The 144,179-nt window shown below is 34.5% G+C and overlaps 4 protein-coding genes and 1 long non-coding RNA gene across 8 annotated transcripts; 1 reads left to right on the top strand and 4 right to left on the bottom strand.

Moving 5' to 3' along the window:
- Window positions 1-27,641: 27,641 nt before the first annotated feature.
- Window positions 27,642-33,055, top strand: LOC107872121. The gene is made up of 7 exons (XM_016718913.2): window positions 27,642-27,941; window positions 31,181-31,250; window positions 31,359-31,444; window positions 31,553-31,633; window positions 32,289-32,393; window positions 32,491-32,544; window positions 32,711-33,055. Exons 1-7 carry the CDS (start codon window positions 27,891-27,893, stop codon window positions 32,930-32,932), a joined length of 669 nt encoding a protein of 222 aa, XP_016574399.2. The 5' UTR covers window positions 27,642-27,890; the 3' UTR covers window positions 32,933-33,055.
- On the bottom strand, window positions 31,543-33,168 carry LOC124899385. Its single transcript, XR_007056838.1, has 2 exons — window positions 32,687-33,168; window positions 31,543-32,609 (listed from the first exon to the last, which is right to left on the bottom strand). It is a non-coding gene; the product is annotated as an uncharacterized LOC124899385 (long non-coding RNA).
- Window positions 33,169-34,554: 1,386 nt separating this feature from the next.
- LOC107872130 (zinc finger CCCH domain-containing protein 18) lies at window positions 34,555-50,586 on the bottom strand. Its single transcript, XM_016718920.2, has 4 exons — window positions 50,286-50,586; window positions 49,138-49,449; window positions 36,164-36,224; window positions 34,555-35,652 (listed from the first exon to the last, which is right to left on the bottom strand). Exons 1-4 carry the CDS (start codon window positions 50,409-50,411, stop codon window positions 34,664-34,666), a joined length of 1,488 nt encoding a protein of 495 aa, XP_016574406.1. The 5' UTR covers window positions 50,412-50,586; the 3' UTR covers window positions 34,555-34,663.
- A 22,163-nt stretch (window positions 50,587-72,749) lies between these two features.
- Window positions 72,750-81,346, bottom strand: LOC107872138. 4 transcript variants are annotated; one of them, XR_007056877.1, is made up of 3 exons: window positions 80,635-81,074; window positions 74,523-80,113; window positions 72,750-73,820 (listed from the first exon to the last, which is right to left on the bottom strand). XR_007056877.1 is itself a non-coding variant. In XM_047414272.1 (3 exons), the coding sequence occupies exon 3, from the start codon at window positions 78,529-78,531 to the stop codon at window positions 77,308-77,310; it is 1,224 nt and encodes a 407-aa protein (XP_047270228.1). In that variant the 5' UTR covers window positions 78,532-79,976; window positions 80,039-80,113; window positions 80,635-81,074; the 3' UTR covers window positions 75,797-77,307. The 4 variants fall into 4 exon arrangements, 3 of the variants coding, with proteins under 3 accessions (XP_047270163.1, XP_047270184.1, XP_047270228.1); XM_047414272.1 differs by lacking the exon at window positions 72,750-73,820 and having other exon boundaries at window positions 75,797-79,976; window positions 80,039-80,113; XM_047414207.1 differs by having other exon boundaries at window positions 72,750-79,976; window positions 80,635-81,346.
- Window positions 81,347-82,371: 1,025 nt separating this feature from the next.
- On the bottom strand, window positions 82,372-88,911 carry LOC107872143 (thiamine-repressible mitochondrial transport protein THI74). Its single transcript, XM_047410429.1, has 10 exons — window positions 88,839-88,911; window positions 88,648-88,719; window positions 87,999-88,153; window positions 87,448-87,840; window positions 86,478-86,692; window positions 85,515-85,585; window positions 85,306-85,404; window positions 84,343-84,460; window positions 83,000-83,135; window positions 82,372-82,648 (listed from the first exon to the last, which is right to left on the bottom strand). The coding sequence occupies exons 1-10, from the start codon at window positions 88,909-88,911 to the stop codon at window positions 82,598-82,600; spliced, it is 1,383 nt and encodes a 460-aa protein (XP_047266385.1). The 3' UTR covers window positions 82,372-82,597.
- Window positions 88,912-144,179: the final 55,268 nt, after the last annotated feature.

Here is a 144,179-nt window from a genome sequence, read left to right on the forward strand (position 1 = left end):
TGGGTAAAAAGGTTCCATGATGAACATCACGCATACCTTAACTATCGAATTTGTGATGATTCTGCGAATTAAAAACTTGAATTGCTAAATTGCTTGAGAATGGGTTAGGGTTTGTTCTTGAGAAAGGGGGAGGATTTCTTGAGAGGATTTATGATTAAAAGAGTAAATAATACTCTTTAAGGACCTAAATTTTGTGTTATGGACTGATTGGGTGACGGAAAAAGACCCAAATGCCCTTAAAATGCTAAAAAAATAAAATCTGGCAATAATGGAGGGAGCAGTGTGGGCTTCAAAGCACCAGAATGGAGGGCACAGTAAGGGCTCTGGCATGCGGGCTGGTGAAGTGCACTAGAGTGCGCGGCGCATGCTAATCCTGGGGTTACCACTGTTTTAGGCTTCCAAACATGCCCTTATGCTCGTCCAAAAATTTTGAAACTTACTCGAGATGTACTTTTAACATCCTCACTCATGAATCAACTCAAAAATCAAAATTCTGAGGTCGGGAAGACCAAAAATAAAATTCTCAAAGTTCAGGGGTTTTTGAAATGACATAGCCCATAACACTTAGCCAAATTTTCAAGTTTTGGGACCCCTAAATATGCAACTGAGAGCTAAAATAAGCTAAGACTTTTACGAGGTATTACAGTAACACTGGACCCATATAGCCCGTGGGTGGATTATGATGGTAAAGCTACACAACCCAAATTAAAGGCGTTACCGTTCCCCTTTCCTGGCATGGCATGGCATATATGTTTGTATGTGGTTACATATGTTTATTTAATTTGGTTTTAAATAATGGTATCATTTTATCCTTATTCCTTAGCACATGCTATCGTTCACTCACTAACCATCTTTGAATTGTATTTCCACGCAATGCAAGAACCGTCCATACTACTCCTGCTCATTGACTTGACTTGGAATGGGAATAGCATCAATGTCAGACTGAAGTGGTGAGCTTTCATATTTCGAAAGACTCCATTTCATGCTATGGACTTCTTTTTATACTTTTGTTATTTCTTGGACTTTAGTTTTGTCTATGGTCGGGGGAATGTCCCGACCAAATGTTCTTAGATTTCAGTTAGAGGCTTTGTGTGACTACTATAGGCATGGGTGGTGTTGGTATTGGTGTCATCCTTGGTATTGGTTTTGGCATTAGGACTGACATCTGTTGGGTATTTGATTAAACATTTGTTCCGCTATGGTTATGCACTTCTTTTAAATATTTTTCAATTAATCTTGTTTCATTTTGTTATAAGTTGGAAATTCATCTAACATAGGGTTCAGGTTGGTTATGGGTGGGTTTTGGGGGCGGTCTCTGGTCCTAGTTAAACTTGAGATGCCTGACATAACTAGGTCCTGGTTTGGGTTGTGTCAATATCAAATCCTTAAAATAATTATAACAAGGATAAACAAATAACAAAATATGATAATTAATCAAAACTAAATTAATTTGTAGCAATAGTAATCATTTTTTTTGCCTAACCTCGGAAAGGGGGCTTTTAGTCACTCATGGACATAATCATAATCACGATAGATGAATACATGATAAAATCTTTAAATAAAATAAATTAAAGAAAGAAAACCCCTATTTGAAGTGTTATCTAGGCTCCCTCAAAGTTTCAAGGTCGTCCAAGGTGTTTTGCATCATGTTCAAGTGTTCTATTTGTAGGAGGACAAAATGGCCGAAGTTACCATAGGTCCATGACGCGCCATCTATAGCAGAGCCTAGGGTATGTGTCACCCCAATATTGAAAGGACACGCTATTTTGTGGTCCATTAGGAAGCTCCCAAGTCTTTGGAGAAGCCCTTATAGAATTGTCTAAGGTCCGCGACACGCCATCACTGCAAAACATCCATTTTACGTCAAATCTTATCCCATACTCTTGTCCATCCATTCCATGACTTGTGATGTTGTTTACAATTGATTTCCAGCTTATGTATCCTCCATATATTATCAGCATAAAATCACCAAGAATTTTATATCATCAAACACCATGAATTATATCTCAAAACAACACGCAATCCTCAATGGTGAATTAGAAACTTAAGCTAAGAACTAGTTCCCTTTTGATCTTTAACTTAGTTTTGATACTTGGATTGATTCAATTGAGCCTTAAACACTATAAAAAAATTTTACACACAGAATTACAGAATAATACCATTAGGAACTCTATACACACACTAGAGTCCATCGAAATCAACTAGAACAACACATAGCTCAAGCTACTAACACTAGTTTTCTCATCTAAACTCTAAGTGACCAAATTAAGTAAAAACTTGCTTGAAAAACACCTTAAACATTGAAATCAAGTACTTTAAAACTCATATGATCAATTATATAATTATTAACATATTAACTACATAAGAAGTCCTTAAAACAAAGCTAAATAATCCCGAATAACAATACTGAGGTGCATAAATCCACCTTAGATCAGGTACCTACGCCCCTTAGGTGAGGGCTATAGGTAGTACACTAATATTTGTACTCTGAATCTTGTTTTTTTAACATCTACGGACCCAAGGTGGTACCTACGAGGCGTAGGTGCCAAAGTAAGTGGTTATTTTTTGGCTTTTTATTTTTTTTCTTCCGGTTAGCTTCCAACACCTAGTTTCCTGCAAAATTACTCCAAAACCCCATCATATCAAACAAAATAGCCTTAAGTACATGTATATTCTCCAAGTTTAAGCATTATAAGTTTCATGAAACCATGGACATCAAAGATCAAAGTAAAATTGTTTGAAGAATTTCCAAATATTAGACAAGTGATGTAAAGAGTCCAGGCAAAATACAAAAGATATCTTCATTTTTGAAGAAATCTTTTTACAGCCAAAAGCAAGCTATGATTGGTTTAAGAATAGAGATAGCAATACCAATTTTTTCCATAGTATAGTGAAAGGAAGGAGGAAGAGACTTTACTTGAACAAAATTCAGATTAATAAAGGTTTTTAGCTGGACAAAAAATTGAAATAGCTACTGAGTCAATCGGTGTCTTTTAGAATCAATTCAGGCAAAAAAGGGAAGTTAATGCTTTTTCATTATTGAAGAATATTGACAAGGGCATTTCTTATGAGGAGAATGTCATTCTTTGTAAGCAACCATACACTGAAAAAGTTAAAATGTTGTTTTTAACTTAAATGGGGATAGTACAATTAGACCTGATGGGCTAACTGGTAGGTTTTACAGACTAGTTGGGATGTTGTAGGAAATGTTGTGGTTAAACTGGTGAAACAATTTTTCAAAGGTAATTCCCTCTCCAAGTCTATTACTCATACCAATTTGGTCATAGTGCCTAAAAAGGAACATGTCTAGTTTTTTTCAGATGTGAGATTAATTAATCAGAGTAATTTCATCAATAAAATAATATCAAGGGTTATGCTTGAAAGAGTTGAAGATTTTTTGCCAAAATTAATTTCTTCTAATTAGTTAGAATTTGTAAAAGGAGAAGTATCATTGAAAATGTAATCTTGACACATGATATTGTTACTTATATTAGAAAAAGAGGCAAACTAGCTAATGTGGTCTCAAAGTTAGATATGACAAAGGCTTATGATAAGGTATCTTTATTTTTCTAATGAAAATGCCAAGGAGAATAGGACTTCTGAATTTTTTGTGAATCTAATTTGAAGATTATTGTTCAATAATTGATACTCTGTTGATTAATGGATAATCATATGATTTTTTCCAATCCACCAAGGGAGTGAAGCAGGGGGATCCTCTTACTCTAGCTCTGTTTATTCTTTTAGCAGAAGTTCTTTTTAGAGTTTTGAATTCCTTATTTGATGATGCTCAGTATGTGGGTTATGGTATGCCAATGTAAAGTGCCTATATAAATCATCTTGCTTATGCAGATGATACTATTATTTTTTCTCCAACTAATGTTTATTCTTTGGGCAAATTATTTTTTGTTTTGCACGGATATGAAACTCAATCAGAATAAAAAAAATAAGGAGAAGATTGTTTTCTTTATGCATGATAATGCAGTTGCAGTAGAGAAACAATTAGTGAAGGTTTGTACATGTATTTCGAGAGGACAGTTCCCTTTGAAATATCTTAAATATCCTATTACTCATGCTATAAATGAAAGATTCATTATGAATAATTAATTTAGTAAATTCAACTCAAAGCTACAGACTTGAAAAGGTAATATGCTATTGTCACGACCCGAGACTACCCTTAGTCGTGAGACGGTGCGTGGAACCACAAGTGATCCAAAGATAACCCATGAACTGACATACTGCTTAAGCAACTGATTTAAAATATAAAAAATAGCTAAGTTTGTTGTGTGGAAAGATAATCAGGGAATAATCTGGATAAATATAATACTGATAAAGTTCACAATTGATAAAACTAAAGAGAGAACTGGAATTTAAATTTCATGACTCTGATTGACTACCTATGAAGCCTCTACTATCTGACTATGGATAGTTGGGACATTTCTCCAACTACCACAAATCAATATATATGAATAAATACAATACATTACATTAACTACAACTGACTGGAGTCCCCAGAATAGGAGAACTTATCACCTGCTGGCTGGAAGCTGCAACTGTCTGATTATGATGTGTAGGTTACAACTGGTACCTATATTATAAGACAATATAGAACATAGACATATATGTGGATCAGTACTTTGAAATGTATTGAGTAAGCGGGGGTGAATGCAATAAGTAAAACTGAGTAGATACATAATCTTAAAACAAGTATGCTAAGTGCTAGTAGACTCGCCAAGAGACTGAAATCAATGAAAGTTAAAGTATCTTAAAACAAGAGTAACAAATATAATTTGATAATTTGGTGAATCACTACACTTAGTTTCTTAAATATTTACTTTTGTATAAACAAGAAGAACTAAAGTTGGGAAGCGGTAAAACATGATATTGTATGTAAATCTCATGTAAAGCAGAACATGTTGTAAAACTGAACTGAGGGTCATGTATGGATACTGAGCATAAAAATATGACATGTAACATCTGAGAATTCAAGACCAATCATAAACATGTTTTTGAGATAATCTGTAATCTGAATAATTGAAATCTATATAATTGAATAACTAAAAATATGGACACTTGGTCAAGCAAACCTGAACTGAGATATACTGAATACTGACTGAAACTATGAGAGGTATCATGTAACTGACATGTCCAATCTAAGATAATCAGGGTCCAACTTGTAACCCTAGTTGGAAGAGTATCTGTACCGTGCCACGGGTACTAACACATGGCTGACGATGTGGATCCACAAGGTTGATGTCCCGAAGGACTAGGTAGTTAGTCCTAAACTGGTGGGTGACTCCTAAAAGAGTGTCAATCCTAACCTGGAGGGTGACATTTCATAATTCTACACTGGCTACGTAGTTCTGGAACTTAGGGACTGCTACTAAGGACCTAGTCCTAGTTAGTGGGTGAGCCCCCATCCCTAGGTTTTCTCGGTGCTAAATCCTACTCCCAACTGAAAGACACTAAAATACTAACTGGTGCATGCACAGATAACTGATAACTAATAAGCTCAGGTTATGGTATTTTAAAAATAATAGCGCATACAAATTTTGAGGTAATTATAAATATGTAAACTGATAGTGCTCAACACGATCATGGTGTTCTGAATATGATATTAAAACCATGGTCTGACTGACTTATTACTTGAAAAAAAATGGAAATCATATAAAATACATAGGTATCGGGTATTCATAACCCACTAGCACTGAATGATTCTAAAAATACAATATCAAACTTGAAATACTTAGGTAATCATGGTTCAAAGACCCAAAACATAGACATTTTCTCAAACATGTGAGAATCATAAACTTAAATATGGAATGTCTTAAAGCATGAGGAAACAACATGACCGCATGGCCAAATGCATAGTTCGATATGATAACATGAAATTTACTTGAATATGACATGGGATATCAAAACTTGAGGCATAAGATAACCTAACTTTTCATGGAAACATACGTGGACATGAATTGAGTTCAAACTACTAAAGTGAACATGAATCAAACTCATCTTGAACATGTGAAATTCCATAATGAAGGAAAACTCATACTTTAATCAAAGTAATGAAAATCAAAACCAAACATATAACTTGTAGTTTAAATCATGAATAAGTACAACTCTTATGGTCTTTAGTCCCTTAAATCACATGATAATGCGATGCTTTCAACACATGAGGATTTGGGAATCAAGCCTAACTTAAAACATATAAATTTAACTTTAAATTCATACTTTTGGACACAAGGATGAAAGATAAACCTTGTTCAAAACACCACATACCTTAATTGATGAATTCTTGGAGAAATCTTAAAATTGAAGCTTGAATCCTTGTGTTCTTGAGAGAAAAAGCTTGAATTATTGTTCTTGAGAAATGGGAAAACTTTTTGAATTGTATACTGAGTGTTTAGGTTTAAGTGAGTGTAAAATATCATGATTAAGACCCCTTAAATCATTGAAGAATGATTAGAAACGAGTTAGGGGTGTTAAAAGACCTTAACGTCCTTCAACTAAGTCAAATTAGAGCAATTTTTGGCACTGTGCTATTGTTGTGCGGCGCATGCCAATCTCACACCTTAGTTTGTGTAGTGCATACCAATCACACACCTTATCCAGTGGCCATTTACAACTGTCATGTAACGCACGGCCTTTGGATGGTCATAATATTTGTCTCGGGTATTGGTATTGTTAGAAAGCTAATTCAATTATCTAAAATTTGGTGGATCTTGAGATGCAAAATTCCACATATATAAAAATTTATATACATTCAAAACTGACCCTTGTATAATCGAATACCAAGATTTGGCCGAATCAAAGGTTCTTAGCTCAACTTTGCTCTAAGAGATTCCTATGAATATTTTTCACCTCGATATCACTTTACACACTATGATAATAATCATTACACATGTATTAAAATATAAATCATGAGATTAGAGTTTACACACTTAGTAATGATGGTTTGATTTCTAGCTCAAAAATGTGGGGTGTTACAACTATCTTCCGACGGACAAGAGGTTATTATCTCTAGTGTTCTTTAAAGTGTTCCTATTTATGTCTCTTTGTTGTTATTCACCTATTTGTGTGATGAATGAAATCCATAGAATATTTGTAAAAAAATTTTGGAGTAATAAGGTGGATGGTAAGAGCAAACACTGGGTTGCTTAGGACAAAGTGTGTTTACCAAAATAAGAAGGGGGTCTGAGTTTTAGGCTTATGTTTAAAGTATCATAGGCTATACATGCTAAGTTTTGGTGGAGAATTAGGACATAAAATACTATTTGGGCTAACTTCATACTGAACAAATACTATAAGAAGCAAATTTCATCTCTGGTTCAACAGAAAAATGGATCTCAGCTATGGAAACATTGTTGCAGAATAGGGGTATAATTGAACAATTCTTGCGATAGAAACCTAAAGGAGGTACTTCTTCTATTTGGTATGATAATAAAACTCAAATTGGTACTTTATACAAACACCAAACAAAAATGCAGACCTTTTACCCCATGATAGATATTGAAAAGTTCATGTAGGAAACTACTTGGGATTATAAGAGTATGCAACATCATCTACTTATTCATATTTTTTATCATGTGAAGTTGTATTTGAATTTGTTGAGGCATACTGATGAGGGTAAGGGACCCTAGTGGCTTAGAACTAGCAATGGTCAATTTTTTGTTAAGGATGTATGGGAAGTTCTAAGAAGAATAAAAAAGGTTAATGATTCTTTCTAGAAGATTTAGGTTTATCGGGGCACTAGAAATCAAACAGTCCATGCAAAAATGGTAGTAGGCTAATGAGAATTCTAGATAAAAGTGTATCTTTCAAGCCATTCTTACTCTTATATTGTGGTTTTTAGAAAAGAGGAAGAGCTTAGTAGTACATGGTGGTTCTTATTCCACAACAAATATAATTTAGGATATCACTTACATGGTGCAATAGCTTATTGAAAGAAGTTGTGTATGAACAAGTTCCATCAACTTGGCCTCAAGTAGTTGCTATTCTTATTAATTTTAAACCAAAGTTCAAAGCTAAATGGATCAAATGGTATCCTCCACCAATTGGGTGGTACAAAATATAATAGTGATGTGGCATCTAGAGGAAATCTAGGTCCAAGTTATGCTGTTTTTTGTGTAAAGAATCATAAAGGTTAGTTGCTGGGGTTATTTCTATAAGACAAGGTTTATAATTTTGCTTAAAAAACATATTTCAAACATAATTATTGAGTTTAATTCTTTTGCAATTGTTCATATGATCAATGGAGTGAGGGAAATTCTCTGGAATATAACAATAGAGGTCAGCTCCTTAGGGAAATGATGGATACTTGTTCAATAAAGTACATATCACGACCCAAACTCGTCGTGAGTGGCACCACACTACTCACTCGGTGGGAGAACCATCTACCCTAAAATACCAACTCTAAATTAATACTTAAAAAAGATAATAGAACTATTCAATCAATAAAATATCAAGCCTAAATAAACAACATAAGTACAAGTTAAAGGCGGAACATTGTACTTAACTAAAACTACCCTTAGGAACCAAAAGTCATTCATACCAAAACTACTAAAGATTGTCAAGAAGGGGATGCAACCCTAAAAACTAAAATGAAAAACATAAGTCGAGAAATAAAGACTCTATCATCCAAGAAGGATTTATGGTAGCTTGAAATATGTTGCTCACCCTTGAATCTGGAGTCAACTACTAGAATCACAAGTGAGGTCTAGTGGGAGCCGATGGAATATATGATGCACTCACAAAGCTAAACACAAGTGTAGTATCAGCACACAAGAACAACAGTGTACTGGTAGGGTCATTTGGCCAACCTAAGATGAGAATATGAACATATAGCTAAGTTATATTACAACAAGTTATATGCTTAACAAGCATACATTTAGCATAACAAGTAATAATGAACAGTTAGGAATTATCTACCAAATCAACATATTAACACCAAGTCAATTTTAGTCTAGTCAAGCCAAGCCAAAAACAAGTCATGACAATTTATTAAGTATAAAAATATATTTCTTTGATTCACTCATAGAATCGTCAAACTCACTTGACCCTCGTACATACTCGCTAAGGGATATACAACCACCCTTTATGCATGACCTGCAGGACATAATTACCATCCATGTACTAAAATCCCAAACACAAGTGTATACCAACCTTGATCCACCCAAAAGCCTGTGAGAACATCCTAAAAAACAAATATTTCACATTTAATAAGTAAGGTAGGTCAAAATCATGTAACAACTACAAATCATTTACAAAGACCACACCAAACAACATGCACTAACAATTCATACTACAAAACAGTTAACATAAACATGTAGCACAAATTGGATTAAGCAACAATACAATCACCTACCTCGAACCAAGATTGCACAACTCCTCTATGTCAGAGCTTTGTCTTTTGTGTAATTTTTGCTTGCTCGTGGTCTAGAACATGCACATAAAGACATAATTAAAGAAATGACCAAACATGGAGGGATTTATAACTCACGCCCAACTCCTAATATCAAATTCATGATCATTCCCTTCCCATTGTAGGGCTTTTCCATTGTAATTCACCTAAAACTATCAATTTCATGGATAAATTAGTAAAATAATAAAATGCAAGGATAAATTAAATGTTAATAATCAAAACCCATTAACTTATTCCTTAATTTTACTCTTTGCACCAGCAATAAATCAAAATCTTTCCTAAAAACCTCTCTAAACTTTGTTAATTGATAATTTTAAGACTTAACAATTAAATACTAGTTAACGAGGATGAATTTCTTAACTTAATAAAGTCAAATGAACAAATTTGGATGTTTTTTTGCCTTTCTTTGGCCCAAAATGAGTTTTTAAAAAATAACTATTTTGAAAAAATATTATAATAAATATGTAGTTTTCACCACCATATCGGCACCTGACTGCTATAGTTGTGTCGTTATAGCGATACCAATCACTATAGCGGTCGCTGACCACCTTGACCACCAGCTATAGCAAAAAGTATCCCGCTATATCGCTCAATACTATAGAAGTGTGTCCACCACTATAGCGGCATCGATGGGACAGAATGTCCATCTTTGCCCAAGAATCCCACTTTACGCTAAGATCAATTCTGGACGTTCTACTTACCCAAATTTGATTATATAAATTTCTATAGATTTCTTTTCGTCTTAGCTTACCAGAAATCAAGACAAGTAACTGACTCATCCAAATTATTCCCACATTTCCCTAGGGCTAACCTTACTCCGAAATCGATTGATACTAGCCTAGCCTAAAATTTGTAACTTCTAAGCTAGGAAGAATTTGAACTTGAGATTTTAAATGTAGGACTTAAATGTAACGACGGAGAAGGTCATTACAAAGGATACTAATTTACACATCAATCATTTCGAACGATCCAATGAGAAATATAGGCTAAATAAGGAAGAAAAAGAGCACATCTATTCCCAAACAACTGAGGGTACTTATCTCGCATGTCCTTCTTGATCTCTCAAGTAGTTTCCTTAATCGAACGATGCTTCTATTGCACCTTTACCAAATTAATTTCATTCATCCTCAGTTACTAAATATCACAATAGAGAATGGCTATTGGTTCCTCCTTGTAAGCCAAATTCTTATCTAGAAGCACCAAATCCCACTTAATGATATAGTCTCCATCCCCATGGCACCTTTTCAGTATTAAGACATAAAAAATTAGATGGACTCTTGATAACCCTGGAGATAGAGCTAACTAATATAAAACTAGAGCCACTTCCTCAAGAACCTCGAAGGGACCTATACATGGAGGGTTGAGCTTACCTTTTTTACCGAACCTCATGACTCCCTTCAGGGGAGACACCTTGAGAAAAACTTGCTATCCAACTTTGAAGTACATATATCTCACCTTACAATTTGTATACTTCTTTTGCCTACTTTGATCAGTCAACAACATGGCTTAAATGAATCTTATCTGCTCGTGATCCTCCTCTAACAAGTTTGTGCCCAAAGTCTTAACATCTTTAGACTCAAATCACCTAATACATGACCTACACTTTCTTCCATAAAGTGCCTCGAATGGTTCTATATCAATATAGAGTGGTGATTGTTGTTGTATGAAAACATACACAACGAAATAAATTGATCCTAATAACCACCAAAATCAAATACACAGGCCCTTAATATGTCCTCTCACACTTGAACTACTCTCCGAGTGCCCATCAGTTTGAGGGTGAAAAGTTATGCTAAACATAAGCTTGATGCTCAAATCTTCATGCAATTATCCTAGAACTTGGAAGTGTACTTTGTATCTCTATTAGAAACAATAGTAAGTGGCACCCCATGAAGTCTCATAATCTCCTTAAAATAAATTTTAGCTAACTACTGAGGGTTGTAGTCTACCCTAACCGATAAAAAGTGAGTTGACTTTGTCAGCCGATCTACTATCACCGAAGTGGTGTCATACTCCCCAAAGAATTAGGGATACTAACCACAAAGTCCATATAAATATTCTCCCATTTCCACATGGGTAAAAGCATCCTATGAAGAAACCCTGCATGCCTTTGGTGCTCATACTTTACCTATTGACAATTTTGACACTTGAACACATAATCAACTATGTCCTTCTATTATCCTAAGCCACCAATAAAGCTGCCTCAAGTCACCATACATCTTGGTTGTACCTGGATAAATAAAATAATGTAAGCTATGAGCCTCTGAAAATACATTATGAAAAAAATCACCAACCCCATGAACACATAATCTTCTCTTAAACTACAACATCCTCCTACGTTAAGGTGGTCCGTCACCTCTCCGTGCACTACTTTATTTTGGAGTGCATTCAACTTCTTATCCTCGAATTTCTTAGCCTTAATCTTCTTCACGAATGTTGACTTTACCTCTACACTAGAAAACACACCACTCTTTTTTGAGACCCCAGACTACATGCTCAGAAATGTTAGAGTTTGAAACTCTCTAGCTAATGGACGCATGGATACCCTCAAAAATGATAAACTACCCATACTTACAGCTTTGTGGCTCAATATGTCTACTACCACATTGGATTTATCCGGATGACACTAATACACATAATATAATACTTCGATAATTCCATCCACCTCTGTTGCCTTGGGTTTAAATCCCTTTGAGTATATAGGTGCTACCAGCTATGATGATCTATGAAGACCTCACACTTGACACTATATAGATAGTGTTTATAAATCTGTAATACAAACATCACCACTGCCATCTCTAATTCATGGGTTGGGTAGTTCATTTCATGAGGCTTCAACTGCCTCAAAGCATAACCAATGACATTTCTATCCTGCATCAACAAAGCACCCAAACCCAAAAGTGACGCATCACATAACACTATAAACTCCATACCTTTAATGGGCAATAAGAGAATGGATGTTTTAGTTAAGAACATCTTTAGTTTATGAAAGCTCTCTTCCTGTTGGTCTGACCAAACAAATGACACTTCCTTTTGAGTCAATCTAGTTATGTCAATCTCAATGGATGCAAAGTTTTGATAAATTTATGGTAATAACTAGCACGACCCACAAAACTTCTTATTTTGGGGATCCACCATCACCCCTTTTTCCGAAACCACATGCCACAAGAAGGCAACTAATGACAACCAGAATTCACACTTTATTACTTGGTAAATTATAGCTTCTCCCTTAGAATCTCCAAAACTATGTGAAGATATTGCATGCTCTTCTTTACTCTTGGAGTACACAAGAATATCATCAATAAATAAAATGACAAAAGAATCCAAGAAAGACTTAAAAATCCCATTCACTAAACTCATAAAGGTTGCAGGTTCATTAGTCAACTCGAAAAACATCACCAAAAACTCATAATGGCCATACCAAGTCCTAAAAGTTGTCTTTGATATGTCCTCTAGTCTAATTTCAGCTAATGATAATTTCACCTTAAATCAATTTTTGAAAACATTGATGCACCCTATAACTGATCAAACAAGTCATCTATCCAAGGCAAGGGATATTAATTTATGATGGTAACCTTATTCAGCTGCTTGTAATCAATGCACATTCTCAAGCTACAATCCTTCTTCTTAATAAACAAAATTGGACCACTCCAAGGTGAACACTTGGACTAATAAAACCTTTTTTAAGTAGCTCCTACTATTGAGTTTTGAGCTCCCTCAACTTAACTGGAGCCATTCAATGAAGTGGAATAAAAATAGGCTGAATGTATGGCTCTAAGTCAATATAGAAATTGATATCCTTATATGGAGGCATACCTAATAGGCTTAAATAAAACACATCCTGAAATTTAGAGACTAATAAAAGTGGCCTTATAGAAGGGGACCCCGCGTCAATATCCCAAAAATGAGCTAAAAATATTAAACACCCCTTCCCCACTAGCCTATTAGCTCGGGTTTACAATATAATATTTACTGGTTTGGCCTTATACACTCTCTCCCACTCTAATTCCTTCATCCCAGGCATAGCTAGAGTCAATATTTTAGAAGTAAAATTTAAACAACATGATATGGAGATAACAAGGTCATACAAAAAATTAAAAGTCCAACATATCTAGAATAATAAAGTCTACCCAAGTCTGAAAACCCATAAATAATATAAGGCAAGAACGATAGACACGGGGTTACTATCACAGACTCAACCACTGGAGTTGTAATGACCCAAAATCGCCTCCCGGGGCCTCACATGGTGCCTAGGTCTATAAGTAGCCCCAAGCTAACCCATAGAGCCGGTTCCTACTGATAACCCTTAATTAAAGGAGGAAATTTTAATTCAAACACTAGCACATCCATGTTCATAGAAGGGAATAAAAAAAGAAGTGATAATCGGTCCAAAGGGTTATGATAAAGAAATCCCAACAAAACCACAATCTACCAAATAGTCTGACAAAGCCTCTACAAATCCATAATCTAGAGAGCCGATGGGACAGTCCCCCAACTGACTCAAGATGAACTACAGGTAACAACATAGTCTTTCAGTCCTTGGAATATCTAAAGATTGGTCATCGAACCAAGAGGACTCACCACTGTAAGAAAGGTACGCAAGGTACTTGGAGATCATGGATGAGGCTGGGACTGAGCACCTGAACCTTCATTATGAGACAATGTAGCACATAGACATCTACGTGGATTAGTACTTGGGAATGTACTGAGTATACGGGGGTGAATGCATGTACATAAAACAGTATTAATTTTCTTCATTCAAATCATGTATGCAATATGAGATGACTCACATGGCTTGAATCAGTATGAAATATAAAGTTCATAAACCATATAAGATGAGGCATATTACACGAATCTCGTGAGTCATCATTCTTCAACCTCAAAATCAAAAATCTTTTCTTATTCTCAATGCTCCAGGCAAAAAAGGCTTTAGACAGTACCATCAACTCATGCATATGGTATGGTGGGTAAAATAACTTTTAATATTCAAGATTTTATATCTCTTCAAACTCAAATGCTAGAAATATGACCTCATTACACTTTAGAACATACATAGAGACATTTCATGCAAGTTAGGAAAATATCTCATTTCAAGCTTTACGAGAAATCATCTATCTCAAGGAAAAATGCTCTAGTTTAGTGAAAATAATTCATAGGAGGGAGAAATACCTTAGTTTGCAAAGGAGTAGCTGATTTCAAGTTTAAAAGGGCAAGGGAGGTTCTCGTAACCGACATAAACCATGCGAGCTACATGGAGTCCAACATTTTTTCCTCCTAAGGAAGAGACCCCATGTTGGGGAGGAGCGTCATACTCTTTCCAGGGAGTATAACCTAGGTCTAGTGATCACTAAATGAAACACGGCCTCATGCCCAATCATAATCATCATAAACTCGGCCTCAGGCCCAACCTACGGTGGCACACAATTTTAGGATAAGAAATCATAGTAACTTACCTGCTCGGTGCTAAATACTACTCCCTTTAGATTATCTGCGCTCATCTCATAAAAATCCACTTTTAGAATAATCTCATGGTTCACCACGGACCCAATAATCAAATCGATAATCTCATATAGTGAAGTGGATTTCAAAGCTCATGGATCGTTAGGTCAATTCATTTCTCAATCATCTCGAAATACTCAAATCATGGGTGCTTATAGCACAAGAGTTCATAAATTCACAAGTTTCAAATAGGGCTTACTAACCCATAGTTCAATATCAAGTTAAAGCTCATCAAAAACATTATATATAGCATATAGATTCATAAATCATATGGAAATCTGGGAATTTCAGAAATTTATCTCAAAGTCTTAATTTAGTCATATGTTTCAATATTTCAAACATTGCAAATATTAACTTCTCATAGAGTAAAATCATGGGGTTTATAGCCAGTTGTAATTTCACAGGAAACATGCAAAAATCGTGCCATTTGACTCTTAATTCATGGGGAATATCAAGATAATGCATTCAATAATAATAGGTGAAAAACCCTAATTCAAATTCATGTATAACCTCATAGATTTCAGGAAAATCATAATGTAAATAAGCCTTTTGGGAACAAGGGTAAAGGGTTACCCTTGTTCAAAACCCCACATACCTTAGATTAGTAGATTGGATGAACAAGTTTCCTCTAACCTTCCTCTTCTTACTCTTGGGAGAGGGTTCTTGAAGTCTTTGAAATTGGGAGATTCAATTTTCAACTCACTAGCACAATCTTTGGTGAGTTCTTAGATTTCTTGGGGAAGAATTCTTGCTTTGATATGATTTGGATGAGAAAACCCTAGCCCTTAAGTGTTAGAGATGAGCAAATGAGGCCAGCTGGTTCATCTGGAATATATATAAGGGTTTAAAGGAGTAGAAAAGACCAAAATACCCTTTTAAAAATGAGTTAAAAATTGTTAATCGGGGTCTGCGATGGTCGAAATGATGGTCCATCAGAAGTTTGACGGTCCGCCAAATCATCCATTGCTCGACGGCCAAAAATGGAACACATTGCCTTGATGCGATGGTTGAAATGATGGTCCATCAAAAGTTTGACGGTCCACCAGATCATCCGTTGCACTAGGGCCAGGATGAGGCCATACTGCCTCCACTTGACGGTCACCACGATAGTCCGTTGAATTTTTGGCGGTTCACCATTTTGGCCATCGCACGATGGCTAGAAAAAGGATTCACTGCCTTGGTTTGACGGGACGATTGATGGTCCGTCGAAGACTTGACGTTCCGTCGGATTGATCGTCAAACCTGGACGATTCTGACAATGCTTAGGAAAATGGCCATAACTTCTCACCCCGATATTAGATTTTGACGAAATTGGTATCGTTGGAAAGCTAACTCAATTTCCCACACCATAGAAAGTCATTTTTATGAAAATTCCACAAGTTTAAAACACTAATAAATTAGGAAGTCCTTTCTTAATCTCTTAGGAATGGAATTACACTTCATTCAACAGGCATCCAAGGTTCAAACTACGAGGGAACTTTGCTGGGTCTTACAAGAGTAGACACATAAACAGGATAATTAAGTACATCATAAACTAGATTCTCATGCACAACAAACTGGACAGATATATGGAATAAGTAGACCCCAGATTAAATAAACAAAATCCATCTGATCACAGACAGAAATAGTACATATGATCACTATGTCAGAAGCCTCAGCATAAGTCTTTTCCTAAAATGCATAACACTAAGCCCGATCAATAATCTGAGATAATTATTTTCTCGACTTTGATCCTTTGAACACCTCGACCACTTGTCTAATTTCCCATCCTCCATGTGGACGACCCTTATCATTGTTTCCTCCTCATCTACCCACTGGGACTGTAGCTTGAGTCTATTACTGCATTTGGGCATTCACCTATCTCATATGACACTTTCAATTAAAGTGACCACCACCCATAATAGTAACATCCTCGATCGAGAGAAGGTTGACTAGTAAAAGAGTAAGAAGCCTCTTGCCCCTAACAACCTATGCTTGAGAAGAACCCTTAGCTGGAACCACAGCAGAAGCTGGCAAGGCCGACTGACTAGGATGGGCTGAGGAGACCTGTTGATCGTGGCCTTTAGAGTAAGACCACTAAAATTTCTAGCGTTTCAAGATTTCTTAGCTAACATCTTAGTCTGACCCACTTGGATTACCCCCTCTAACTACTTCATATAGTTAGAAACTGCATTAAACCCTTTTTTCTGTTGAAGTCAAACACACAGACAATACTTGAAGGTCATAATTCAAACCTTTAACTGTAATGCCCCGAAACTGGTACCCGAAATGCTACACAGTGCTCATGACCCCGAAGGACCACAAGCTAACCCATGACTGATATTTGTACCTGTGTACTGCATGATATACTATATAAATGCAGAAACATGAACTGAAAGGCCACAAGTTCAAATCTGTAACATAACTGATAAATCATAACATATGGATGGGGTATGAAATACCCAAAACACTGAAATAACTGTCTGAACACACTACTCTAAAAATCCTCTAACTGAATGAACTGTCTAAATAAGGAGTTGATGGGATAGGTCCCCAACTAACTCCAACTAATAAATTTATTAATGAGATAATAAAGAAATAATCATGTCCTCAAAGGATGAGGACTCACTGCTAACTGACTGCTGATATCTTGAATATAATGATGCTCTGGAGCTCGTGATTCGGAACCTATATATAAAATATCATAGCACAAATATGTCAGTACGTTGAATGTACTGGTATGCATGTGAGGTAGGCTAAATGCATGGGGTTCATATGCATGAACAATACTGGCTAACCGACTAATATGAACATGAGAATACATGCATGAACACATAGTAACTATATCTTAGATCATGATAACATGAGTTTATTGATAACTAACATGACTGATAACTGAGTTCTGATTACTAATATAACTGATAACATGAGTGACTGTATCTGACAGTCCTAAATCTGATGGAACTAGCTGAGTTTTGTACTGTTCTAAGTTGGTTGTAATGACAGTCCTGAATTCTGTAACTGAAACTGTGGGAAGTAGTTATCTAACCGACATGCCCCTAATACGCCATTATGGCTAAGTTGGGGTCCAATTTGTAACCCCAATTAGAAGGGTGTCAATACCGTGCCACTAGTAAGGACAATCTGCGAGTAACCCTTATATAACAGGTAACTCTAGTGAGAACGGTGGGAACCCTCATATAACAGGTTAAGCCACCTCATCTACCCTCATATAGCAGGCAATGATATCTCAACCTATACTGGCTACGTAGTTCTAGAATGCAAGGATTGCTTCTAAGAATCACACCATCATATAATAGGTGAATTCCCATCCTTGGGTTTACTTGGTGCTAACTCCTACTACCATCTGAATAGACACTGAACATGAATTACTAAACTAAACTGGACTGAATTAACTGGATTTTCGTTGACTGATGGAATAGTACTGAGATTACTAAATTACTGAGATTTCCTGAGTCACATGACTGATTGAGTTCTATAGATCATGGCTTGACTGAGGATATCATGAAAACATAACACTAAATCTAGGCACACAGCTATATTTTTTAGGTACAAGTACCCCCAGGACTCGATGGAAGGAAACTAACAAGGCATGATATTCTTGAATACATGACTAACATCAACAATCCATAATACAATAATTGAAGATATTTCATGGGCATTTGGTTATCATAGCTTGGTACGTGAATAAGATAGCATGTATACATAGTATAATTTCATAAGGCTAACTCATGAGCAATCTAACAAACAAATTTCAATACATAAGAATAACATGGAAGTCATTTTGGATCACAATTTATCTATACTGCATAATTTCTATCTTCCTAGGCATTTTATCAAACACCTTGTGTGCACCCATAGGGCATAGGCTTAATCATCAAATTGACACATTATAAATGACCTAATTTATGGATTTCACTCACTTGCTGATATAGTTTCATGAAAAACACATAAATATTCCAATTTGGGAATCATATAACAAGATAAACATGGTTACAATCAACCCACAACATAAATATCATGATTTGCAATTTGAAATAGGGTTCTTGAGCTTTATGGATGAAAGGAATCCATAAATCAACACAACACATACCTTAGTTATTGGTTTAGCGAAGAATGACGGAGAGACTTTCTTGAAATTGAATCCTCAATTGAAACCCTAGCTTGTTCTTGAGAGAAAATTGAGAGAAACTAGTTTATTTTGGGTGGAAAATGGCTAAATAATGTGTTAAAGGGCTTAAATAGGGGTGGCAAATTGAGCTTAAATAAGGGTGGAAAATTGACCCTTTTAATCCTAAACACGTCTTTTAAATTGGTGAAAATTTCTTGAACTGGACCCCTGGTGCGACGCAGCGCTATCGCGTCGTGTCACTAGAATTTGACAATTGGGAAATAGGGGAATGGCGTGACGCAGAGCCATCACGTTGCCACTTTGTTTGCAACCTGGAAGTTTGGCGCAACGCGCCACTATCGCGGACCCCTACTGGAATTTGACAAATGCCATTTTCTCTTATGGCGCGGCGCGCCACTGACTAATATGGCGTTGTTTTACGATGGCAACTTGAAATAGTCATAACTTCTTACCCGATATCGGATTTAGGAGAATCTTATATCGATGGAAAGATTATTGAATTTCCCACATGACAAAAAGTGAAAATCTTAAAAATTCCTCATGGAATAAACATCATTTAATCTAGAAGATAATACTAGACATTCTTTGGACGAAATTAGTTAGAAAACTTCGGGGTATTACATTAACGTAGAGGGGAATCATCTCCTCCTCAGAAGTCAATAATTGTGTAGATTAGTGAGACAAGGCATAGAACTTGGCCTCATTGTCCACAATCGATATGTCACCCTGCTCCAATGCCAAAAACTCATCCTTCATGCAGTCATGAAGGGTATGTTGCATATATTTCTCTAAGAACAAAGCAGCATGGAACTGCTCCTAAGTCAATGGAGGCAAAATAGTGACCAGCATTTAACATATGCTCTCTACCATTGCTTAGAATCCCTCTCCAGCAGAAAATTCACAAACTCAAATCTATGTTACTCCACAATCTCTATTTTATGTAACCTCTCAGAGCAATCAATAATAAACTCAAAGGTATTCTCAAACTCAGTACCCTAAAATATTAAAGGTTTCATCTTTAGAAATTCTGTCAACAGTCCATGTTCTGTACTAGTCATCACTGAAGCTAACACCATATAAGGAAAAGCATCGATCGCTAAAGCTTCATCCATTATAGGAGCCATAACGATAGTAAGATGAACAACCAGAGCCTAATAAGCCAGTATAATGGGTGTAGCTCCAGTCCCAGCCAACTAACTCAAAAAAGCTAACACTTGTTGAACAACCTTAGCATACATAGAGGGTAGTCCTGCAACCGCAGCTTGATCCGCTACCTTGGTCTCCATACCCTATTCCTGTACTGCTTTTGTCTCTTTCAAATGATCCTGGGGTGGGGTAACTGATGCTAAACTCTCAAGATTTCGGCCAGCCGTTACTTAAGCTCCACCCTTAGTAGATATGGCTCATCCACTCCTTCCCCTACCTCTTCCTCTCACTCAGCCTCTTTCTCTCTCGGTCGGCTCTGCAACTGGAGCAACCAATGCGAAAGCTTCTAGTCAGGTTCCATTGGACCTAGTGTTCACCTTCCGCGGACAAAAAAATAAAGAATATTAGATACCAATTTGGATTTCCAGATACAAATTAGAATAAAGTTATAGCACGAAAGAAATAAGAATGAAAAATTTTCTAAATTCCTATAACCTCCCAAAGAAAAGTACAAACGTCTCCATACCATTTTGTAAGACCATTTTGGTATGAAGAGATTGATGAACCTACACTCTGATACCAACTTTATAACGATCCAAACCCGTCATGAGTGGCACCCACACTACTCAACCAATGGGAGAACCATCAACCCCAAATACCAGCTCAAAATCAACACTTAAAAGAGGTAATAGAACAACTCCATCAATAAAACATCCATTCTAAAGAGACAACATAAGTACAACTTAAAGGAAAAACATTGTACTTTACCAAAACCATCCCTAGGAATCAAAAGTCGTTCATGCCAAAAGTACTAAAGATTGTCAAGAAGTAGATGCAACCCCAAAAACTTAAATAAAAAACATAAGTTCAAAAATAAAGACTTTGTCATCAAGAAGGATTCATGGAGGCCCAAAACATGTTGCTCACCCTTGAATCTAGAGTCAACTGTTGGATTCACAAGTGAGATCTCGTAGGAGCTGTTGGAATATGCGCTGAACTCACAAAGCTAAACACAAGTATAGTATCAGCACACAAGAATAATAGTGTACTGGTAGGGTAATTTGGCCAACCCAAGATAAGTATAGGAACATATAACTAAGCTATAGTACAAAAAGTTAATCTATGCTTAACAAACATACAGTTAGCATAATAAGCAACAATGAATAGTTAGGAATCAACCAGCAAGTCAACATATTATCACCAAGTCAAGATTAGTCAAGTCAAGTCGAAAATAAGTCAAGACAATTTATTAAGTAATACAATATATTTCTACAGTTAACTCATGGAACTATCAAACTCACCTGATACTTGTACATACACGCTAAGGGATATACAACCAATATCTAGCAATAACCTACAGGGGATAATTACCGCCCATGTACTAAAATCTTAGATACAAGTGTCTTTCAACCTTATTCACCCAAAAGTATGTGAGAACGTTCTAAATATCGAACATCCTATATTTAGCAAGTAAGGTAGGTCAAGATCATATAAAACCCGCAAATTATTTGTAAAAATAACACCAAACAACATGCACTAACAAGTCATACTACAAAATAGTTAACATGCACATATAGCACAAATAGGATTAAACTACAATACCATTACCTACCTCTAACCAAGCTTGCTCAACTCCTCTATATCAGATCTTTGCCCGCCCATGCAATTTTTACTTGCTCGTGGTCTAGATATACACATAAATACATAATTAAAGAAATGATCTAACATGTCAGGATTTATAACTACACCCAACTCCTATGGTTAAATGCATGATCATTCCATTATCATTTTAGAGCTTTTCCACCATAAATCACATAAACCTAACAATTTCATGGATAAATTAGTGAATTAACGAAACACAAAGGTAAATTAAATGTTAATAATCAAAACTCATTAACTTATTCCATAATTTTCTTCCTTTCACTAGCAATTAATCAAAATCTTCCCCGGACTCCATGAATTAATAATTTTAAGGCTTAATATTTAAATACGAAGTAACGGAGATGAATTCTTTACCTTAACGAAGTAAAAATGAAGAAATTCTAGCATGTTTTGCCCTAAATCACCCTTCTATTACTACAAAATGAGTTTTTGAAAAATAAACTATTTTAGAGAAATATTTTAATAAATCTACGATTTTCACTGCTATAGCGGTACCAACTACTACAGTGGTCGTTGACCATCGCTATAGCAGAAATTATTCCACTATAACGCTCATCGCTATAGTAGTATGTCGACTGCGATAGCGGTGTCGATAGGACAGAATGTCTGTCTTCTCCCAAAAATCTCAGTTTTGGCAACACACCTTATACTTGGGACATTTCAAATAGTTCTCTTTACGCGAAGATCAATTTCGAGAGTTTCACTTATCCAAATTCAATTTTGTAAATTCCTACGAGTTCTTTATCGTCTTAGCTAACTAGAAATAAAGACAAATACTACTATCCATCCGTCAAATAAATATCCTTATATCTTAAGTCTACAGCTCTGTAGCTTGTGTCGTCTACATAGGATAGAATTTAAACACACCCAAAATCTACAAGAATTATACAAACATCTATGGATCATATCAAGGTACCGATAATGTTCTCTCATTTTTCAAATAGTGAATCACTGAAGCCAAATCCATCTTGCATCCAATTCATTCTCAGATTTCCTTAGGCCTCACCTTGCTCCAAAATCGATCAAAACTAGCCTAGTCTGAGATTTGTAACTTTCAAATGGAGAAGAATTTAGATATGAGATTTTAAATATTAGAGTCATTCCTAACCATAAAGAGGATCGTTACAGTATAAAACTCCTTAAGGGAGAGATATACTTTTGCTAATTGTTTGGCTAACTTGGTTTTTCATTTTGCAGGTAATTTTGAACTCAAGAAATTTTTAGAAAATCTCGCGCACAGGCAGGAAAATTATCAATCTAGATAAATAAGGCATCCCATAGATAAGGATAAGACGTGTTCAACTTCTATTTAAGCATGAGATTGGATCATTATTTTAGATTTTTTATCTCTTGAATTGTATAAATTTTGTTAGGTAAGGCAAGTTACTGATGAAAATAATAAAGTCTGAATTAATTTCATTCGATTAAACATACCATGCACCTGTAAGAATTTTAGGAGTTACATATGATATAAAATCATGACTCATTTATACTAGTAGCTAAGCTTTACCTACAGATTTTCTAAAAGTTCAAGTACAAGATATCAGAGGTATTTTCGAGACTCAAATCTCTTAACCAATAGAGAGGAAAGTGAAGAAGGTACCTGGGTTTAACACAAAAGGCCTAGACTGTTGGCAAGGAAAACGGTGTTTGTACAATATAGTCACAACCTTAGATCCACCTCCTACGAAAAGAAGTTGAAAAATCTTTTAAGGATTTGAGTAAAGGTGGTGGTATTAATCCCAAGAGGGGTTTAGCCCACTAAAACTTATATTCAATAAAGAAGAGGGGACTTACATTGAAGGTAGGGCTGCTTATCGATCGAATTGGTTGGATAATTATACTTAATGATTCGGCTTATTGGCTATCGACTTTTAAATGTACTAATTCGCTAGACACCCAATAAGATAACGGTTGGTTCGGTGTTGGATTAGCAATTGAAGGATGGTTATTGGGTATTGTAATGGATAAATTTAAGAGGAAATAAAATATCGAGTAATTATTGGTAGTTCCTTCATTTCTACGCCGACTAAGTTGTTTGTATACTATAGCTAATCTATTTATCAATCTTTTAGGCTTCTTGAGTTTTGTTCGTATAGTTATTTAATATGTTAAAACATAGACTCAAATGAGATCTTTCTTCTAACCTAAAATATATGTAGAATTATTTTTAATTACTAGGTCAATAGAAAAATTGAAACTTTAATATTATTTAATTTTTTATGTTTTATATCAAACTTTGTGAAGGACATATTGTGGTTGCTTCATTTTTTATGCGGTCCTTCGTGTTGTCAAGAATAATTTATGTTTTGATTTAAAAATTAAGTTGAGGTTTTATTACGTTTTAGGGAGTCTAGCTACGCTTTATGATTAGATGTCACAAGAAGTGACTTGTTATTTTCTAAGCTAAGAAGTTAATAGAACAATAAATGGAGTTTTATATGTGGATTTACAAAAGATAATTGATATATCTAGGGGTAAAAATATAACTATAATAATTCTTAATGGGTTAATGGTTTACTCGATAAGAAAATTGAGTAATCCATCCCTGCACCAATAAGTCATTAATTATAAAATTTTGATCCGTTCTTCAACCGTCAGTCTGATAACCCATTATCAATAAGTCAATAAACTAATTTTGTGATTGAATTAACAATTATAGTTTGGTTCTGAATAACCATAATTGAAGGAGGCGAGGGGTGATGTACTGCTTAATCCGAGTAACCTGCAAATGAGGAAGAAGAGACAAATTTATGCAGATCTATGAGGATACATTAAGGAGGCAAATTCAGACATTTACATGGGATTTGATGATACACTTCATCGCATGTTGCCATATTTGATCCCGTAATGTAGTCATTGGCCAACTGTCAAGAAAGGTGAGATCACGTAGAGTTTTGATGATGAGGGGCAAGCTTGATTTCATCATGGACAGCTTCATCTCAAGCTCGACAATGGAAATGTTTCTAGAGTCTTTTCACTTTCTTTTTGATGTTTATAATTCTCCGATGTACATAGGTTTTTCCTTTATTTAATTCACTTTCCTTTCCTTTCGGGTTCGGATCGAGGCAAGTTGGCAATGTTTCTTGTCTATATAAACACAAGAAGTTTCCCTCTAATTCAAATGCAATGGTCATCACAGGAAGGCCCGCTGATACTGAAAATTCGACACAACAACCTATTCTGGTGTTTTCCACTGGTGGCATTAGATGTGGCACCCTGCTAACTCAAGCGACCTGCTAGAGCTGATAAAACATTAGATAAGCTCTACTGGCACGAATCCTTTCCCATCGGTGCAACTACTGGATACTCCCATACTTTATGGCCTGGCTTGCCATATCCAAAATATTCTTCACTACTAGCCTTACACTTACCTTGATGATTCCTACCATATTTCCTGTAGAGCGGACTAGTACGACCACTGTTCACACTACCATGTATCTCTTGTATCTCTTGCTTTTATTTTTAAAAGACACATATCTATATCACATATACATATTCAAAAAATATACAAATACATAGACATACAGATCTGTGTATGTATTTACAATACAAAACATACATATATATATCTGCATATGTATTTACAGAAATACATATCTGACTCATATGTATATATAAACATATAGGACACAAAATCTCTATGGCAAAAAGTGACATAATACATTTGCCTAATTGCGCTTGAAGTACACATTTCTTCTTCATAGCGTAGACATCAAAAATATTCTTATGACGAAAAAATATGCAGTATCCATAAATACATATGCATTAATCATTAATCATAAATACATATGCATTATTAATAAATAGATATGCATAACTGAAAAAATACATATGCATTAGTCATAAATACATATGCACACTGAAAAAGTACATATGAATTATTCATAAATACATATGCATCTATAAAACCTAAGCAGAACTAAAAATATATTTCCAAATCAATAAATATAGCATGCAGCCCCATAAAAACGTATGAATAACTAGAAAATACATATGTATTATTCAAAAATAAATATGCATATCTGGAAAAATACATATGCATTAATCATAAATACATATGCAATCTGGTAAAATATATATGTATTATTCATAAATATATATATGCATAACTGATAAAGTACAGATGCATTACTCATAAATACATATGCACAACTGAAAAAATACATATTCTTCCTTTTCGTTTGACTTCCTCTTTTTCATATATTTTTGCACTTTTTGGGGTTTTGGAGATGAAGGTTTTCTCAATATTTTTCATTTCATAATTTTTTCAATATTTTCTGGCTCGTCACAATATTTCTGGTTCATTGTAATTGATAACTGAAAAGGAAAAATAACGAATTGAATTATTTTACAAATAAGATAAAAAAAAAAAGTGAATATTAGAATTCAAAAATTGTATACAATCTCCCGATCAATTTACATCAGAAAATAGATGACCACATAATCATGGCTAGACAAGAATAATAAATTTCGATCGCCTACTCTTAGTAAAAAATAAATCAATAGGAAATAATAGTTTCAAAACAGTGAACACCGTCGAATTTCAGTGCAAATCTCTGCTTCGTGTGCTGTTGTTGTCGTGTAGATGACGGCAGCGATGCCTCTCCGACCTTCTTTATTAGATTACCTGATGAAGCACAAGTAGACGGCGGAAAATCGATAGCTTGGTGATTTGTTACAAGTGGCGCCACCACTTGTTGCTGTTTCGTTTCATGAGTACTGTTGTACGCTTTAAAAATATTCAATTTTTGCCCAAAAAGTTCAGCAGAGAGCGCATCAAAGGAACTGAGAATTGACATCACCATAGTTATGTTGTGAAGACAAATAAAAAGAAAAAAAAAATAGAAGATACGGTTAATTGAAGAGAAGTGAATATTGCGTGAAAAAGGAGAAAAGATAAAATGATGGGAGAAACACATGCGCCTCTCTAATTAGTGGGTAAAATATTGCTAATTTTGCTATAAGTTGTAATTTAAAAAAAATTGTTATTTATTGTAATTATAATCTTACGGATGCTAGTTTCTGTAATTTTTTCTTTATAAATTCAGCCCAATGAGCCTTTTTAATTATTTTCCCTTTAAAAATATAGATAGTCCATTCTTTCAATAATTTTCATTGATGTAACATTTTGGTATTGTTAGTGTAAATTATTTGAGCTCTTCAATAGTATCTCATAATAAAACTAAAAATTCTTTTCATGTAAAACTATGAGGATATATTTTTATATTTTTTAAATTGTATACTTCAGAAATCTAATAGGGTACTATAATCGTATGTCAATGTAATTACTACAATCGATATGACAATGTTATTAAAAAAATATATTGTAATAATTCTGGAAGTCTACAAATGAATTTATAAGTTAGAAATGATATAGTTGAATATTAACAAGCTTAAATTATTTTTCAGATAATTTCGTATAGTAGTATTTTTTAAAATTTATTATAGTGCTCAAATATTGAAATTATGCTTTTCGGGGCATATAACTGTTTTTATCCTTTTCTTTTAAGAAAAAGTTGATAGCTAAAATGAGACGGTAAAGTATATACATATGCAGTGAGTGATGTGATTCGTTGTCTATTTGTATTAACTTTTTTGTTTGGAAATATGTTATGCCTTTTCGTATAGGGTATAATTTGTGAATTTTATGATACTAACATATGAACTTACGCCCTTAAAAAAATTATTTATTATTTTGATATCGAAGACATAATTTATTATGTGATCTTATACTAGTTTTATATTATAAAAATATGTCCCACAAATAATTAAATCTGTTATTTCAATGTCAAATATTTTAGCCGCCGTATTTGTCACCCAAAATACTGAGGAGCAAAAACTAAACACCACCCTAGAAAATAGGGACATTTAAGCGAAAGAGTGAATGACCCTAGTTTGATTTGAACTCCGTTAACGGGCTGGTTCGGGTTCGGGTTCGGGTTCGGGTTCGGGTTCGGGTTCGGATCGAGGCAAGTCGGCAATGTTCCTTGTCTATATAAACACAAGAAGTTTCCCTCTCATTCAAACGCAATGGCCATCACAGGAAGGCCCGCTGATACTGGAAATTCGACACAACAAACGGTTCGTTTCATATATATATATATATATATATATATACACCTTCTTGCATTACAATCTCTGTGATTAATGTTGTAGCTTTCTTTTGTTTATATTTATTTTTGTAATAATAATACCTATATTGTTGAAATCAAGGTTATGGTTAAGGGTTTTTCTGTTACAGTAACATTTGCCCCGGTGAAGCATTTGGTGTGGAATGGTTAACTGGTGGTGGAGGTCAAGAGATCTCAGGTTTAATACAAAGATATTGTGTTTCCTCCTTAGCCCTTGGTTACCTGAATATGAATAATCTAACCACTTTACACAAAAGGGGGAAAAGGGTTAAAGATGGACTAGACTAGCGATTCGAATACACTCCGTTCTAGAGTCGATGGTGCACTCACAAAGTCATTTCCTTTGTTTAAGACAATTGAAATCAAGAAGAAGTGACTTGATAATAGCTATCAGTTGAGTGGCCATTGAGAAATCAACTCCTCAATCCTCTGTGTAGTAATTTAGTTTTACAATTTTCAGTGACATCATTGAAAGTGTTAAAAAATTAGTCATGGATGATAGAGAAAAAGCAATCGGTTTGTACGCCAATCCAAGGTAGTTACTCTAGATATAAAATATGGGAATTGATAGATAAAATTGTGTATATGAGAAGATGAAAAAGACCATTATAAGACCTCAGTCAAGAATGCACAATGTAGCACACCCGGAAAACACCATGTCAGTTCCACCAAAGGGCTAGATTCCAAGTTCTAGAGAAACTAGAAATATGCTAAGATGTACAACAACAACAAGAGTCAGGAATCTGTCGAGGATGAGCTAAGGAATTTTATGGTAATATGCTATTGATTAATGCATATGCTGTTGTTTGATTGTGTTCAAGCTTTGTTGTTTTGGGATTAGTAGTGGATACTTCTTGGAGGTAGTATGGAACCTATATTTGACTATTATCTTTCAATTAAATTAATTAATTGCTTAAATCCATGTCATCGACTCTTGCAATTTATGATTAATTAGCAAAGACAATAACTTAGCTATAACTTAGCACTCTCGTTTGTTGTTCCTGGACCACACATCTCTTCCTTCCCCTTCGCCCAGCTGGATGAGATCAGATTTCCAGAATGAATTATATTGATAGAAATAGAAAATTGGTGGCCGAAAATCCAGATTCATGAGAGCCCCTTGTATCCCATAATTGAAGTGAATGGCATAACAGATCCTCTTTTATGCCTTTTGCTCCATTTGCGAATTTGATTAAGGGACAATGACCTTTTTTTTTTCTTTAATGACCTTGCTGTCAAGGTGTGAAGCTGGCTGGGATACCACGATCATTGCAAAGAAAAAACCCTGGCGTAGTGATGCATCCCTTCCCCTAAATATTTGGTTGTAAGTATTGTTTATAGACTAGACAAGGTTAGACTTCCGGACATGTAGAAAGATGCTAACATTGTAATAAGTTGAACTAATTTCTCGATTATATAAACTGCTTGTTATTGCCAATATAATGAACATTAGGCCATTAGTATTATTCTTCCTCTGTCTCAATTTATATGATACATTGTCCTTTTCAATCAATTCTAAAAAGAACGACATATTTCTATATTTAGTAACAATTTAATTTTAAAATGCCAATTTCACCCTTAATGAGATGATGTATAGCCACGCAAACACCCATAACTTTATTTTAAACCACAAATTTTAGAAGCCTTCTTATATTTCTCAAACTCCATGTCCAGTCAGATTACATATAAACCGGGATGGACAGAGTATATCATTTTCATTAGGAATGTGGGGAGCAGAGGTTCATTGTCTTGTATTTCATCCACTTGAAACCAAACAATACATTACTCGATGCAGAGCTAATATTCCAACTCTTTCAAGTGTCAGGGAGCTTATCAACTAGTAATTCCTATATCCGTTAGGAGTATTTTCGGTGGTTTGTTTTCTCATTGAAAAGAGAGAGTACAATTTCATTTCTCAAGCTTTCCTGTAAATAGAGAATCCATTTGTTGAAATATAAGTTGAAATTCATGATGTTCGTGTGAAATCAATGCCACACGTCATATTATTCAACAGAAAATTTGTATTTTTTCAAGGGATATTTTGTTTTATATCCTAGAGAATCATTAATCTGATAAATGCAATTTATTTATGCAAATTTTGCTAGTATATGAGGGCCTTTTTACAAAGAATTATGTAATAGTCCAATTAAGTGTTACACACGACATGCTCAAGTGCGTCTCACTATAAGATTAGTGGCCTAAATTTTAATAAGAAGCCTTTAATATATACACATACACATAACAATAATAATAATTTAATGTTTTATTTTTTATTTTTACATACTACTCGTTTTTAGTATAGTATTTTTAAAAGATGTTCTTTAACCTTATATTGTAATATTGTTATTTGGAAAAGTAAGGCGTAATTCTGTAAAAAAGATATTAGATTGTCAATACATTACCTTGAATATTTTTATAAAAAATTTTATTATGAATATCAAGACTTGAGTTGTCTAATTTAAAGTTTTAAAATATTTCTGGTAAAAGGTAGATAGTTGGTTTTTCTTTTTTTAAACATTAATTTTGTACCTTTTTTTTAAACGTTCTTTAATATTGTTTTAAGTGAAATTAAAATCATAAAATTCACTATCAAAATCTTTTGGGCCTCAAAATTTTGGGGTCTAAAGCAAACACTTTACTAGACTCACCCTTAAGTCATTCCTACATATGCTTTATCAGTTTGAGTTTGGTTGGAATATGCCTCTTGGTTTGTACTAGCATCCAAAGTCTCTGCAACGTACTGTATCTGGTAGCTCATAGACAGAAACCAGGAAATAGGTTTGATACTTTGGGTTGGCAGTCAGTGGAGGAGCCACATAGATGGGGGTCAGTTGAACATCCTTTGTCGAAAAATTTTATTGCTTCTATGAAAAATTATGTGTATATAGGTAAAAAGAATAATTTTTTGTACATATTAAATCTTCAACACCCTTTGTGAAATTCCAAGCTTAGCCAGTATTGCTAGTTTGGGATCGAAGACTTGCATATCTGAATAGAATGGTGTTATAAGGTCCTAATAAAGCAAGAAAATGTATTGATTTTTTTCATGAATCTAACTTCTAAATTATTAGAGATGGGTCCTCTATTAGGACTCCTTTCTAATTTCTGATCTGTTATAGTGAAATGTAATTGAGTTACAATGTGTTCCTTTAACTCTTTTATTGGAAAAATCCCTTTTTCCCTCTTTAGGCTGTGGGAGTGCCCGAGGCGAAAAATAATTTGGTTGCAGCAGGAGTCCGGCTTGGAAAAAACTTAAATGGTAGTCTCATATCTTATCCTTGTTGATTTGTTTAATCTTTGACATCATTTACACGTTGATACATAAGAGTTAACTTCCATTTCCAACTATTTGTTTTTTGTGAGTCAGCTCGTAGGGCCAAATTTCAGGATATTGATCAGAGAGAGCATATAGCTGGTGATGATGCAGACGATCTGTCCATTGATGATTCCGAGGTATTTCCATTGTTGAATGTCCAATGGCAGTTAAACTCGATGTTTTTGTTAGTTTTTTAGTTTGTAAACATCCTGTAATCACAATTTTTTACTTTTGATGTGGCAAAGGTTGTTGGATATCTCAATAACACGAAGGAGATTAATTACAAGAAGATCATATGGGAAAAAATGAATAAAAACTTCGCAAAGGTATTGCCTTCTTCCATCTGCTCTTCTACATGATAGTTCCAACTCTAGAGAATTTTGGCTGAAATAATTGGCAGTTTTCTTAAAGAGCAAATGCCTTTCTGCTTGTTCAAGTCTGTTTTACAATATAGACGACAGAGTATCTTCCGTGTTTTTTGTGGTGTCATGACATATCAGTTCATCCATATGCATTACCCTCGTTATCTTGTTTCCTGCTGGTAGTCTTCCCACCTTAATAAATGTGCATTGCTGCTGACCGCTCTCTCCATCTCGCTCTCCGAGTCGGATGTGGCTGAAAGGTGCTTTAGTAGCCTAAACTTAGGTTGCTGACAGTTTATTCATATGCGGTGATGCACTCTCTCCTCACCATTTTTATTAGATAGACAGAAATCCATTAGATAGGAATCGGCATTTAATGAAATCAGTGGTTCCAGTGCAAATGAAAGAAAAGAAAATGGAATGGCGTTATAATCAGATCTTTCATATGCAGATATGCCATTTCCTGATCAGTGACTTCACTCTCTCCTCTCCATTTTTCATTTGATAACTAGTACTACATTAGTCTGTCTTCTTAAATGTACAACTCCTCTATTGATCTACTAATGACCCATCTATGTGAAGTTGTATCACAGATAGTTCAACTTGCTATTTTTCTCAGGGAGATTATAAATTACATGGGAAGAAACGAAAACGGGAAATTGGAGGTAAAAAAGATGTCCATGCTAATAAACCTGCTAAAACAACGGAAAAAGTAGAGAACAAGGTGCGCATATTCCAGCTATACATCCGTTTTGGTCATTCGATGTTGTTTTAGATGGTAGAATGTGCTAGTTATACTAATACAATTCAAATATTTGCAGAGAACAAGTGCGAAAATAAATTATAATGCTTTGCAGAAGCTGGTTGATGAATTGGTATACCTTTCTACTGCGCTCTCCTTGTGCTTTAGCTCACTTGTCCAGTATTGTGCTTAATCCACCTATTGTTTTGTCATAGGATCTGTAAAATGGATAAGCTAGTTTCATTTCAGCCATTTTGCAAGCAATTTGTACTTACTTGGTTCTTTGAATTGTGTTGCAGAAGCATGTTCCTGTAGAGGCAGAGGTAGGAGGACCGGAACCTAAGGCCTGCGCAACTGGTGATTCAGCTGAAAACCTGGAAAATGGATTCCACGAGCTTGAACAGGAGAATGAATATGTGGACGATGATTACTCGTATAGAGATAATGATGATGATTCATATTATGGATGTGATGGAACTGGATACTATAATAATAGTGAAGATTTTGACGCTGATTATTGAATTGTAAAATTTATAAAGAAAATCTAATTTTTCTGGATCTTTATGTTGTTTTTTGCTGAAAGCTGTAGGATGCAAAGAAACAATAGAGAAGAAAGGATAAACAATCGAATGAGCTTTTAGTTTCTTTGGGGTTAGAAATGCAACGATGACTTGCATTTTGCTCATATTCTTGATGTTAAGTTGCTCCTCTCCATTTTGAGCAAGTGCTTTATTATACTCTCGTGAAAGTGCGAAATAGCAGTGGAGGTGATAGTTTTCCCTCATAAAAACCAACCAATTCCAACGCGTAAAACCAATTCCAACGCGTATGAACGTCTTTATCATCCAAATGATTGTAGATTGTTGGTGAGCTTAAAGGAAAGAGAATTAAACCTGAATTCAGCTTACTTGAAAGGGAAAAGGATCAAAAATACCCCTTTACTCTCATAAATTAAGTTAAGTTTGCCTTTAGTCATACTTTGTGGTCAAATATGCCTGTGTTAACATAGTATGCAGAAATATCTTCTTTTTCAACAGTTTTCACTGATATTTGAGTGAGATGGACGTCATGTGCCATGCCACCTCAGATATTTATATTTTTTTTATTTTTATTTTTATTTTTCTAACTTCTCTTCTTTCACAACTTTTGGGTAAAAACTTACACGCACCCAGTGTATACACCAAATTAATGTTCTTTATCATGATTATGCGATTAAATTAAGTAAAATACATATTGAATCATCATGGTTAAGTAACATGAACTTTAAATTCAAACACATGACATGCATGTATTGACCTGGTGTATACACCAGGAACGTGTAAATTTTACCCTTTTTTTTTTGCCGCCTCTTTTTTCAATTGCATTCATTTGCTATACCTCAATGGAATAAGACTAATCTTTCAGCCCAAAACGTGAAATTTCTCCGCCCCCCCCCCCCCCCCCCCCCACCCCACCCACACACACCCTTTGCCTCCTCTTTTTTCAATTGCATTCATTTGCTATACCTCAATGGAATAAGTCTAATCTTTCAGCCCAAAACGTCAAATTTCCCCCACCCCCAATTTCTTCGTCAATTTTGGATCTGGAGTTCAGTTTTGAATTGCTTTGTTGATTTATTCTGTACTGATTTTGCTTATGGAATTCAATATGATGCAGTAACTCTCAATGTAAAATAACATTTTTATGTGTTAAATTTTCGTTTGTTGCAATTCTAGATCTGTTATTATTTTTATTTATTTATTGGATATAATTAATCAAATTTATTTATTTTAAATGAAGAAGATTTGAATGTCATTGAAAAAAGAGGGGGAAATTGTGAATTAAAAAAGTAAGAAAAATAAAAATAATATAAATATTTAGCGCTGCATTGGCATGCCACATGTCCACATCACCCAGATGTCAGCCCATGTCAAAAACCGTTAAAAAGAAAAATATTTTTGCATACTTTAGTAAGGATAGGGTCATATTTGGCCCTAAAGTATGAGTTGGGGCAAACTTGGCTCATTTATGGAAGTAGAGGGATATTTGTGACCCTTTTTCCCTACTTTTAAAGCTTAGCTTAAACCTGTCGCATCAAATTTGATGCAGTGGTTTTATGGTGACTTACGGTAGCAAAATAGACTCATGAATAGGGGCTTAAAAATAAAAAAAGAGAACTAACATTGAAGAATTGTGTGATTCACCAGAAGTATCACACTGAATTGAAAGACCTGTAAATCATTTAGGTTATACAAGATATGTTCTGAGCTACTCTAGAATTTCAGCCATCTCTTTTCCTTTTCCTTGCTATGAACTGCATTTGATGCAGATGCATGAGCAGCTTCAGCAGTGGCTATAGCTTTACGAGTTTCATTTAGCTTCCTCATAGCAGCTTCATACACCGGCTTCTCATTCCTGTTTCGCTGAGCCATTTCTTCCAATTTCTGAGCTTGTATCCTCAACTCTTTTATCTCATCATCATATGCAACCAGAGACCTCCTATCTTCTTTCTTCTCTTCCCTTTTTGTCTTACTTCGCTGCCTATTTCCAGCACTGTTGTTCATAGTCTCTTCATGCACCGCAAGCTGAGTATTGATGAGACTAAACACATCTGCTCTTGATTCCTCCTCTTCTTTTGCAGCCCGAGCTGCTGCTGCAAATTTCTTCTCACGTTTCCTCTTACCACCCCTACTTCTTTTCTTACGCTTATTGTCTTCATTCTCAGCCGTCTGGTTTTTAACAGCATAGTCAAGAGATTGTTTTGGTGGAAGAACTTTCACAGGAACAGGATTCACCATTCCCTGTCCAGATGCGCCTAACCCCATTCCTTCACGGTAACCCATGTTTGCCATCATCTTGGAAGCAATGCCACGTGTGTGATTCTCCCACTTAGCAAAAAGAGTTGTTTCTGTCTGAACGCCACACTGAAGGGCTGTGCTTTCCACAAATCCCAACCCTTCTGGACTATCATCTTCATAGGCACTGGAATCAAATTCTTCCGAACCTGAGTAACTCTCTTCTTCATCACTCGCCTCTGCATGTTCAGACAGTTCAATATTCTCAGCTCCAAGCATAGCAGAACTTCCATCATCACGGAAAACAACGCGGCCCATATTAAGCTTTTCGTCCCAAGACTCAAGTTCAGCTTTTTTCCAAAGTCCAGCTCTGCCATCTGAGCGAGCCCAGATGCTGGAACCAGCAAGTGACGAATCCCATTTCATAGGGATATACTTCTTTAACGAGGACACTGGAATGTCGATACCTGAAATAACAAAAAATTAGACATCAATTGAGTGTCAAGAGACTCAGCGAACTACAAAAACAGCACATATGATCACAGACTGATATATCCAGCAGTAAATCTGTAGTTCAATGTTTTTAATCAGCCACCAAAATAATAGAGCAAAGAAAAATTAGCAGACTGCAGTCAATAGTACTTAAAGAATGCAAACCGTTCAAGCCGTTGCATTACGATGCAGATCATTCGAGTGTAACAAGGTTACACTAGGCAATTTATCAGTCAAAACTTCTGCACCAACAAAGACAACTTGACCACTATTTCTCTTTTTCATAGGGTATAATCTTTATCTTACACAATTGGTTACTTATATTTCAAATGAAATAAATATACATTTTGATTTGACTACAGGATGAAAGGGAAGCAAAATTCTGATTTCTCTCATATTTTCTTCACCAGGGATAGACACAAAGAAAAATGTAAATGTCAAACCAATTCTAAGATCTCAGTGCAGATTCTGTTCATTCCAACATACCATGTGATAAGCGGCAACTACTACCAAATCGACATCGCTGCTGTAGAAAGAACTTGCACATCTGCACTAGCGTGGTCGATCATTAGCAAGTGATAAGACAGCACTCTGTGACTGGGAAAATCACAAGAAGATTCAAGAAGCAAGGACTGCATAATCTGAGAAAAGAGAGAGAAAACAATTTCACAGTTTCTCAAGCCGAGAGGCAGGTTATTGTAGCTAAGTTTTACCTTTGAGCACAAAACATACCAGTGATCAACATGAGACGAGAGCATCAAATTTGTAGAACGGACGTAAAAGCTGCTAGGACTAGCGCAGCAGTTGTTGCCCAAACTATATGGGTATATAAAAGACGAGATGAATTTTCTTAGTCAGACTGATCAACAAAAAGTAAACTAGCTTTAAGTTCCACAATTTCTGGTACTATGATAGATGGGAAATATGCTTACAAAAAGTGAAAAGCTAAATTAGTCTTTTGGTCTGATCAATGAACTACAATAAACTCTGTTCAAACAACCTAAGTTGCTCCGACTCTTCAAAAATGTCTTTGGGTGCATGCCGGATCCTCCAAAAACCATGTATTTTTGAAGGATCCGACATGGGTGCGGCAACATTTTTGGAGAGTCCAAGCAACTTAGCAAATAACTATATGTAGTCAGTTCATCAACCTATCCACGAGTATTTAGAACACAGTTTCAGTATCTATGAGTCTATCGCTGCTTTCTGTGCCACAGCTCTACTTGTATTGCCCACAAGACAAACAAAAGCTCTTATGAATGATGGTTCTTTCAACTTATGAAATTATCCAGAATTTTTTGTATCTATCCTTGAAAAAGGGCAATTTGGAAGAAAAAGATTATTTCAGTGACCTTTTTTTAATGGAAGAACGGCATAGTGGAAAGTGAAGTAGATGGTACTTTTGATATCTCCAAATAATAACTCCAGTGATCAGAAGTAGGGAGCATGATGCATCTCATCAAATCTGTAGATGTTCATCAAAGTTCCTTTGCTCTGTATTCTGAAATTTCAAAGTCCTAAATGTCATCTTCATCACTTAACTTTCATTTTTAGAAATTGCATTATTTTAAACTTTATAAAAAAAAATTCTACAACCGGTCAGATGATTTTGTGGCATCCAATCATCTTGCGCAAGGTTTGATACCCGCGCAGAATGTTACAAGCAAAAGCCAAAAAGAGAGAAGAAATCAACCTTGTCTACCCCAACTCACACCATATCGATACATTTACATTCTGAAGATAATGGGACCCTTATTAAGGTGTTGCCATAGGTTCAATGAGAAGAACCTGCGATGGAATATATCTATGAAGCTACTGATAAAACTAATTTGCCAATTGCACCAATCATTACATGCAGCTAGACATTATTTGAATCCTAAGTACTTCTACCAAAATCCGCCTCACAAGAAGTAATGGATGAGTTTGTATGGAAAACTGTTCCAAGCATTGTAGTAGTAAGACAAGATATTATCTGAGAGATACCACTGTGAACAAGAGCTGAACTACAATTTGGCCGAACTAGGGCGAAAAGTTGGTATTAGAAGAACTAAATATGGTTTGGTTGATACATAATACATGAGCTTGGTGGGTAAGTGAAACACCCTGCGTTTTTGGAACCTTGGAAAATTTCTTGGATTTCTGGTGGTTTCTGGACATCATACGACTTGGAGTACTAGTTGTATGATGGGGTACGGTTGGTATGCTCTTGGTCGTATGCTAACCAATGTTGGTTGATGGGTTGGATTGGGTTCTGGAATGGGTATGACTTTGTGGGTACGAGTTGTATGATTGGTGACGAGTCGTATGATTTGGGTTTTTCTTTCACTTAATCTGAGACTTAGTAACTTAACTTGGATCTGAGTACGAGTGGCTCACCATGAGCCTCAAGATAGGGTACGAGTTGTACCATTGACTCGTATGGTAGACAGTGTTCAAACTCCCTTTGATTCTATTGTGCCAACAATACGGTTTAAGGATACGAATCGTATGGTTTGGATGCGACTTGGTTTGGGTAAGTTGTATGGTGGACTGTGTTGGGTCCAAGGGAGAGGCTTAGGGTACGAGTGATGGGTACCACTCGTATTGAAGGGTACGATTGGTACGGTGGAGTCGTACCCTCCTACGGGAATTTTAAGCAGTTTAAGTTGCGGGTAATCTGGACATTTCCCCCCTTAACCTCTTAAGGCCCCACGACTTATAACTCCTTTGGGACATCGTTTACCTTATTATTCTAATCTTAAACACTTAGAAACACACTCTAATTATCTCTAATTATCTCCAAGGCTCTTGGATAAAGAAAGACTAGGGTTCCATCTAGAGGATCAACTTGGGGCTCGTACGGGTGATTTCTCTCCACCATCTTCGTAATCTAAGGCAAGATATTCCTCCCTCGTTGTTAGTTCCAACAAAAGGCATGTTTTATAAATTGTTTTCATGGCATATTCTGGTATGATTTTGGGTTTTCAAATATATGTTGGGGGTTTTGATTATAAATGCTTGGTTATGATTTTCCCATGTTTTAATTATGGATTTATATGTTTTAATGGTGGTTTGAACATTTGATTGCATGAGAATGGTTAATTGGTACTTGGTTTTGGCTTTGGGAATACTATACCCCCAATGTGTTTGATAAAATGTCTATAAGAATACTTTTACTATACTAATGAACTTTTAATGAAACTATTGCATGATATGGTTTGGTAATGGAATCCTAAAAGGTTTAAATGATTTAGAGTGGCTAATTGGTAAGGTCTTGGTGGTCATGGTTATGGTTAATTAAACTTCCTTGTGGGATACATAGGATTCCCCCAAGCAACTTAATAATGGAACATTTGTGGGGTACTTCACTTAATCTAAGACTTAGTAACTTAACTTGAATCTGAGTACGAGTGGCTCACCATGAGCCACAAAATACGGTACGAGTCGTACCATTGACTCGTATGGTACACAGTGTTCAAACTCCCTTTGATTCTATTTTGCCAGGGATACGATTTAGGGATACGGATCGTATGGTTTGGATACGACTTGATTTGGGTAAGTCATATGGTGGACAGTGTTGGGTCCAAGGAGGAGGCCTAGGGTACGAGTGATGGGTAAGGGTACGACTGGTACGGTGGAGTCGTACCCTCCTACAGGAATTTTAAGCAGTTTAAGGTGCGGGTAATCTGGACATTTCCCCCCTTAACCTCTTAAGGCCCCACGACTTATAACTCCTTTGGGACATCATTTACCTTATTATTCTAATCTTAAACACTTAGAAACACTCTCTAATTGTCTCTAAGGCTCTTGGATAAAGGAAGGCTAGGTTTCATCTAGAGGATCAATTTGGGGCTTGTACAGGTGATTTCTCTTCATCATCTTCGTAATCTAAGGCAAGATATTCCTCCCTCGTTGTTAGTTCCAACAAAAGGCATGTTTTATGAATTGTTTTCGTGGCATATTCTGGTATGGTTTTGGGTTTTCAAATATATGTTGGGGGTTTTGATTATAAATGCTTGGTTATGGTTTTCCCATGTTTTAATTATGAATTTATACGTTTTAATGGTGGTTTGAACATTTGATTGCATGGGAATGGTTAATTGGTACTTGATTTCGGCTTTGAAAATATTATACCCCCAATGTGTTTGATAAAATGCCTATGAGAATGCTTTTACTATACTATTGAACTTTTAATGGAACTATGGCATGATATGGTTTGGTAATGGACTCCTAAATGGTTTAAATGGTTCGGAATGGCTAATTGGTAAGATCTTGGTGGTCATAATTATGGTTAATTAAACTTCGTTGTGGGATACATGGGATTCCCCCAAGCAACTTAATAATGGAACACTTGTGGGGTACATGGGATTCGCCAAGTTAACTTGATAATGTAATATATGGGTAAAAGGGAATCCCTTTACATAAAAAAGGTTGGCTAAGGACATTGCTTGCAAGTTATAGTCAGTATAATGATACAACTACTCATATCCTTGGTTAATAATAATGGTATAATGGTTCAGTTGGATGGTAATGGTTTTAATTGGGCAATAATGGTGTGATAGCTAACCGTGAAAGTGCGAGTCCAATGGACGGACACGGGAAACTCATGTTTGCCAACATGAGGGGTGGTCATAGCCACCATATATGATACTATGAGGTACATGGAATCCACTAAGTACACTGTACATATGTATCATGGAGAGCGAAGGATACTCGGGAATCCCTTACTCATATAGTACCTCTGGTTCGTGCGGCTACACACATCGAGGCCCGTTCAAGGGATTGTCTGAACCCATGTAGCCCGTGGGTGATTTTAGGACGGTTAAGCTACACATACCTAGGTTAATGGTTTTAAATGCATGCTAAACCCAGTTTCTTTTCTCGACATGGTTTATATATGTATATATGTATGGATATGTGTGCATGGTTGATTTACTTGGTTTTAATGGTTGGCATTATTTTATCCTTCTTCTGAGTACTTGCTAGGTTTTACCCGTTAACCCGTCCTTGGACGGCTGTATCCCCACGTGATGCAGGAACCGGCCGTTCTACTCCTGCATAGTGATCAGATTCAGGATCGGCTATTGGATTGAAGTGGTGAGCTTCCATATTTCGGAAGGCTCCATTTCATATCATGGACATCTTTACATACTTAGGATATTTTATTGATATTGGTTTTGGCTATGGTTGGGGGCATGTCCCAACCAGATATTGTAATGCTGTCAGCCTTAGTATTGGCATTAGTATGGGGGCTGATACCGTTTGGTTAAATTTATAAGTGTTCCATCCTTTTTATTATGTTATGGACAGGAACTTGGTTATCGTTTGGTTTGGGTTTATGATTTTGTTTTGGTAATTGGATAATGGTTGGGTGGTAGACTGTTGGACTTGTTTGGGTCGGTCACGGTTATAGAACTATCCTAGAGTTTGGAAATTGTATAAACACGCTATCTTGTTATATGTTCGAAATTCATCCGACTCGGGATATATATTGGTTGGTTAGGTTGGGTATCGAGGGTGGTCTCCAGTCCTGGCTGAACTTGAGATGCCCATTAGGCCCTGGTTCGGGTCGTGTCAAGTTGGTATTAGAGCCTTAGGTTCATGGTCAATTGGGAGTCCACAAAGCCGTGTCGAGAAAAGTCTTTTTTAGGGGTGTGTAGCACGCCACTCATAAGGGAGAGGCTACAAGGCATTTAGAAATATTTCTATTTCTGGTGTTCTATTTCAAGCTGCAAGGGCTAAGGTCCTTTCTAATTCCTGTTTGTTTGCTTTTCAGATCATGCCTCGACGATCTGAGACGTAGGGTAACTCTTCTGTCCCAACTGGGGACAATGTTGAAAGGACACGTACTACTTAGCGGATCCATACTCGATCTAGCGGTCCAGTCCCTGATATTTCTAGAGTTCCACCGATTACTACTGCTATTAGTCCTCCTCAGGGTGAGGTGACTAATGCAGAATTTCATCAATCGATCCATGTTATTGCTCGGTTGCTGCTCAGGCTGAGCGAGGAGTTGGTTGCTGCTCAGGCTGAGCGGGGTGCATCTGGTGTTTCAACTGTTGAGGCCACAAGGGTTGACCAGTGTATGAAAATGACTCCTCCTACTTTTACTAGTGTGAAGGTGGAGGAGGATCCTCAGGGTTTCTTGGATGAAATAGAGAAAAATTTCAGGATAACGCAAGCCACAAATGTGGAAGGGGTGAATTTGGCGGCTTATCAGCTAAAAGATGTGGCGTATCAATGGTGCGAGGAATGGGATGAGGCAAGGGGTGATGTTGAGGAGTCATCCTTGTGCGAAACTTTCTCCAATGCATTTCTGGACCGCTTCTTTCCTCAGGAGCTGAGGGAAGTGAAAGCGGAGGAGTTTGTCAATATAAGGCAGGGGAAGATGTCGGTCAAGGAATATGCCTTGAAGTTTCATCAGTTTTCAAGGTATGCTCCAGATATGGTGTCTGATATGAAGGCGAGGATGAGGAAGTTTGCCTCAGGATTGTCTCGGGAGTTGATCCTTAAAAGCAAGCCTGCGTTGCTGATCAAGGACATGGATATATCTAGGTTGATTGTTCATATGCAACAGGTGGAGAAAGAAAAGAGAAAACAGGCTGAGTTTGGGGAACAGCAGGGTAAGAAGTTCAGGTCATCTGAACAAGGTGGTGCTCAACAGCAAGGTGGTCGGGATGGTGGTAATTGGCCAAAGAAGAAGTAGGGGAGTTCTGATTCCTTCTCTACGGCTACTGCTCCTTACACGAAACAGTCGAGTGATAGGCGTCAGCAGGGTGACGATAATTTTCGAGCACGGGGTGCGCAGTCTCAGGTAAGTAGGGCTCATTCGGCCTCATCATGCCCTGCTTGTCGGTTCTGTGGTAGGTTGCATAGGGCTTTCTGTGATGAAGAGAGGACAGATGTTTCAAATGTGATCAGCCAGGCCATATACTTAGAAACTATCAGGTTGGTAAGGATGCTCCGAGAGCGAGTAAGGCTCCGGTTGCTTCATCTTCTGCTCCTGCACCAAAAGGTGTTGCTTCTGCATCAGTTTCTGCTCCTGGTACTGACGCATGTCGGAATAGGTTATATGCTCTTGCTACTCGGCAGGAATCTGAGGCATCACCTGATGTCGTGACGGGTACATTACAGCTCTTTTCTCGTGACGTGTATTGCTTGCTTGATCTGAGATCTACTCTTTCTTATGTGACCCCATATATGGCTCTGTACTTTGGCTTTGATCCCGAGGTTATTTCGGATCCTTTTTCAGTTTCTACCCCGATAGATGACTGTGTGATTGCTAAAAAGGTCGATTGGGGGAGGGTATCTGGTGGTAGTAGGCAGACTTTGATGGATTTGTTTGAATAAGACGTGGATTTTGATGTTATTCTGGAGATGGATTGGTTACACTCTTGTTACGCGTCCTTAGATTGTCGGACCCGTCAGGCTGTCTTCAGGTTCCCTGGTGAACCTGTTATTGAGTGGGAGGGTAGTTCCCTAGCTCCTGGGGGGTTTATTTCATATCTTAGAGCTCAGAGGTTAATCTCTAAAGGGTGTCTCCATCATCTAGTCCGGACTAAAGATTCTAACCCGGAAGGTCCTTCTTTTCATTCAGTTACGATGGTGAATGAATTTCCTGAGGTCTTTCCGAATGATCTTCCTGGTGTTCCTCCGGATAAGGAGATTGAGTTTGGGATCGATTTGGTTCCGGACACTCATCCAATATCTATTCCTCCTTACAGAATGGTTCCGACTGAGTTGAGGGAACTCAAGGAGCAACTTAAGGATCTTTTGGATAAGGGTACCATCTGTCCTAGTGTATCCCCATGGGGTGCACCGGTGTTATTCGTGTGCAAGAAAGATGGTTCCCTTCGGATGTGCATTAACTATAGGCAGTTGAATAAGATGACGGTTAAGAACAAGTATTCTCTTCCAAAGATAGATGACTTGCTTGATCAGTTGCAAGGTGTCAAATTCTTTTCAAGATTGATCTTAGATCGAGGTATCATCAGCTTAAGATTAGGGAGATGGATATCCCGAAGACGGCTTTCAAACACGGTATAGGCACTTTGAGTTTTTGGTGATGGCATTCGGTTTAACTAATGCCCCGACGGCATTTATGGATCTAATGAACAGGGTTTTCAGGCTGTTTCTGGATCTTTTTGTCATTGTGTTCATAGATGACCTCCTGATGTATTCTAAAAGTGAGGTAGATCACGGCAATCACCTCCGTGTGGTGTACCTTGAAGAAACAGCGTTGTATGTCAAGTTCTCTAAGTGTGAGTTTTGGTTGAACAATGTAACTTTTCTTAGTCATATTATTTCTAGTGAGGGGATCATGGTGGATCCACAAAAGGTGGTTGTGGTTAAAAGGTGACCTAGACCCACCTCTCCAATCGACATTCGAAGCTTCTTGGGTTTGACTGGGTATTATAGGCAGTTCGTGGAAAGTTTCCCAGCTTCTTGGGTTTGACTGGGTATTATAGGCAGTTCATGGAAAGTTTCCCGATGATAGCTGCCTCATTGACTAAGTTGACTCAGAAAAAGGCAAAGTTTTCTTGGTGATGCTTGTGAAGGTAGTTTCGAGAAGCTTAAGGATAAGCTAACTTCGGCTCCGGTTTTGACATTGTCTAAAGGTAATGAGGGGTTTGTGGTATTGTGATGCATCACGGATGGGACTTGGTTGTGTTTTGATGCAGCATGGGAAGATGATAGCCTATGCTTCCAGGCAGTTGAAGGTACATAGAGGAATTATCCTACTCATGATTTGGAGCTTTTAGCGGTGGTTTTTGCTTTGAAAATCTGGCGGCATATTATTTATATGGAGTGCACGTGGACATCTTTTTTTATCATAAGAGTTTACAGTATGTGTTCACTCAGAAGGAGCTAATTCTCAGGCAGAGAAGATGGTAAGAGCTTCTCAAGGACTATGATATGAGTCTTCACTACCACCCAAGTAAAGCTAACGTGGTTGTTGATGCTCTTAGCAAGTTATCCATAGGGAGTTTGCCTCATGTGGAAAAGGAGAAACGAAAGTTGGTGAAGGATATTCACCGCTTAGCTAACCTTGGGGTCCATCTTCTAGGCTCTGAAGATAGCGGTGTTATGGTACAGGAAGTGGTGCAGAGATCAAGGAGAAGCAAATGCTAGATCCTATCTTGACAAAAATCAAGGATGATGTAGGCGGGCAAAAGGTGATGGTTTTGAGGTTAGTGGTGATGGTACTTTGCGGTACCAAGGGAGGTTATGTGTTCCTGACGTCAATGGGTTGTGTGAAAGGGTATTAGCTGAGGCAGATGAATCGTGCTATGTTGTTCATCCCAGTTTGACTAAAATATAGCATGACCTCAAGAAGATGTATTGGTGGAATGGTATGAAGAGGGATGTGACTAACTTTGTAGCCAAGTGTATGGTGTGCCAACAAGTAAAAGTTGAGCACATGAGGCTTGGTGGGTTGTATCAGGAAATGGAATTGCCGGAATGGAAATGGGAGGTAATTGAAATGGATTTCATTATCGATCTTCCTTGATCTCGAAATCAATTTGATTCGATTTAGGTCATCGTGGATAGGATGACAAAGTCGGCTCATTTCTTGCTAGTGAGGACAAACTTTTCCGCTGAGGATTATGCGAGGTTTGTATCTTCACGAGCTTGTGAAGCTACATGGAGAACATGTTTTGATTATCTCTGATCGTGGTACACAGTTTTCATCTCACTTTTGGCGGTCATTTCAGAAGAGGTTGGGGACTAAGGTTAGTCTGAGTACTGCTTTCCACCCGCAGACGGATGGATAAGCAAAAAGGACTATTCGAACATTGGAGGATATTCTTCGGACATATGTGATTGACTATGGTGGTAGCTGGGTTGAGCATCTACCTCTTGTAGTGTTTGCTTACAACAATAGTTATCATTCTAGTATTGGAATGGCCCCTTTTGAGGCATTCTATGTTAGGAGATATAGATCTCCCATTGGGTGTTTCAAGGTTGGTGAGGCGGATATGTTTGATCCGAATTTGGTTTATCAGGCTATGAAAAAGGTGAAGGTGATTCGGGATAGGCTTAAGGCTGCCCAAAGTCACCAAAAGTCCTATGTAAATGTAAGACGTAGAAACTTGGAGTTTGAGGTTGGGGATAGGGTGTTCCTAACGGTATCTCCCATGAAGGGAGTAATGCGGTTTGGGAAAAAGGGGAAGCTCAGTCCCCGATATATTGGTCCTTATATGGTTTTGCAGAGGATTGGTAATATAGCGTATGAATTGGAGCTGCCTTCTAGTTTGAGCTCCATTCATCTGGTATTTCATGTATCTATGTTGAAGAAGTGTCTTGGTGATCCTTCTTCTGTGGTTCCTTTGGAAGGATTGGGTATCTCGGATTCTCTGTCTTATGAAGAGGTCCCGGTTGAGATCTTAGATCGCCAGGTTCGTTTGTCACGGACCAAGGATGTGGCCACGGTTAAGGTTCTATGGTGGAACCATAAGGTGGAAAAGGCTACATGGGAAGCGAAAGCGGACATAAAGTCCAAATATCCACATTTGTTTTCGACTTCGGATATTCGTGAGGAAGGTATGTGTTCTTTATGACATTCTTGTTTTCTAGATTTGATTAAAAGAAAGGTTGATTTATTTGCATCTTTGCTAAAGGTAAGAGTAGAGGCATCTAAGGTGTGTAAATCATGTCTATACCACCTTGTCCGTCATTCGGGGACGAATGATCCTAGTGGGGGAGACTGAAACACCCTGGGTTTTTGGAACCTTAGAAAATTTCCTAGATTTCTGGTTTCTGGACATCACACAACTTAGGGTACTAGTCATATGATGGGGTACGATTGGTATGCTCTTGGTCGTATACTAGCGAGTGTTGGTTGATGGGTTGGATTGGATTCTGGAATGGGTATGACTTGGTGGGTACGAGTCGTATGGTTCGGATTTTTCCTTCACTTAATCTGAGACTTAGTAACTTAACTTAGATCTGAATACGAGTGGCTAAGCATAAACCGAAGATAAGGTACGAGTCGTACCATTGACACATATGGTAGACAGTGTTCAAACACCTTTTGATTCTATTCTGCCAGGGATACGATTTAGAGGTACGAATCGTATGGTTTGGATACAACTTGATTTGGGTAAGTCACATGATGGACAGTGTTGGGTCCAAAGGGGAGGCCTAGGGTACGAGTGGTGGGTACCACTCGTATTGAAGGGTACGACTGGTATGGTGGAGTCGTACCCTCTAGCGGGAATTTTAAGCAATTTAAGTTGGGGGTAATCTGGACATTTTTCCACATAAGCTCTTAAGGCCCCACGACTTATAACTCCTTTGGGACATCATTTACCCTATTATTCTAATCTTAAACACTTAGAAACACTCTCTAATTCTCTGTAAGGCTCTTGGGTAAAGGAAGGCTAGGGTTTCATCTAAAAGATCAATTTGGGGCATGTACGGGTGATTTCTTTCCATCATCTTCGTAATCTAAGGCAAGATACTTCTCCCTCATTGTTCGTTCCAAAAAAAGGCATGTTTTATGAATTGTTTTCATGGCATAATTGTGGTATGGTTTTGGGTTTTCAAATATATGTTGGGGGTTTTGATTATAAATGTTTGGTTATGGTTTTCCCATGTTTTACTTATGGTTTTATATGTTTTAATGGTGGTTTGAACATTTGGTTGCATGGGAATGGTTAATTGGTACTTGGTTTTGGCTTTGGAAATACTATACCCCCAATATGTTTGATAAAATGCCTATGAGAATGCTTTTACTATACTATTGAACTTTTAATGAAACTATTGCATGGTATGGTTTGGTATGGAACCCTAAACGGTATAATTGGTTTAAATGGTTTGAAATGGTTAATTGGTAAGGTCTTGGTGGTCATGGTTACGGTTAATTAAACTTCCTTATGGGGTACATGGGATTCCCCCAGGTTAACTTGATAATGTATAATCTATGGGTACATAGGAATTCCTTTACATAAAAAAGGTTGGTTAAGGACATTGCTCGTAAGTTATAGTCAGTATGACGATACCACTACTCATAGCCTTGGTTAATAATAATGGTATAATAGTTTGGTTGGATGGTAATGATTTTAATTGGGCAATAATGGCGGGGTGTGATAGCTAACCATGAAGGTGCGAGTCCAATGGACGGGCAAGGGAAACTCATGTCTGCCAACATGAGGGGTGGTCATAACGACCATATATGATACTATGAGGTACACGGGAATCCTCTAAGTTCACTGTACATATGTATCACGAAGAGCGAAGGGTACTCGAGAATCCCTTACTCTTATAGTATCTCTGGTTCGTGTGGTTGGGGCCTGTTCAAGGGGTTATACTGGACCCACATAGCCCGTGGATGGTTCTAGGACGGTTAAGCTACACATACCCGAGTTATTGGTTTTAAATGTATGCTAAACCCGGTCCCCTTTCCCGGCATGGTTAATATATGCATATATGTATGGATATGTGTGCATGGTTAGTTTACTTGGTTTTAATGGTTGGCATTATTTTATCCTTATCCTGAGTACTTGCTAGCGTTCACCCGCTAACCCGTCCTCGGGTGGCTGTATCCCCACGCGATGCAGGAACCGCCTGTTCTACTCCTCCTGCACAGTGATCGGATTCGGGATCGGCTATTGGATTGAAGTGGTAAGCTTCCATATTCCAGAAGGCTCCATTTCATATCATGGACATCTACTTTGGATATTTTATGGATATTGGTTTTGGCTATGGTTGGGGGCATGTCCCAACCGGATATTGTTTTTCTTTTGGTTAGAGGCTTTTGTGGAACTACTATGGGTTCGAATAGGTTGTGTCGGTAGTGGTGTCAGGCTGTCAGCCTTAGTATTGGTATTGGTATTGGTATTGGAGCTGATACCGTTTGGTTAAATTTACGAGTGTTCCATTCTATTATATTATGTTATGGACAAGAACTTGGTTATCGTTTGGTTTGGGTTTACGGTTTTGGTTTGGTAATTGGATAATGGTTGGATGTTGGACGGTTGGACTTGTTTGGGTCGGTCACGGTCATAGACCTATCCCAGAGTTTGGAAATTGTATAAACACGCTATTTTGTTATATGTTCGAAATTCTTCCGCCTCAGGGTATATATTGGTTTGTTGGGTTAGGTATCGAGGGTGGTCTCCGGTCTTGGCTGGACTTGAGATGCCCATTACGACAACGCCCTTGTTCGGGTCGTGTCAGTAAGCTCGGGCACAACTATGAATATTGCTAAAGACTGCAAACAGATTATAGAAGCATGATTAGGAAAAAGGTATACACCAAATGGTCTAGATATTGCACGATATATGGAATATAGAATCAAGCTTTTGAAGTCCCAGGAAGAAACCCAATCCTTTATCAAAGTGAAAGAAAATATAATTAAAATGATGCAACAAAAACACTAACAACAAAAAAAAAAAGCGATCAACTTACAAGCAATCTTACTGAGAATAAGAAAAGTCAGTTCAGAAAACACGTAAAAGAGAACAGAGGGTACCCACCAGCATGTTTTCAGATGTTGGAGCGCGGAAACAAATTTTTGCAAACTCAGAACCCTCCAACCCCACGATTAGACCATTATACCACCTTCCATCATTATTACGAAATCTACATTTTGATCCGACAGTATACTCTTCATCCACTAGTGATTCAGCTTCAATCTCTGTTAGATCAAGAGGCTCCACCTCAGCATCAGCAAGTTGCTCCTTGGAACCACGTAAAGAAGCATCAACCTCTAGCAACAACCTTGCACGTTTTAGGTGAAGGAGGCCTTCCTCAGCATCTTTTATAGACTGAACAAGCTCTTCATGAACCTGATTCAGAAAAGATACTAATTTTTCAATTATCTCATTAGACTTGAACACAATAAAGTACAAACCTTGTTATCCCAGAATTTGATTTCACAATTAGATAATCATTTTTTCTATTATATTGAATAATGATAGCCGACGTTCAACTTCTCATAACTTGCATACAGTGTTGTCAAAGTCTCTTTTAAAGCACCCTTAAGCTCTACTTTTCGACCCACTTAAGTTGTGCTTCAGTCTAAGCACCAAGGTGTGCACCTCATTGCCCATGAATTCTATCTTGAATGGAGCGGTATTAACAACAAATATAATTGGAAAAACAGTGTATTACGAAGAGTTGATTTCTATCACTCAACTAATAGTCTCATAAAGTCACTTTTTTCGTTCAAAAAATTGGAATCAAGACGAACCGTGCCTTTCTAAGGTAATAACTATTATTTGACTGACAATATGAGAAATCAACCCAATTGTTAAGGAAAACATTATGCATGGACTTGTACTTTACCAAGTAGAGGTAATCAACCAGCTGAAATGCTAAGATTCCTAAAAAGTGAGCATATTTTTAATCTCTATCGAATATTCAACACATTTTCTTTACCCTCCTATGTGACTCAAATCCTCAACCTAATGATTAGCGGTGGAGGTGCTCAACCTCACTTGTTGGGGCTCTTTTTGGTACGAGGGATAAGGGATTAATTTTAGGATGAGTTTATCCCATGATTGGTTGGAACAAAATGAATGGGATAACCTGAGATTGTTGTGTTATTTTTATGAATAACTAATTCTAGAATAGCTACTAATCCAAGATAATTAAAGAAGAAGCTAGGGTTGTGGGGACAAACCAAGAGGATTTCGGGATCGGAAGGATCAGTAGATAAGGCTTCATTGAGAGAATGAAGAGCATCTTTCTGCTCTTTCAATTGATTCTCCAGCTGCTCTTCCAATAGTCTCTCTTCGGAGTCCCCCATTCAATTTCCCACCGCCACGCCCTACTTTGATTATCAGTTATACAATTATCAACACACATGATTCACCTTTTCCAACCTTTTTTCTACAAGCAAAAATGTTCAAATATACCGCTCATTTATGTCATTCATTAAATGTTAATTCATTCATACTATTATGTTATAAAATTGGCTTATCATGTCATTACTTTTAACGGCCAATTTTTAAAAAACAGTTTTGGCACATGGCAGCATAGTAATCCACATCATTTTTTTGTTTTTAAAAAATTTTTTAATAATTAAAAAAAAATGATGCATTAAAAAAAATCTACCCAACTTTTGAATCCATTAAAAATTAATTTGATCTATAGTTTTAAAATTTGAGATTATTTATATATTGCCTCATATCAATAATTTTTTTCCTTTTCTGGCTTTCACGTATGACTCTATTCACAATACGGATCAATAATATGAGCATCTCCCTTTGGACTAAGTTATACTTGATTAATTACTGTTAATGAATTAATTTTGAAATTATTTGCGTATCGCCTCATATCATCTGAGTATTTATAGTTACCAAGCTCATCGACTTTTTTTTTGTTGTATGCGGCTTAAAATTGTGGTTAAATATAGTAAATTGATCCATAGACAAGCAAAGACAATAAGACAATACGTCTCATGTCGTCACTCTATCATCCTCATACTCATTCTGCAAAAATTTCAGTACAATGGCGTTGATATCAATTATTGTGCTAATTAATTACCATAAAATACTTTTAATATTGTATGATATCATTCGCTTTGAATCAAATTGACATTTTTTTTCAAGAGACCTTAAATATCTGACATTTTATAAATAATTTCATTTCTTTTTTATTTTTCACGTGGGACATTGCTCTCTCAAACACTCATTATAGTGCTCCCTTTCATCTTTTTTAATATGTCCTTTAATGTTTTGACACAATCATATATTAAGATAATTATTCGACAATCAACATTAATCATTAGAGGTAGAATATTTGTCTAAATTACAATTATATTTTTCTTAAATTATAATTTGATTTAATGATATAGTTACATAAAAATTGGTGAGACATCATAGTTTTATATCCTTATATAATTAATAATAAATGGTCCAATCCTAATTAGAAATTAAATAAAAACAATATATAAGTCATGCATGCAAGTTACAACTCACAAGTATTATGTATGTATAGTCTTTATCATTTCATTATATACTTAATTCAATGAATTGATTAATTCCAAAATTTTATTGTTCTTTTCTCTTTAAAGAAATAAAATATCTAAGAAGAAAGAATAAACTGAAGATGATATGGAATTTGTATAATATAGTCTAAGGCCAGTTGGCATATATAAAAACGAAAGTAAATCCAATATATTTTTGATAAGTTAGATAACATGGGAGTATATATTTGTGTGGGAGTATAAAATAAATTAATGTGTATATATATAAATATGTTCATTGATTTTTTCATATATATTTTTATGTTATTTTAAAATCTTTTAATGAAAATTTTGACTCTACTATTAACCTAATCGTCATAGATCAAACTAATTTTTAATAGATCAAAAAGTTTGATGGATTCTTTTTAATGGATAAAAAGAATAAAATGACGTGGACCTCTAATATGCTGCCACGTGATAAAGTTATTTTTTAAAAATCGGCTGTTAAAAGTAACGGCATGGATGGGCCAGTTTTATTACGGCGATGGCATGAATGAGCCCAACTTTTAACGAATGGCATAAATGAGTCATTTCTAATAATCCAGTGACATATTTGAGCTTTTTCCCTTTCCATAAACTACTGGCTTGTGCTGTGATAGCACGGTCTTATCCTTGAAAATTTTATAAATTTTATGTTATAATTCTATCCTTTAATTAAACTCTTCATTTGTTTGGTTGACAAATTCTAAGTTAGTTATAAATTATTATACTAGTTAGATATATGCATCTTGCGTGAATTCAAACATTACACTAAATAGGATATTTATTTAAATAATAAAGATGAATATAATAAATAAATTTAATATCGTTTGAGTATGTAAAGATAGAGAATTTATTTATCAAACCTAACATTTATTAAAAATATTTTTAAAAGTCGATCGACATTCATCTATCGTCTGTAAATTGTAATAAAACAATACAATGATTGAGACATGAAAATAATACAATTAAATTTGATCTCTACACATAAAAAATTTCTCAAAGTCGTCTGGCACTCATCTATCACCTGTAATAGAAATATCAAAATAATACACCTAAACCTAACCTTTACATAAAAAAATTCCTCAAAGTCGACCAACATTTATCTATCACTTGTAAACTGCAACAAATTAATACGCTGAAAGTGATATCAAAACAATACAATTAAACTTAAATTTTACACACAAAAACTTCTCAAAGTCGATCGAAATTCATCCAAGAACTGTAAACTACCACAAAATAACAACCTAATAGAGATATCATGATAATACAATTAAACCTAACCTTCACCTAAAAAAAATCAAAATCAACTCATATTCATCTAGCATGTGTAAATTGAAATAAAACAATAAGATAATAAAGATATCAAAACAATACAATTAAACCTAACTTTTACATAATAAATTCTTCAAAGTCAAACGACATTCATCTACGACTTGTAAATTATAAATATATATATATATATATATATATATATAATAGTGATCACAAAGCTTCGATTTTGATCCAACTAATTCTTATCTGAGCGAAAATTTTGACCCTAAAGAATGATTTTGAATGAAAACAAAGAAAATATACATATACATACATGTTGAATTCTATTATGCTGACAAAAGCAGTGAAGAAGTTGAGGGTTAGAAAATCAAACATCCACCAATCTAGATATACAATCGAATCAAGTTAGATGAGCATCAATCATATTCTCCAAATAGACAAACCGGTTTGTTCTTTAGTTTAACGTACCTCTCAATATTTATAGAAGTATTTTATTAATAAAGTCCTATTTTAGAAGTATTTTTCTAATTGAACAGTAGAAAGTAAAATATTAATTAATTCTCCTACCATATATTTCAGGAGTCCTATATATTTTAGGAAGTCTGGTAAAAAAAAATTATTACTTAATTTTCCTACCATATATTTTAGGAGTTTCATATATTTTAGGAAGTCTAGTTAATAAAATAATTAAATAATAAAATTTTAAAATAGTGAAAATACAGCTTTGTCTAAAGAAAGTCTTTTGATGAAGGGCAAAAAGTTCAAATCACTTTTCTAAGGGTCTTCACACTTTTAATATATTTTAGATTATAGACATAGATAGATTATAGATTTAGATTGATGAAATTTGTATAATAATATTTTAAGTTGTTCAATTTTTTGTGGCATTGATAGTCAATTATTATTTTTAAATAATTTAAGTTTTTAATTATTGTAATTTATAATAATTTTTCTTCTATTCTATTAATTGGAAGTGACATAGTAAAATTATTATAACAAAAACTTGTGAATTTTTTTTAAATGGTTCCATATAAAACGTCAAGTTAATTTAAAACATCAAAAAATAATTTATCATTTTATGCCTATTTTATCTTTTTAATTAAATATTGTTAATTTCTAATACTTAAATGACTTATAAAAACATCAAAAAATAATTTATTATTTTATATCTATTTTAGTTTTTATTAAATATTATAAAAAAATTAATATTTAAATGACTTATAATAATAAATTATGAGTGATACAATAAAATCATAGTTGAAGCAGCCGAAGCAGTCATGTCATAAATGTCTATTTTAAATTTTTTAGTCTTTTAATACATAAATGACTTATAATAATTAATTAGGGGTAATATAGTAAAATCACGGTTGAAACAGTTGAAGCGGACATGTTGACCATGAGCAGTCTGTTTCAACTGCTTATTATTTTTTATTAAATATGATTAATTTTTAATACTTAAATGACTTATAATAATTAATTATTAGTGATATAGTAAAATTACGATTGAAGCAATTGAAGCAGTCATGTCATAAATGTCTATTTTAAATTTTTTATTATTTTTTTCTAGTTTTTTAATACATAAATGACTTATAATAATTAATTAGGGTAATATAGTAAAATCACGGTTGAAGCAGCTGAAGCAGACATGTCGACCACGAGCAGCCTAAATTGCTATAAAAAATACTTGTGAAAAAATTTAAGTGGCCTCATATAAGGTGTAAAGTTAATTTAAAACATTAAAAGTTAATTTATCATTTTATATCTATTTTATTTTTTTAATTAATTATTATTATTTTTTATACTTAGATGACTTATAACAATTAATTAGGGGTGATCTAGTAAAATTTCGGTTGAAACAATTAAAGCAGACATGTCATAAATGTTTATTTTACTTTTTTATTAAATATTATTAATTTTTTAATAGGTAAATGACATAAATAATTAATTAAGGGTAATATAGTAAAATCACAGAGTAAGCAAGCACGTCGACAAAGAGGTGCCTGCTTCTTCATGCTTCTATATATGTATAATAACAAATGTTTATACTACATCACCCGTCTCAATTTATATGTCACATTTTGAATTATCATATTCAAACATGTCAATCTTTTATTGTAAATTTCTCATATATGTTTTAAATATTTTGAATTATCTATTATTTTAATTATATTATTATTTAAATAATTTTTGAATATATAATTAAAAAAAATGATTGAAAAGCTCATGCTCAAATTCGTAGTCAAACTTACATTGATTGAATCTCAAAAAGCAAAATATGTCATATAAATTAGGACACGGAAGTAACGTCTTTCACTTAACTTTGTTTTATTGCAAATAGGTATCACAAAATTTATTTTTTATAGATAGAAAATAAAACTTTTTACATTATTTAACAACTTTCTATATATTTATATAAAATAACTAATTTAGTAATTTTAACACAATTAAGTAAAATTTTACTGATCATTCATAAAATTAACTATCAAATTAAATATTTTATCTATGTGACATATTTTAGTGAATGCAAATAAGTTGTCGTGTATTGATTTTGTAATGTATTGTGTTGTATTATATCATAAGGTATTATTTTAATAAATATAATATTTAAATAGATTATAACATTTTTCGCATGAATATATCCTTCGTTGTACTTTATGTATAAATATACCCTTGTCGTTAATGAAAAGGTATATACATACCTCTGAACTCTGTCATACTTTTGGTACAAATATACCTTTTCAGTGAACAAAAAGGTGCATATATATCCTTCGTCATACTTTTGGTACAAATATACCTTTTCTGTGAACAAAAAGGTGCATATATATCCTTCGTCATACATTATGTACAAATATACCCTCGTCGTTAATAAAAAGATACATACATACCCCTAAACTTTGATAAATGATACAGATATACCTTCCATCATACTTTAGATATAAATATACTCTTACTGTTAATGAAAATGTACATATATACTTTCTCACTAACGGTAAGATATGTGTCACAATCTTGTTCATTTGACCTTTTTAATTTAATTTTTCTCAACTCCACTCTAAAATAATTCTAATTTAACTCATAATCCGATCCAAATAATAACTCAAACCCGATCCGATCTAGTAGAAAGAGAAAGAGGGAATGAATATGCGTGAATAAAGATGTGTCTTGAAAGTTTTATTAGATCGGAGGGGTGGGTGATTATTTGGATCGGTTTGTGGGTTAAACTAGAATTATTTTCGAGTAGTTGGGATAGATTAAATTTAAAAAAGGCAAATGAACAAGATTGTGACACGCGTCCTACCGTTAGTGAAAAGTGTATATATGTATCGTTTCATTAACGATAAGGGTATATGTATACCTAAAGTATAACGGAGGGTATATTTGTATCATTATCGAAGTTCAGAGGTATATATGTACTTTTTCATTAACGGCAAGGGTATATTTATGCCTAAAGTATAACGGAGGGTATATTTGTACCATTTATTAAAATTCAAGAATATATATATACCTTTTCATTAATGACAAGGGTATATTTATATCTAAAGTATGACGAAGGATATATCTATACCATTTATTAAAATTTAGGGATATATTCGTACCTTTTTCGATTTGATTATAAATGTACAAGAAAAGCATGATACTGATAGAATTAATATAAAAAAAGAAAAGTAAGGAATAACATGAAATTATGAAATAATTAGTAAAGACAAAATAAAAACAAAAAAATTCTAAGGTAATGATATGATCACACAAAATCGATCGTTACACAAACTAGGACTTTTCAGTGTTATCTAATGATTAGTTTAATAGTACGATACAATAAAATTTAAATAACAATAAAAAAAATACTATATACAAACTAATAGCACAATGCAATAAATAATGAGTGACATATGAAAAACACATCTAAACTGTTTTTTTTTTCGAGTTTCGTATGTAATCTACTGAAGGTGAGAGTATCATACCTAAACTACCACTCATTAGTTTGAGAAACACACCTCAATCAATATGACATGGTGTGTGTATCTCACTCTCTCAATTATTTTAAAAATCTTATTACGTGGCACTCCACATGGCCAAAATATTCCACTAGCAATTTAGAGGGTATTTTTCATAGGTAGCAAACTTAATTCATAATTAGGAGTTTCATAGCAACTGTTTCATAATTACCTAAAAGAACAACTTGTATTTTGTATTTTAGACACTTTTTGCTACTAAAATATATATACAACGAGATTTATTGCACTTCTTTTACTCAAATCAATTGAGTTAAATAAGAAATAATTAACTCATATATTTAATGCAGCGGATTCCTTTTTCATAAATTACTCTTATTTAAAACAGTAAATTACTTTTTCATAAATTACACTTATTTAAAGCAGTAGATTTTTTGTTTTCCAAAACAAAATCAAGTCAACTGAAGATTATTATCTTCATGATTTTCAAAATAAAACATCTTTTTTGTTACAGATATTGAATCATAAAATTAATTTTGTATATGAATTTCAACAAATTAAGTCAAATTAAGACGACTTAATCATGAAGATCATGTTGTTCGAAATCTCAAATCATTTTGTGTGAAATTATTTTTCATATTTGATTATTTTTCTGTAAATCATTTTTCTTCTCAGATTATATTTTGAATATTTGATCAAACAACATTATTTTATCAAACTCAATATTGATCGGACTGAGAGGGTTATTCTTTGATCAAATTCAATTTTAATATGTACTCAACGAATAGTATCAATTTCTTTTTTTCAGAATGTAATTATATAGGCGATGTGTATTTGTATATTATGAAGAGTGAAATTGCATTTTGTTCTTTTTTGTTTGTATATTTTGATTTGCGTTTGTATATTTTGATTGTATTTGTATATTTAGAGTTCTGTTTGTATATGTAAATTATAATTGTATGTTATTAGTTTAGTTATATGCTATAAGTGTATTTGTATATTTTATGTGTAATTATGGCATTGAGAGTGCAATTGTATATTTTGTCCGCATTTGTATAATTAAAGTTATTTGTATATTTTGACTGCACTTTTGTCATTATGATTTTATTTGTATGTTCTCAATATAGTTGTTATGATTTAACTAATTTAACATGCTATCTTTGTTAATTTGTATTTTTTGGATGCAACATGTAAACTGCTGCAACCATGTGCTTTCTTATGTGCTTTTGATTTATGAAGACACTACTTTTTGGTGGGATTATCTATGGTTTCAGATTTTGTATTTGTGCAGTTAGTGAAAGACAAGCTACAGAAACAAAGGTAATTAACTACAGAAAATGTATTTTTTGCAGAGAAAGAGTAATAAACAGTAGCTTTGAACTTGAAGCATGGTTACTTGCTTGAGACTTGAGTTGTTGTTTCACTGTTTTTGAACTTTGAAGTATGATTGCTTGAGTTAATCTGTTGTTGCTAGTTTCCACAACATCAAATTATATACTTTCAATGTTAACGGGTAACCTGATAATGACAAAAAATTGATAAATCAATAGTTGATTAACTGATATCTTGACGGTTCTTTAATGGTTTAGCATATATACAAATCGATAATGAATAAGTAAAAATGATAACTTTCATAACCTAATCGAACCGATTGATACGCAGCCCTAATACTAAATTATGAATCTATTGCCTGATACCATGAAAAAAACTTGGAGAAATTTTCTATATATTTCTTGCTGATCAATTCTGTGTATGCTAATTCTATTTATATGATTTTGCTGTCTTCTAATTCGGTATTACAATCCAAAAATTAAAACATAATGTGAAATAATATTTACACTTGATAAAAATTAATTGGTTCTTCTCCTAACACGCTTTAACAATATCACGTGACATCTATATGTCACGAGAGTGATATTTTGGAATGGACGCAATTGTTGCTTTATACGTGACGCTTCAAATTTAATCCATCAAGTAAATGATCTACTTTTGTGATGCTGCCACACGTATTGTTTTTTCCATTAAAATACCTAAAAAATCATTATGAAAACCGAAGTTCATTTAATTTTTTTCAAGCTTTCACTTCTCATTTTCTCTTCCAACACCTGCACAAGATCCATAACTTTAGCTATGGATTGTTTGATACTTATTCTCAATACATATCAAGTCTTTCTTTCTCACTTTCTGAAGGTCAACCAACAGAGAATTATAATTATTGCTCACCGAGTACTCAACATTGAGTTTCCTCCGTCCAATTATTGCCAATAGGAGTATGTGTCAAAATGTCTGTGAAAATTATTTGAAGTATGAGTTAAAAATGACTTCTATAAACAATAAAGGTCCATGGTCGTCTAATTCTTTAAATTAACTTTGTCTTCTTTTTGAACTAGCCAGAGCTCCTTTTTCCCCACATATGGAAGATGAAGGTAACACGGAAAAGAATGATCATATGCATGTATGAATACAATAGGAGATATATGGTTAAGAATGAAGTTATATGCGACAAGGTGGAGTGACCTACGACTCTGGAGTGGATAGGATGGGAAAGCAATTTGAGACGGTTCAAACATGTGAAGAAGAAGGACAAGGATGCGCCAGTGCAAAGGTATGAAAGGTTGAACGAAGAAGAACTGGGGAAATGATTAGACAGGAAATAACCTAGATAGGAAGATATGGAGGTCGAGCATTAGGATAGAAATATAGTAGGTAATCGAGTGTTACTTCTAACAGTATAATTTAGGTCTCATATAGTTTTTTTTTCTCCGATGTGTATTAGAATCTGTTGCTACACTTATTTTGTACATTGTTAAATTTTGTTGTCTCTTTTTCTTTCTTACTTCTCCACCTCAGTTCTATTTTTTCCTTTTGAGTTGAGGGTCTATTGAAACTAAACTCTCTACCCTACAAAAGTAAAGATACATCCTACCCCTTTTAGACTTCACTTCTAAAATTACACTTAATATATTATTGTTGGCAAGAGCCTTTTGGATATGAAAAAGGATTGACACACTTTAACGAGATATTTTCTCCTAAATTTTCTAACTCTTGAATGTCGATACTCAATAAAGTCTTCTTCTTATGCTAAATGTATTGTTATAATCCTATATTTGATAATTTTCTATATCTCATCAAAATAAATAAGATTATCTATAATATATATTTATAATCTATCTATATCTATAATCTATAATATATTAAAAGTGTAAATACCCTTAGAAAGATGATTTAAACTTTTTGTCCTTTATTAAAAGACTCTTCTTTAGACAAAATTGTCTTTTCGTTATTTTTTAAAATTTATTATTTAATTATTTTTTATTATATTAACTAGACTTCCTAAAATATATGAGACTCCTAAAATATATGGCAGGAGAATTAATTAATATTTTTCTTTCTACTATTAAATTAGAAAAATACTCCTAATATAGGACTCTATTAATTAATGAAATACTTCTATAAATATTGAGATATACGTTAAACTAGAGAACAAACCGGTTTGCCTATTGGGAGAATGTGATTGATGCTCATCTAACTTGATTCGATTGCATCTCTAGATTGGTGAATGCTTGATTTTCTAACCCACAACTTCTTCACTGTTTTTGTCAGCATAATAGAATTCAACATGTGTGTGTATATATATCTTCTTTGTTTTCATTCAAAATCATTCTTTAGGGTCAAAATTTTCACTCAGACAAGAATTAGTTGGATCAAAATCGAAGCTTTGTGATCACTATTATATTATTTTTTTATAGTTTACAGGTCGTAGATGAATGTCGGTTGCCTTGAATTATTTCTTGTGTAAAGGTTAGGTTTAATTGTATTGTTTTGATATCTTTATTATCTTATTATTTTATTTTAATTTACAGGTGCTATATGAATGTGGGTCGGCTTTGAAAAAAAAAATAGGTAAAGATTAGGTTTAATTATATTATCTTAATATGTCTATTAGTTTATTATTTTGTGATAGTTTACAGTTCGTAGATAAATTTTGATTGGCTTTTAAAAAATTTTGTGTGTAAAATTTAAGTTTAATTGTATTGTTTCGATATCACTTTTATCATATTATTTTGTTGCAGTTTACAGGTGATAGATAAATGTTGGTCAGCTTTGAAGAACTTTTTTATGTAAAGATTAAGTTTAGTTGTATTATTTTGATATATCTATTATCGTATTATTTTATTATTGTTTACAGGTGGCAGATGAGCGTCGGACGACTTTGAGAAATTTTTGTATATAAAGATTAGCTTTAATTGTATTATTTTGATGTCTCTATTATTGTATTGTTTTATTGCAATTTACAGATGGTAGATGAATGTCGATCGACTTTTAAAAATATTTTTGGTAAAGGTTAGGTTTAATAAAGAAATTCTCCATCTTTACATACTCAAAAGATATTAAATTTAATTATTATATTCATCTATATTATTTAAACAAATATTCTATTTAGTGTAATATTTGAACTCATTAAAGTGAGGTACACGCACAAGGCGCGTACATCTAAACTAGTATACATATATCTATAATCTACCTATATCTATAATCTATGATATATTAAAAGTGTGAAGGGCTTTAAAAATACTGTTTGAACTTTTTGGCCTTCATTAAAAGTCTTTGCTTCAGACAAAATCGTCTTTTCACTATTTTTTCCTAATATTTAAGAGTTGAAAATTATTTAACTATATTTATTATAAAATCATTAGTGACAACTAATACTTTTTTCGTTATTTTAAGAATTATAAATCAACTAAATTTAAATTTAAGAAGATTTAAAAAATCTAGAAATAAATATAAAAGCGTTAGAATAAGAAAAATTTAAGAGAATCGAATTTTTAATAGTTTTAACTACGTACTAAGAATGTAATCAATGATTTTATAATAATTTCACTTTAAAAACAAGGAAAGAATTTAAATATAGAAAAAGAAATAATCGTACAAAAAATATGGTTCAAATTGATGCGTCTGTCTTAGCCTATGACAGCAAGAAAAAGAAGTATTGCATGCCCAACACAAAAGTGATGATCCATCAACCACTTGGAACTTCTGATGGTAAAATATATATATGCTTACACCAAAATAAATGTTTACATTATTATATTAAAGCGCGAAGGATCATTGAAAAGTGATTTGAACTTTTTATATTTTATTAAAAATATTTATTATAAATAAAATTATTTAATTTTAAATAATCAAGCGTTTACACGAGAGAGACACGTGAAGTTAAACTAGTTATTTCAAAGTACTCTTATGATTAATGTGGGGGAAAAGATATTTTTGAGTATGTTTAGCTTGTCTTAGGTGGCAAAAGTCAAAGATCAACTTGCGAGTAAAAATTAATATGATTTTTGTTACTCTTTTATATATATATATATATCATTCATTAGGTAGTTAAGTTAACCGCATAAAACATTTCATCGTCTTTAATTATATGTATTTGCCTCAATAAGTCTTAAAATCTATAAAATTTCAATTTGAGGTTGATACTTATAATTAAGGAGACGAATAAATTTATATGATTAACTTAACTATCTAATAGACGAATGAAAATATGTGTAAACCAAAGTTTTTTAAAAATTCGAATCAAAAGTGTCAGATTGAAACACTTTATTAGAAGTTGAGGTTGAGCTATGGGTGTCGCCGGGCCAGGCTAACCCGAAACTGACCCTTCTATTTTAACCGAGTTGAGGGCCGGTTTTGGCGCTAGCCGGGCCGGGCCGGGTCGGGCCAAACAGTAAAAAAATTAAAACCCACCTTAATCCGGCCCACTTAACTCAACCCGATTAAAAAATTGATCAAACCTGGTCAAAAATATATAAAAAAAAAAATTCTTTCAATATACATTACATATACCAACCTATATACATTATAAATACGTTAAATAATATATATACACTATATATATAGTATATACTACATTAGAATTTAAAAAATATATACACATATACACAATATGTAAATTACTCATATATACGCACCATTCAATGTATATATACTACTACTTATAAAATATACTACAATATATATACATTACAATATATATATAGATATACTTATATACTAATTCATAAAACATATACATATGTATACGTTAAATATACAAGATATATACACGTGTATATGGACCATACAATGTATATATACTACTACTTATAAAATATACTACAATATATATACATTACAATATATATAGATATAGTTATATACTAATTTATAAAATATATACACATGTATACATTAAATATACACTTTTATAGAAGATATATACATGCGTATACGCACTATTCAATGTATATATACTACTACTTATAAAATATATATTACAATATATATAGATATACTTATATACTAATTTATAAAACATATACACATGTATATGTTAAATATACACTTCTATAGAAGATATATACACGTGTATACGCACCATTCAATGTATATATACTACTACTTATAAAATATACTACAATATATACACATTACAATATATATATATATATATAGATATACTTATATACTAATTTATAAAATATATACATATGTATACGTTAAATATATATTTCTATAGAAGATATCCAATCCATAAAACATATACACATGTATACGTTAAATATACACTTCTATAGAAGATATATACAAGTGTATACGCACCATTCAATGTATATATACTACTACTTATAAAATATACTACATTATATATACATTACAATACATATAGATATACTTATATACTATTTTATAAAACATATACACATGTATACGTTAAATAGACACTTCTATAGAAGATATATGCACAAATATACAAAACATATGCTACTTAATATAATAAATTAATAATATTTGGTAGTAAATTAATAATATATTAGAAGTAAGTTTTTAATTTAAAGTAAAAAACTAGAAATTCAATTTAAAATTTTAAATCGTTAAATGAAAAAAATATAAAAACCAAGGACTAAGGAGTGAATGAATTTGGAATATTTTATTGATTGCAAAATGATCCAAAATTTATAATTTACATGAATGAAAAATCTACATATTAAGCATCATTTTTTCCAACCCATTCATGTTAATATTAACGGGAACTTTCATAGGATAGTTGAAGTCAACGGGGGTAAAACCATGCATTGGACTTGATTCTGCTGAGTTCTCGCGTGAAGTCATAATTTTTCAAGTTTCAGCTCGTCGCTCGGCTCCGGTTCCATTCCTTGGTTTATTCTTTCCGCTATAATCCAATCTCTGCGGCAAACTAGAACATTCATTACCTTGCTTCCCAATGAGTGTCGGTTGTCTCCAAGTTGCTGTCGTCCCTGACTAAAGGCGCTCTCTGATGCGACGGTTGACATTGGAACATTCAAGATATCTCTAGCTAATCTTGAAAGCACAGGATATTATGTTTCATTACTCCTCCACCAATCCAACGTGTTGATCCGTTGTTTGTGATCCTCTGGTGCCGTCCGAAGATAATATTTCAGCTCTTCCCGATAAGTTGATGTGTAAGTTCTCTCATCAACACTGTTCCAACAATTTAAATCATAAAACAAATCAGAAAAACCACTATATGCCGGCCTTTTAGAAGATGATGACTCCTCGGGAGGATGAGGAGCGACAGTTGGAGTGATATTTGTAGGTACGGCTAAATCAAATAAATCAGCATAGTGATTATATAATTTTTCTATGTAATCCTTTGGATCAGCCGTAGCCGTCTACAAATCAGGTTGTACTTGTTCAGAATCATGATTAGTATTTATTTCTAAGTTAGTATAAATAAGAGTACTAAAGTGGCACATATTGTTATATTTCATGCACGGATTTAGCATAGCACCAACCAAGTAAATAGGGGGACTCGGGAAAAAATATTTTTTAAATTTCGTAAACATGGCGCCAACAGATTTTTTATAATTTTCTTTATTTTTATATTCTTTTCGACTATATATGCCAAAATATTACAAACAGTAGGATAATAAGCACTGAAAAATTCAACCGTAGCTACATAAATTTTTTCTAAAAACTTAACAAGATCATTAATTATAACTCAATCAGAATTATGTAGTATGCAATCAGCAGAATCAGCAAATGAACCGCAATGTTGGTTAAAAGCTAGTGTAATAGGAATTCTATATTTATAACAAGTTTTTAAAAATTCATACGTAGAATTCCATCTAATATCAATTTCCTCAGGCATCAAAATCCTTGTAAGTCCATTTTCTTGACATTTAACTTTAAATTCTCTAATTCTCGATCTACGATTATTTCCTTGAATAAAACCAACGGCAAGACGAATTTTTTCAATATAAAGCTAAAAAAAATTAAGACCATCTTTTACAATTAAATTATATATATGACATGCACACTTAATATGAAAATTTTCAGGCAAGGGCGGAGATAGCGTAGATTTTAATTTTTTTATAGCAATCTTATTGTTAGAAGCATTATCAAAAGCAATGAATAAAATTTTATTTTTGATACCATAATATCCGACAATTTTAACAATAGAATCAGCAATAAATTGTCCAGTATGTTTATGATCTTCATCATATAAAAAAAAAAGAATACGTTTTTGCATCACGAAATTACTATCCATCCAATGACAAATAACGGTTAAATAATCATTTTTATTTACAGCACGACCAAGATCAGATGTTAGAGACAATCTACATTGAATATTTTTTAACAATGTTGATAAATAAAAATAATATTGTGAATGAAGTCTAAAAATATCAGACCGACAAGTAGTTCTAGGAATACCGTTAAATATAGGATTATAAATTGCTTGAGGAAGGAAAACTAAAAGGCAAACAACCCACAGCTACCATTTTAGCTATTTCTTCCTGGTCTCTCAATTTATTATACTTCTTCGCTACGTGACCAGTTGTTGGGTCCATTCTAGTTTGCGTTGGCCCACCAACATCCCCACCACCTTGAGCAATATTTAACTCTCTTTTGTGATCTTCAGCTATATGCCTCATTAACGTACCTGTACCCCCTTGCTTCCTCCACTTCTATGCTTATATATTAGTTGACAAATATTGCATTGCACCTCAATTTCTGATATACGTTCAAAAAATTGTCATGCAATACTAGTTCTTTTACGAGGTCTTGGGGAACTGGGAGGATGGGGAGGGAGATTAACCAATTCAGATCTAACGTTAGCATCTCTTACTGCGGGTGTCTCAACAATATTTTCATTATCTTCGTCTAAATTAACCGTATTTACTTCATTTTCTCATTCTATACCATAATTTTTCTGAGCTTCTACATAATACATATCATGAGCACCTACACCTATTTCTTCCTCAAAAGGTGTACCAAGGGTACCGGAGGCGAAGACACACGGGTATATCTACTACTTGAACTACCTCTACCGCTAGTAATTTGCTTTTTACTATCACTATCGCTTCCGGGACAAAAATTTTTAACACCTTTAGTAGCGAGGTTTCTTAATTTTATTCATAATATAAATTAAATTAAACTAAAAATATTCAAAATACACAAATATAATAAAATTAAATATTAAACAATTAATACAATAAATAAAAATTAAACGTAAGAGATGGAACGACAATACCAAATTTTGGAAGTATCCAAAGGTTGTGACTTTCGAAACTTCTACTCGTACTTTGTAAACGAAAAATTAAAAAATTAAAGTGAACACTTTAAGAAATTAAATATATTGAATATTTGAGAATTCAGAATTGAGATTTGAGAGGGAATGAGATTTGACAGAGTGAAAAATTATGTGAAAAATGATTTGAAGTTGTAGGGTATTTATAGAATTTTTTTTGGGATTAAAAAATATTTTTTAAAGTTAATTTTTTTTTTTAATAAATGGGCCCAAACTAGACGTTTGGACCCAAAAATGGCTACATAGCCATTGGGCCAACGACTAGTTTGGTCCAAAATCTCAATTTTTTTTTAAAAGGTATCCGAGCCAGGCCGTGTTAGCCGGACCCATTTTAAAAAAATAACCAGCCTGGGACTCGGAACCCTAAAGCCCTAGGGCTTACCGGGCCGGGTCAAATCTGGCCGGATTAGTTACGATGGCCGGGTCGACCTGGCCCACTTGACATCCTTAGGTTGAGCTTATATTTTATGGTGTTAAACATGTTATGCAAAATTTGAAAAAAAGATATGCAAAAATAAAAAATAATCATTCTTTTAAAAAGAAAAATAATATACTTGAATTGGAATAAGCGGAATAATCTTAAATAGAAATTATATTTAATTTGAAATTCGTTTCATTTAAACATTTAAAATTTAATTTATATATTTAAACTAAAATATTTTTTTTTTCAAACTTAACCTAATTAAAATTTGACAGAGGAAGTATATTTGGATCCAATTTACATCACTGACAATGTAATCATTTAACATTTAAATTAACTAATTAAAGTTTTATTAATTGAGTAGATTGCTTGAGTTTCTCAAATTACCAACTAATTCATCATACTATTATACATTCTTTTGTCTCAAACGGGAAAGAGGACATAATTTCTTTTTATTATAAATTTTATTTATATACTATACCGACAAATTTGAGTTTTCATAAGCTTTATGTTCATAGTCAAACGTACTTTATACTTCAAATCTATTATACAAAGGTTTTTTGGTCCAATACTTCATATTTAAATTTTGAATTAAGAGAACTGTTTATTGGTGTCAGAAAAACTATCAAGTAAATAATTTGAATTAATAGCTGCTGCTGCTTACATGCATATTTAAGCTTATTTATGCATTCAGTAAACATCTAAGATACTTATCAACTACAAAATAAGTTGGTCACCCCTAACTTTTGGCTTTTCACTTATAATCACTCTTTGATTGACCAAGACTTTTACTATTTTATCCTTAATGTATCTTTTTCTAATTCTCGAATTCCAAAACAAAAACCCCAGCTTCATGTTCATTCTATATTTGTGGTTTTTCCCTTTCTTTACAAAGATACTTTCAATTTGCAATATTTTGTCCCTATAAAAAACTAACTGCAATATTTTGTACAAATTTAAGGGTATTTGAGTCATTTAATTAAAAAATAGTTCATCAACACCTTTTACCAAAACATCTACTGCTTATTATTAGTATCAACACTTTTATTCAAACACATGACTGCTAATTTTCTAACTTCAGTTTCAACACTTAAAGTACTTTTCAGCACTTAAAACTTATCAGTTAATTTACGATTAGCTTAAGCAAACGGGCTCGATGACATAAAGTGACCGATTATACCTTATAATCAATGAGATAACTTACATATTGGTATTTTAGAAAGCCCTAACATATATTTTCTGTGCTTTTTAAGTTAATTTCTAGGTTTGGCCAATCATTTTGTAGGATGATTCAAGATTATTCCCTTCTTTCCCCACTGGTGTTTTAAGAGTTAGCATTCTTATCTGCTGGAAGTCTAGAGCAGAAACTTGTCGGGACATATGTTTGCATATTAAGAGAAGCTTATTGGCATTGTCATATTAGTCATATAGAGGATGTGTGTTTCCACTTACGTCTATATCATGGTAATTATGTCATTTGATGTTGGATATAAAAATTACTATTAATGTGTGACATACTCGGTATAGTAGTCTATTATAATTAGCTTAAGCTGGTTAGTGTAATGACTGATAGGAACCGGATGACGCTTTAGGGAATGGAGGTTTAGGAAGACTTGCTTCTCGCTTTCTAAACTCAATGGCGACGTTAAACTACCCTGCATGGGGTTACGGATTTAGATACCGATATGGACTTTTCAAACAGCTAATTTCAAAAGATGGACAGGAGGAAGTTGCTAAAAATTGGCTTGAGGTATGAAATGTTGATCTTTCGTGCTTCTGAAAATTTCAAACACTTAGTAAGATTGTTCGGGGATCTTGATACTACTAACTATTAACAGATGATATATGCCACCTCAGTTTGTTATTAGCTTAAGATATTATAGCTATCAAGATATATTCAATTACGGTAGTTAGTTATGTATTATATATAAGAGTCTCATAGTTTCCTGTACTTTAGGTATTTCTACTTCTTTTGTACTTATCAGATAGTCCCGCTCTATAAAGAGCTATTGCACGTGAATAACATTCATCTTTCTCTTCTGCATCTCAAACCTTTATATAATATCAAGAGCTTTTTTTCTTCTCACGGAGTTCTAATTTTTTTTTTTAACCAACCATAAAAAATGGCTCTCTCTGTTACCAACTCCGATGCAACCAACTCCACCAATATTATCCAATTCAACCGGTTACCCAACTTCTGATTAAACTTGCTGGCAACCATAATCTTTCTCTCTGGAAGGCACAAGTATCCATGCTCATGAGAGGATACAATCTTTACGGACATCTAGATGGGACTATCCCCACTCCTGCCCTGACCACTACCACAAATAACCAGACAATTGACAACCCCGATTATGTTTAATTGGTTTTGTCAGGACCAATTGATCCAGAATTCAATTTTAGCATTCTTAGATACAACTCTTGCTTTCACTGTTGCCATTGCAACCACTGCCAAAGCATCTTGGGATTCCCTCCATACTGCCTTCTCATCCGTTGCTGACTGATGATTTCTGAGCAAAAGTATCAGATTTTGGGCTTGTGATACCTGATTCTAATGGAGGGAAGAACTCCATGGTCACCAAGCTAGTTAGAACTTTTATATATCTAGCACCAGAGTATGCCAATAAGCATTTCATTTTCCTGTCAATCTATGTGCAAACATTTGTGGTGATTTCAGTAGTATATTTAAGCTTTTGGTGTTCTAATACATCTTATAATGATTTATTTCAGTTTCTCATTCCACATAAACAATAAGGATGATTAAAAATTGCCAGGATCAAGATCCAGACAATTTAGTCATTGTCTAAATCTTATGTCACCTAATAAACTGTTGACAGATGAGATGATTTTGAGTATCAATTTTAATGACTAATCTTTTAGACAACTAGGATTTGCTTAATATTATATTCTGATGTGTTTTAGATGATTCTTCTTGCCCATCTGCTAAGCTAACTCATTTTTGCTGTTTTGATTCACAGTTACTGGTAAAATCACCACAAAAGCTGATGTCTTTAGTTTCGGTGTGGTCCTAATGGAGTTGTTAATTGGATGGATGGCACTTGATGAGGATAGACCAAATGAGAGCCAATACTTAGATGCATGGAACATCAAATCCTCTAAAGAGAAACTTATTGCAGCAATTGATCCAGTTTTGGATGTGAAACAGGAGAGTACATTAGATGGCATCTAAACTGTTGCGGAACTTGCTGGTCACTGCACAGCAAGAAAGCCTGGCCAACGGCCCGATATGTCCCATTTTGTGAACATGTTTGGCCCCTTGTTGAGAAATGAAAGCCTCTTGAGGAAGATTGGGACCACGAGTGTGGTATCGATTACAGTTTTCCACAACCAAATGGTCAAAGGCTAGCAAGAATCGGAAGGAAAAGACTTGAGTTGCGTCGACCTTGAAGAATCTAAAGGCAGTATCCATTCAAGGCCTACTAGATTTGCTGAGTCCTTCATATCAGTTGATTGCATATAAAACAAGATTCTGCATGTGTAGTTGATCTAATTATCCTATTCAATAAATGTGGATAGCATTTTTGTTTGTTTTGTGTGAAATTTTGTTTCTGTTTATCTATGTTTTCTTTCATTATTGTTTGTATAAATCTTGATTTCTCATGTTCTGTTCTTCCATTCCTACAGGACTACACAATTCAGGCGTAAGTTCAAACTTTGTTCTCGATTCAAGTTAACTTATTATCATTCAATTATATGCAATTTGAGTATTTTATTAACTTTGTCACACCCTTTTTTTTTCCGAAGGGATCGAGTCGAAGGAGTTTTCCAATTAAAGTGACGATTATTGAATGAGGATTATTTTATTTACAGAGTCGCCACTTGGAATTGAGTTATGGTGTTCCAAGTCACCTTATTGAATCTCTAATTAAAAGGAAATGACTCTTTGTTGATCTGCGAAAATAGAAGATCGGGTTAGGAATTTTGTTGACTGAGGGGAAGGTGTGAGGCACCCCTAGAGTCCCGTGGTTCTATCACGGTCGTTTTTATTAACTTATCTTGACTTAAACTATTTTGATAATTATGTTAGTAGGCCCTAAAATCGTTCATTTTATTATACTAAAACTCGTCTATTATTTCATATTAAATAAATCGGTGAAAGTTTAAAAATATTTGTCAAGTTAATTTTAGAAAAGTATTTGTCAAGGTGTATTTTTTTACATCCTTGAATTTTAAATGTCTCGGAAAGATGCATACACTGCATTCTTAATTGAGACGAAGATATTAAACATGCCTAAAGCTTATCTAGCGTTAAAAGGCATTTATTTCGTCTCTTGTAAACTCGAGACAATTTTATCTTACTCATTTTTATTCTTTTTGCTCTTTATTCTACAACAAGTTTTGGATTATTCCATAACTCGCCTCGCTCCCTTGCAGTTGTTTTTTCCTCTCTTTTCTTTTATCATGTAATGAGTCTTGAATAAATTTGTATCCTATCTCATCATTTCTCAAATTATTAATAAAAAGTTGATTAATTTAGCGATAAATACATTTAACAATACTTTAGCAATAATATATATCTACTTGCACTCCTAAAATATATTTTTTTAAAAAATCATATGCTCATTTACATTTCTCACAATTCAATACACTGTAGATATTTTTATTATACAAATTAAATCAACTAATCTAATCAAGAGCACGGAAATTTACAAGACAAGAAAAAAAATAATGAAATCAAAAATTACTTATTCCTATGAATTTAAATTCCAGATTAAATAGCCACCCACTTAATCTTCAAATTAAAATTAAAAACAGTTTCTTCATTTTAATGATAATTTCTCCTACCATGTTTTATTTCTTTTATCCTTCTCTCCGTCTGTGATTTCTTTAATGCAAACACTTTGTTTATATACTTTATAATATTGAATACAAATTACTAGGTAATATTTGTAGATACATACACTAAACTTCTCGACTAATGCAACAGAAAAGAAAAATATTATCTACATAGTTTTTCAAGACAAACAGAGACGCAAATAAAATCAACAACCTAATATTTAACTTATTTTCAAAACATGATAATCATACATATGAACATATCGGCTTTAAAATAAAATCCGTTAATAGAAGGTTTCTGTTCTTGATTTAAAGATACAACAGAAGAGATATTAAATATATTTCATGTTATAACGCCAACAAGTAATAATCGTTTAAGAACACGTGAAATCTGGGTAACGTAATTCATGACATTGAAATCAAGTTTCGCACATTTGCAATATTAAATTATACAATGAAATTGAGTGTTACCTTTGGGAGGTGAATTCAAGATAAATAAACGAGTATAATCTTTTGACTTTGAAAGTTAACAATATCTAAATTTCAGAAGCCACCAACTTGAAAACCGCAAACAAAGCCTTTAACTCTGACTCTTTCACTTTGATTTTTCTTCTCTCTGCTTTTGTTTTTTGTTTTTTCTGGTTTCTGACAGTATCTGGTGAATAGTACTGTAGGTAAAAAAATCCCTATTGTTTTTGGAGTGAAGAATCCTTTAAGTACAGGACTTTAGGGGGGGGGGGGATTGGGGGAGTAGTTATTTAGGGATTAGATAAGGAGCATTTTAAATTTTGAATGATTTTTTTTTTGGAAGATAATAATAATAATAAATAAAATAATAAATAAAATAATAATAATAATAATGATAAATATAATAATAACTAATTAAATTTTTATATTTAAGAAAACACAATAAAAATTTACAAACAGCCAAAATAAATATAATAAAATAGTACTAAAACTACTAATTTTGTATTATTTTTTAAAATTAGAACAAAAATAAAAATAAAATAAGAGTTAAAATAATACCTGAACAAATATAAATATTTAATACCAAAATATATATATATATTAAATTCAGGAAGGGTCAAAATCACGTGTCTATATTTTGCCCCTATTTGTTTGAAATCTCAAAGAATTTTCATATGAAGAAGTAGACAAAGAGATGATTTTTGACTCTCCGATTATTCTAAAAGTAATGATAAAATAAAATAAAATAAAAGATGTGACCGAATTCTGATTTTGGACCGCCTACATATCCCGAGTTTAGAGGGAATCGGGTCACATATAGTTCAAATGGGATAAAATGGTGTGACAATGAGTTAGAGATCGAGTTAAAAGCCAAGTGAGGTTCCGTCGAGTTTTCGATTCACGACTTTCTGCTTTTACATTGAAATGAATAACAAAAAATAAAGTGAAGATACAAGAGAAAGATCCTATCTATGCTGCTTTTCTGGAGTCTTGTCTTGAATCTTCATGACTTCTCAAATGGTGAGATAGTCGTTATTCTGAGTTGAACTTAAAACACGAAATGTTCCTGCTCGTTGGCTTTTGGCATTTGAGAGGACCTTAATAATTGATTTATTCTTCAAACTTTTCTCTGACTTGAACTGGACAATCTTCACCCTATTCTTCAGGAAGGTTCTTGACTTGTTATTCCTTCACCCTATTCTTTGAGCAGACTCTTGACTTGTTACTTCGTCTTCACCCAATTCTTCAGGCAGGCTCCTGGACTTTCTTTTTCTTTACCTTGTTCTTCAGGCGGGCTCCTGGACTTTCTTTTTCTTCACCCTGTTCTTCAGGCAGGCTCCTGGACTTTTTTTTTCTTCACCCTGTTTTTCAGGCGGGTTCCTGGACTTTCTCTTTTCTTCACCCTGTTCTTCAGGCGGGCTCCTGAACTTTCCTTCTTCACCCTGTTGTTCAGGTAGGATCCTGGACTTACAGTTTCTTCACCCTGTTCTTCAGGTGAGCTCCTGGACTTTCAATTTCTTCACCCTATTCTTCAGGCGGGCTCCTGGATTTTCTCTTTTTCTTCACCCTGTTCTTCAGGTGGGCTCCTGGACATAAACTAAATTCCCATTCTTGAGGAGGGTCCTGTCTCATTCTTCAGGAGGGTCCCGAGCATAAAACATAAATTTCCATTCTTCAGGAGGGTCCTGAGCAGAAAGTAAAATTCAATAAACACGAACAAAATTTTTGTCCCAGTTTGTACTAGAAATTTTGTGAGCATCATCAGATTATAATTTTTGAAAAGTACAGAAAGAGTGTGAATCAAAGCCTTGCTAAAGAAATGCATCTCGTCAAAGTAAAACTGATGACCAAAATTAGGAAGTGTGTCTCCTAAGAGTTAAATTGAAGGACTCGACTAGAAAGTGCGTCTTCTAGGAGTGAATGTTCAAGCTAGGAAGTGCTTCACCTAACAAATAAAAACTGACTTATTCAGACTAGGAAGTGCGTCTCCTAGGGGTTAAATGAAATGATTCGACTAGAAAGTGCATCTTCTAGGAGTGATGGTTCTAGTTAGGAAGTGCTTCACCTAACAAATAAAAACTGACTTATTCAGACTAGGAAGTGCGTCTCCCAGGGTTTAAATGAAATAACTCAACTAGAAAGTGCATCTTCTAGGAGTGATGGTTCAAGTTAGAAAGTTCATCACCTAACAAATGAAACTTGAATTATCTAGACTAGGAAATGCGTCTCCTAGGGGTTGAATGAAATGACTCAACTAGAAAGCGCGTCTTCTAGGAGTGATGGTTCAAGTTAGGAAGTGCATCACCTAACAAATAAAACTTGAATTATCCAGATTAGGAAGTGAGTCTCCTAGGGGTTAAATTTTTACCATAATTTGATTATCAAACCTGTGCAACAACATTGCTTCCTGTATCTGTGGAAATGAGGCATTGCAGCCCTTGATATTTATGCTCTAATGTCCTTAATTTGAAGGTAACATGTTTCCTGTTTCATCAAAGAAAACTTATGAGTTCAAAAACATGGTGGAGGTTTGTGGCTTTAGCTTCTGTGGCAATCACTCTTGCTCTCGTCACATTTAACCTTGCTTCCAACCATTAGCATCTGTCACCGACTTGCTGCATTGTTGACCCAAACTTAGATTATTAGAAGTGACTCTGAAATGAACACAGTATCTTTGCTTTGCCATGCTTCTCAAATAAACCCTTTAAACATTGGTATTTTCATGAGTTCCAAACTCGTCTGTTGGCAAAACTTTTCTGCATGCCTTATTTCGGCTCATAATCATGTCTCTTTCATGTGTTGGCTTTTTGTCTTGCTTTGTGTAATTGAAGAAGCTGGTAGCCAGTTTTAAAATCTTTTCTCACTTGTTATGACACGGGCTCGACTCAGAGACACAAGAAAAATGACAAAAAATTTTATTTGATGATAAAGATACCAAAAAATCAAAAATAGAAAAATAAAAAGAAAAGGAAAAAACAATAGGCATCTTTTGTTTTTAAAACGCTAGAAGAAAATTTATTTGAGTGTGGTAGCCGATTCTAGCAATTATGACATGCATTTTGAATTAAACAACCTGGTCTACCCACACTAATCATTACAACTCTTATTCACTTATTGAGTTTGAAATGGAATCAATCTTGAATATGCTCCCTCTAGATGACAATCCTCCTTCGACTAGCGACACCTCAATAGGTTTTTGTCAGCGCCTATCTCATTTTCATTTCTTTTTTAGCTCACTATCGTCTTATGGTGCCCAAAAGGGTTTTCACCAATAAGACTCTCTCATTTTTACTCATTTATTTTTTCATTCATTTTTTTTTTGAAAATAATGCCCAACATATAAAACATCATGCACCCATAACATATTTAGCCTTGACATTCTCAAAGATTGATCTGAAGGTCTTTCTTTGGTTGTAACTTGGCTTTTGGAAAAGGTTAGAAAGAAAAAGGAGGCACGTGGCTAAAAAATTTACATAATAATGGGTGAAACATACAACTTTTGGAATCAACTTTTTTTTTTTAAAGAAAATAAATTTTGCCCCAGTTTCATTTCATTCTGGGTAATTTGAATTTTCTTTTAGTTGGTCCGAACCCCAGAGTAGGGATGACTACGTATCTTGTCATAACAAGAATCAGGTCAAACGTAGTTCAGACATTTTAATCTTTTGCTTTTTGCTCTATTTTTTTAGAGAAATATTTTTCCTGACTCCATTTTTTCTTGACACTTTTCAGATTCTATTTTTTTTCTTGACACTTTTCTTTTTTTTTTAAATTTTTTTTCAAACTCTCTCTTGATTCAAAAAGATGGATATAAAAGAAATAAAACAAAAGATCAAAAGGGATAACAAAGTATGACACAACATTTGGATAGTAGAATGAAATGCCTTCGTCATATCAATCCTTAAAAATACAAGTACATAACATGTAATCTACGAATGGAACATGAAGATCATACGCATCTTTTCAATATTGATCGTGACTAAGCACATGCACGTGCGTCATTTCTTTTAAATTTGTAAACCATAAAGGTTTACTTGTATTGTACTTTCCTCACAACAGATGACTCCTTTTTTTTTAAGCTAACTTCCTGTTGCTTTTTCTGACAATAGAAACTATATATCCTCTGGTTGATTTTATTCAAAAATACTTGAGTTGAACCTTCTCATTGAAGATTAAGTCATTCTTTATTCGCAAAGTGATTGCCCCAAAACATTCAAGTGAGGATGTAACTAGGTCCCTAAAACATCTCAACACTTTACTTATTTTTCTTACATATTTTTTTTTCAACTCTAGGTTCTTGATTGAATATTTCAGCAATAGATTGGGTTTTAAGATCTGGCTTAAAATTCAACATGCTTATCATATTACCAGAATCACCATAGAAAGAGCTCTTTGAAGAAAAAAAAAGATGATATATATTGAGAAATAAAAAAAAAATTAAACGGACACGCATTTTATTGACAGAAAGATAGAAGAGTTTGAACAAAAATGATAAGAAAATCAGACAAGATAGGTCCTAAACTACAACCCTAAAATAATCGGGTAATAAAAAAGAAAAGAAAACAAACTACCAGACCTCTTCCTAGCAGGGAGAGGAGTGACTTTCCAATTGCTGAGCTTGACCTCTTAGCTGTCAATTTTCATATCAACATGACTAGAGCTTTCCTCATTGTCAATGTTCTGCATCATAATTGATCTATCTTGAATCATCTTTTCAATTTCTCTTTTTAAATCTCGATAATCTTTAATACTATGACCCTGAACATCAGAATGATACGCACATCGTGCATTAGGATCAAAATTTCTTGAACGGGGATAACAGTGTGCCCAAGGAGAGGAGTAATCATGCCCTCCTGTACCAATCTCTAAAATAAACTGGCATATGACTCTCCAATTGGTGTGAAACTATCTCTCGATTTCTGCCTCATTTTTATTTGGTTTGGATTGAAAATCGGGCCTAGAAGGGCTTTGGTATATTTGTGGAATTGGAGGATGACTCTGAGGAGTTGGTGTACGCCATTGTGGGTAAGATGGGGGTTGAACATGTGGTTGTGCATTATACATTGGATATGAAGGTGGGGGACTGAAGTATAATGGACTTTGGAAGTGATTATGTGGAGCTTGGGCTTGAGCTTGAGACCGATGATGACGTGGTCTTCTTGACCGCTCCCGCTATCCAACTACAATAGTAGATGCATCTTTCTTATTCTTCTTCCCTCCAACACTTCCTGAACCTTTTTGAATTGCTTGAGTAGTTGCTTTTAATGTTGCAAAACTCATAATGCGATCGAACTTAATTCTATCCTCTATCATCTCTCCCATTTTGAGGACCTCAATAAATGGCTTGCCTAATGCAGGTAACAAATATTGATAATATGTTTCATTTTGCGCTTGAATAAACACCTCCACTATCTTTCTTTCTTTCATTGGCGGTTTTACCCTAGCCGCTTGTTCACGCCATCTAATTGCATACTCCCTAAAATTTTCATTGTTCTTCTTCTTTATATTAGTCAGGGATTTCTCATCAGGAATCATCTCGACATTGTACTGAAATTTTTGTACGAATTTATTGGTCAAGTCATCCCAACTACTCCACTTGTCAATGTCTTGATCCACAAACCACTCTGAGGCTAAACTCGAAAGACTCTCACCGAAATAAGCTATGAGTAATTCTTTTTTACCTCTGACACCTCTTAATTGGTTACAATAACGCCTCAAGTGTGCCACTGGATCATCGTACCCTTCGTATTTGTCAAACTTGGGCATTTTGAATCCCATAGCCAAATGGAAATTCAAAAACATGCACAAATCTTTATATGAAACACTTTTTGGTCCTCCTAATCCTTGCATACTTCTCATACTCTGCTCCAAGCATCTTACTTTCCTATCCATCTCCTCTTGTTCCTCATTCTTAATAATTTTCTCAATCACGATAGGAGAATCGTGTTGATGAGCATGGTAATGTGGATTTTGAGGTTTGAAAGTCATTTCAGGAGGATACAACAGATCATGACTTGGTTTTCCCACATTCTTCTGTGCTGTCGATTGAAGACCCGCAGTAGCTGGTGCTACATAAGTGAAAAGTGGGTTATTTGAGACAGATGGATTTGGTTGGCGCATGGTAGAAGTACCATCAACACCAGTCACATTAGCATATGGGTCGAATCCAGGTGGGTATAATGGATCGCTAGTTTGAGCTTGAACAGGATTTGGATCATTCGTAGTCGAAAGTCTAGGGATTAAAGAAAGCGGGGCTTGTCCATTCAGCCAAGTTTGGTACATTTCCGCCATCTGTTGTTTCAATAACTTAATTTCTTTCATTGATGCTAATTCCTGTGAAATCAACTGATTTTGCTCTTCTTCACTATTAGACCCTACACCTTCTCTGCCGGTCATCTTTCTCTTTTCTTTGTATCTAGTGTTGTACGGATGTGATGCCAGTTTAAACCACAAACCAACCACCAACTACTTTATCTTTCTGAGACCAAGTAGCAAATGGGTGAGTGTTATATTTAAACACATTATAATGCCATGTTATATGTCATGCTTCTATATGCATTTTTCAACCTATCATGGAAGACTTTGTGATTCATCCCGACTTTTTTAGGTGTATTTTTCAAAAAATTATGATCGAACCCTTTGGAGGATTGCCTACGTATCATGCCAGGACATGAATCAGATTTTACGTAGTTCTGAAAGCTGGAAATATGAAGAAACACATTTTTCTTTTAATGAGAGAAATGAGAAATATTTTTATTTTTTGAAATCATTAATAATATAAAACACATTTTATTTTTGAAAATAAATTAATTTATTTTATATATAAATCAAAAACTCTCTTCTTTATTTGTTTAGAAGGAAACACAAATATATATTTTTTTATTAAAATCACCGAATCCATAAAGGACTGCCTACGTATCTCAATAAAATGAGAATTAGGTATGCGTAGTTCTTGAAAATTATATCGTACAAAACTCAACCTCAAAATCCCTAAAGATTCAGGGCTGTTAAAATTTATTTATATTTTTTATTTTATGAAAACTTAGTCTCATGATCCTTAAAGATTCAGGGCTGTTAAAATTTATATATATTTTTTATTTATTTTGTAAAACTTAACCTCATGATCCCTAAAGATTTAGGGCTATTTAAGATATATATAAAAATTGGACTTGAGAATTAGAAAAATAATTATGAAAGTAATCATATTTTCAAAATATTTCCCAATAAATCTACGAATAATTTTTTAAAAGACAGGGTCGTATCCCGAAAAGGACTACCTACGTATCTCACTAAGATGAGAATCAAACGCTCGTAGTTCATGAAGATCGTAAAACTATGTTACTAAAATTTTTCCTTTCTTTTAAAAATAATCTTTTTTTTTTAAATGATTCACTAAATGTGAGGATAATTTAATCTTTTGCATTTTAAAGTTACCTAAAGCCGGTCAACAAACAAACAGTCTTCCAAACAAATGTCAAAGAGCACGCAAGATGCGCATGTTGGTCTTTATAAAGTAGGTTAGCTGTCCTAGATAGACCCGGCCCCTGTGCCCAGTCCCGCTAAGTCAAATGCATATGATGCAAATAAAGCGGTACCTAACAGGGATAACCAGATTCTGAGTTTTCTATTCTTCTAAGTTTAAGCCTAATAGGGATAGGTGTCTAAACTAACTTACTCGAGAGGACTATCGAGCTGGGGAGGGACAACTTGGTCGGTAGCAGGGCAACACTGTCTCCAAATCTTTTAGCAAACACCACTGCTGCCAACTCTAAGGCATGTGTTGGGTAGCTCTGTGTGTGAGACTTCAACTACCTCGAAGCATAAGCAATGCATTTTTTATCCTGCATCAACACAACAATCAAACCTAAAAGTGAAGTATCACAAAAAATTATAAAGTCCTTACCTTCAACCAGTAACGAAAGAATAAACGTTGTAGTCAAGAGTGTCTTGAGCTTTTGAAAGCTCTCTTCACATTGACCTAACCAAATAAATAAAACTTCCTTCTAAGTCAACCTTGTTAAGTGCGTTGTAATGGATGCAAAGTTCTTTACAAACATGCGGTAATAATTAGCAAGATCCGTATAACTCCTTACCTCCGGTCCTCTACTTAGTGATCCTACTATTTACAGGTGACTTGTAGGTAAATTAGACTACCTCACTCACCAAGACAAATCTATCATTTGTCGTCCTTACTCTAAGTCCATATATGCAGCACCCTTGTTAGGGTCATCTGGATGTTGCTTTACGAGTTCTTAGATACATACGATTGGATCCAGGTCAAGGTTTGTTTTTTAATTTCACCTCCACTTTTCTTTTTGGCTTTTTGCGGTGTTGATTGGACATCTTTCCAGGATACACGAAGATCATTTAATTTAGTGTTTTTATCATCAGTTTAGGAGGCTCGCCCATCTCTTAGAAATCCAAGAAATAGACCTATATTTCTTTATCTTCTGTTGAATCGGAATATAGACCTATGCAAAAAGTTACAGCAGAGCTCACCTGTTAACTCGACTTCTTCAAGATCTATCTGTATCTCCATCATAGTCAGTGCCAGTCCATTCTGATAGTCAAGCCTCCATTCACATTGCTGGGAATACAGTGTGTCACAAATGAACCAAGCATGTGGAACTTGATTGTCATTTCATGAAGCAATAATTTCTTGCTGTATTGATCTCTCTCTCCTTTGTTCTCTCCTCTTCCTAGCTTGCCGAATTGCTCATGAAATCTTTTGGTGGTCCTTCCCATTTTACGATTTTATTCAAGTTGGGTGTCATTTCTCTCTCCTCCATCTTAAGGGGGGCTGTTCGGAACAAGAATCAAACAGTCCACGGCCAAAGCCACAGATCTTGTGCAGATGTTGGAAGAGAAAATGAGAAGTCAAAGCTTGAACAAGATGAAATGAACTTCGGTTTCCCACAATGATTTTTGAGACATTTTAATGGAAAATAAACAAGGCGCGTGACAGCATCATAAAAGTGGATCATTTACTTGATAGAATAAATCTAGAGCGTCCACGTGTAAATCAACAGTTGTGTCCATTCCAAAATATCATTTTCATGACATATGGATGGCACGTGATATTGTTAGAGTTTATCAGGAGAAGAACCAATTAATTTTTGCTAATTTCTTTATTTTTGGATTGCAATACGGAATTAGGAGATAGGCAAAATGTACAAATAGAATTAGCATGTACAGAATTGATCAGCAACAAATATACAGAAAATTTGTCCAGGTTTTCTTTCAATATGAAACTCCATCATGTTGCCAAGACATTCATTCTTAACAAGGAAAGAACAGATTACTTGCAAGGCTCAAGGAACGCTAGGAAGTGTAGTTATTTGATTCAGAAATTTTTGTAACGGGTTGTCCTTTATGCTTGAAGCTTCGGTGCCAACTAGTGGCGGAGCCAGAATATTCATGAAGAGGTTCATAAGTAAACATACGAACTAATCGAAGGGGATTCAACATTTAATATATATACATAAAAAATAATTTTAACCACATAATTTTTCGATCTGCTACGGTGCCAACACCCTTCCTGGAAGGTGCTCTTTAAGAGTAAGTATTTATGTTTGTCTATGTATTATTTCACAGTTTATTACCAAAAAATAAAACTATTTTATATACCTCAATTGTGAAACCAAATAATTCCATTGGGTCTTATGCTCATTAGAAATGACTCCAACAATAGCGAACCAAAATTGTCAAAAATTAGAGGGGAAAAGATCACCACAATATATTTTTACTCACAAAGCATAAATCCCAACTGTTTGAAGCTTGTTACAGAAAATTTCGCCATTTTGCATAATTACTGAAAATTTCAATTTTGGATCTGTCGAGATACGTAATTAGCTCCTAATACATCCAATGAGGATATTTTTTTCTTTGTAAGGATACATAATTAACTCTCAATATATTTTTTTGATTTTGGGTTTGATCGAGATACATGATTAGCTTCCGATACATCCAACGAAGATACATAATTAGTTGAAATTTTTGTAATTACTTTGTAAGGGTGGGAATTTGTGTAGATATGGTAAGTTAAGGTGTAATGTTTATGTTATTTTTCCTGTATTTTAGCAATCAAAGACCAGAAGGTCAATGATTTTATCTAAAGTAGTATCAAGGATGTGAATGATTCAATTATTTGAAGTTGGATGGATAAGAAGGAAGATATAGACAAGCTAACAAACATACAGATGGATGATGGGCTAAATAATACTCAATACTATCAGATGGCAAGAAATTCAAGAAATACTTTCATGGAGAAGGAATACCTTTGCAAAACATAACAAACTATATACAGTTTGAAAATTGAAATGACCTTATTACAATTTGACCATAGTATTAGAAATACATATCTTGTTCTTCAGGGGCAGAAAAAATAAATTTCTACCTTACATACTTGGGACTAAAAATGCTCTCCACATCGAATCTGAGTAGCCATGGGGGGTTATCTTCTTCAGCATGAAAACTTGTCAGATAGGTTAGCTATAACAAATCCAGCGAAGACCTTGAAAACAAAAAGCACCAGAAAGGCTTTAATGAACTTGAGTTTGTAACATGTAATTTTCTCAGTTTCAAAAACATATTCCAAGCATGTAGAAAGTAATGGCTTTACTGCATCCAATCCATTAGAAAATGGATAACACAGACCATCAGTACTTTCCATATTGAGTTTTAATGATTTTTTCCATTTCTCTTCTTTTCGTTTTAACATGCGATAGGAGTAAAGATGGTAAGCAACCTCTGTAAGTTGGAGAATGGAGACCAGTTCTTGTAGGATCCAACGGGAGTTTGTGACAAACAAAAACTACAGGAGTAAGTGATCTCTTGAAGCTATCTAGGGAATGAAGAGAAAAACCTGAATGCATCCAAGAATATACACTACTGAGTAACGACGGCCATGAACTAGCATGTCAGCGATCATAGCAAGGGGTATGGTCAACGACATGCCCAGTGTCGCAACTAATGGTGTTGTCCATACTACTGAAAGAGCCCTGTTTCATATTTAAAAAGCATTACCCGTGTTAATCTGAAAACATATATAGAGCAACGGTAGATAGCAATGTAGAGAAAAGAGACGGGGCAGATTCTGGAAGAGCCTGAGCAACACAAAATTAAGGCAGTGATCTTCATGGAGAGGAAAATATAATCCAATTTATCATTCAATATAGCAAAAGTAAAGATAATTAACACCGTCCCAGATAATTGGTTTGCTCTCATTGCAGCTTAATTTCATTTTGCCTCCACTATCATCTGATTAGCTGATGCGCTAAAGCTAAATGTGCATAAAGGCAGGCTTAACCCCAGGAAATGTTTCCCAGTGTTATTCAATATGTTTGAGTAATTGAGATGATAAAGATTATCATAACCTAATCAGCAAACGAAAAAGGTGGGATCTAACAAAAGATCCAAATGGTTTATTGGAAGTCAAGATTTAATGCAACTGTATGCACAATCTATATTCTTTCTATGGGTATTGAAACTAAAAGGCATCGTTTCTGACATAAGAAACTGCCTTTCATAAGGGAGAAGGTCAAGGTTTGTGCTAATAATTGACAATATGTTCACAGAAAGGAGCAACTGACAGATATCCTGATCAAGAGCCTTGAAAAGAATTGGCATGAATACCTTCCTGTGCAAGTTGAATGTGAAGCATGTCTTAGACACTCTAATTTGAGGGTTACTGAGACGTGTGGAAGAAAAGTGAGCGGAGTGAGGGTAAGCAATGTGACAATCCATAGCTGTGTTGTGATGTAAAAAACAGTTAATGAGCAAAGTTAAGCTAATTCGTCAGCTAGAAGCTGGTTTACTCGATTGGGTATTGAAGTTGCTAATTGCTATATACTAACCGTAACTAGAACTAGATCATGGAATGAACCATCTTTCAAATCTTTTTCCATTTATTTGCAACTACTCAAGTTTCTTTCCCCTACTTTACTCGTTACTAAGTTACACCAACTCCTGATATTCATTGATGGACCTTTCTCAACAAGATTAATAGTATAGAAAGTCTCCTAGTTCTGACATAATAAAAAGAATCTCCATTTTCAGGTAAATTCTCCTTATTTTATTATTTATCTCATTTCAAATAGTTAAATTTAACTTATTTCTGGCAGTAGAGTTCCTATATAAGGAGCCATCTTGTATATCAATTCAAGACAAGTTATCTGTTCTTATTTTTTACTGAGTGCTGGTACGTACCATAAGTAGTCACAGAGAACACTCCCAATAAATCCATTCAGAAGCAGTGTCTCGGCAATAGAAGCTGAGCTTGGGAGATCAAATTTAGGTTCCAACCCAACAGCATTTAATGGCCACACTGAGAAAAAGAATTGGGTGTGATAAAATCAGTAATACATAATCAATTCTTTAAGGAAGATAAGGATGTAATATGATATGACTGGTTGCATCACACTAGAATTCTTGAAGTTCTCTCCACTTTCTTACCGAACATTTGTATTCCAACCATTACCAAAAACAGTATCTTTCTTTTCCTTTTCAAGATGCACCAACAACATCAAACTTCTGTTCTTATAAAAGATCAAACTCTGTAAGAAGTAAACTCTAAATTTGGACCAGCTTCCTATATATTATAATTTTTACATTCGGCCTTCAACTCTCCACCTACTCTTAAATTCCATTCCAAGTCAAGAAAAAGACGATTAAACTAGAATGTTGCTAGTATATGGAACACTATATCATCATCAAGTACAATAAAAAGACAACAGAGGCCAACTTAGACCTAGAAGTCCCAAAATAACACATTTTCATCACAAAGACAATTATGAAGCACAAAGGAACCAGCTTCAAACCTAAAAGTCCAAAAAGAACTAAATGAAATCAGCTCCAAAATTTGAGGACTACCTAAAGATCATTGTCTTCCTTACAAGAGCAATTGTGTTACCTTTAATCTCTTCGCAAGGCTATCCTATATTTTCCCTCTTTCTTTCCCTTTAGTATTTCTTCATCCATCTCCCTTTCCAAACAAATTAAGAACAAGAACTGATCACCTCATTCAATTCTTGTCTTCTTGATTTATAGTGAGTCATAATAATGTTATTATTTCTTGATAGATCAAAAGGAGGGAATAGTAGGCAGCCTCTTTAATTATGAAAGAAAAACTATGAAATTCATGCTGTCAGTAATTTCCAAAATGTCAATTACCAAGCCACCAAAGGCCAAACAAAGTGAATATGCCGAGATAACCAAAGAACCTCTCCATATCTGCCTTTTCTCCTGATCCAGCAGATTTCTTGAGGAGTACTGAGTACATCAAGAAAACCGTACACGGATCAAAATAAGAACCATGAAACTAGAATTATCATTGTAAAATAGAAGTGACGATACCATCCCAAAACTGATAGATATCCTACCTGTGAATAGACCATAACACACTGCTGAAAGAAGACCAAAAACATCACCAATAATGGAATGCTTAGCAGTCCTGTCAGCACCGATGAATCCACAAAAAAGATGCACTAGATTTAGCCATAAAAAGTAGCAGATGCAAGTAAATTGAGGATTCCTAACGTTTGTAATCCATACAAAACTGAAAAGCCAATTATGTCAAGAACCATACAGGTTAGCCATGACCAGAAACAACGTAAATATGTTGTGGAGTTATTTGTCAGAGCAGCAGGTTATGGTCAGCTCAACGCTTAAACATATCTTTCTTAAATAGAGAAAGAAAAATTACTTTAAACACCCAAAAATGTTTCATAATGGCAGTATTAGTTGAATGTCAATGCCAAAAATTATTAGCAGACAATAAACTGAGTAAGATCGTAACGTTCTTTATGAGAAGAATTGAAAAAAATCTTTTATCCGGAGAAATTTATGAGATCTTTTGAATGGTTTTCCTCTACTACACGTTCTGTTAGGTGCCACTCTTAGAGGGACTTTGCAATTTTAAGTTTCCCATCAATTTCCTCCTTTCTTTTCCATTCATTCTGGAATTAACTGCCTAGTTTCAAATTTTTCCTACATCATCTACTCCGGCATACTTAACCCTGCTCTATGGAACAAAATGTTGCAGTACTGAAGAATTTAAGATGCTATATAAGCTAAACTTGGACAAAGCATCTTCTACCGCTGCAAATGTAGTTATTCCTGTACTTCAAATTTCATCTCAGTGTAATCCTTAGAATCCTCATTAAGAAACAATTATTCCTCAAAATAAAAAAAAAACTGACACTAGTATGGATAGCATTTTCCAGCATAAAATATCTTAAATGACTGTTGGACAGTTTGCATAACAAAAATGGTTGGTTTGGAAAATCCGAAGACATATTAACAAAACCTTAATAGAGATAAACAGATGCTTAGTTAAAACTTACACAGATACACTCAGCATTTCATCTGGAGCCCATGTTTTTCCAACTGTAGTCAGCGCTACACCACTCATACTAACTATAACAGCAATTGTCTTTGCAATATTTATTGAATCCTGGCCAAGAAGTGCTCCAAAAAGAAGCGTAAAAAGGCCTGATGTAGAGGTCAAAATAGTAGTACTAGCCACACTCGTATTCGCCAGTGCAGAGTTGGAAAAATACTGCAAACCATAAAGCAATTAAGTTGGGCATGCAAATACCAAGTACAAATTTGTCTAGCAAAGACAGAATAGGAAAACAACAACCAGTCCCCTAGACAAAGACAGAATATGGCAAGTAACAGCCAGTAATCTGGATACATTAAAAATTCCTCTAATGTAAGCATACTCATTTTGATCCATAGTCAGACCAATTCAAATGGTGACAACTCGACTGCAATGCACCAGTAATTGAATGAATTCTCTAACTCCCGATTCTCGTCCATCATTCATTTTAAAAAATAAGAAAGGACATATCGATTGTGAAATCCTAAATATGAACGAAACAAGTTCTCCATCTTCATGATCTTTCTGTTTTTTATTTACAATTAAAGAAAACTCTTTGTGATTTTTCTGTTGGGACTGTTTTTGAAAAATAATAATTTCATATTTTCTTGAGCTTCTGTAGGCATTTTGAGCAAGCAACAGGCATTTGTTTTCTAAAAACAAGACACCATGAAAATCTAGTACAATGTTAAATAAATGACCGTGAATCTTGAAGCAAAATTGATTAAGGATCAGGTAGTGAAGCATATCTCATCCAGCACACATTTACCAGATTTACCAGCTTTGATTTTTTCCCCTCTTGCTCGCTATTTTGTTTTGTTTTAGTTTTAGGGGAGAGGGTGGAGATATAACAGAAATGTTTGATGCAAGTACTGAAAGCAGTGTATTGCTCAACATAAATTTGTTAGATGATTATATGCAGAAACAATCACCTCTGTTGCAAACCATATGGGAGCAAGATACACGCTACATTTGACAAGGTCCCATGAGTTACATTCATAGCCCTCTTTAAGAAAGTGGAACTCATCTTTATGGTTGATATCAACCAATGGAAAGCCTTCTTCCGGGTCGCTGTAATCCATGTCTTCTACAAAATAATCCTCCAAATCACCTTCAGGATGATTGTGCATGTCATTGAGTTTAAGTGGCACATCTAGAACTGAGGAGTCGAGGAGAAGATTTTCAGTGTACAGTTTCTTCAAGGAACTCTTCTCCAATAAACTGTGTAACCGGTCTTTACAAACTGCTATAGGCAGGAAGATTGCCATAAGAGAGATCCCCAGATATGTAACAGCAAAAGGGTGTTTGTACTCTAGAAAGATTTTCTGCAGGACATAAATGGTCGTATCTTAGTACCTCATATCCAAAAACTTCTGCATCATAAGATTGCAAAGTTTTGAAGTCGAGAGAAATAAATGGCAACAGAAACAAGAGAACGGCAAAAGGAAAGTTGTTTAGATCCATATTAAAAAAAGATCAGCACCTTCAGCATAGGAACTGCAACACAATGAAACGACATTCTAAGTTTCCCTTTTGTAGCAGCTCTAAACACTTCTTTACCAATAATACCCAAGCAATTGTTGTTAAGATACCATAAGGGAAAATTTATAAGACTGACATGTAAGGGAGACATAATTCCTGTAGCAAAACGCAGGTTTCAGATTAACTTGCCTCAATGTACTCTCATATATCAGTCTGAACATCACTATAGTGCATGATACGTTTGTTGCTTCTCATTTATTTTCCAGCTATTGATTAGATAAAGATAATAATAAGATAATTATGCCAACTGAAACCGAAGTATGGTACATAAAGTCTGAAAGCTTATAACCAATCAAATGATGTTCTTTTAATGTACAAATGCAATGGATACTCTACAGACAGTATAATTTATAAATCCCTGTACGAGGATGACTGAAATTGGACATAATGCTACTACCTGAAATTGGACAGCTATGAGCTATTCACATGACTTTGCCTGACTATAACTAAGTGCAATCCGAAAATGTTGTTGACTATTTTTTGAAACTTATTTACCTTAATCATATTCCTAGTCAAAATACTATCCAGCCTCAAGAAAAAACACTAGGTGATTTCTTCTCATTTGTTCTCGCCTTGGTGAACACAGTTACCTGGTACCTTTGGTGCGAGGTGGCAGGTATCCCATGAAATCAGCCGAGGTGTGCAAGCTGCCCAGGACACCACTGTGGTAAAAAAAAAGAGATTAACTATCCGACCTCAACAAGCCATCAACCAACTTTTCCAACTTCATACTCTACCTCTATCGATCCAGTACTTTCGCTCATTCACTATAAATAATTACTCAAATCCCCTGTCAATAGTTTCTTCACTATAGAAACAAAGCTTTTCCAGTGCTTAGCTATGTATGGGGCCATATTTCACTGCAAATCCTAACCTTTCTTGATCGCATTTCTGCTGACTTAATGAACCAGACTAGATGTTTCTATAATGTTAGAACTAAATTAGGAAATTTAAGGTTATAATTTCAGCTTTATATTTCTCAATTCAGAAATTGATTGCACTTTTGAGCAATCAAGCCTTATGTATATGATCCCTCTAATTGTATCAATCTTTTCCCATGTCCAATTGACGCATAAGGAAAAAAAATACTGTCATTCCTCAAGGAAAAGAAACAAGCAAACCCCCTTATTTTCTTCATGCTTGTTAATCAATAGAGGTTTGTTAACTTTTATTTATAAAAGGCAGCTAGAAGCTCTGCCTAATGGTATAAATCCGAAAGAAGAAAAAACAAGCAGTCCACAAAATAAATTAATTATATACTGTTTGATAATCCAAGAAACACCAAAAGAAGATAATTACAATGAGAATGCAAAATCAAAAGTGTTACCTGAGTAAACTCAGCAGAAGCAACCCATATAAACACAAAAACTCCTATCAGCCCTAATCCAGCATTGTATTTCCAAACCATATCTTAGAACCACAATTAATTTTAAAAAAAAATCAGAATAAAAGTATCCAAAAAAACAGAAAAAAGTGTGCCCTGAATTAGACAAAGCCTGTAAAATTAAATTTGTTAAGGAACTACAAGTTGATGGTACTTTTCTTTGGTTCGAAAAAGTGAATAAGAGTTGGAGTATAAACGCATTAATATTGAAGTAGGCAAGCTGACTGGCATTTTCAAGAAAACCTTAAACGGCAATAGTGCCTTTCTGTTAGACATCCAATTCATATTTTTCAGTAACGTACGGGAGTCGCAACTAATACACGCTCTGCTACTTGGGTTGTTTGAATGGTTGTCACTTAAGGCTTGTTTGGTGTGAAGGAAAATGTTTGTTACTAATGTTTCCTAGAAAGTATTTTCTAAACAAAACTAAAGTGGCTTTTTTTTTTTTTTTTTTTTTGAGTGCGGAACCTAAATATGCCGACATATTTAAGAAGATATCAATTTATACCATTAATTTGAAAAGTGATAAAAATGGATTTTGTGCACAAAATAAGTGCATAATGTCCTTTTTTTTGTTTAGAGATCGTTAAAATAGGATAATGCACTAAATAAGTGCATTATTCATTTTTTTTATGGATAGTGCACTTTTTTTTTTTTTTAATAGATAGTGCATTAAATAAGTGCACTATCCTTTTTTTTTAATATATAGTGCACTAAATAAGTGCACTATTCATTTTTTTATGGATAGTGCACTATCAATTTTTTTTATATAAAACTGTACTTATTTTGTGCTTTTTCTGTATTGTATACAAATTTTATGGTGCAATAAATATTTCGAAATCAATGTATGTCCATATGCATGTGTAGCCATTTTATTTACTACTATATATAAGTGAAGGTTGGGATGACTAAAATTATCGAAATATCTTTGATAATAATAATAATAATAATAATAATAATAATAATAATAATAATAATAATAACAATATTTTAGATATAACTTCTTTTGGTTTGGTTATTTAATTTAATTAAGAATTCATAATATTTAACACTTCTAAATCACTTGGAATTTTACCTTATATATAAAAAAAGAAATCTACAATTCTATTTAATTAATATATTTTGTTTCAAATTTACAAGAAACATAACTGTACTTCTATTTTTTTTCTCCTTGTTTCTTTATTAATTCAAGTTGTCTTTTTCTTTTTCTTTTTTAGCTAAAATTTAGGAATTTTGAATCAATTAAAAATTGTATCTTAAATAAATCCTTAAAAAATTTAATTAATTGGTTGGTACTATTTTGGCTTTTGTTTTTCTTCACGTAAGAATCCTTTTGGCTAAATGTTTTGTTCTCAATTTATTTTAGTTATAACTTCTTTTGATTTGGTTATTTAATTTAAGTAAGAATTCGTAATATTTAACACTTCTAAATTACTTAGAATTTTACCTTAAATAAAAAAAATTACAATTCTATTTAAATAATATATTTTGGATCAAATTTACAAGAAACATAGCTCTACTTTTATTTTTTCTCCTTATTTAGTTATTAATTCAAGTTATCTTTTTCTTTTTATGTGTGTGTAGTCCTCATTAATTATCATTTTCTCCGTCTTTCTTTATTCTTTTTAGTTAATAACTTTAAAGATTATATTATATAAATTATGATTAAATCATCCACAACTGACAATAAAATTTTCTCTTTTGATAATTTCTCGTGTTTCTCTTTCAATAGAAAATTTTTAATCAAAAATTAAAAGAAATAAGCATGTCGCTACCGAGTAACGTGGTCAAAAATATCAAAGATTTATCTCTTTTCTTTTTTTCTTCCTTTATTTAATTGTGACCTTGTTTTGATTATATTATTTAACTATTTCGTTGGTATTATGCTTGAATTATTAATTAAACTTATTGGTTGAGTTCTAAATATAAGCTTATAATAAGTGTTGAATCTTGATATGCATAGCTTTTGTTTAAATGGTGAACATATAAATTTAGGAATATAGCCGACTCTTTCAATTTTGGGCTTACTAATTAAGTTTGAAAGTGGATCAAGTACATTATTCGTTGTAAATTGAGTTAATCTATCTACCTACTATAATAAAATCCTAAATATAAATGTTAGTTGAAATTTTTTTTTTTCGAAGAATCTTCCCAACGTATTGAATATCATACATCAATTGAGAAATTAATTGGGTTGAACAAATTAGTTGAAGAATCTCCTGAATAAGCTAACAAGCCTAAAGAATTCAAACAAAATAATAATTGTGTTGATATAAAATTAAAGAAGTTGAAAAGAGAGATTGAGAGGATTAAAGAAAGAGATAAGAGCTAAGGAGAATGACTCAAGGGAGGACTAAAGAGAATATACTCTTCTTTGTAAATTTTTTTGTGTTTAAATTAGGATACTTGCTTCTCGGTTGACTAATTTCTACTTTTTCATAGAATTGAATAATAGCTGAAAGTAGCCGTAATGTGAAGATGCTAACAAACAAAAAATGCAATACACATTTTAAAAATCATCATACTTTTTATATCTTGAATGATTTTATAAAATTAAATTCATTAAACTAAGGTACACGCGAGACGCGTACACCTAAACTAGTAATAATAATAGTAATAGTAATTTTTTTTTTGAATATATAAGTAAAGATTGGTAGTACTTCAATTACAAAGGTCTAAATAAAAATATAATAAAAGTAATACATGAGGGCAAAGCTAATAAATATAAGAAAAAAAATATGAATGTTTAACCATTTTATTGCACCATAAAAATAATGACAAAACTATTAATTTGTCTTTTGTGGTATTATCAATATTGCATTATAAAATTACTGAAATACCCTTAGGGTATAAAAAAACAGGTAATTTAATAAGGAACAAAAAGATATTCATAAAAAATTACTACCATGTATAATTCAATTACACGTCTAAATAAAAATATTATTAAAATAATACATGAGGATAAAACTAATAAATATAAGAAAAAACAATATGCATGTCTAACCATTTTATTGCACCGTAAAAATGAGGACAAAACTACAAATTTATCTTTTGTTTGGTACTACCAAACCTTTACTATATATTCAAAATTTTTTTTACTATTACTATTACTACTACTATTACTACCACCTTCACTTATATGTGGTAGTAAATAAAATGGCTATACATGCATATGGACATACATCGATTCTGAAATATTTATTACACCGTAAAATTTGTGCACAATACAGAAAAGACATAAAATAAGTGCATTTTTATATATAAAAAAAAATGGATAGTGCACTTATTTAGTGCATTATCCTATTTTAATGGTGTCTAAACGAAAAAAGGACACTGTACACTTATTTTGTGCATAAAATCTATTTTTGTTACTTTTCAAATCAATGACATAGATTGGTATCTTTTTAAATATATTGGCATAATTAAGTTTCACATTCCTTTTTTTGTTGCTTGTTTTGTGTTACTTGGTTAGTGAAGAAAGAAAATATTATTCTAACAATATTTAGGTATAATCTAGACAACTATGATATAGTATCTGAATTCTCACCTTCTAACAGATTCGCTGTAATAATTCTCACGATTATTTTTCTTATTTTCATACATTTACTAGGTATAGAGTTTTTTGTATAATTGCTCCAAGTTATTATATGACTTATTGAGATTGATAGTCCGATTTTCGAACGATTTGCTTGAGAATTTTTGTGATACCAAATATATCGTAAAATATTTAATCTAAATTATCATTTAATATAAATATAATTTGCTATCCTTCTAAAATATTTTAGATGTGCATAAAATTCTTTAATTATGATATGTCTATGTTACTTTATAAATAGGTTTATAGCTTATTAATATTTTAAGCGAGAATAGTAAATCTGAATATGTTAAAATATTATTATTATATAATAGAAATTTTATTAGAAATAATTTTCTATTAATTATGATATATTCAGAATATAATATTCATTTTATCACAACCTTATATTGTATAGCCGAGTATATACATAAAGAAAATAAATTTAATTGTTGCCATATACATGTTTATATATATACATGTTTATATATATATATGTGTGTGTGAGACATGTATGTCACTTAAATAAAAAGGGTGGCCAAGTGTCCATTTTATGTCCAAATGTCAAAATAATACGCCAAAGTTCATTAGTGATGATTAATCACAGGGTGAGATTACGTATTATTGGCCAAAACTATTTAATAGTTATCATATATATATATATATATATATATATATATTGATCTATTCTTGGCAGCAACCATAAACAAATAACAGATAATAGATAATAATAATAGAATAAAATTAATAATAAATAGAAACTAGTATTTATATAAATAAGCAATATAAATCTAAGTATATCTATATATATGTTAGTAAGCATATATAAGTCGTGAATATATGTATAAGTATATATATAATATATCGTAGATTATATAGTTAGTATAATGTTATAAACAGATAAATATAACAAGCAAATTAGTATAACAAGTTATTAAAGCAGGTAAGTAATTTTAAGTTATTAAAGCAGAATTATTGCGGTTGTGTTTTAATATGGTGTAAAGTCCTACTCAGTATTTCCTCGTTTATTGTCCTTAGTTCAGTGTAAGTGTCCAAGTCATAAAGATCCAAGTATATTTTCTCCCAATATATATTATTTTTGCATTTTTTGGTTTTTGATTTTTTTTTTTTAATTTTTATACCCTGTTGATCTCTTTCTCTTCAGTTTTAGGTATTTTAGGGATATCTTCTTTAATCACACCCCGGGAGAATAACAACGGTCCTTTTTTCATCTTTTTTGGACTTTTCAAGTCCCTAAGAATTTACAGATTAATTCATCATTATTGCTAAAACACTGAGAGAATAACCATATACTGAGGGTATTTTTATAAGTACTTTACAAATTTTATAAGATCAGAAAACTGGCGGTAAATCGCCGCGATCCGGATCTTAATATTAATAAAACACATGTAAAGGAAAATATAAACTTGATTACTTCAGACATAATTTACAAACTTGGGAGAAAAATACAAATACCTATGTAACTACTACTTACATGTCTTAAGGAAGAAGTGAGGTTTCCCTTTTGGGAGTCTCCGAAAACTTGACAGCTACCGAAAAATGAAGAACTAAGAAAACTTTTCACACTTTTTACACACTTTTTTTTTTTAAGTAACTTACAAACTTTAGAAACTAAGAAACTTAAAGAACTTAAGAAAATTAGAGAACTTTCTCACTATTGATTTTTTCTTACTTTTTTTCTCTTTTTGGTACATGTTTAAGTCTTCCATAAATGGGGTATTTATAGGCATCCTTGGACTCCAAATCCTTATACTTTGTGGATTTCAAATCCTTACATAATATGCTAGATAAGATTTTTGGCAAGTTGGGTGGGCCCGACGGCTAATGTCTTTCTTTAGTTCTCCTCCGTCCATTTATTTATCTGATATTGCATACGTCTGTTATTTTATCTGTTGTAGATATTGTCATTTCTTACGTATCCAAATTGTGTAAAGCTTCTGAGTCAAATTCCATTCTTGAATCATCGTTTGCATTTTTGGGGCTTGGGCAAATTGATCTATGGCTGAGTTGTATTCTTATTCATACTCGTCACTGTCTCCGTCTGATAATCCCAGTCTTGTTCCAGTTCTAAGGGAGCAAATACAGTGTGTGCCCATGATGAGGGCACTCTACATACCTTAGGCACCGCAATAGGGTCTGCGACACAGACCCTAGTTCAAATCGGCAGCATTGTCCTCCTATAAATGGGACCCTTAAACATTATGCTACACACCTTGGACGACCTATAAAATTTGAGTAAGGCTTGAAAACACTTTATTTAGGGTTTTTATTCCATTACTTTGGTGTGTTTATTAATTTTGATATGTATTCTAACATTGCGATTACAATTATGCCCATGAGCGGCTAAACACTCTTTTTCGGGGTTTAGGCCAAGACATGATTACTCTTATTATGAATTGACTTAGTTTTGATTATCTATCATATTTAATTTTTTATTTATCCTTTTTATCACTATTTTAAGGATTAGATACCTTTATAATACTTCCATAGTCATCTTGTGATCCCAAAAGGAGGAACAAGAGGATAGTACATGGGGATAAATAGAATAGGATTGTAATCTTCTATAGAATGAAGTTATAATTTGCATTTACGATAGGAATATACCTAAGTGACCTATTTGATTCACTTACGAGATGAAATATGAATGCATTTAACTTAGTTCTCATATCTCTACTCAATGATGGAGTTGTGGATCTAAGTTAGATAGGTGATTAGAGGTTCGGGAGACCATAGTCATAATATCAACCTCATAAATAAAAAACCAAGATAAATAACCTAACCAATGAATTTCAATAGCATAGTATGCTATATATAGTTTTGATGATGAGTAGATAACTATAACGGACCAGGTCCCTAGATGTTCATGGTACAGTACAGCTGGCATGCATGTCTGCACAGTTTTGTCCTCTTGTGTAGCAAACTGGCAGGTGCTTATCGTACTGATTAGGACACCTGGTCCAATAATATTTCAGACCTAATCATCACTCATCTATAAAAGGAAAAAGATTCTTCTTCATCAAATGATTTTTGCAAATCCATAGAGTAAAGAGAAGAAAAAGGCAAAAACTTTATATTTAACACTACTCAAGTGCTTAGCTGTATGTGTCTGTGATTATACAAAAATTATTCTTGAGTGAATCTTGATTTGTGAATGAATTGCTCATGTTATAAGAGCAATGAACTTTCTCTTTGTTTAGAGAAAGCTTAGGCAGAGTTACCTAAAGTGGATATTGGTTAGAGTTAATCAATATCAGGGTGTGTCCTTGGTAGAGTTGTCAAGATGAGCTTGTAGTAGATTTATTACAAGCAAAAGGAACTTAGAGTTAGGTTCATTGAAGGCTATAATCAATAGTTTGATTATAGTGGATTTTGGAGAGCTTGTGAGGAGAAGCCGTGTTTTTTCCTTTCTTGAGCAAGGGGGTTTCCACGTTAAAATATTGTGTTCTTACTCTTCCTACACTGCTTATTATTATTGGTTGCTTTACTGTATTGTTAATTGTGATTGACTTTGAGGGACCTAGTCCCTCACTGTGTGGTGCAACCCCCAGGGTTTCAATAATTGGTATTAGAGACCATTCGCTCTAAAAGGTTCACACCTAGAGTGTCTTGGTTAGCATGAATGCTCCACCTAATCTAGAAGAAGGACAAATCTACCACTAGACCACCAAGATTCAATGGTTAGCATTATGTGTGGTGGAAAATCAGGGTGTTTGACTTCATTATGGTTGAGAATAATGATCTTTATGGATATAATTCTTCATGGTTCTCATGTTCCAATTAAAGAAGTCAAAGAAGAAAAGATAACCAAAATGGTTATTAAAAGCAGGAGAGAGTATGATGATAAAGATAGAAAGAAAATTAAAAAGGATTAAAAAACCAAAAAATTGCTAGTTTGTGGTATAGGGCCCGATGAATATAACAGGATCACAACTTGTGAAAATGCTAAAGAGATCTAGGATTGCTTGAGGACTGCTCATGAAGGCACTACTGATGTGAAGGATTCTAAGGTAGGCATACTGAGTACTCAGTATGAAACCTTTAGCATGAAAGATGGAGAAAATATCCAAGAAAAGCATACAAGATTCACTTCTATCAGTATGAGCTTCATTTCCTAGGAGAAGTGATTCCATTGTGTAAGTAAGTGAGGAAAATTCTTGGTGTCCTTCCCAAGTTCTGGGAAAGAAAAGTGGATGCTATAACTGAGGCGAGAAACCTGAAAACCCTCATTATAGATGAACTGATTGAAAATCTAAAGACTCATGAGCTAAAGAAGAAATAAGGGCTGGAGAAGAATAAAGATAATAGAAAAAAATCCCTAGTAATGAGAGTTTCAAAACATGATTTAGTAGAAGAGGACATTGATGTTGCCTATTTGGCAAAAAAGATTATCAGTCATGAGGAAAAGTGGTCAGTTCCAAACAAAAGAAAGCAGAAGCAAAGGAGGAAACAATGTTGAAGTATGTCACAAGTGTAGAAGTCTTGAGCATTTCATTAAGGACTTTCCAATGAACAAATTGGATTATTAGGAGCATCTCAAGACTAGAAGTGACAAGGGAAATAATAGGGACCTGATCCCTGAAAAATCAAGAAGGAAAACTGCAACTGAGTATGCAGTAAAGCAAGCACTGGCAGCATGTGGAGACTCTTTTAGTGAATTTAATGAAGATGAGAAGTCTGGAGATGTTTCTATGCTGATAATAGAAGACAATCCAGTTATCTATGATTCCTTGGTTGCATTTATGGCCAACTCAGAAGATAAAGAAGAAAAAAAGACAACTTTTACTAATATTAAGAAAAATCTAGATAATTACACTTCTAGGAAGATAAAAACGCTTCCATGTGTGTTGATAGACTCTGTATATGAACTAACTGTTGAGAAGAATGTCTTAGAGGAAAAAGTAGAGAATCAAGAGCATGAGATAATTGCTTTAACTTTACAAATTTCTAAAATTGAAGAGTTGTTCACAAAAATAAAATATAAAAATCTGAGTTTAATGAGTAATCTAAAGAAGATAATAAGGTAGATGGAAAAGGGAATAAAAAAACTTTAAGGATTTATGTTGATCTTGTGAAAAGGTTGAGGGATTCTCAAAAACACCTTATGTCTGCACTTCACATGAATGAAGAGTTAGAGAGGGACTTGGTTCGCTTAAGAGAAGAGTTGAACAAGTCTCTTAAATGGACTGCTTCTTCACATATTCTTTCTAATCTGATTAGTCAGGGTGTTAATAATGGCAAAGGACTGGGCTATCAAGGAGAATTCCAACCTGCTGGGTGACAAGGAAAGACTACCATTGATGTTTCAAACAAGGATCCCAAACCTATGTGTACTCATTGTGGAAAAGATGGAAACACTAAGAAAAATTGTCAAAGCTGGATAAGATCTAGAATGAATAAATTTAGATATGTTCAGTAGGAAAATACACAGAAAAATGGGTTTAAGTATTTGAATAAGATGAAGAAGAATCTCTACCTAGATGGGCCAAGAAGGTTTTGATCACACCATTGTCTTCTTACTGGGAACTCAAACTCAAGCGGGTTCCCAAATCAAACAAGTGATCATGATTCTAGGTTAGAGAAAGGGGATTAGAGTCAGGAATAGTCATTAAAAGTGAGTGTTCAGTGCTTAATTTTAGAAGATCTAACTGTGTTCCCACTCTCTCAAGGCACTCCAAGGTGGAGGTATAATATTTTAAAACTGTTGATTTCAAGGGATTTGGTCCTTAGAAGACTTATCTTAGAAAGAGAAGTTTCAGCAAGGTAATTAAAGTCAAGTCGGGGACTTGGTCCTCAGATCAACCTTGAGGAAAATTATTGAGATAAAAATGGGTGTGCAGAGGCTAGAGCATGGACTGATCAAGCCAATTGACCTAATATGTGAATTAGTATTCCAAAATATAGCTATGTTGAGGAAATAGGTATCCATGATAAAGTAGGTATATGTTAATCTAAATCAGCTCCATACCTTTGCAGGTATACACCCATGGGAACAACTTAGGAGGAGAATAATTGAAGAAAACATAAGTAAATAATTCAGTCAAAAAGAGAGGGACCTGGTCCCATCTCTTAGGTTAGTACCTATACAAGATGCTTAAGTAATCATAACATGTTATTTGTAAACCCATGTATTTTCTCTTCTATAAGCCGTTAATTCTTTTGCAAAATGAAGAGTCGTATTTATTAGGTTCAGTCAAGTTAGTTCAAAAGGAACATCTTTTAATGACATTGGTCACCTCTTAAAATTGCTAAATCAAACCTTCTTTTCATTATTCTTCAACTAGTCCAAATCATCTTCCCAAATCCATAAGTCTCATTTAAGCCAAACTGGTCCCAACTCATCATTGTCTCTCAAAATTAAATATACGACATTACTACTTTCTCAAACCCATCAAAAGGCCACGAAGTAGATAAAACTCCAGAAAATCAAACTGGACATCCCCAAGTTGAACACCTTGATTCTTCAGGAATTGAAACCATGGAAAACATTACCTTTAGTCCTCAACAACAATTTGAGTCAATTATTCTAACTGAATCTTCCTTAGAATGTCTAGAACCCACAATAGAGTCAGTATCCATTGAACCCTCCTTAACCTCAGGAGATATCTCAACCAATAATGATAGAGAACCCAAAGCAAGGATTTGGGTCTCCAATAGATCAAGAAACTTATCAACCTGAAACTCCCTCTTCTCCAGAAATTCAAAACTGCCTGAAAATTTCTGAATCCCTGAGTCATTTGAAAAATTCAAAAAAGATAAACCCTCTAAAATACAACAATCACCTTACTCTCCTATACTCTCAAATTTAAACCCTATTTTTTGATTAGTTATTTGATGAAGAGATTCTGATGAAAAGGGTTGATCTTTCTTCCAATGATAACTGGGTAGCTGAAAACTAACTCCTACTTACATATGATACCAAATAAAGGTTAGTTGATGAATTGTAATAAGAAGTAGGTGATAATAATGAAGTAAATAGGGATAAATATATATTGTTACCTCCAAATGAGAAGAATGAAGAGGATAAGGATGAAGTGACTCTGAGATGGATTGTGAAGAAATTAAAAGAAAGTAGAGAAGAGGATAAAATAATGATCTCTAAGGTAAAAGTGACTAGAATTTACTCTACAAGAGGTTCTGAAAAGAAAATGATGAAAGATGCCATGTAGGTCAACAAAGTTTCAACTATGAAAAGAAGAAGGCTGAAAAAGTCTATTCAGTAGAGGAGAAAGAAAATGTAGAACTTATGAAGGTTGAAAAAGGGGAGGACATAGATTCAGGAGTTGCTACTGCTACTAAGGAAAGAAGAAAAGAAGTTGAGGTTGATGAGAGAACCAGGTCCTCTAAGTCAAAGACTGGTAGCTCTACTGGAATGAGATATAAATATATAGCTGTCAAGAAAAAAAAAGACTCTGATGGCCCTAGTCCCAAGAAGAGAAAAACTTATGAAAATAGAGAGCCAAGTAGTCAGCCCAAAAGAAAGAAAAAGAATGAGGAAAAGAAAGACATGTCCAGAGAAAGGAGAATTGAGAACCTGAGAACATAGAATATTCTGTCTGGGAGAGTGTTTGATCCAAAAAATTATGAAAAATCAGGAATGGTGAAACTGGTAGAGTATGTGAGGCATTAGGTTGGTTGCACCTGCTAGAAGAACCAACTCCCATTGTCTTTGAAGGTGAGGTGAGAGAATTCTACTACTCTAAGTAATTCTCAGATGAAGGTTTGAGTTTGACTGCATAAGTGCAGGGAAAAGTTCTTAAGATGGATGAAGAAACACTAGGAAGAATCCTGGATATACCTGTTATAGAGTTAAGAACTATAGTAAATCAACAACCTACTACTGAATTCATGATTGAGGCATCAAAGGTAAGAGGGACCTAAACAGCTTTTTAAAAAGTGAGTATTAGTTGTTATGATTTCATCAACAAAGTACTATTGCCAAGGTCTGAAAAAGGAATACTTGCTTTTAGTGTTTACTTATTTTTTATTGAATCCTTGAGAAAGCTTGCATTGATAAGTCTTCCTGCTCTAATGATAGAGTATATCCATAAAGTGCTTTATGAAAAGGAAGAAAAACATAGAATGCCATATGGATACTATTGAATAAAGTGTTTGAACATTATGGTGTGGATAGAACTAAGGGAACACGTGGAACAACCAAGCATATGATCAGCCTAATAATTCTTATGGAGAATGAATGCATAAAGGGCAAAGTTAGATCCGTGTCTCAAGTATCTGAACTACTAGCTATTCAAAAAAGGTTGGGCAAGGAAATAGAGGAGTTAAGGATCATGTTGTCTACCAAAGGTGCTGAGCTAGTACACTTGAAGTTACAGAATCAAAAGTTGTCTTCTGAGGGACCAGGTGCCACTAATGAACTTACAGCTGAAAATGCAAAACTCCAAGAAAAGTGGCAAAACTAACCGGTGAAGTTCAAGAACTGAATGTTGAAGTAAAGTTTCTCACCAATTAGTTGTTGGATGCTCACAATGCTAAAAATAAAAGAATAGAGATGCTTCTTAAGTCCCTTTCCCCCAAACCTTCCTCTACCTAAACCCTGTTATCCCTGTCTTTTAATCAATCCTGTGTCAGTTTTATATTTTGCTTCTTGTATTGGCTCTTGAAGACAGGTATTTTATGTATTATTTTGGTATGATTGTACTGGTATTGACCTCTGTTTTATGAAAGTATGAATTCTACTTGTGTACTTTATTTTTTTACTTTATTTTAAAGTTGTTCTTCATGTTACTGTTGTCCCAGTGGCCATGAGTTAATTAGCATGTACTTACCTTTACTCTTGGTTTACTATTATTTATTTTTAATAATACCAAAAAAGGGAATACTAACTTCATGTGTAAAGGACCAGGTATGTGTGCTCATGTGTGGCATGTTGACAAGGAAAAGTATGTAAATATACTAAATGAATAATTGTGTATGATGGTAGGGTGAAGCAAATGTGATCATGTACTAAGAGGTTTTGCTGCAAATGACAATAAGAGAATGGTTTCCTATGTTGCATAGTGGTGGAAGCATAATAATAGGGGGAACATTCATCTTCAGTAGTGGTAATCACACTGATTAAATATGATGAATGTGCATTGATGCTCAAAGCTTTGTGGTTGGTTTGTCATCATTAAAAATGAGGAAACTTGCTATATATAGTTTTGATGATAAGCAGATGACTACAAGGGATCAGGTCCCTGGATGTTCATGGTACAGTACAGTTGGCATGCGTGTCTACATAGTTTTGTCCTCTTGTGTAACAAACTGGAAGGTGCTTCTCGTACTAATTAGGACACCTGGTCCAATAACATTTCAACCCTAATAATTACTCATCTATAAAAGAAAAAAGATGATTCTTCATTAAATGGTTTTTGCAAATCCAGATAGTGAAGAGAACAAAAAGGCAAAAACACCATATTCAATACTACTCAAGTTCTTAGCTGTATGTGTATGTCCTTAAACAAAAATTATTCTTGAGCGAAGCTTGATTTGTAAACGAATTACTCATGTTATAAGAGTAATGAACTTTTTTCTTTGTTTAGAGAGAGCTTAGGTAGAGTTACCTAAGGTGGATATTGGTTAGAGTTAATCAATATCAGGGCGTGTCCTTGGCAGAGTTGTCAAGATGTGCTTATAGTAGAGCTATTACAAGAAAAAGGAACCGTTGTAATCAAAAGTTTGATTATAGAGGATTTTGGAGATCTTGCGAGGGAAAACCGTGGTTTTTACTTCCTTGATCAAGGAGGTTTCCACGCTAAAATCTTGTGTTCTTACTCTTTTCACACTTCTTATTATTCCTGGTTGCTTTACTATGTTGTTACCTGTGATTGACTTTGAGGGTCCTGGTCCCTCACTGTATGGTGCAACCCTTAGGGTTTCAACATGGTATGATTGTTTGTAGAGCCTTAACCCTAGGTTTCTCCCCATATTTTTCCCAAAACCTTTAATTTACTGCATTTTTTTAGTTTACAGTTACTTATAACTTTCAAACTCTTGTGTCTACATTTGCACTAAATTGATCCTAATAATGAACTAGAATTGGGTAGTTGTCAACACTTCTTTGTGGGATCGATACTTGGCTTATAAAATGCCACTATATTACTTGATGGGACCACGTACATTTGCGTGTGTGCTTGGGCACAATAAGTTTTTGGCGCCGTTGTCGGAGACTTGTAATTTGACAACTACTTTAGTTTTAGTTTTACTTTTTTGATTTCTTTGGTGCTCTTCACTTGGTATTGGTTTTGAATTTGCAGGCACAGATTAACAGAATAGTAAGCTGACAAGGGATAGGGAGTTGGTTGAACCCAACCCTGAGTTCAATCAACACTTATAGCAATAAAGGAGAGAAATAATCCTTCTCTACCACATCCCACAAATTAATGAAGACAAGATATTCCTGCTTCTATGGCTAAAGACCCACCATTCTGCTGGGCAGTTCGCGAAGTGGCAATACCACATATGACAAATTTGACCTCCCCTATTCAAAAAACGTCATCTGGAGAAAGATTCGAGCTGAAACAGAATATGATACGACTTTTAATTAGCAGTGGGTAGTTTACCAAGCTTTCACATGAAGATCATCAAGTTCATTTGTAGAACTTTTTGTAGATCAGTGACACATTAATCCTTACAGGTGTGTCAGCTGATTATATGAGTCTGACACTCTTTCCCTTTTCACTGCTTGGGGAGGCGAAGAAGTTGTTGAATGCTGAGTCGACAAGTTCAATCACAACTTGGGATGACTTACCCTAAAATTTCTTCATCCACTTCTTTCCATCTAGCAAGACTGCGAGACTTCGCAATGAGATTGTAAGCTTTAAATAGAGGCCAGATGAAAACCTGTATCACGCTTAGAAGAGTTTCAAAGCTTTTTTTTGGGACTTTCCATATAATCGTCAGTCTAATGAGGTACTAACTCACACTTTTGTTGAGGCCCTTGACCATAACACAAAATTTTACTAGATTAAACTACAGGTGGTCAAGCATTGGAAAAGACATATGATGAGTTATACACCTTGTTGAACCAAATTACCCAAGAAAATCTAGATTGGCATGGTGATGCCTCAAGATGATCAATGAAAAAGGTTGCAGGCAAGATTGAAGTTAATAGTATTACAACCTTAGCCTCCCAACTATCATCTATGCAGAACCAAATAATGAGACAATTCAGTAAGTTGGGTGTGTAGCAGTCTCAAGCTAGGCGAATGTAGTGCAACAAAATTCACACCATGGTGTGAGACATATGGTAATAGTGTCCACTCTGCAAATATGTGTGGTGCAAATAATGAATCATTTAATTTTGTGGGCAATACTTAAAGGCCAAATTATGGTAATACCTACAACAAAAAGTGGCAAACTTAGGCACCAAATTATTCATAGAATAATAAACAATATCACTAGCAGTAAAACACACAGGCTAGTAACGTAGAGGAAACGTTAAAGAAAGTCATGGCTACCCTAGAATCAATGATTGCTAAACTCAAAAATCAGCAAGTACTTTAGAAGTAGTTGGAGTATCACTTGAGAAAAATGCAACAGACACAAAATACCAGTCCTCAAGATGTTTTTCCAAGTGATAATGAACCTCTTAAACAAGTAATAGCAAGAATTTGAGGCAAGGTAAAGAGTTGATTTTATAGACCTCCAAAGACTAATAAGGAGATCAATACAGAATTGATTCCTCAAATAGTTGCAGACAAAGTTGTTGATTATTCGGGGAAGTTTGTGTACCCCAAAAAAAGTTTCTGAATAGGTTAAGGAGAGACCACCACCACCATGTCCATAGAGACTGAGAAAAGCAATGGAGGATGCATGCTGTAAGAAGTTCTTTGACACGTTCAAAAAGCTTCACATTAACCCTCCTCTTTTAGATGTTTTGCTGGGAATGCCCAAGTAAGTTAAGTACTTGAAGGATGTGGTAACTAATAAATTTAAGTTGTAGGATATTAAGTTAGTAGCACTCACTGAGGAGTGTAGCTCTGTGGTGATGCAGAAGATGCCCAAAAAGCTTAAGGACCCTGGGAGGTTTACTCTCCCCATTTAGATTGGTAACTCCACAGTGGTCCACACACTAAATGATTTGGGGAAAAGTATCAATTTTATGCCCCTATTAATATTCAACACCTTAGGTTTGGGAAAGCCGAGATAGTGCTATATGATACTCCAAATGGCAGACCAAACTTAATGCTTCTCATTAAGGTTGGTAAGTTTCTTATTCCTGCTAATTTTACTATTTTGGATTATAAACTAGATGATAGGGTGCCGATTATATTAGGACGTCCATTCTTAGTGACGAGAGGAGCATTGGTAGATGTGAGAGAAAACATGCTCACAATGAGGTTGGGTGATGAAGAGGTGGTCTTCAAGGTTTACAAACCACTAAACACACTACACCATTACAAAGATTTATGCATGATTACAATGTGAAAGTGGATAAGTATGGGGTGGTGGAGCCTAATCCACCAAAGTCCTCTTCAGACTTTCTGATTGAGGTGCCCAAGCCACCAATACCTAAGCCCAAAGGGATGATGATTGATGATCCCGAAAAGGCTATTTTTGAGAAATATGTTTACCTTGAGAGTTCACACTCAAGAGTTCAGAAATGAATAAGAAGATGGCCTCCAAGTAGGAGAAAGAGGATGAAAGAAAACGATTAAGTGTGCTATTGGGTTTGCCACGATACTAAATCAAGTGCTTCATGGGAGGCAACCCAAGTTAAGGTAGGTTTTATTTTCAACAATTTAGTTTTACTTCACATAGTGTTTTTTTGAGTTACAGGTTGATGGGAAGTCTGAGTACCCAAAACCTAAACTAAGAAGCATGCCAGAGACTAAGTGTGGGATCCCCGACCCTCTTGATATATGAAGATGCTACTAGCTAGGACTAGATGTCTTAGGGAGTATTTCTATCTCTATTTTAAATTTTACTTTGGGGACAAAGTATATTTTTAAGTGCAGGATGGGGAAATTCTCATTGTTTCGAGTGAAGTAGTGTTGTAGGGTCTTGAGTCTTAGTTGTTTTTATAGTTTTTATGTTAAATTTGAAAAAAATTTAAAATTAAAAAAAGATTTTCTCTTTTTAGTTTTTAGTTGTTTAAATTAGTTTAGAAGGTGCACACTAGGCCATCAGCTCAAGGATTATTAAGCTAGTAAGGTTGCTATAGGGGCGATTAAGATTCTGGTGGCTTCATCTTCTGCTTTTACACCCTGTAGTGTGGCATCTACTTTTGTTACTTTTCCTAGTTCTAGCATTGATTGGAATAGGTTTTTTGCTTTAGCATCCCAGCAAGAATCCAATGCATCACCTAATATTGTTACTGGTATGTATAGCTCTTTTCCCTTGACGTATATTGTTTGCTTGATTTAGGCTTCACTCTTTCTTACGTGACTCCTTATATAGTTGTGTCTTTTGATTTTGATCCAAAAATTATTTTGGATACTCTTTCTATTTCTACCCCAGTAAGAGACTCAGTTCATTATTGAACGGGTCTATAAGGGGTGTGTGGTATCTTTTGGTGACAGGAAGACCTTAGTAGATCTATTTGAGTTGGGAATGGTGGATTTTGATATAATTTTAGGTATGGATAGGTTGCATTCTTGTTATGCATTTTTAGATTGTCAGACTCATAAGGTTATCTTTAGGTTACCCGATGGACCAGAAATAGAATGAAAGAGTTGTTCTTTAGCTCCTAGGGGAAGATTTATTTCTTATCTTAGAGCTCGAAGGTTAATCTCTAAAGGGTGTCTTTATCACTTTGTTCGGGTTTAAGATTCCTACTCGAAAGATGCTTGTTTATAATCAATTCTGATAGTTAATGAGTTTCTAGAGGTCTTTCCTAATGATCTTCCTGGTGTTCCGTCGAATAGGGAAATAGAGTTTGGCATTGATTTGCTTATGGACACTCGTCTAATATCTATTCCTCTATATAAAAGGGCTTTAGCTGAGTTAAGAAAACTCAAGGAGTAAATTAAGGATCTTCTGGATAAGAGATTTATTCATCTTAGTGTTTCTCTGTAAGGTGCATCGATGTTGTTCGTATGCAAGAAGGATGGTTTTCTTCGGATGTGCATTGACTACAGGCAGTTGAATAAGGTAACGATCAAGAACAAGTATCCTCTCCCAAGAATAAATGATTTATTTGATCAATTGCAGGGTGTCAAGTTCTTTTCCAAGATAGATCTTCAGTCTGGGTACCATTAGCTTAAGATTAGGGGGATGGATAGCCCAAAGATAATTTTTGTACTCGATATGGGCATTTTAAGTTCTTGGTGATGTCATTTAGATTGACAAATGCTCCGACAATATTTATGGATTTGATGAACTGGGTGTTTAGGCAGTATTTGGATCTATTTGTCATTGTGTTTATTGATCACATTCTGGTGTATTCGAGGAGTGAGGTGGATCATAATAATAACCTTCATGTGGTATTGCAGACCTTAAAGGAACAACAATTTTTTTCCAAGTTCTCTAAGTGTGAGTTTTGGTTGAATGTTGTGACTTTCTTAGGTCACATTATTTCTAGTGAGAGGATAATGGTTGATCCTTAAAAAGTTGTTACGGTGAAGAGGTGGCCTAGGCCCATGACTCCATCTAATGTTTGGAGCTTCTTGGGTTTAGTCGGGTATTATAGGTAGTTTGTGGAAAGTTTCTCATCGATAGCTGCTCTTTTGACTAACTTAATTCAAAAAAAGGTTAAGTTTTCTTGGTCAGATGCTTGTAAGGGTAGTTTTGAGAAATTAAAGAATAGGTTAACGACGGCTCTAATTTTGACTTTTTTGAAAGGCAGTGATGGGTTTATGGTTTATTGTAATGTATCTTGGGTAGGGCTTGGTTGTGTTTTGATGCAGCATGGGAAGGTGATTGCCTATGCTTCCAGGTAGTTAAAGATACATGAGAGGAATTATCCTACTCATGATTTGGAGTTGTTGGCAGTTGTGTTTGCTTTGAAAATATGGCGGCAATATCTGTATGGTGTTCATGTGGATATTTTTCTGATCATAAGAGTTTTTAGTACGTGTTCACACAGAAGGAGCTTAATCTCAGGCAAAGAAGATAGCTTGAGCTTCTCAAAGATTATGATATGAGTCTTCACTATCGCCCTGGTAAGGCTAATGTGGTTATTGATACTCTTAGTAGGTTGTCTATGGGCAGTTTGGCTCATGTAGAGGAAGGAAAGCAGGAATTGATGAAGGATATTCACCGGTTGGCCAATCCTAGAGTTCGTCTCTTGGATTCCAAGGATAGTGGTATGATGGTGCAAGAAGTGGTCCGATCATCTCTTGGTGCAGAGATTAAGAAGAAGCAAGTGTTGGATTCGATCTTGATGAAAATTAAGAGTGATGTTTGTGGGCAAAAAGTGGCAGTGTTTGAGATTAGTGGTGATGGTACTTGCGGTACTAAGGGAGGTTGTGTGTTCTGAATGTCAAGGATTTTGATTGAGGTGCATGAGCCACACTATGTTGTCCATTCTAGTTCGACAAAGATGTACCATGATCTTAAGGAAATCTATTAGTAGAATGGTATGAAGAGGGATGTGTTAACTTTGTGGCCAAGTACATGGTCTGTCAATAGGTTAAGGTTAAGCACATGAGGCCTGGTGGGTTGCATCAAGAAATAGAGTTGGCTGAATGGAAATGGGAAATGATCAATATAGATTTTGTTATCGGTCTTCCTCGGTCCTAAAATTATTTTGATTTGATTTGGCTCATCGTGGATAGGATGACCAAGTCTTCTTACGTTTTGCCGGTAAGGACTACCTTTTCATCGGAGGATTATGCAAAGTTGTATCTTTAAGAGATTTTAAAGCTGCATGGAGTGCCTGTTTCAATTATTTTTTATTGTGGTATGCAGTTTACCTCTCATTCTGGCAATCTTTTCAGAAAGTATTGGGGACTAAGGTCAGTCTGAGTACTGATTTCTATTTACAGTCGAATGGGCAAGTGGAAAAAACTATTAAGACATTGGAGGACATGCTTCAGGCTTGCGTTATTGATTATGGTGGTAGTATGGTTGAGCATCTACTTTTAGCAGAGTTTGCTTACAACAATAGCTATTATTCTAGTATTGGTATGGCTCCTTTCGAGGTGTTGTATGGTAGGAGGTGTAGATCTCCTATTGGATGGTTTGAGCTTGGTGAGGCAGATATATTTGGTCCCGATTTGGTCTATCAAGCCATGGAGAAGGTGAAGGTAATTTCAGATAGGCTTAAAGCTACTCAGAGTTGCCAAAAGTCCTATACGGATGTTAGGCATAGAGACTTGGAATTTGAGGTTGGGGACAGGGTGACTTGGAATTTGAGGTTGGGGAGAGGGTGTTCCTAATTGTGTCTCCCATAAAATAAGTAGTGTGGTTTGGAAAAAGGGGGAAACTCAATCCTCAATTTATTGGTCCTTATGGGATTTTGAAGAGAGTGGGAAATATTGCTTATGAGTTATTGTTGCCTGCAAGTTTGGATTTAATTCATCCGGTCTTTCATGTTTCCATGTTGAGGAAGTGTATTGGTGATCCTTCTTTGGTTGTTAGTTTGGAAGGGTTGGATATCTCGGATTCTCTGTCTTATGAAGAGGTCCCAGTTGAGAAATTAGATAGGCAAGTTCATCGGTTGTGGACCAAGGATATGGCTTCGGTTAAGGTTCTGTGGCAGAACCATAAGGTAGAGAAGCTACGTTGGAAACGGAAAAGGACATGAAGTCCAAGTATCCACATTTGTTTCTGCTCCTGGTATTAGTGCAGAAGGCATGTGTTCTTGAACACATCTTTATTTTTTGAGTTTGTTAAAGGAAAGATTTATATCTTTGCCTCTTTGTTTTCAAACTTTGCTAAAGGGATGTTTGATAATGCAAATAACTCTGTGTGTGGTTACCCCTACCTTATACGTTATTCGGGGAGGAGTGTTCCTAGTTCGGGAGAATATTACATCCTGGGTTTTGTCCTTAGAAATTTTTTCTTGAAAACCGTTCTTCAGACCCAATACAACTCCAGGGCATGAACCGTATGCTGGGGTACAAGTGGTATGGTCCTGTTGTAAGCTGACCAGTGTTAGTAGGTGGGATGGTTTTGATCACTGAAATTAATATGATTTAAGGGTGTTAGTCGTAAGGCTTGGATACGAGTCATATTAGGGACTCGTATGGTGGGCAGTGATTGATCCTCTTGGTAATTCATTCCGCTAGGGATGCTGATCATGGGTACGGATCGTATTCTGAGGTTACGGATTGGTTGGATGATTCATATACTGAACTGTGTCTGATCCAAGGTTAAGGCCTGGGTATGACTGGTGGAAACCAATCGTAAAGAAGGGTACGACTCGTAAGAGAGTCAGTCGTATACCTGTGATGGGTTTTTAAAGGACTTAAGTAGGGGTATTTTGGACATCTCCCTACTTACCCTAGATATGACCCATTACTTCTAATACACTTAGGAGGTTATTAAACCTATTATTCCATTCATTAACACATAGAAAACTATTTCTAAACACTCAACATTTCTCTCAAGAGCTTTTGGGGCAAGAGAGCTAAGGTTTCAACTTGGGGATTGCTTGGGGCTTGCTTTGGTGATTTTCATCCATCATCTTTCTTGGTTTAAGGCATGTGTCTCTTCCCTACTTCTTATATCTAAAAAGGCATGGATTTTATGGTTGTTTTCATGGTTTCAATGTTGCGTGGTTTATGGTTTTCATTTATTAATTGGGGGTTTTGTTTATAATGGCTTGGTTATGGTTTCCTGTGGTTAATTATGCTTTTATATGCATCAATGATGGTTTTGGGCCATTGGATTGCATGGTAACGGTCTAATGGTCTTTGGAATTGGTTTTCGTTATATTATGCCCCCAAGGTGTTTGGTAAAATGCTTATAGAGATATGTTCATTGCATTGACTTCTTTAAATGGAACTCTTACTTATTTCAGCTTATGCATGAAACTATAAATTGTTTAAATGGTTTACAAGGATTTAAGGCTTATTGTTCTTGTGGAGTACATGGAAGTCTCCCAAGAGGTTAATATGGTAAATGGAAAGGGCGCTTAAGAGACCCTTTAACCTAAATGGTTTAGCTATGGATAAATATTGCAAGTAAGATTGGTATGACGATACCACTAATAAATGGTCTTGGTTAATAAATATTAATTGAATTTTTTTGGATATGGTTTAATTTGGCCATCAATGGAGGGATGTGTAACTATGTCATGGAAGGTGGAGGTTCCGGGGAACCGAAACTAGAAACTCATATTTGCCAATATGAGGGATCTTTGATTGCGACGTGCGAGTGTCACTTTTATATTAGAGGGATGTACTAGTCATCTTATGAGATATTTCCTGGTCGTGTGACTACACACACTGGGTTCCTTTCAGCAGGGTGAGCTAAACCCATACGGCCTATGGGTGTGGTTAAACTGCAAGGTTACACAACCCAATTAAAGGTTTTCAAATGCATGTTAAGCATGGATTCCCTTTCCCGACACTTATTTATATATATATATATATATGTATGGTTATATGCATAATATGGTTATATGCATAATGGATGGTTTTACTTGGTTGTTTAAATGGCGTTACTTTATCCTTATCCTGACATACATGCTAGGTGTCACTCGCTAACCCATCTACTGGCAGTTGTATACCTACGCTATGCAGGAACCAACCATTCTACTCTTCCTGCCTAGCATGTGGATTCGATATCAACATTTGGATTGAAGCAGTGAGATTCCATCTTTTTGGAAGGCTACATTTCATGATATTGATACTCTTACACATTTTTTTTTCGTTTTGTACATTGGTTTGGCCATGGTTGGGGGCATGTCCTAACCGGATATTTTTATTCTTTTGGATAGAGGCTTTGTGGTGCTTCTGTCGGTTAGTATGGGCAGGATCGGTAATGGTGTTGACCTTGACATTGAAATAAGTTGGGAGGCTGGCATCATCGGACATAATTTCTCACTATTCCGTCATATTATATTTTGGATTTGATTGTCATATTTTGTTTAAATATTATCTTTTGTTTGGTATCGTATGTATGGTTGGGTTTGGTATGGTTAGACTCAGTTAGGTCAATCATGATTGTGATCCTATCCCAGAGTCTTGATGTGAACAATAATGCTATCTTATTATATGTTCGAAATTCAGCTCATCTGAGGCTGTATAAGGTGGTTGGGTTGGGTTAAGGGGGAAGTCCCTTGAGATGCCCATTATGTCTAGGCCCTACTTTGGGTCATGACACATATATTCATTTGGGGGACTCGAACCTCTCGATCATATAAACACCCGCACCGGCTAGTGCAGTTTCCAGTGTTAGTCCTTCGGACTCTACTTTCCCGGCCCGGCTACACTTCCCACTTTAAAGGCCAATTTAAAACCATCATTTCACATTCACGACCATTAGACCAATTACTTACCAAAGGCACTTCGTTGGTATTGTCATACCAACACTACTTGCAAATATACCACATGTCATTACCATTATTAATTAATCATCCATTTGACTCTGGGACTCAAACTTATTGTCTAACAAAGACACGATTTTTATTCAGTGTTTAGGGACTCAAACCCATTTATCCAATTAAACCACCAAGGTTACCATTTAGGTCATTAAATGGCTAAAAAGGCCTTCAAAAAACTATTTACCAACCAATCATATTCATTAGGCCAATGCCCTAGTTAAAAATACCATTTTAACATATGACTAGTTTATTCTCTTAGACATTTTACATTTTTACAAATATGTTGTGGGCATACCATTATCAAGACCAAAACCAAGGTAAGAACCATCAAAGTTAGGGTTGCCCATTTGTTAAACCACAATTACCAAGCACCCTCATGTGTAAACATCCTCAAAAACATGTATGAACACAATCTAAACCAACAGGAAACAATACTCAACCATATGCAATAAAACCCTGAACATTGGTTTTCAAAACCACCATTAATAAATCATAAACAAACTTTAAAACAAATTATTTTCATGAAATAACAATGAGGGAAGAATCACATGCCTTATTCGTCTTCGCGGAGAGAATTTGGTCTTTAAGCCTCTAGATGAACACTTGAAGAAACCCTAGCCCAATCTTCTTAGTTTTGGAGAGTGTTTAGGATGTGTTTTGATCTTTCTAAGTAAACAATGAGGGACCAAATAATGTTATAAGATATAGGTCTTAACGGTTTTGGGGAGGGAAATGTCTAAAATGTCCTCAGCTTAAAATCTGAAAAAGATTCAAAGAGGGTACGATTTGCCCCTCACCCATACCCAATCATACAAGTAGTGCCCCTAACTCATACCTTAATCAAAATATTGGACATCACATTCTGTCCAACATACGACTCATTGGCCTCACTCGTACCTGACTATACGATTGGTATCCTAGAATCATACCCTAGGCATCCTACCATGGGCTTGTCACACTGAGAAACATACGAGTGGCTCCCCTATCTCGTACCATCAACATACAATCCTTATGATGTCCATTCGTACCTTGGACAGAAATTAACCAAGACTACACTAAGTAACGTATGACTAGGATCCCTAAACCATACCCACATCATACAATAAGTAAACATGAGTCGTATAATGATCAAAAAGCTCAACAAGGAAATTTTTGCAAGGACCAAAGTTCGAGGTGTTTCAATAAATAATCCATAACTGAACCAATCCCAAAAAATAATAGTAGTCATCTAGATGTGTACCAAGCTTGAACCGATACGAATGGGTAGTAACGAGAGGCCAGATGCTGGGCTTGAACCAAGAATGGTGGATAATAATAAAAGGTCATATGCCATATTCGAACCAGAAATAGTGAGTAATAACAAAAGTCCACATATATGATGTACAATAGAACACATAATCAGACGCCAGACTCAAACCGAAACTCAGAGGAACCACAATTCCCATAACAACAATAATCTATGCCAAAACTCCCACCTTATCATAACCATATGTCAGAGTAGAACCAAAATATATAGTAACCATACCCCTGTAAAATTAAAACCTAGACCATGCCTTAACCGAAGACATACTGGTGCCAAATTTTATAATAAATGACAGAAATAAAGTGTTTGTTGACCCTAAATAGTAGTTAAAATATATTTAAATAGCCATTCGTGTAACTTAGTTAAAAAGAGATGCTTACAAGGTTTCACAACTTAAATAGAACACCCTAAGATCATAAATACTATATCATACTAAAAGATAATAGAATAAAAATTTACTATAATAGGATCCTAACCGGATAAATAAGGCATGGTATCTATATCAAATTATATGCAAACTACAACTACCTATCCAAAACTAGCATAATAGCACACAATTACTATAAACAAGCTAAATCTAAAGATCAGGTAAGCCTAGCCTACCTGGACGCCAAAGCTAAAATTCTCTTTGAGAAGTCTCTAAATAGTGCTCCACTAGAATCCGAGCTTGAATAACACGATGTAGATAATTTATATTTCTATTTTTCCCTTGGTGACTAACTATAATGTCAAATGGATACCCTCACAACACCCTCTCTAACATAAACGTACAAATATGTATATAGTTATTGCCAAGAATAGATCAATGCATATATGATAACTATGAGACGGTTTTGGCCAATAATTAGGTTGATAAGATCATTAATTTTACTACATAATCTCACCATGTGATTAATCATCACTAGAAATAGACTTTGGCCTATTATTTTGACATTTGACCACTAAAATGGACACTTGGACACCCCTTTCATTTAAGTGACATACATGTCACATATATATATACAAATACATATATGCCAACTATTAAATTTAAATACATACTTGGGTATTGCATAGGTTCGTAAAAATATAAATACCATAGTTTGAATATACCATAATTAACAGAAAATTATTTCTAATAAAACATCTATTATTTAATAATAATAATAGTAATAATATTTGAACATATCTAGGTTTGCTATCTCGGCTTAAAATATTAATAAACTATAAACCTATTTATAAAGTAACACAGATATACCATAACTAAAGAATTTTATACATATCAAAAATATTTTAGAAGGGCAACACGTTTTATTTCTACCAAATACTAATTTAGATTAAATATTTCACAATATATTTGGTATCACAAAAATTCTCAAACGAACTACCCGAAAATTGCACTATCAGTCCCATCAAGTCATAAATAACTTGGGTTAGTTATAGAAAAGCTCTAGATCCCAAAAATGTATAAAAATGAGAAAAATGACTGTGAGGGTCATTACAATATCCACTACTAAAAGAACTTTCATACGCGAAAGTAAAGGATAAGGAAGTACCTGAAGGATCAAACAAGGATATTAGGCGCACATATCACGCTCGGTCTTCCAAGTATCCTCCTCAACTGGACGGTGACTCCACTGAACCTTAACTACTGGAATGTCCCTAGAACACAATCGCCTGACATCTCTGGCCAATATAACTCTTTTGTCTACTATGAGCATCTCGTAGCCTGTCCTGAATCACCCAAACTTGATCTAATGATTCACGAAGCAGATCTGTGTCTCGAGGCCTAGCCTCAGAAGTCTCAAACCAACCAACAGGAGATCGACATCACCTACCATACAATGCCTTAAATGGGGCCATCTAAATGATGGAATAAAAGTTATTATTATACGCGAACTCTGCCACAGCTAAGGTAGAAACTAGTCCCACTGACCCCCAAAATCCAACACACAAGTACGGACCATGTCCTCCTAAACTTGGATAGTCCACTCTGATCGCCTATCATTTTGGGGTGAAATATAGTTCTAAGGTCAACCTGGGTAACCAACTTCTCCTGAAATGTCCTCCTGAACCTAGAAGTGAACTGAGAGCCTCGATATGAAATAATAGACACAAATACCCTATGTAAGCAAACCATACTTGAATATAAACATGAGCTAACCTTTTAGAACTACAGAAAAATCGAACGGGCATAAAATATGCAAACGTGATCAATAAATCCATGATAACCCAAATGCATCAAAACAATGGGTAGTGTGAGGCAATCCACCTACAAAATACATAGAACTCATTCCCACTTCCACTCGAGAATGGGTTGTTGTTGAAGCAATCCACCAGGCCTCTAGTGCTCAACCTTTACCTACTGACAAAAAAGGCATCGAGCCACAAACCCCACAATATCTCTTTGCATACCACTCCGCAAGTAATGTTACCTCAAATCCTTATACATCTTTGTTGTTGTAGAGTGAATAAAGTATTTAAAGCTATGAGCCTTATGAAGAATCAACTGAATCAAATCTTTAACCCTTGGAACACAACTAAGACCATCAAACCTCAGGACACCCTCAGAATCTAAGATATCCCTTCTAGACTTACCTCTCAACACCTATCCTATAATGTTACAAAGCCTGCTATCCTCAAATTGACGACCCTGAATTTGCTCCAACAAGGTAGATCTATTCTCAACACTAGCAATGATCCTCCGATGGTAAAAAATATTCAGAAAAACCATTAAGTTGGCTAAGGACTGAATTTCCAAAGCCAACGGCTGCTGAGAAACTGAAATAAAAGCTAAGATACCCATACTCACTAACTTCCAACTCAAGGCCTCTACTACCACATTTGCCTTGCCCGAATGGTAGAGAAAAAAGATATCATAGTCCTTCAGTAACTCAATCCATCTACGCTACCTCAAATTAAGCTCCTTCTAGGTCATAATATACTAAAGACTATGATGGTCAGTAAAGATCTCACAATGAACCCTATATAAATAGTTCCATTAAATCCTAAGCGTAAATACTACCGCTGCCAACTCCAAGTCATAAGTGGGGTAGTAAGCTCATGCACCTTCAGCTGCCTTGATGCATATGCAGTAACACAACCTCGGTGCCTCAGACCACACCCCATCAAACACTAGATGCATCACAATAGACAGTAAAACCTTTGCCCCAACTAAAAGATCCAGAACATAAGTTGAAGTAATCAAGTCATTGAGCTTTAGAAAGCTCACGTCACAACTTGCAGACCACTAAAACAAAACCTCAATCCTAGTTAATTTAGTCATGGGGCTGCAATAGGAAAAACCCTCAACAAACCATTTATAGTAATTTGTCAATCCAACAAATTATGAACTTAGCAAGTGACGTAAGCGTAGCCCAAAAGAATAGCCTTAATCTTTGGTGGATCCACCATAATATCATCCTTGGACACTACGTGCCTCAAGAAGGCTACATACCCGAACCAAAATACACACTTTGAGAACTTGGCATAAAGCCAATGATCTCTCAAAGTATGGAGCATAATGCTCAAATACTGCTCATGATCCTTTCTACTCCTCGAATACATCAGAATGTCATCAATAATTCTATCATGAAGGAGTTCAAATATGGCCTAAACACATCATTCATCAAATCCATAAAAGTTGTTGGAGCATTGGTCAACCTAAAAGACATCACTAGGAACTCATAATAACTGTAATGAGTCTTGAAGGCCATCTTAGAGATGTCCACAACTCTAACTCTCAACTGATAGTAACCAGACCTTATATCTATCTTAGAAAACACTACTTCACCCTTAAGTTGGTCAAACAAATCATTAATACGAGGCATAGGATACTTATTCTTTACCATGACCTTATTCAACTGCCTGTAGTTGATACACATATGCATGGATCCATCTTTCTTCTTCATAAATAGAACTAGAGCACGCCAAGGTGATACACTTGATCTGATAAAACCCTTACCCAGAAGATCTTAAAGTTGACTATTTAGTTCCTTTAGCTCACCAGGAGCCATATGATATGGAGCCCTAAAAGTAGGTCGAGTGCCTAGTTCAAAGTCAATAATAAAATCTATATCACACTCAGGAGGAAGTCTAGTTAGGTCGGTCAAAAACACATAAGGAAATTTGCGAACAATAGGGGAGATGTCAAGCAATGGACTCTTAACACTAACACCCCAAACATATGCATGAAATGACTCACAACCTCTCGATTTCAATCTCCTAGCCCAAAGGTAAGAAATAGTCCCTTCAGTGCATGGCTAATAGAACCCTACCACACAATCTGAGGTACTCCAAGCAAGGTTAAGGTAACTGTCTTAGCAAAATAATCCAAGAACACATGGTAAGGAGATAACTAATCCATGCCTAGAATTATATCACTATTTATCATGTCTAAGAAAATGAGATCAATCTGAGTATCAAACTCTCAGAGCCACCAAACAAGATCTATATACCCAATCCACTATTAAAGAATCACCGACAGGGGCAGCTACACATAATGACATAGATAAGGAGTCCAAACATAAACCCAACCATGATGCAAAATAAGTAGAAACGTATGAAAATATAGAATTAGGATCAAATAAAGTAGAATCTTGCTGATGGAATATGAAAATCGTACCGGTGATCACGACATTCGAAGCCTCAGCTTTTGGTTTACCTAGTACGGCATACAAATGACCCTATCCATTACTGGACTAGGTTTTCTCTAACCACATATCCTATCTCCCTACTGACCACATCTAGAACCCTGGGTACCACCCCCAAGACCCTGTGCACTACCTCTGGCTAGCGGTGGCACTAACATGAGTGATTATGCAGTCTGAACTAAAGGTAAAATCATCCTACACTGGGGAAACTCATGATGAAGTGACCAACAACCCCATAGTCATAATATTCCCTAGGAACCCTACTTTGTCTATAAGGTTTGGCTGGTTAAGAATGACCACCCTAAATCGGCAATCCTGATTGAATGCCCCATTGTGGCTGACTACTGCTCTAACCACTGGAACCACTATAATTGGGTTGACCCCTGACTAATATCTAAAGATATGCTTGAACTAGTCGACTAGGCTAACCTTGATGCTACTATTGTGTGTACTAATCATGAAACCCTCAGCCTGTGAACTATGAATCATTATGGCTCCCACTGTAACTGCCCTAGTAATAAGATCACTTATCACCACCCCCTTGGGCCTCAAGATCCATCTTCTCTATATAAATAAACATGCTCATCAATCCCAGAAAAAGACTTTCTTGAAGTCACCAAACTATATGTAGCCCTAATAAGAAGCAATCTTAATCCCCTAATAAAATATTAAATTCACTCATACCCATAGGTAGAATCATAGTGGCGTACCTGTATAACTCATGTAAGCTCGCCTCATACTCAACCATAGGCATATAACTCTATCTCAAAGAAGAAAACTCATCTTGAAGACACTTGCGCATGTTGTGAGGCACATACTTCCCTAAGAAATCCTCAGATAACTGAGTCCATGTCCCCAATGGAGATCTAATTGGACGAGAATCAAGATAAACTCTCCACCATTTCCTCTCTACTATGTTTAGTTGATAAGCAAAAAAGTCCACTCCTCACAATTTTACCAACCCCAAATTCCATAACCTCTCCTCACAATTAGATAGAAACTTATAAGCATCCTCTTTTGGGGTCCTAGCAAACTTGGGTAGAGTCAAATCTCAAAAATAATCCCCACATCTTCTATTTTTTTGAATACATAACTAGTTGGGCTACTGTCAGCTGTGGGAATACTAGTACTGATGGAACCTCTACCCTAGGCGCCATTGTTTTAGGTCGTGCCCCTAAATTAACACCACCCTATGCATCTAGCTGAGCTTCCTCGGCCGTTGGACCACCAACTAACCCCAACAACTATGCCAATACATCCCGAAGAACTGAAGAAAATATAAAATCAAGTGGAGCCTGGGTTGTCCCCTGGCTCACCTGTTGCTATTATAGTGATATACCTGAAGCTTTCTCAGTCTCAGAAGCTATGATAGAATCAGGTGATAGATCCCTAGCCTGATCTCAAACTGGGGATACAGTACTACCTTTCCCTCGACCTTTGGGTCGACCTCAACCCCTAACCAAAACTCTAACAATGGGCTCAAAGTCCTGGTCCCCAACTCTCGTACCTCACATCCTAGCCATCTGGGTAAAGGGTGAACCAATAATGATTAAAAACCAACTTAGACCCAATACACGGATATGGATAAAGAAAATAAAATTTTTCCTTAGAAATGCTTTGTATCCTCCCAAAGATAGTATACAAACATATCCATACTGATCCGCGGGACTCTGCTAAACAACGGCTCCAGTACCAATAATACTAGTAAAACCTAGGCTCTGATACCAAGTTGTCACAACTTGATTTCTCAAGTTATGATAAAGCCTACCTTAGCCCACAACAGGCATTCTAAGTCATAGACTGGAATGATAGGTAACGGGCTAATGGGAAGAAACCAGAAAAACCCATATATAATAATGATAGTAGTACTAGTAAGCAAAAAAACAAAAAAGAAAAATATAAAATATATCAAAACGAGAGAAGGAAAAGGACCAAAATATACAAATAAATTCCTCCCAAGACTTGGTAAGGTCGGAACTAGAGCCTCTACTAAAATATACCCAGAGTACTACCTAGAAGTGTAGTTGTAAAGACCTAATTTTTTGGTAATTTTTGTGAAATATTCATTTTTGTGTGATTTGACTATTTTACCCCTTCCCGTGGTTACTTTATGGTATTTTTGAAGCATGAGATGATTGGAATTATTTTGATGCATTTTGGCATGATTTATGTAAAATTGTGATTTTTTATGGCTTTGAGAGCCTTATAGTTGACTTTGGTCGATATTTATTAATCTGTGTGTTGGATGGTAAAATAGACTGCGCCAGTAGATACAAAACATCTATTTTTGGTTGGTAACATAATTGGTGTGGTTTTATGACTTTTAAATATTATTTGATCCCTCGGTTTGAAAAGTTGTGAAATTTGGTTTCGAAGGTCAACTCTGTGAAAATGATATTTTTTTAAAAATATGATGACGTAATTGAGTCTGGAGAATCCGATCTTAACTTTTATTGAAGAAACTAAGGGATTTGTGGTTTATTGTAATGCATCCCGTGTGGGGATTGGTTGCGTTTAGATGCAGAATGGCAAGGTGATGGCTTATGACCCTAGACAGTTAAAGGTGCATGAGAAGGATTATCTGACTCTTTACTTGGAATTATTGGTTGTGGTATTCGCGTTGAAAATCTGTGTCACTATTTTTATGGAGTGCATATTGATATCTTTTCTGATCATAGGATCTTGCAATATGTGTTTACCCACAAAGAGCTTAACCTCAGGCAAAGGAGATAGCTTGAGCTGCTCAAAGATTATAACATGAGTCTTTACTACCATCTAGGTAAAGCTAACGTGGTTGCTGATGCTCTTAGAAGGTTATCCATCGGGAATATAACTCATGTGGATGAGGAAAAGCGAGATTTGGTGAAAGATGTTCACCATTTAGCTAATCTTGGAGTTTATCTCTTGTACTCTGAGGATGGTTTTGTATTTTTCAGGAGGTTGGGAAATCGTCTCTGGGTGCTGAGGTGAAAGAAAAGTAAGTGCTAGATCTTGTCTTGATGAGTATCAAGAGTGATATAGGTGGGCAGAAAGTTATAGCCTTTGAGATTAGTGGTGATGGTACCTTGTGGTACCAAGGGAGATTATGAGTTCCCGATGTAGATGGATTGTGAGAGAGGATTTTGGATGAGGTGCATGAGTCACGTTATGCTATTTATCTTGATTTGATAAAAATGTATCATGACCTGAAGGAGATGTATTGGTGGAATAATATGAAGTAGGATATGGCTACTTTTATGTCTAAGTCATGGTGTGCCAACAAGTGAAAGTTGAGCAATAAGGCCTGGAGGATTGTATCAAGAAATCAAGGTACCTATGTAGAAGTAGGAAATGATCAACATGGACTTCGTTACAGTCCTCCTCGATCTCGAAATCTATTTGATTCGATTTGGGTCATCGTGGATAGGATGGCAAAGTCTGCTCACTTCTTTCTTGTGAGGACTAATTTTTCAACCAAGGATTATGCAAGGTTGTACCTCCAAGAGATTGTGAAGTTGCATGGGGCGCCAATTTCTATTATCTCGGATCGTGGTATGCTGTTTTCTTTACACTTTTAGTGGTTAATAAAGAAAGGTTTGCGGACCAAGATAAGTCTTAGTATGGCCTTCCACCCGCAGTTGGATGGGCAAGTGGAAAGAACTATTTAGACAATAAAGGATATGCTTCAAGCTTGTGTGGTTGACTATTGGGTTGAGCATTTGCCTATTATAGAGTTTGCGTATAATAATAACTACCACTCTAGCATTAGGATGGTTCCATTTAAGACCTTGTATGGTAGGAGGTGTAGGTCTCATATTGGGTGGTTCAAGGTTGGGGAGATAGATATGTTTGGTCTAGATTTAGTTCACCAAGCCATAGAGAAGGTGAAGGTAATTCAAGACAAGCTTAAGGTTTCCCAAAGTCTCCAAGAGTCCTATGCGGATACAAGGCATAGGAATTTAGAGTTTGAGGTTGAGGATAGGGTATTATTAAAGGTGTCTTCTATGAAGGGAGTGATGTGGTTTGGGAAGAAGGGAAAACTTAGTCCCTGGTATATTGGGCCGTACTTTATTTTAAGAAGCGTTGGCGGTGTTGCGTATGAGTTCATGTTTCCTTCAAGTTTGAGCACCATTCATCTGGTGTTCCACATATTGATGTTGAAAAAGTATGGGGTAATCCATCGATGGTTGTTTCTTTGGAGGAGGTGGGTATCTCAGACTCCTTATCTTATGAGAAAGTCCCAATTGAAATCTTGGGTCGGCGGGTTCGCCAATTGTGGACCAAGTATGTAGCCTTGGTAAAGGTTCTATGGAGTAACCACAGGTGGAAGAGGCTACATGGGAAGCTAAAGAGGACATAAAGTCCAAGTATCCATTCCTATTCCCTATTCCAAAAAAATCATGCATAAGGTATGTGTTGTTCTTAACATCTTTGTTTTCTATCTTTGTTAAAGGTAGATTGTGAATTCCTTGGAAATCTATTTTGTCTTAAAGGTAAGAGTAAAGATGTTTGGGGGGTCTAATCGTGCTAGTCTTTGCCTTGTCCCATTATTCGAGGACGAATGATCCAAGTGGGGGGAATTAAAATGCCCTGGATTTTTGGCCCTTGGAAATTTTCTGAGCTTTGATCATACTGTCCTATTAACGACTCATCATATGAGTCATATAATATGGGTACGGGTTAGGTGACCCTAGTCGTTAGGTGTCCAGTGGATGGTGGTTGGGTTTTCGGTCTTGGTAATAACTTTGGTGGTGACAAGTCGTTAGGACGATCCTAAATCAAATCAGTAACTTAGTGACTTGACTTGGCTCTGAGTACGAGTGGCTCACTAATAGCTATGAGGATAGGTTATGAGTGGTAGGGTTGAGTCGTATGGTGTCTAGTGTTCAACCCTTGGATTCTATATTGGATATGACTAGACCATACAAGTCGTATAGTCTAGTCACGAGTGGGATCATTGAGCCGTATGGTGGAAAATGTATCGGTGTCAAACTCTCTGTCTTGGTGATAACTCAAGGGTAAAATTCGTATGTTGTGGTCATGGGTAAAGGGATCGACTCATAACCACATGTGGACTTCTTACATTTTTAAGTTGGGGGTATTCTGGACAATTCCCACTTTAAGTCCCTTTGATACCATGACTTAAATCATCCTTTAGGGCTTCATTAACGCATTATTCCCAATTAAACACTCTCAAATTCTCTCTCAAACTCTATGTTCAGGAAAAGCTATGGTTTCTTCAAGATAATCAATTAAGGCTTTCTAAGGTGGTTTATCTCCGTATTTCTTGGTGTATAAGGCATGTTACTTTTCCCTCATTGTTATTTTATAAGAAGCTCATGTTTTGATGTATGATTTTCATGGTATTGATATGGTTTTAAAATAAAGGTTGTGGGTTTTGGTTGTTTATGGATGAATATTGTTTCTCATGTTTTAATTATGGTTTTGAACATGTGGTTGCATGGATATGGTGGTATAACTTGATAATGGTAAATTTTTTTAAACTTGTGACACTTTAAGTGGTTATAACCCCAACCATGGTTTTGTAAAACTGGTTAGTAGTTATGAGAAAGGTGGGAATTTGAACTAGGGGTACAATGGAATCCCTAAAGTGTTTGGTTTGGCTATTACTTTGGATTAATTCATCACATAAATGGTAATGGAACATGAAATGGTTTGGTTTGATTTTAAATGACTTTGGAAAGGCCTTGGTGGCCATGGTTATGGTTTAATGGTTTATATGGCATATTTGGAATAGACTTGCAATTTCTAATTTTTGTGTGATGATATCAACGGTTAATGCCTAATTAAAAGACAGCTTGGTAAATGGTTGGGAATGTGTGAAGGATTTTAATATGGGCTTAAAGGGGGTTGTGATGGCAAAGCCATGGAAGGTGAAGGTCCCGGGAGCACCAATACTGGAAACTCATGTTTGTCGACATAAGGTTTGGTCTTGATGACCTATGTGCATGGTTCACACTATTGATATATTTGTATCTTGGTTTGACGTGGGGTCAGGGAATTTCCTGGTCTTCCTTGATACCTCCGATTGATGCGGCTAACACGCAACGGGGCCCTTTCAGCAGGGGAAGTTGAACCCATATATCCTGTAGGTGGATGTTTAGGATGACTAAGCTACACAACTTAGGTTAAGATTTTTAATGCATGCTAAACCTTGTTCCCTATCCTGGGACGATATATATCTATGTATATATGTGAATACGAAAGTAGAAAACACACGAAAACGAGGAAAAATTAATGAAAAATGAGATAAACACGTAAAAGATAAAAGGGATAGAGGGATAGATAGACACAAATGATAATAAAAAGGAAAACTAAAGGATGTATCAAATCCAATGACCTTCGTTAATATTACCACGAGCACCTAACTCCAACTTAGACCTCAAGGGAATTGGATTCCGAGCAACCCATGTTTCAAACAAAGTATCAAAACAAGTTAATCCAAGCTTACCTCACACTTTCAAAGGTGCGTTCAATCATCATTTATCAAAATCTCCCAAATTAAAAGTCCAAGGCATCTATTTATAGTATTTGCCTTTGCATAAATGGCCTATTACAAAAATAGCCCATAAGTGGCTATTTTGAAAATAACCCACAAGGGTTCTTTTTATACCTGACGCCATGGTTTCCCTCATCTCCAAGCTATCTTCCAAACATGACATTGTTTGATTAAGAGCTCAAAGAAGGGCCTCCAAGAACGTTCTTGGATCCTTGGGTCGATCATGGCTCGGACCTTTTTGTGTTGGCTTTGAATTATATAATCAAAAACTTTAAGGCCGGTCTAAATCGTATCATCCTTCCTTTCTTGAAAAGGATTCGACCTTGAATCTAAACCTTGCAAAATCATAGGAGAAATAAGCAAACACAATATCCTCATGGCATGAGGGTTAGAGTTAGTACAATCAATCATAGCATCATGCCAAGGTTGCACACACTTATGATATAACCAAGCATCAAAATGATCAATCAAGGGTGTGTAACCCCATCTGCTAGAATCTACTTGGCCATTCAAGAGATTTGGACAATGGAGAAGGCTAAAGTAACCATTGTAATCAATCAACCGCTCATGAAGGTTCACATAGGTTCCAACTCTTAATAATGACATAACCCTTTATAACACTCATCTTTATTGGAAATCCTCCCCTTACACAATTTGGTCCCTTAAGTATATTAGAAATCTTCAAGAAAGACTCTCGGTCATAGGGATGAATTCCAACAACCTCTACCACAGTTTTCTTATTATCTTGACCAAGAACCAAGTGGTGTGAAGAAGAACCACCACATTCCAAATAGTCATTGAGGTCAAATGGATAGAGTGGCCAAAGACATAAGGTTAGGAAACTTTTCTCTCCCCTAAGAGTACCACCAATATAAAGAGTTGTACCCTCTATACTAGAATAAGTATCATCAAAGGAAAATATAGGGTCACTCCTATTCGATCGACCGATATTTTCAATATCCTCACTCACTTGAGGTTCATTAACCAAAACACAAACATCCTCAAGTGGTGTACTAGGTTCACACACAAGTTGGTCCACATCATTTCCATAAGACAATGCACTATCACTCTTTACATTGGCTTCAACACTAGGTGGACACAAATCGATCTTACTAGAAGAGTCAATTTTGTCACCATTCGGATCAACTAGTGTATCCATGCTTTTAAGTTGTACATTGTCATCATAAAGTAAAGAGACATTAGGATTTCCTAAAAATAAGCTACCATTCATACTTAGTTGGATACTATCCTCATTTACTAAAGTGCAAGAGTTAGCTTGGTTACTTTGAAGTTCGTTTAGAGCATGCCCACTCAAGGAAGCTTGAAATTTTGGTGAATTGGATAGGATGGAGTTAGGGGAGCGTAGGCGATCTATTATGTTACCCATCCTTCTTGAGAGAGAACTTAGGCGATCTATTATGTTATCCATACTTCTTGAGAGAGAACTTTCCATGTTACCCATCCTACCATCAATATTAGTCAATCTCTCTTCAAGAGATCCTAATCGACTATCCATAGCATTAAGATTCTCCATGATGGATCTAACCCAACTAGGTATCTCACCTTTCTCGTCCATAGTACCTAACAAAAGAAATGTTAAAACAAAACAAAAACAACAAACAAGTTAAAGTTAAGAAATCAACCTCATAAGCTCTCAGGTTCACACCTTTGTTTGTCACTCAATTAGCGTCGCAAGTATTGATAGCTTGTTTGTACTCCAATGAGGTTTCTTGGTACCAATTATGGCTTGAGGTCAGAATATATTCTTGTTTGAAGGACTCAAATAAACAAAATTACGTACGGACTTAAACCAAGAACCAACAACAAAGTGAAAAGAGAAAATCTAGAAATAAATAGGACGATGAAAGAAAAAGAACACAAAAACTAATTCACAACTAAGTAGGTTGATTACTAGTCGTTAATTAGTGTTAGAATAAAAGAAAAGAAGTTAAAGAATCAAAGAAAAGAAACTAAGAATCTAAAATTGATCTTACAAAAATTTAGTCCAAGTTAATGACTTGGTTGGCGACTAGGAAGGTAGTCGTCACTTGCTTGATGAGTTATCAACCTTGTTGTCAACCTTAGGCAGAATAAGGAAATTGAGCTATCTTTAGGTGATGACTAGGTTGATGGGTTGTCACTTAGTTGATGATGAGGTTGAGGACTTATTGGTAGTCGTCACCCTTAACCAGTGTAGTTGATGACTTATGCTGGTAGCTTGTCACCTTGTTGACGACTTGCTTGACAACTAGTCAGTGAGTTGATGAATAGGCTGATGACTAGCACTAGTCGTCACCTCTAAGCAGTGGGCATTTCTTGCCCTTTAACATGTGAGGAAGAGTGTAGTGGGTTTTCAACAATTTTTCTCCTTCTTTGAATGATCTTGATAGCTTTTCTGGAGATTATTCAAGCCTTTGAGTTTGAATGATTCAACAATGGATCAAACGCTCTTAAAAATCTTGAATCTTTTGTGGTCCCCTCCTTTGTACTCACTTTTGTTCTCTTCCTTGGGAATATTCCTTCTTGATGCTATTTGATTCTTTTCTCTCTTTGGAAGAATGGAATATTATTTGGAATAAACAAGTATAACACCTCTCTCTCACTTCCCTTTTGGATTAAACACACACATTTGAATGTTCTTCTTCAACAATATTTTAAAAACATGAAGAACAACAAGAACATTCAAAATCGTCCCTTATGCAAATGACCTCGGAATTCGATGAAATTCAAAATCCAAGCTCACTTTAACCTCCCGAACACAACCCTCATGTTTTTAAGCTCAAATTATCAACTGCAATTTCCATATTTTTAATCCACTTCCTTTTTATTCAAATTCAAGCTCTCAACAATGGTAAAACCTTCAAATCAACTCTAATTAAGCTCAATTCAAATATTAGATTTCTATAGTGTTAAGAATACAAATATAACACTAGAAATACAAGAAAAGCACAAAATCAAAAACTTAAAATTTCAAAAATAACTAAAACATGAACATTATTTTTTTGTGATTTTTAAGATAACAAACCCAAGACTAGAATCGTGGGGAAAATCCTAAGCTAGGCTCTGATACCAAATAATATGAACAAAAATACGAAAGTAGAAAACACACGAAAATTAGGGAAAATTAATGGAAAATGAGATAAACACATAAAAGATAAAAAAGGATAGAGGAATAGATAGATAGACACAAATAATAAGAAAAAAGTCAATCGAAGGATGTATCAAATCCAACGACCTTCCTTAATATTACCACGAGCACCTAAATCCTACGTAGACTTCAAGGGAATTGGATTCTCGAGCAATCACGTTTCCAAACAAAGTATCAACACAAGCTAATCTAATCTTTTCTCACACTCTCAAAGGAGTATTCAATCATCATTCATCAAAATATCCCAGATGAAATGTGTAAGGAATCTATTTATAGATTTTTCCTTTGCATAAATAGCCTATCATAAAAATATCCCAAAAGTGGCTATTTTGGAAATAACCCACATGGTCTCTTTTTATTCCTTACGCCATGGATTTCCTCATCTCCAAGATATCTTCCAAATACCACATTATTTGATTAGGATCTCGAATAAGGGCCTCCAAGCACATTCGTAGATCCTTGGGTCGATCATGGCTCGTACCTCTTTGTGTTGGCCTCGAATAATGTGATCAAAAGCTTTAAGGCTGGTCAGAATCATATTAGACTGCATATGGTTATTTAAGTTGGTTTTGAATGATGGAGTTATTTTATATTTATTCCTGAGTTACATGCTAGCGTTCACTGTGCTAACTGTCTTCAAGTGATGTATCCCCATGCAATGCAGGAACCAGTCATACTGGCATTCCTCTTTCTCAATGACTAAGATTTGGGGACAAATTTTGAGTCAGATTGACGTGGTGATCCTCCATACTCCGAAAGATGTCATTTCATGCTATGGACTTCTTTTCGTTATTGTTATTTCTTTGATTTTGGTTTTGTCTATGGTCGAGGGCATGTCCTAACCGGATTTTCTTTGATTCTGGTTAGAGGCTTTGTCGGACTACTATGAGCATGAGCGGTGTTGGTATTAGTGTTATCATTGGTATTGGTATTAGTATCGGTTGTACATTTGGTTGTGATTGTTTGGTTATGGTTATAAAGTTGCTTTACTATCTTTAGATTATTATTACTTTATTTTGTATGTTTGGAATTTATTCGACATGGGGTGTAGGGAAGTTAATGGTTGAGTATTGGGGGTGGTCTCCGATCCAGTTGGACATGAGATACCCAACACGACTATACCCTGGTTCGGGTCGTGTCAGCTTAGCAGCTAAGCACTGCTAATGCAATAACTTCTTTACTGATCGAAGACCTCTTAAGCAGTCTCTTTAACAGCAAAGCTTCATTTATGTGGTGGCTATTTTAGCGGCCATTGCTGTATTTATATGCCTTTTTATGATTTTTCATTATTTTTGGACATTAAGTTTTGGGTCTGGGATATTTTTAGGGTTTTCATCACCGTTTGAGCTTAGGTAAGCTCCAAAATCTTATTTCTTTACTATACATTGATTATGTCATAAAAACACTCTTTAATCTTGATTTCAAAATGAAATTTTGAGGATTGTGCCAATAAAACTTTAAAATAAATTTTTTTATTTGGACCTTATTTTCGCTTGAGTTTTCAACTTTAGACTCTTATAACCTTGGGGAAGGTGTTCTAGAATAAATTTTTTCTTTTTACCCCTTTTGTTTTTGAACTCATGTTTTGAATCCATTTTGGACACAACTTAAAAATAGTCAATAAGGATATCATTAGCTTTCCTTTAGTGTGTAGATGTTATATTTGAATGTTTTAGTTGATTTTGAGACCGTTTGAAAGGGGTAAGCTCCGTATTGGAGGACCTTAGGCTTGACTTTCAATATTTCAAGGTAGGTTAGGACCTAACTTTTTTCAGTCAAGGCTAAGAAGTTAATGAGTAAGTAAAGCATACCAAGAGTTAGGAAAATAACTATGAAAAATGTATTTGGGCTATTATATATTGTGTTATACCCTAGTGGGAGCTTATATTCTGAAGTTATTGAGTTATGTTATTATATATTGTATTTTGTCTGTATAAGGGCAAGTGTAGGGGCTTGAATAGATAGTACAAGACTTATTGTGCATTTTTTACCTTGTCACGATAGAAATGTCTGGGTTTCGGGTTGAATATGATATTAATTATGTCTTATATGTATATAAATTCAGTGGTGCCAAACTAGAACTGATATTATGAAATGTACACACATTGAGTTGATTTTTAGGTTCTCTTATGAATGTATTGAATGAGCTTGTTATCTTCATACTTATTTGATTGTGAACATTATTTTCTTATTCATACATACACATTTATGGGATATTGGTACCATTGAGTAACACTAATTTTTTAAAAAATTAAGATACTTCTAAAAATGCCTAGACCGATGGATGTACTAGTTGGATGAATTGAGATATGAGTTTGACTTCGGTCGAGAATAGAGATATTATACGAGTTGATAACCTCCCAAGGATCCTATTTTGAAAGCATTGAGGCTCAATAGGCTCAAACCATTTATTTCATCATCCCTTGCATTGCGTTTGCATACATATTTCATGTGTTACTTGATGCGTAATCAATATATATATATATATATATAGTGGATACGGAGTGAGCTACCGTTTGAGAATTTTTCTGCTTTCTGATTGTGTGCGCATAGTATTTTCTTTATTTGTATTATATTCTACTTTTCTCAATCGGCCTATGGTGCCTATTGAGTAGAAGTGGATCGTACTCACTTATACTATTCCATTTTGATGTAGATCCTATTAAAAGTATGACATGCATTGCTGAACTTGTCTGGAGATTTTGAGGTACTAATACGCTCTAGGCTTTTAGAGTTAGTTCCAGGCCTCATCTTATCTACTTGATGTCTTTATTTCTTTCGAAAACAAACTTATGTATTATTTTAGATTCATATATGGTTCTGAAATGCTTTTGTACTTATGATAACATATTTGGGAATGGTTATGTATTTTTCTTAGACTTTTGAATTTGTCAATATTTATGACCTGACTTCATTCTAGAAGTCTCGTTTTGCTCTATTTTATTATTATTATTTTCGTATTCTTCTTAATTATTGAAAACTTGACTTACTGATCAAGGCTGGGCACAATTTTTGGATTGCAATATTTTATATTTTTAAAAGATAATTAATAAAATTAAATTGGTAATATAAGTCGAGGGTCTATCGGAAACTCTCTAATCTATGTGAGGCAATGTTATGGAATGTGTACATCTTACCCTCTCCAGATCTCACTGTGTGGGAATACACTGATATGTTGTTTTTATTGTTAATTTGACAATATAAATTCCTAATAATCTTTTTCTTCCTATCTTAACTAGGGAAGACTGTAATGCCCAGAGGCATCCCCAGGACGTCACACGGTACTCAAGACTATAAGTAGTCTCAACTAACCCATAATTCAAACTTAACTTGGAACTTGTATGAAAAGTGAACTACATATTAGTATCTGAAGGTAAATGAATTCATATCTTAACAAAAGTCTTTAACTTGGAAGTATTTAGACAACTCTTAAAACTGAAAACATTAATAGTCTGACAAGCCACTAATACTAACCAGAGAGCCACTGGACAGACCCCAGCTGACCCGAACATAATTAGAAATCAAATAATTAAAACACTTCATCAACAATAAGAGTATGATAAACTGGGTCATTGGATTATGAGGACTCACCAAAAGTCAGGATGTAGGTGGTGATGCCCATAGTCAATCATGCTTCTGGAAATGAGCACCAGAACCTACATTATAAGACAATGTAGCACATAGACATATATGTGGGTCAGTACCTCTGGAATGTACTAAGTATGTGGGGGTGAATGTATAAGTAAAAAAATAAATGAATATTCAAATAAACTTTCAATGATGCATATAAGTGCAAATGACTCACCTTGAATATGAATAAAACAAAAGATTGCAAGATCATAATCATAAATGAAGAAGCATAAGAGTAAACTTTGTGAACCATGACACTTATTTTCTAAAAGCTTTACTTATTTTTCTTTCTTAGGGAGGTTCTTCTAACAAACATAAATCATGTGAGATGCTATGGAGTCCAGTGTCTTACCCATATTGGAGAGAGCTGTTCTATCCTTGCCATCAGAATAGAACCTTAATCTTAGTGATCATTATACTTTACTTTATCCATATAGGGAAAAAGCTTAACCTACGTTGGCTCGTAGTTTTCGAGAATTTAGGTACACTCATCCTCATTCCCTTCTCAGTGCTAAATACTACTCTCAAATTTTATATATATGCTCATACTTAAGAAATACACCTTAAATTAGCATAAGGATTTGTATACTAGAAACCAATTATGTTTATCTTTACTTTAAATCATAATTAAGATGAACAAATGTGGATTCCAAATCTTGTCATTGAATCAAAACATCAAACTTTCTTGTAAACTTAGTGCTTAAACTTAAGCCTTAAATCTCATACTTTCTTTCATATAACTTGTAATACAATATCATGCTTAAAACTCAATTGAAAATATTTAATCAATGTTTCAAATCAAACTCATGATATTCAAATCATAATGGAGAATCTTCAAGTCGAAACATAAAAGGATGAGAATATGTATGCACTTAAATACTTCAATCATATGATAATTTCATAAACTCAAGACAAGATAATTTGTGTATGAACCCTAATTGCAAATCATATAACTTTAACTTTAAAACAAGTTTTGGGCACAAGGATGGAAGAATATACTTGTTCATAAACCTCACATACCTTGATTGGATAATCCTTGGAGAAAACCTGAATTTGGAACTTAACTTCTTGAGTTCTTGATGGAAGAAACTTGAATTTTGTTAAAGGAAAGAGGGAAAGGGTTTTTAGGCCGTGTACTGAATGCTTAGGGTTAAAAGAGTGGAATTAACGTGTTTTTAAAACCCCTTAATTTGTTAGACAATGATTAGGAACAGTTTAGGGGAGTGAAAAGACCTCAACGCCCTAAAATTAAGTCAAAACAGAGCAATTTTGGGCACTGTACTTTTGCTGTATGGCGTATTCCAAAAGCACACCTGAGGTTATGCGGCACACGCCAATAGCACACCTCATACAGTGGCTACGCGATTGCCATACGCACAACCTTAGCACAAGGTCTAACATGCAGCGCACACTTATTTTTAAGGCCTAAAAGCAACCCCAACTCAACCCCTAATATCTAATCATAGTCTACCATCGAAATAGGGGTCTTAACGGTTATTTTGAAAGCATTATTTGAGTTTTAGAACTATGGGATGTTACAAAGACAAATAAGAGAAAATTGAACAAAAGGAGTCTTTTAAGTCTCCTTTTGAGTAATGGAGACATTGACCAAAGGGAAGGGTCAAAATCCCTTTTAAAAAAAGTAATTAAGATAAATAGGACAAAATTAACATTTCCAAAACTTCTAATCTTTTCTAAAATAAAAATCAATCCACAATTCTAATAAATGTTTAATAAAAATAAAGATCAATCATTTACAGAAAAACCTTTCACTCTAAACATTTCCTCTTCCTTCTCTCTTCTCTTATCAACTCTCTTCTCTTTTCCAATAGATTGCCTCAAACCTTCACAACAAATCGAATTCGTTGTCATTTTCGACCACATCGATTGTTTAATAGAACCCATATTCGACTTTCTTCTTTCTTTTTTAAAAGAATACATAAAAATGATCCTAAACTTGACACAAAATTATAACTTTGACCTTAAACTTTGATAGTGCACAAATAGGACCTTTAACTATTCAAACCTGAGCAAATATGACCTCCAATTTTGCAACCCCATGCGCGAGTCTCACTCGCGCCTACGTGGAAAGGCAATCCAATCACACGGTGCCACGTCATTAAAAGGGCTGATTTGGAGAGAGATCATATTTGTGCAGTTTTGAATAGTTAAAGGTCATATTTATGCATTGTCAAAGTTTTGCTTTTTGTGTTAAAACGACGTCGTTTTTTTTATTATTATTATTATTGCTATTGTTATTGTTATTATTATTATTATAATAATAATAATTTTTTTATTTATTTCTATAGTAGCAGCACATAACTTTTTTTTAACTTTAAAAAATTATTATTATTACTATTATTATTTTATTTATTTCTATAGCAGCAACACCTAACTTTTTTTTAATTAAAAAAAATAGTTACTAGCAGTGATCGAACCCGCACAGTAGGCTGAAGGAAGCGCCCAAGAAGAGCAAATAACACCACTAGGCTATCTAAGTTCCTTGTTTCATGTGGTTCAACATTAATATACGTACATAAATATACATTTTCTATCTTATATATATACAATGTAATTTTTTTACCGAAGGGGTTCGGGTGAACCCCATGGCAACCACGTAGGTCCACCCTTTGTTAATTTAATAATGTTTTAATAATGTTAATTTAATAACATTTTAATTACGTTAATTTGATAACGTTAATTTAATATACTACTACTACTATCCTTAATAACATTAATTTAATAACGTTTTATTAAAACTATAATTTTATTATTAGTATAGTTTCATAATTAATTTAATATTTAAATAAATAATATTTAGATATATTATATAACTTAAATTCGTCCCCTGCTTTACAATATATATACATTCCCACTCGATTTTTTCATATAAGGCTGACCCGCCTAATTAATAAATCTTCAATATTGCTCTTTTTCGGCAATGACAAAAGAAATTAGATGCCATTTTCATCTTTGAGCCAAAAATAATGAAAAAATAAAAGTGAAGAGTCATTTAAAGGTCATATTTGTGCAGTTTTGAATAGTTAAAGGTCATATTTGTGCACTGTCAAAGTTTAAGGTCATATTTATGTATTATGCCCTTAGATTTTAAGATGGACGCGCCCAGTTTTGCGTGTTGAACACGCGTTTTGCCACGTAGGATTGGAGATCATATTTGTATAGTTTTGAATAGGTAAAAGTCATATTTGTGCACTGTCAAAGTTTAAGGTCAAAGTTATAATTTGGTGTCAAGTTTAGCGTTATTTTTATGTATTAACTCTTCTTTTTTTGCCGTAACTTTCTCTCTCGTTGTAGGTAAGACTCTATATTTGCTATTTTTAAAAAAATTAGGGATTTTTAGTTAGTGAAGAAATGAAACATCCTGAGTTTGACCCCTAGAAATTTCTGGGGTTTTGAGCTTTCTGTTCATAATATGACTCACTATACTAGTCGTATGGAGTGGGTATGGGTATGGTGACCCAGTCGTATGTTGTCCAGTATTTAGTGACTGAGTTTCTAGTGTGGTTACAACTTGGTGGGTATGGGTTATTAGGTTGGTCCTTCACTTAATCTGAAACTTAGTAACTTAACTTGACTTTGAGTATAAGTGGATCACTAAGAGTCGTAAAGATATGGTATGAGTCTCGATAAGGAGTAGTATGTTGTCCAGTATTGATTCTTTTGAATTCTATCTGAGGTATGGGTAAAACCATACGGGTCATATGATCAAGGTACGATTTGGGGAAATTAGTCGTATGATGGATAAAATGTGATGTCCAATATTCTGATCAGGGTATGAGTGGAGGGTACCACTCATATGATGTGGATATAATTGAAGGAGGCAAACTGTACCCATTTGCAGGAATTTTTGCAACTTAAGCTGGAGGCATTCTGGACATTTCTCCTGATAACTTCTTTTGACCCTATGGCTTAAAACACTATTGGGACTGTATTTACCCTATTGTTCTCGGTTAAAAACAAATTAAACACTCTCAAAGCTCTCTCAAGCTTTTGGTTCAAGAAAGAGGCTAGGGTTTTCTTCAAGCAATCAATTAAGGCTCTAAGGGGTGGTTTCTCTCCATCTTCTTCGTTATCTAAGGAATTTTTCTCCTCCCTCATTGTTGTTTCAAACTAAAATCATGTTTTCGTGGATGGTTTTCATGGTTTTATTATTTTATTGTTTTGGTTTTGAAATATGTGTTGCACTATCAGAAATTCGCTATTTTTTGTTTGAAAAAAAGTAGTCGCAAATTTTCGACTACTTCGATCGAACAATTTACTTTTTTATTTTTATTTTTTACAAAATACTTTTTCAATACTATTTGTGACTACAACAGTCAAAATATTTGAAGATAAATTTTGGGAAATATATATTCTGTCTGCTGTAGTTGGAAATAAAAATAATTAAATAAATATATTAGCAAATATGTAATCAAACCCTTATACGGAAATTAAATAATTATTTAAAGAAATTATTAAATATGTATTTCCGACCACTGTAGTCAAAAATATAAATAATTAAATAAATATATTACTAAATATATAATTAGACCCTTATACAAAAATTAAATAATTATTTAAATAAATTATTAAATATATATTTTCGATCACTGTAATAGAAAATTCTAAATAAATGTATGACTAAACATATAATCATACCCTTATACAAAAAATTAATAATTAATTAAATATATTATTAATTATATTACTACTAAATACATTAAATAAATATATTACTAAATACATTACAAAAGTATATTAAATGTATCCGACTACTGTAGTTGAAAATATTAAATAATTAAATATATTTAATTTTTACCCGACTGTAGTGGTCGGGACATTATATTTAATTATTAAATAAATAATTATATAAAATATAAGTTACACGGTAGTCTTTCACATTTTTTTAATTAATTTAAATATTTAATTAAGTTGTATGAACTAATTTAAATATGTAATTAAATTGTATCAAATATATAACTGACTGATGTAGTCGAAAATATTAAATAATTAAATATAATACTAATGTTTCGATTGATGTAGTCAGAAATCTTATAAATAATTAATTTAAATATATAATTTAATTGTATTAAATATATAACCGACTGAAGTAGTCAGAAAAATAAATAATTAAATATGTCAAATATATCACCGATTGGTGTAATCGAAAATATTAAAATAATTAGATATATTAAATTTCTATCCGATTGATGTAGTCGGAAATTTATATTTTAATTATTAAATAATTTATATAAAATATATACTAAACATATCACACACACCTTTCCCAATTTTCTCTCTCACACTTTTTCTCTCTCTAGCCTAGGGTACTTCTCTCTGCATTCTCTCTCTCGGCTGTCTTCTCTCTATGTTTTCTCAGAAAAAATTATCGGTGAAGGTTACGGTGGAGTGGTAACGGCGATGGTGGAGTGGTAACGGTGAAGGTTAATTGCACTGAATCCTGTGATTCGTGGTAAAAATTTGTTCCAGTATGGGTTTGATGAAATCCCCATTTAGTTTTTTCCAAATTATATGAAACTTTGGTTTTTGATTTTTGGTTTTCTAAATCTGAGTATCTGAGGTAGTGGTAAGGTCTTCGGACGTTGTGAGTTGAGTAAAGGCCCAAAATCATACATTATCTTTGCCTTAGACACAAAATAATACATATTCTTTCAACTAGAGCACTAATAGTCCTTTTTATTTAGTTAAGTGGTGCATTTTTAGTCATAACCCTAACACCGTTAATTTTTTAACTGCAGTCAAATCACCTTTCTATCACACTATTTTTTCCGTAAAAAAAAACCTCACTTGCAAAATGTTGCTGACAAACCTCACCGTTAATGTTTTAGGTGGTAACCTTTTACGATTATGTTTCTATCCCAAAATCTCTTCAAGTGGAACGTTTCACAAATATGACATTTAATTACCTCAAAAAAAGTTAACTCGGAAGGTTTTGTAGTCTAAGAGCCTGAGTTGCAGCGTATGAAGCTTCTCTTAGGCAAAATCTTCGATGCTAATGAAAATTTTAACCAACCTCTACTGAACATTCTGGAATCACCTAACGTAGAAGTTGTTGTCATCTTTGATCTTCATTAGTCTTATCAGACCATGAAATTAATAGATTGAAACAATTATTGATGTAGTGATACAGAGAAGTCTGAATTGTTGATGCAGCGTCGATGCCTCAAGGCTTATTTGATGTGTTTTTCAATTGATTTCCTTTGTTTAATGGTGCTCGTATTTACCTGATATGAAGATGAGAATCTTCTATTAAAAAAATTAACGGTATTAGGATTGTGTCTAAAAATGCACCACGTTTTAAACAAAAAGGACTATTAGTGCACCAGTTGAAAGAATATGTATTATTTTGTGTCTAAAGCAAAAGATAATGTATGATTTTGAGCCTTTACTCTTATGAGTTAGAACAGTTAAGATATGAATAGAAATAAATTGTTAACATAAGCACAGCTAAAGTGGACCTATTAATCAAATTTATGGTAGTGTGATGAACTAGTGACCTGAAATACCATGCCTACAAGTATGATTTGATAGGAAAGTATTGTCTGAATGGTCTCCGGTTATAAATTTTTACTGTCTATTATTTCCTTTTGCTTGGATTATCTTATTGTTCATTTATTATTCTTACTAGAGTTCACCTTGATTATCAGATTTCTAGTCTTCTTAAACTAACAGGAAACCTTCTTTTTACACCTTCTCGCTATCCGTCCATACTAGTATAGATCTCTTATTGTTTCTTGCCTTCTATTTCTGTTACTATCTGATGTTTTTGTAATTCGATTATCATATTATTTTGTTGTATTTGCTGTTCTGTTACTTCTTTACTGGACTACTTTGGACTGAGGGTCCTTTCAGATTTTGTGATAAGTTTATGATGTTTCATGTCCTGTCTAGTTACCAACCCCTTACACCTCCTCATTGAGGCACTATATGATAAAGTCAATTAGAGAAAGTTACTTGCACTAGTTGATTATTAGTCTGAAATACCAGCTATAAATGAGATGTACTTAGTAGCAGTTAGTCGGTTAGTAGCGTTTAGTCAGTTAAGTACTATTAGGTTTCTTGCACAGTAGTATAATGAATAAAGAGATATTTTGTTATATTGGCAGAATGATCAATTTCATCTTAGTTCAAATAAAAGTTTCCTGTTTTCCTTGTTCATTCTCTATCAAGCTAAGCTTTCACCCAGCTAGCAGATTTAACAAATGACTATTTCACTAATGGAAATTATTTGCAAATGTGACCATCTTTTCTTTTTCCTTTTCTGGAAAGAGTTTAAATTTATAGTATGCCACGTAAAAATATATAAAGAGTAAATTATAACTTACTAAGATCAGTGCCTTTATGTGATTTCCAATTAATTTCACCTCAGATTTTGTTGTCTGACTCTCCAAAACATCAAGCAACAAGTCCAAAAGGTCCTTTCCTGCAGCATCACCTTTTGATTCATCCAATTTCCTCTCATTTCTTAATCTTTTCCTTTCTATTATATACTTGTCAAGCAAAGCATCATATTCTTATGTGTATTCCTTGAGCTGAGGGTCTATTAGAAACAACCTCTTTACTTCAGAGGAAGGGGTAAGGTTTGCATACACTCTAACCTCCCCGTATCATATTTCACGGGACTACACTATCTATGTTGTTGTTGTTGTTATAGTCTATAGTTCTCAAGTATGACATACTGCTAACAAATGGAAGAACTTCTGAATTATATGCGAATGAGGCTAAAAAATCCAACTTGCGTTCATGATTCTCTCATCCTCAAAATTGAAACCCTTAATGGTGGACTTCCTAGGACTAACAAGATCATCATCACGATCCTTAGCTTTTGCCATCAGTGAGATCCATTTATCTTAGCCATGGCCTTTTCAACTTCTGTAATACCACGTCCATAAGCAGTACCAGCCACGGAGCACTTGATAAACTCTATTGAGTTACATAAGTCAGTGTGCCTATTTTAACAGATATTGTGTCAACCTGGCCGAGTTCCTCAATCAGATTTGAGGTGCGGGCATGTGCTGGTTTATTAGTTTCTTCATAGTACATATTTATATCCCTATTAATGAAGATACTCTGAAGAACTTTTACAATTTTGATTGACACATGTAAGAAGATAGGAATCAAGTAGCTATACAGCATCACAACAGTCTGAAAATGTAAAATGGCAGCAGCAGGAGCTTTTCTGGGATCAAAGAAAATGTCTGCATCGTCAGGTTGTAGATACCACCTGTTATGTCCGCGGTCTAGATCCTTTTTATTCACAATTCCACAGTAAACTGATCCAACAAAGGAAATTGTGAACAAAACTGCGAATAAGAAATAAATGATTCTACCCATCTTCCTCTCAATTTTCCTTCTTTTAGAAGGAGGATCAGTCCCATTTTGCATGACCTTTGTGTCGTGACCAGTAAAGATGACGACCCCATATACATATTCTGTGTTGTGCAATTTAGAGTCTTTGAGGAATAATTGCTGGGGAGAAAGAGGATACTGTTGTTCTTCGTATTCCATACTTCCAACAAAAGTATACATAGCCACTACATGAATAGTTCTCAATTGATTCCAAATTGATGCAATGTGGTGTACTTTTAATTCAGCCAGCGTTCTTTTATTCTGGCATAACTTCTGGTCAGTTGATTTCTATAAAGTAATATTTTGTATTTTGGATGTGTTGGAGAGTCTTATTACCTTGTATTTTCATGAGATTTTTTTCCCTAGACTTTGTTTCTCTTTGAGTTTTGAATGGGATTTGTGGTAAAAATTGTTCCAGATTCGACATTCGAGTTCACAAGGATCCAAGTAGTGGAAAGGTAAAACTTGCAACCATCGGTACAAATGCTGAGGTATAGAACTTAATCCTTCGCCTTTCCTGGTAGTTATATATGTGGATGCATAGTCGGATTTTATTATATTTCTTACCAACAGTTAGAGATGTTTTTGAGTGTTAATAAGCGAACAAGAATTTTGACCGTTTCTGAAGAAGAAATTTCATATGGGTTTTGCGACATTGCATCTTGCTACTAGATTTTATTTTTGCATATCCATTTATTCCTCGTGATTGGTATAACATTGAAAGATTTCTGGATCTAGGAAGAATCCTAGTTCGTCCTTTCTGGTTTTAGTTTTATTTTAAAAAAGATCAGTTTTTATTTGAAAAAAGACATATTCTAGAAGTAGATAAAAAAAGCCCTGAAATGTATGAAAACTGTTGTTGGCATTTTTTCCCTTGTTATTGTTTTGTTTCTCTTCTTTATTATTATTGTTGTCGTTCTTGTATATATGAAAAATGAAGATCGTACATGGATGTATACTAGACTTTATCCTAACTGTGTGGGGTTGAGGGAGGAATATAAAGATGGGGTAGCTGGATTTACTGCTAAAGCAATGACACTTAATGATTTTCTTACTAAAGGGACAATTAGGTGTCCTTGTTGGAATTGCAAGTTTTGCAAGTTATTGAGTCCAGATGTTGTTACATTACATCTTTATAGGAAGGGTTTTATATTAAATTATACTGTGTGGATAGCTCATGGAGAGAGTAGTGCTGCTAATAATTTTGCTTTTCAGAATTATGTTGAAAGTCCAATAAGAGAGAATAATGTTGAAAGTTCATGATATAGTGAGATGGTCAGGGATGCTTTTGGGACACACTTAGGGGCTCAAAATGATCCAAATGATGAGGCTAAGCACTTGTATGAACGGTTAAAGGAAGCTATTCATCCATTGTATGAAGGATCAGTGCATTCTAAGTTATCTGTTGCCGTTCAATTACTTAGTATTAAGTCAGATTATTCTATTTCTCAAGAGGACATGAATTCTATCATTTTACTTATGAATGAACTTAACCCAAATAATCTTGACTTACCCAAAGATTTATACACAATAAAGATGTTGGTTTCTAAGTTAGGACTTTCATCAGAGAGGATTTACTGTTACGAGAAAGGTTGCATGTTATTCTATAAGGAAGATGTAAATTTAGAACATTACAAATTTTGTAATCAGCCTCGTTATAAGGAAGTCACATATGCCAAAGGGAAGAAGGTTTCTGTGAAGTCGATGCATTACTTACCCCTTATACCACGGTTAAAGAGGTTGTATGCATCAATGACCTCTGCCCCTCTTATGATATGGCACTATGAAAATAAAAAACCACCTGGTGTTTTATGTCATTCGTCAGATGGAGGCATAGAAGCATTTTGATAGTGTGTATCCATATTTTGCTAGTGAACCAAGAAACATTAGGTTGGGATTATCTATTGATGGATTCACTCCATTTTCTGTCAAAATGGATGGATTCACTCTATTTTGATAGGTTAGGATTTTCTACTGATGAATTTTGCTAGTGAACCAAGAAAAATTAGGTTGGGATTATCTACTGGTGGATCCACCCAAATGAGAAATTCCTTTTATGTCACTGTGACATGTACCATTTCAATCTTTAACATTGAAGATTCTGATTGTGTGTCTTCTCTGTTTTAGCATTTGTTGGCAAAATTTGGTATTCATATCCCATAGTTTCAACCATTGGCATTTGCATTTTTGTTGCGGGTATACATATCTAGCTTTGTTCCATTTCTGTGTCTCTTTTACCTTCTCTAATTCCTCCTGTATCAGTTGTGAATTAAGAGGGTCTTATTGCAGTTGTTTCTAGCAGTCAATTAGATGTTTTTGTGCTTGATCAACCTTGCTCTCTAACACAAACTAAATCCATTTGGTGGTTTCTTTTTTTTTTCCAGGTGGTGAAAATCAATGGAATCAAAAGGTCATGGTAATGGACAGTGTAAGAAAGGTAAGAAAGGACCTGATAATTTTCTCGCAGGTTAATATACACCACCACCACCACCACCTGTTACCATAACTTTTCAACCATCTACTACAAATATTCTTCCTCCTCGAAGGGCAACTATTTCACTACCAAATGCATTTTTCATGCCCCCACCGCCCCACCAGTTCCATTCCTCTTCTCCCCATAATAGTCTCATAATAGTCTGCATAGTAGCTCTTCATCTGTACCTTCAACATCATCCACGCCTTACCTTTAGGGATTGAGAATTGGAGGTCCTAGTACATCAAAATCACCATCTATTGATAGTGCTACAACGTCTAATGCGACAACAGCTACTTCCCAGATTCTGAAATTTAAAAAAGTTGTAGAATATGACGGCAATGGGAGGTTAATTATAGCCCCTGATGGTAATGGGTAAGTAAACCTTATGTTTTTCCATAATTTTTTAAAATTTTAAAAGCTAAGATAATTTAATATAATTTTATTGCAGGTTCATTCCCACATATAGTGACGGACATATGGTTATAGAATTAATTGAACCATTTTACATGGAGCCATGGGGTAGTTGGAACGAGATTCGATTCGACGTCAAATTCTTATGTGGAACCAGTTTATGGTATAATCAAAATCAAAGAATTTACCATTTCAATATGCTATCAATGATGAATTTACCTTTGTATCCGTTAACTCATTTCATGACTTTATATTAAACTATTTTGCAGACAAAGTTTGCATAGAATTCTTGTCGTGAAAATGAAATACAATGCATTTTCAAGTTGAAAGCTGCTCTACGGATCAAAGAACACTTGTATGAGGCCCGGAGGAACTTGGAAAAACCTGGTTGGCTGAATGATAACGTGTGGGTCCATTTCTTAGAAAAATGGGATACACCTGAATATAGGGCAATGAGGGAACAGGCAAAGGCAAATAGAGAGTCTCAAATGGGTGGATCATTTCACGCTGTAGGTTCAATGAGTTTCGCTATGCACCGACAAAGACTGGTAATATTAGCTTAAATTTTTTATTTGTTTGGTTTAGTTCAATGTTCTAAATTGTGACATAGTAAAGCCTTGTGGGGCTCTTTCGATTCACTATTGTTGTTATCTTCTTGTTGTTGTTCATCTTAAAGTCTAGTGAAGCCGTGTGTCCTATTTTGATTCACTAGCATTATTGTTGACATCTTGTTGCTCTTGTTGTTGCTTGTTTCATTTGTTGTGAACTTGATCTTGTATCACACTTACTGATGGTTTTAGAAAGTAAGAAGAAGAGAATTAGTGGTTTAGTTAGAGATGTGATGACTTAATTGGAGGTAATGAGCAAAATATTTATAGTAACACTCTTAGTATAAGGCAGTCGTTGGTGAGGAGCTGTCAATATAGCTGGCAACAAACAAAGAAACAAAGTCTGAATAACGGAATTAAGTAATTAAATTAGTTTGAATCTCAATGTAGCTGGTGGGCGGTGCCATCTGAAAGAAGACTGTGAGCCTTTTTGTATTACAACTCTTGAAAGCTATGGAACTGTATTGCTAGTGAATGACTAAAAGTCAGGCGGTTTGCACCGCGTAGATAGAAGGTTATTTATAGATAAACACCCACGGAGCATCATTTGAGAATCTCGCCCCTATTAAGTTCATTATCTGCACTTCACTTTAGTTAGTAATGGCTGGCGAAGATCTCAGACCCTTCCACAA

This window comes from Capsicum annuum, chromosome 1, assembly GCF_002878395.1.
Source record: "Capsicum annuum cultivar UCD-10X-F1 chromosome 1, UCD10Xv1.1, whole genome shotgun sequence".
Lineage (NCBI taxonomy): Eukaryota > Viridiplantae > Streptophyta > Magnoliopsida > Solanales > Solanaceae > Capsicum > Capsicum annuum.

Bases quoted from the DNA above. Each gene is read 5' to 3' on its own strand.
- LOC107872130 (XM_016718920.2), bottom strand. From the start codon at position 50,411: ATGGGGGACTCCGAAGAGAGACTATTGGAAGAGCAGCTGGAGAATCAA. The intron at 49,450-50,285 runs GTTTGTCCCCAC...TTTCTGAATCAG, and splicing joins CCGATCCCGAAATCCTCTTG to GTTCATGAAGAGCTTGTTCA. The intron at 36,225-49,137 runs GTGGGTACCCTC...ACGCTAGTGCAG, and splicing joins CAACATCTGAAAACATGCTG to ATGTGCAAGTTCTTTCTACA.
- LOC107872138 (XM_047414207.1), bottom strand. From the start codon at position 78,531: ATGACCGGCAGAGAAGGTGTAGGGTCTAATAGTGAAGAAGAGCAAAAT.
- LOC107872143 (XM_047410429.1), bottom strand. From the start codon at position 88,911: ATGGCCCCATACATAGCTAAGCACTGGAAAAGCTTTGTTTCTATAGTG. The intron at 85,405-85,514 runs GTAGGATATCTA...TGATGTACTCAG, and splicing joins GTGTTATGGTCTATTCACAG to TACTCCTCAAGAAATCTGCT. The intron at 84,461-85,305 runs GTAATTGACATT...TCTTTTTCTCAG, and splicing joins GTTTGGCCTTTGGTGGCTTG to TGTGGCCATTAAATGCTGTT.
- LOC107872121 (XM_016718913.2), top strand. From the start codon at position 27,891: ATGGCCATCACAGGAAGGCCCGCTGATACTGGAAATTCGACACAACAA. The intron at 31,634-32,288 runs GTATTGCCTTCT...TATTTTTCTCAG, and splicing joins TGAATAAAAACTTCGCAAAG to GGAGATTATAAATTACATGG. The intron at 32,394-32,490 runs GTGCGCATATTC...AAATATTTGCAG, and splicing joins CGGAAAAAGTAGAGAACAAG to AGAACAAGTGCGAAAATAAA.